The sequence below is a fragment of the Anomaloglossus baeobatrachus genome, chromosome 6 (genome assembly GCF_048569485.1).
Source record: "Anomaloglossus baeobatrachus isolate aAnoBae1 chromosome 6, aAnoBae1.hap1, whole genome shotgun sequence".
NCBI lineage: Eukaryota > Metazoa > Chordata > Amphibia > Anura > Aromobatidae > Anomaloglossus > Anomaloglossus baeobatrachus.
The window spans coordinates 249,347,377-249,491,555 of record NC_134358.1 but is presented as its reverse complement, the minus strand read 5'-3'; the positions used below and the strand labels follow the sequence as shown (position 1 = coordinate 249,491,555).

Here is a 144,179-nt window from a genome sequence, read left to right as displayed (position 1 = left end):
TTCTGTGAAACCTGATGGCATTTGGACAGCATAGTACTGCTGCCAGGTCCCTTTTAAGTAATGTGATCAAAGTGGCATGTTGTTTCATGAGCCATTCAGCTCCCTGTCTACACATTCACTGGGAACTCATGGGTTGCCATAGCATTCATAGGCCTGTTGAAAGTCCGATTGCCAGCATCCTGTACTTCAGTGAAGTGTAGGCATGAGTAAGAACCACTGCTGTTAACCTGCGATTTCTGAGGGTGGTGACTCGGATAAACTTATCCTCCGCAGCAGAAGTGACTCTTGGTCTTCCTTTCCTGGGGCGGTCCTCATGTGAGTCAGTTTCTTTGTAGCGTTTAATGGTTTTTGCCACTGCTCTTGGGGACACTTTCAAAGTTTCCCCAATTTTTCGGACTGACTGACCTTCATTTCTTAAAGTAATGATGGACCCTCGTCTTTCTTTACTTAGCTGCTTTTTTCTTGCCATAATACAAATTCTAACAGTCTATTCAGTCGGACTATCAGCTGTGTATCTACCAGACTTCTGCACAACACAACTGATGGTCCCAACCCCATTTATAAGGCAAGAAATCCCACTTATTAAACCTGACAGGGCACACCTATGAAGTGAAAACCATTTTCAGTGACTACCTCTTGAAGCTCATCTAGTGAATGCCAAGAGTGTGCAAAGCAGTAATCGAAGCAAAAGGTGGCTACTTTGAAGAACCTAGAATATAAGACATATTTTCAGTTGTTTCACACTTTTTTGTTAAGCATTTCATTCCACACGTGTTAATTCATAGTTTTGATGCCTTCAATGTGAATCTACAATTTTCAGAGTCATGAAAAAGAAAACTCATTGAGGTGTGTCCAAACTTTTGGTCTGTACATATATATATATATATATATATATATATATATATATATATATATATATATATATACACAGTATATACAGTATATAGGTTGGTTAGCACAGGGAAGAAACAGAAAAAAGAAATTCAGTTTTGGAGAAATTCAGTTTAAGATAGAGGGAGGACATACTTTGAGAGACCTGTGTGGATCTGATAAGGCCTCTATCACATGTACGTTAAATCACGTACGTGTGATGCAGTCCGTATTTGTAGTCCGTGTTCCGTGTCCATTTTTCGCCTCCGTGTGGTTTCCATGCGCAGTCCGTGTGTCGTACGTATATACGTGTGTGCGTTTGTTTGTGCGTGCTATACATCCGTGAGGGTTCCGTTTGTATTCCGTATGGTGTCCGTTTTTCTGATCCGTTTTTCTAGAATTAATTAAAGTGATCAATCAAGCAAATGAAACAGGTGTTTGGTTTTTTTTAGGCACAACTAATAAATTTCCACCTTTAATGTTTAGTTTGTTAGCTGTGGTTAGGTTTTACATGTGGTTGGAGTGTTTTGTATGAAAATGCCATTATCCACTGAGGCATTAGTTGTTTTTTTTTTGTGTTGGATATTGTCGCGTCACTTTGGCGTTCGACGGCACATGGTTGATTATGATATGCCAAGGAGACACAGAATGTGGGTTCATCCACTAGTCTTGATGCGGCCTATGCATGGGCATTTCCATACTTTGTTTAGTGAATTATGTCATTATCCCCTGAAGTTTTTTGCATATTGCCAGTTAACGGTGGAGAGCTTTGACAATATATTAAATATTTTAAGACCACATTTACAACATCAAGATACTTGGATGCGGCTTGCTATTGCCCCTGAGGAGAGATTTCTAGTCACCTTATGGTATGTTTTATCTACATTCCTGGGTATTTTTTTTTTAAATTTACGATTTTGATACTTTCATAGCTAATATGCCATATTTTATGGACCAAGCATTGTGTATAGTTTGCTCATTGGTGCCTACTTTAATTGTGTTGTAAATATAGCAATCCATCAATAAATATTTGTCTTTAACAAATATTTTGTCTCTAAATTAAACATGTTTATAATGTAAGCTTATGCTGAAACAGACCAATTAGGGCTCTTAAAATTTTAACAAAGATTTAACATCTTAAAAAAAAAATTAACTTATGTTCAATTTTTTTTTTTTAGATTCCTGGCTACAGGCCAATCATTCAGTGCCTTACATTTTGATTTCTTGATGGGAAGATCAACCATTGCTGGATTTGTCCGTCACACTTGCGACATGATTTGGTTACAATTAAAAGACCAGGGGGCGTGGCCTAATGATGGACGACACAGGACGTATCTTTTAATTGCCGCTGTATCTCCAACCTCAAAAACGACGTAGAAGAAGATAAAACTCATCCATTTTTGGTAAAAAAAGAAGTATAAAAGCTTCAGGAAGACATGAGGAGCCTTTAGAGACTAAATTTGACAGATTTCACATCAAAATAGTTGTAACCCAGGTCTCCTTAAGCTGTAAGTGGCGCATGGAGGTGCCTCTGTGACAGGACAATTATTCTACTACTAAACACCAGAGAAGATAATTTCTCACAAAATAATTTAATATTCTTTATCTGCTTTAATCAATAATCTAAATTATCCCACAATTAATGGATAATCTCCTCACACTGCTGAATAACATCCCTCTGAGGAGACAGCAAACTGCCTTTATGTAGTGAGAGAGCCATCTAGTTATCATGGGGACACCTCAGAAAACATAAGTTACAGCGATTCAGGAAATTTACTTTGACTAAATTTGCCCTCAAAGGAGTAAGAAACATCCCCACCTACAATTTAAGATCTTTTTGGGGCAATTCTGACTTGGTACAAGAGAATTATTTAAAGCTGAAATTGACAGTGTTGAATTCCTGTCAGTGCTGCCTATGAACCCTGTTTAACTCTGATCTATGACAGGATAACTGCCCTGAAAGAAAGCATTCTTGACTAGTGATGAGCGAGTATGCTTGTTACTACTCGGTACTCGCACGAGTATCACTGTACTCGGGCTACTCGGCGGGGACCGAGTAATTTTGCAATACTCGTGCTGTACTCGTGGTCTTCATCCCTGCATGTTGGCGTTCTTTTGAGAGCCAGCCCTCATGCAGGGATTGGCTGGCAGACCACTGCAATGCCACAGCCCTGTTAGTTGTGGAATTGCAGTGATTGGCCGGCCTGCACAGCGTGACCGAGCCTTTATACCGGCGGGCGCGCTGTGCTCTGCACACAGCCATCTCATATTCCTTGCTATCCCCGCCCACAGGCGCCTATGATTGGTTGCAGTGAGACACGCCCCCACGCTGAGTGACAGGTGTCTCACTGCACCCAATCACAGCAGCCGGTGGGCGTGTCTATACTGTGCAGTAAAATAAATAAATAAATAATTAAAAAAAACGGCGTGCGGTCCCCCCAATTTTAATACCAGCCAGATAAAGCCATACGGCTGAAGGCTGGTATTCTCAGGATGGGGAGCTCCACGTTATGGGGAGCCCCCCACCCTAACAATATCAGTCAGCAGCCACCCAGAATTGCCGCATACATTATATGCGACAGATCTGGGACTGTACCCGGCTCTTCCCGATTTACCCTAGTGCGTTGGCAAATCGGGGTAATAAGGAGTTAATGGCAGCCCATAGCTGCCACTAAATCCTAGATTAATCATGTCAGGCGTCTCCCCGAGATTCCTTCCATGATTAATCTGTAAATTACAGTTAAAAAACACACACACCCGAAAAATCCCTTATTAGAAATAAAAAACACTAACAAAGTCCCTCATCACCAATTTATTAACCCCGACAAACCCTCCTTGTCCGGCGTAATCCACGGTCCTCCAGCGTCGCATCCAGCTCTGCTACATTGAGGTGACAGGAGCTGCAGAATACACCGCCGCTCCGGTCACCTCCACGCAGGTAATGAGGTGAGTATAGCGATCAGCTGAGCTGTCACTGAGGTTACCTGGATGCAGCGGTGGATGCAGCGGTGGCCGCGGGTAACCTCAGTGACAGCAGCTGATCGCGCTACTCACCGCCGCTCCGGTCACCTCCACGCAGCTAATGAGGTGAGTATAGCGATCAGCTGAGCTGTCACTGAGGTTACCTGGATGCAGCGGTGGATGCAGCGGTGGCCGCGGGTAACCTCAGTGACAGCTCAGCTGATCGCGCTACTCACCGCCGCTCCGGTCACCTCCACGCAGCTAATGAGGTGAGTATAGCGATCAGCTGAGCTGTCACTGAGGTTACCCGCGGCCACCGCTGCATCCACCGCTGCATCCAGGTAACCTCAGTGACAGCTCAGCTGATCGCTATACTCACCTCATTAGCTGCGTGGAGGTGACCTGAGCGGCGGTGTATTCTGCAGCTCCTGTCACCTCAATGTAGCAGAGCTGGACGCGACGCTGGAGGACCGTGGATTACGCCGGACAAGGAGGGTTTGTCGGGGTTAATAAATTGGTGATGAGGGACTTTGTTAGTGTTTTTTATTTCTAATAAAGGATTTTTCGGGTGTGTGTGTTTTTTAACTGTAATTTACAGATTAATCATGGAAGGAATCTCGGGGAGACGCCTGACATGATTAATCTAGGATTTAGTGGCAGCTATGGGCTGCCATTAACTCCTTATTACCCCGATTTGCCAACGCACTAGGGTAAATCGGGAAGAGCCGGGTACAGTCCCAGAACAGTCGCATCTAATGTATGCGGCAATTCTGGGCGGCTGCTGACTGATATTGTTAGGGTGGGGGGCTCCCCATAACGTGGAGCTCCCCATCCTGAGAATACCAGCCTTCAGCCGTATGGCTTTATCTGGCTGGTATTAAAATTGGGGGGACCGCACGCCGTTTTTTTTAATTATTTAATTATTTATTTCACTGCACAGTATACACACACACACCGGCTGCTGTGTTTGGGTGCAGTGAGACACCTGTCACTCAGCGTGGGGGGCATGTCTCACTGCAACCAATCATAGGCGCCGAAAAGCAGGAAAACAGGGATTACGAGATTGTTTAATGAGCGGCCGGCTTTTTCTAAAGAGGAAAAGCCGCCGGAGTTTAGTGAACAGCCGTGCAGCACCGCAGCAGTGATCGGGGAACGGTAAGTAAGAGAGAGGGGGGAGAATGACCGACAGACTGTGAGAGGGGGACAGACAAGACAGAGAGAGACCGACAGAGCGAGACCGACCGACGGGAGATAGAATGAAAAAAAAAAATGACTGACATCGCTAGTAAAAAGCACAAAACGTGCGTTTTGGACATCGGAGTGCCACACAATGTTTTACGTAAAATCTTTCATGTATTGATCTCAAAAAGTAACATACATTAGCTCTATCTCACTATTGGTTATGTGCCCTTAACATTTCCGCCATGAAAATTCATTTTGGTGTCATTTTGGAAGGTTTTCTGGTGAGTCCGTAAAAATGGCGTAAAACGCGGACAAAATTGTTCACAGCTGTGACTTTTGAGTGATAAATGCTTCAAGGGGTCTTCCCCATGCTGTTGCCATGTCATTTGAGCACTTTTCTGAGACTTTTGTGACATTTTTAGGGTTTCTACGTGCTGCCGGGGGTCATTTCACAAAAATACTCGGGTCTCCCATAGGATAACATTGGGCTCGGTGCTCGGGCCGAGTACACGAGTATCTTGGGATGCTCGGCCCGAGCCTCGAGCACCCGAGCTTTTTAGTACTCGCTCATCACTATTCTTGACAGCTTTTTGGAGAAATTGTTCTGATTAAAACGAACTACACTTGATAAGAAGAGACCCTAATAAATATATTAAGACCATAATTGATAATATCTGTGCAAAATGACAGGATAAATCGGCGGCTGAAATCAGTGGTGCAAACAACTGTAGCCAGCCTGACAGACTTATATGCAGTTTACATATCAGAGATCTTCTATAGCCTCAGCTGTGACACTTCTGACCGTAATACTAAAACCTGGTCTGACTTGTTTTGACACTTGGCAGAAAGAGAGCCCTTTACTGAATGATTCTAGGCATACCCTATGAAAAATTAAGCTGGTACAACATAATTATTATTATTATTATTGTTATTATTATTGCCTGTGTAAACTGCATAGGTGAATACCAGTGCAACTTTAATATAAACCCTTGCATGTCAGTCACTTCTGAACATCTGACAGCCTAAACTAAGTGTGGTCCAACTAATCTCAATACTCAAGGGAGAGAGGACTCTCCCCTGCATAATTCCAGACATCGTTCAAGAAAAATAAAGCTGGCACAAAAAAGTTATTGAGACTAAAACATTGCGGGATTGCCGACAGTGGTAATGGATAGTAAAGCTCTCTAGACATCAAAGAGATATAATAGATTAGGCAAACTAGTTATACTCCAAGTTTAAAAACTATAATTAATCCCTTAAGTGACCTACTATATAATATTAATATTCCTGAAACATAATGTCTCAAAAAGATAACAGAAAAGGAAAAGAGGAAAATACTTCGACTACATCAACAAACACCAAAGAGGCAACAACTAACACAACAAATATTTCACCTGGGAATCCAAGATCTGGAGCAATTCCCAAAGTAATTAAAGACAAACGCCAACAAGGGAAGAAAAGAGGCTCAAGACAAAAAGAAAAGGATGCGTCAAAAAACAGAGATGCTGACTGGGATGCTTGGGCCATGGATTCAGACTCAGATTCTGGAAATGAACTTTCTTCTTCATTCAACTGTCCAGATAAACAAAGAGCACGCTTGGATGTCGAAAATAACTCACCTGATACCTCACTGATGGACTTAGGAGCTGTAAAAGAAAATGTTATTTAATCACAAGATATACTCTCACTCCAAAAATTCATTTCGGACTCACTTTCTAATTTCAGAATGTCAATTCAGTCGGACTTAGATCAACGGTTCAACGAAATGAGATCAACTTTCAATTCTATGTCCACAAGAATTAAAAAAACAGAAACTGAAGTCGATTCATTGAAAAAAGATACCAAAGTGGTCGCTATAGAGCAATTGAAAATGAAAGAAGAAATCAGAATTTTGAAACAAAAACTAACTGACCAAGAAGACAGGAATCGCAGGAATAATTTTAAGGTTAGAGGCATTCCTGAAAATGTCAAAAATAACGAACTTTTGCAATATAGCCAGAAACTACTGAAAACAACCTTGCCTAACATGTCAGAATTGGATTTGACTGTAGATAGGGCTCATAGGCTACCGAGACCAAAATTTATATCACAAGACACTCCGAGGGATACCATTCTCAGGATACATTTCTATAAAACGAAAGAAAAACTATTTGAATACCTAAGACTTCACAAGAGTCTTCCTTCACCCTACAAGAATTTAAAGATTTTTTCAGATTTATCTAAAGAAACCATTCTATAGAGGAAAAGTCTCAATAGTATCACTCAACTACTTAGACAGAACAACATATCATATAGATGGGGATTTCCTACAAAGATCCTAATCCATCATCAAGGAAAGACTTTGTCTATCATCTCTGCAAAAGAAGGCGAGAAGATGCTAAAGGATCTTGGACTCGTTACAACTGGATTTATTATTTCTTCTCTAGGCTCATCAATTTAGTTGGACAAAATTTATGGTCCACCACCTGGATTTGAAGAACACTTCATTATCACTGGATTTGGATATCCACTCATAAAAGAGGTTGGAGTAAGACATTGGCTGTTGAACTTTACCCCCATCAGGAGTGATTCTTGAAATGGGTTTCATTTCATTTCCATATCAAGATCCTCCAGGAAGACTTTGGGACTTATGTTATACAGTTATGTTTTTCTTGTTTGTATTACTTGTGTTTAACCTTTTTCTTTCCATACAGGAACAAAATAATAGTCAAGTTATATGTTTATATGAATCTAATCTTTGGTTACCCCACACAACATTCGGAATAACCACCTTTTTCAATACTATTGCTAATGACACTTAATCTCTTGACATATAATGTCAGGGGACTAAACAGTCCAAGGAAGAGATTTGCGGTATGGAAATTCCTGAATGAATCAAAGGCGGATGTTGTAGGTCTCCAAGAGACAAAATTTAAAAAGTCCAAACCGCCTTCATTCAACCATAGACGTTTTCCCCACAAATATACTTCCTCAAATGAAAAAAAAAGGCTGGAGTGGCTATTCTAATTAGAGATCCTGTAACCTTTGAACTTATTACTAAGGTATCTGATAATGCAGGTAGGTATTGCATAATAGTGTGCAAAATCAACAACACAATATATACATTTGTTAATGTATACGCACCAAATAGAGGCCAGATACACTTCCTTAATAAGTTGATGACTATTGTCAGAGAAGTTCAGAAGGGGGATTTGATTCTTTTTGGTGATTTTAATATGGTACCAAATGGCATGCTAGATTCAACATCTAAAACAAGATATCTTTTACCTACATTAGATAATTGGCTTGAAGACGAAGAATTGTTTGATATGTTCAGGTGCTTAAATACGAGTTCAAGAGAGTATACGTATTATTCTGACTCCCATAAGACTTTTTCAAGAATAGACTTGGTTCTAACTACATTATTTACAATAAATAAATTTAAATCTGTAAGCATAGTTCAAAGAACCTGGTCTGACCATTCCCCTGTAAATTTTCAGATAGGTTCTGGAAAATTAGATAATAGTGATAGAATATGGAGGTGCAATTCGTATTTGCTTAGAAACCCAAAACATACTGCAGTAATTGAAGAAGCCCTTAAAAATTATTTCAAGAAAAATGACACAAACGACATCTCAATTAGCTCTCTTTGGAACGCACATAAAGCGGTCATAAGAGGGATAATGATACAAATTAACAGTAAAGATAAAAAGCAAAAATTGAAGAAATTCAAAGAAATTTCAGATAAAATTAGGGAAGCTGAACACATACAAATAATAAACCCATTAGATGCAAATCACTCCCACATTCTGAATCTGAGAATAGAACTAAATTCTTTACTAACCTAAGAGTACAACAAAGTGACGTTAATAAACAAAACAAATTTTTACCATTCTAATAATAGACCCACAAAATTAATGATGAAAAGAATTAGGCAACAAAGAGTTAAAAGTAGAATACCAGCAATTAAAAATAAAGACAGTATCCTCCTTTGTAAACATCCTAAAGATATTGTAAATTCCTTTGCCAGATACTACCACGATTTATATAACTTGAAAGATAACGATAACCTAATACAACCCACTGAAAAATCAATAAAGGATTTTCTAGATAAAATTGACCTTCCCAAAATTCAAATAATGATTTAAAATCTTTAAATAAGCTATACACAAAAGAAGAAGTTTTATTAGTCATCAAACAGCTTAAATTAGAGAAATCACCAGGTCCCGACGGGCTAAATAATGAATATTATAAAACATTTGGAGATATATTATCCCCTTTATCTGACCAGATTAATTAACTACTTATCTACAGAAGGACATATCCCAAAAGAGATGCATACAGCTAATATTACTATTATCCCAAAAACTAAAAGGTGATCCTCTAGACATGTCAAATTATAGGCCGATATCCTTGATTGACACAGATATGAAGTTAATCTCTAAGCTTATTGCAAACCGGCTTCAGAAAATTCTCCCTAATTTGATCCACTTGGATCAGGTGGGGTTTATTAAAGACAGGCGATTACGCATTTACGCATCTGATGCGATGCGTAAAATTTTGAACCTTGTGGATCTGGTTGAGAAAAATCAGGAGCCTTCTCTGCTCCTTTCATTGGATGCAGAGAAGGCTTTCGATAGGATCCATTGGGGTTACATGATAGCAACCTTGAAAAAATTTGGATTTAATGGTCAGATATTAAAATTAATATTAGAAATGTATTCCCAACCCACTGCAAAAATCTACGTCAATAACTTCCTCTCTAGTAATTTTTCTATAAGCAATGGAACCAGACAGGGCTGCCCACTCTCTCCTTTATTATTTGCCTTAATGATGGAACCCCTAGCTGAAAAAATTAGAGTAAGAGAAAATATAAAAGGTATTTCCACAAATCACAAACAGTATAAAATCACACTATATGCTGACGATGTAATTCTTAGTATAACCGACCCACTAGAGTCACTTAGAAATACAATTACTATTCTGGATGATTTCTCAGCCGTATCATATTATAAAATCAATTATTCTAAGTCCCAAATTTTGGGTTATAACATAGACCCTGATTTAAAAGATTGTATTCAGAAGGAATTTGCCTTCAAGTGGGAAACTGAAAAATTGAAATACTTAGGGATATACATTACAAACCCAACCAAAAAAATTGTATCTATGAACACTACCACATTATTAAACAACATCTAAAAATGAATTGAAAAATTTAAAGATGACTGAAGTTTCATGGATGGGAAAGGTCATATCATATAAATCTATTATTTTGCCGAAAATTCTATACCTATTCCGATGTTTAACAACAACAATTCCTAAGCACTGGATCCAGAAACTACAATCTCAGTTATCACTATTCATCTGGAAAAATAAGAAACCTAGAATTTCCCAAAACATTTTATGTAAACATAAGAGGAATGGAGGCCTAGGTTTACCGAATATTTACGCTTATTATTTAACTAGTCTCATTAAACAGACCCAAAATAGTCTAATTATCGAATTTAAAAATAGTTGGGTACATATAGAAAAACATTATAATCGAAACATTCCCAAATCAGATATCATTTTGGCCCAACTTTTAAACACACAAAAAACAATAACTAAATTTCAAACAAGTAAAGCAGAACTATGGGCATGGAAATCCCTATTAAAAACATTGATGAAAGATAATGTACCTTTGGAGGATATTAAATGTTGCCCAATTGAAACAATACAAATTCTGACTCCCAAAATGAACATAATAAAATGGAAACAATACAACATAAACAATTTTCTCGACCTAATAGAAAATAACAAAATCTTGCCCTTCAAAAACATACAAACTAAATTCAACATCCCAAATAAAGAGAAATAAATTTGGTACCGTATAGAAAATTTTCTTACAAACAAAAAACCTAGATTTCAGCTTCCTAAACCCCTAATAAATTTATTGAATAATCCATTAAACCAAATTATTTGGAAAACCAGTAATATATATTCCTTGCTAAATGAAGATTATGAATTTGAGAAAAAGCTAAACCTAAATAATTGGGAGAAAGATTTGCACAAGGAATTCCCTATAAGTACATGTAAACAAGCTCTAGAAACAACTTATGCAACTGCAACCTGTGCTTCTCTTCAGGAGACATATTATAAAGTGTATTCCAGATGGTACTATACCCCTCTAAAGTTGTGCAAGTTTTCTGCTGAAAACTCACCACTATGTTGGAGAGGTTGCGGGAAAAATGGATCCTTTATCCACATTTTCTGGGGATGTCCTTTACTTAAGCCCTTATGGAAGAAAATCAGAGACCTCTTAAAGCAATTGACTACAAAAGATATAAATCTTACTCCAGAATTGGTTATTCTTTCCATAGGGTTAGAAGAATATGAGAAAAAGTATAGATACATTGTCTGTCACATTTTCTTAGTTATTAAGAATTTATTAGCAGCCAACTGGAGAGAAGAAAGAATCCCATCTATTTCAGAAGTTACGGACAGGGTTTCAGCTCATAATTTATATGAGTATAATATTGCATTAAAAGAAAAAAACTATCAAAGATATAAAATAAGATGGTCTCTTTGGTCCCAGAAATACATGCCAAACCTTGTGTTGAATTAGTTCCTTGACATTATCTAAATAATATAAATGTAATATGTTATTTCCGAATGTGTTTATATACTGTGCTAAATGAATATGAGTTTATAATCTTGCTTGACTTTGAAACTTAACAAATTGCCTCAACGTCTTCCTCCTTCCCTTTCTCCTCCCCCTTTATATTCCCTAACTCCTTTCATTCCCCCTTCCCCTCCAATACCCCTTCCCATCCACTTTTAGCCTACCCATTCTTCCCTTCCTCTTCCCTTTCTTTGTTATTTCAACAATATTTTTAAGAATGCATTTTAAATACTTCAATTACCCCCTCCCCTGTTATTGTAAACCCCTTAAAATTTAATAAAGTATACAATTAAAAGACCAGGTGATGCCACAGCCCACTACTAATGACTGGTTGGCAATTTCCAAGGGCTTCCTTGACACAGTCAATTTTCCTAATAGCATTGGGGCATTGGACGGAAAACACATTCGTGTGAAAAACCACCCAACTCTGGATCTCGTTATTTTAATTACCATAAATATTTTTCCGTTGTTATTTTGGCTTTAGTAGACTCAGATTACCGATTCATTTTTGCAGATATAGGTGCTTATGGTAATGCATCAGATGCCCGTATTTTTCGTTCTTCACGATTAGCTCAACGTCTTTATTCTATGAATTTGCATGTTCCACGCCCAGTTCCCCTTCCGGGTACCTCACACCCATCAGCGCCATATGTCATGGTTGCTGATGCTGGCTTTGCATTGTCCAAACATGTTTTACGTCCATATCCCAGACATTCGATTGACAATCGTAAAAAATATTTCAATAGTCGTCTATCAAAAGCACGTCGATATGTGGAGTGTGTTTTTGGGATATTAGCATCCAAATGGCGCATATATCAGACTACAATACAGTTGTGTGGCGCCCTGGACAAGCCAGGACGTCACAGGTACTACAACAACACACCCCACACCCCGGCTAGGCACACCGAAGTCAAACACAAATCCTTGTTGCCTCCCTCCAGGGGCTGATGTCCACACCAGGGGGTGGGCCAGGTGGTTGGCCCCTCCCACCGAGGAGTTCACAGTCCTGGAGGCGGGAAAAGGAAGGCAGTTGAGTTGAGTTTGAGGAGTGGTGAAGTGAAGTGGTAGTAGCGGAGACTGACCGTGTCCGGGTGCGTGGCCCTGGCACATACAGCAAGGTTGGCAGACGGTGGTGACCGTCTGCAGGAGAGGCTGATTGAAGTGAACCGTAAGGACCGGGGACGGGCGGTGGCCCGCCGGTACCGGATCGGGGAGCGAAGAGAAGCCAGCACCATTCAGCAGGGCCTACGGACCTCGACCAGGCTTGGAGTCGCCGTAAAACCGGTCAAATCCTTTAGCGAAGGGAACCTCCGGGGTTTCTCTGCAGTCAAGACCCGATTGAAGGCAACCTCTCAAACCGTGAAGGGAAATACAGTCACCGCCAAGGCTACAGTTCCCAGGGCCAGAGCCTGCGGGCAAAATGGGCTCCCTCAGCATCCATCCAAGCTGGGGAGCGGGTTACCGGTGGGAAGCCATTGGAACCGTGAACATAACACAGGTGCAGGGAAAGGCAGTCACCGCCAACCTACCGGGAGAACTACCGCAGCCGTCTGTGGGACCCGTCCATCCAGCCGTTTGTTTTACCGGAGACTTTGCATTCATCATTGGCTGAGTGAGTACCACTGTGTTGTGCGGCACCGCGCTGCCCCCGCGACCCTGCACCTCACCAGGCCTCGTAACCCGCCTGCCATCCCTCCGACACCGGGCCCCGGGACAACCAACCCCCCTACCCACGGAGGGGAAAAACAACATCCAAGCTGCTCCCTGTCACCGCTCCCGGGATCCCCGTCCAGAGCAGCGGTGGTGTCACAACCTCACCACAACCGTGGGTGACGTCACGGACAATACGCCTAAACCAAACATCCCCCCCTTTCACTCACGGGCGAGGAGCGCCGCTCGAGTCCCCGGGATCCGGCCCACCGCTTGAGCCACCGACCGAGCGAACAGCCGGACCCGAGCAGTGGGTGAGCGCAGCGTCCCCTCCCAGCCCGCGACAACTTGGCTTCACGAAAAGGATCTTACCGCTCTGCCGTCTGGTAGAGGTGCGCCTTGTGACTGCCGGAGGTGTCCGGCCGACAATTTTGAGAAGCCGCCATTTTGGGCGTGAAAAGTCCCCGCTCGAGCGTCTTCCCGAGTAGTGGAGGCGCGAAAGCCGAAACCCCGCCCCTGTAGAGGAGGAGCCGGAAAAAGACTAAGGGGGACGGATGGCGTCTGGGCGCATGTAGCCCGCGGCTATAAAAGCAGTGACGCCAGGACCCTGCGACCATCTTGTGGTTCCTGGAAGAGGCCGCCGCAGCGATGTACCAACCGTCCCGCAGCACCGTAGCCCCCGCGCCCGGGACTGCGGCGTGGGTGGAGGTTCCGGACCGCTCAACTACAACAACGGCTGCAAATCTGTGTGCAGCTCCTCTTGGAGGAGTTGGAGGCCGACATGGCAGAGGTGGTGGCGGCCATACAGAGACGCGAGGTGGAGGGAGTTTTGGAAGAGAGGGTAAGTGACCCACGCCCCTGTAACCCTAGTGGGTCGGTCATCGCGGCCGAGGGGCCCGGTCTACACCCGCTCGCCCTGCTACCTCCCCCGCTACCCGTGTCGGCTGCTGCTGCCCCATCACTAGGCCCGCTACCACCACAACCGGTAGCGGTACCCCGCCAATCCGCCCAGGCGGACCGACCTGCAGCCGGGGCCCGTGACCGTCCGGAGCCGCTCCCTTGGAAGATGACGAAATCCGAGGCCGTCAGCGGAGAGATACTGGAGGCACCTGTAGTGATCGTGCCTGAGCCCAACTCGGTTCCGACAGGCCGCTCCGTGCAGGAGGTTAAGCGGGAGACGGTCCCTGTGCCCATCCCCCACACCTCGGCTGAGGCCGCGCCGGGTTGCCGCTGTAAGGCAGCACCCCAGGCCATGACACCGCGGGACCTTCCCCCCAGAATGCCAGTACTGGGCAGCATGAAGGAGGTCTCGCGGGGCCCGACCCGTGCGCTGGGGCCCGCAGTAGCCCCTTACTGGGACAGGCAACAGACCCCGCTGGGCCAGGAGATCGCGGAGAGGGAAAGGAGGAAGGCGGAGCTGGTAGCCCGCACGATTAGAGAGAAGGAAAGCCTCCGCCAAGCCACCTTCCGTGTACAGGGCCCGCTCTATGAAGGACAAGTGAGGAGGTTTGACGTCCGTCGGGGGTACGGTTTTATATATGAGCCGGGCCTGGAGGCCGAAGTCTTTGTGGCTCGACGGGACGTCAATGCCCACGTGCCAGAGGACCACCCAGGCCGCAACCTGATGCTGGGGGATTTGGTCCAGTACACTAGGCATTGCGAGAAGAGGGGTTGGTTTGCTCTGGACACTAAGCTGAGGGGCAGTCAAGAGGCCCGAGTACCAGTCCGGCCCCCTCCCCCGGCCAACACCATGGATCTGGAGTGAGTCAGCGGTCCACCGTTGCCAGCAGTTTTCCCCGTTGGGACCACCAGTACAGTTGAAAGTTTTGAATGATAAGAATAAATCAACAGAAGATGTCACCTGATTGGAACTTTGATTGAACCGGCCGTTGACGGCAACTGGTCCCCGTAGGGACTTCCTGCAACCGTTGTGTAAGGGACGTCTTACGGAAAAGCCCGAGAACTTGCAGGGCAACCACAAACTGGTGGAATGTGAATAAAAATGGTTGGCTTGAAACCGTTACCGCCTCCGGAGAGGCTGATTTGGGAGGATGGGCCTGGAGGGAAGGGATGGCCCAGGCCCGCCACTACCAAAACCGGTGGCGATCCTCCGGGGGTTCAGGGGTCCCCATGGACGCGGGTCCCCTGAAAGAGACCGTACCCGCTCGGGCAACTTGGTGATGACTGGGGCAAGGGGTGCTGCCCACTTCTTAGGGGCAGCATCAGGGCCAGGTTGTTTGGGTGGGAGGAGCGGAAGCCGTTACCATTTGCAACGTTTAAGAACCGTACCTCCCGTTAAAGGAAGTTTATACAGAAATGCTTGTTTTAATGTTTTATATGTTTTACCCCTTTTTCTACAGTTAACAAAAATAAAACCGGTGATTGACAGGCAGCCCGCGGACGGTCTGCATTTTACTAAGGGGTAATGTGGCGCCCTGGACAAGCCAGGACGTCACAGGTACTACAACAACACACCCCACACCCCGGCTAGGCACACCGAAGTCAAACACAAATCCTTGTTGCCTCCCTCCAGGGGCTGATGTCCACACCAGGGGGTGGGCAAGGCGGTGGGCCCCGCCCACCGAGGAGTTCACAGTCCTGGAGGCGGGAAAAGGAAGGCAGTTGAGTTGAGTTTGAGGAGTGGTGAAGTGAAGTGGTAGTAGAGGAGACTGACCGTGTCCGGGTGCGTGGCCCGGGCACATACAGCAAGGTTGGCAGACGGTGGTGACCGTCTGCAGGAGAGGCTGATTAAAGCGAACTGTAAGGACCGGGGACGGGCGGTGGCCTGCCGGTACCAGATCGGGGAGCGAAGAGAAGCCAGCACCATTCGGCAGGGCCTACGGACCCCGACCAGGCTTGGAGTCGCCGTAAAACCGGTCAAATCCGTTAGCGAAGGGAACCTCCGGGGTTTCCCAGCAGTCAAGACTCGATTGAAGGCAATCTCTCAAACCGTGAAGGGAAATACAGTCACCGCCAAGGCTACAGTTCCCAGGGCCAGAGCCTGCGGGCAAAAGGGGCTCCCTCAGCATCCATCCAAGCTGGGGAGCGGGTTACCGGTGGGAAGCCATTGGAACCGTGAACATAACACAGGTGCAGGGAAAGGCAGTCACCGCCAACCTACCGGGAGAACTACCGCAGCCGTCTGTGGGACCCGTCCATCCAGCCGTTTGTTTTACCGGAAACTTTGCATTCATCATTGGCTGAGTGAGTACCACCGTGCCGTGCGGCACCGCGCTGCCCCCGCGACCCTGCACCTCACCAGGCCCCGTAACCCGCCTGCCATCCCTCTGACACCGGGCCCCAGGACAATCAACCCCCCTACCCACGGAGGGGAGAAACAACATCCAAGCTGCTCCCTGTCACCACTCCCGGGATCGCCGTCCAGAGCAGCGGTGGTGTCACAACCTCACCACAACCGTGGGTGGTGTCACGGACAATACCCCTAAACGAAACAACCCCCCCCCCCCCTTTCACTCACGAGTGAGGAGCGCCGCTCGAGTCCCAGGGATCAGGCCCACCGCTCGAGCCACCGACCGAGCAATCAGCAGCAGCAGCCGGACCCGAGCAGTGGGTGAGTGCAGCGTCCCCTCCCCGCCCGCGACAGTTGCATCCGGCTAACGTGCAATCAGTAATTAAGGCTATCATATTGTTACACAATTACTGTCGTCTTCATGAAGCAACACCATATGTAGATGATGTTTCGTCGGCTCTTCAAGTTAGAAATTTATTTACAGATTATTTTAATTATGATGATATTCTCAATGAGTAGAATATAGAATTGCCAGTGGGGTTTTTTTATCGTTTTTTTTTTGTCAAATATTTTGTATGATGATTTTTAAAATATGTGTTAGTTTGTTTTTTACTCAAATAATGGAAAAACAATCCAACTCCAAAAGTACATATTGTATATTTTTATCAATTTATCAGCTATGTGTTTAAAAAAATATATTTTTAAGACTTAGCTATTGGTTGTATGCCATAAATTTATTTGAGTCATATAAACCTAAAATAAAATATAAAATAAAATAAAATAAATATACTTCAAATTTTGAGACGTTCCAAACATGAGATTATTTTTTTCTAATAAATAAATTATGAAATGTGTACGTGTATAAATAATTTTGATATGTCAAACTCATCAGTTATGTGAACATATGTTTGATATTGATAATTGATAGTGTGTTATAATGCAATGAAACAACTAGATTTTTAATTTTGTACATTTCAGCTATTATGTTACATTTTGAAAATAAAACACAAACATGTTTTGGAAAACACAATTTTTTATTTATGTACCGTATGTCATAAACTAAGATATATCAGATATTCACTATGTTGTTGACCCATTAATATCACACATTATCCCAAAAAAAAACAACACAACAATCCCTTTATTTTAAATTTTTAAAACAAATTGGACTAGGCTATAACCCATGTTTGTGTGTAAGTTTCCAATAGAACAACAGTTATCTTTTTAAAATATCAGAATCTTATATTCAAAATGGTGATAACCAACACGTATATATGTTCTTGTTATAAATTCAAACCATTTGCTAATCAGTTGACCATAGTTCTAGTCAAAACTTAGCAAATTAACAAACATAACCCATAAACCATGGATGTTGTTAATGAACAATATTACATTAACTTTTTCATGTAATATATATAATGTTGTTAAACTAATTTTGTCAGAAATGAAAGAAACTATCTCCTAAACTACAATGTGGAAATAGTGTAGCCACATTTTTATTTATTTATTTTTGTTATTAAAAAAAATAAATAAATACATTTTTTGCTACATTGTAACTCTACCAAATCATCCAGACTATTGACCGGATTTTGGTTGATGATATTTGTAGTTTCACCCTCTGAAATAGGTTGTGTATTAAATGTTGCTGATGTATTTGGACCAAGGCTTGTGTTAGTAACTGTTGATTGCACAGATGTTGGTTGGTACATATTGCCAGTACTGCTAAATACTTGTGGTTCAACATTCGTCATGGTGTAATGTGTGTGTATATGGGGAAGTGCTTGTGGGTAGTTTACAGATGTTTGCAAATGTTGGCCTGGTAACATGGGTTGGATAGGATATTTGGGCATAATGAATGTCTGTGGGTATGCAGATCCTGAAAATATGTGTTGCTGGGTTCCTACATTGCCGACATGTCTTAAATGTTGAGTAGATTGTGTTTGGTGGACATTTGAATAAGGAAATGGTTGCGGATGTGTGCCACTGATTTGTGTGCTGTATGTGACAGCTTGAGTAGGTGCATAACTTTGTTGGATTGTTTGTGGAATAATGGATGTAGATGCTACTGATGGTAGGCTTACTTGTCTGCCTGGAGTTTTTGTTGTGTGGATGGTAGTGTTGGTGGGAGGCTAATACAAGATTGTCATTTGTCAACACATTTAGAGTTTCTGGTGGTATGTTTCATCACTGCTCAATTGTTTCATAAACTTTAACAGGCTCATGTTCGCCTTGACTAGCAGATAGAAGTGTGAGCATTGCTGCCCGCACTCTTTCCTGACGTTCAGGAACTTTTGCTAGACTTGTAGATGAGTGGCAAAAACGCTCACCATCAGATTCAGGGATCAAAGAATTCATGATATGTACAATTCTTGTATCAATAATTTCGGGTAAGGACCGAATTTCCTCTGGTCGTCTGTAACATCTTCCACGTATAGGTTGTGGTGCTAAACGTGGAAGGACATTACTTTGTGTTGCTGGTACTACCGGGCTTGTGGGTGGTTGTGTTGTTGCTTGTGTGTAAGTTTGGCTAATTCCAATACCCCCATCACTGGACTTTATCCCAGCATTTTCTCCCTGTTGATGTTGGTGGGTTTCTGATTCCTCTCTTGCTGCCTCTACTTCAGATGCTGAAGTGGCTGTTGCTGATGGTCCAGCAGTGGCATTGTTGTCGGAGTCTTGAAGGCTATCCTCTGTTCAGTTTGTGTTAAAAATATTATTTATTTATTTTAAAAAATAAAAAAAATACAATTAGTAAGACTGTTAGAAACTTACTATGTGACTTAAAATTGGTGTAAGGAAATTCAGTTCATCATAGTATACATATTTTCTTTTACGCCCAACACTCGATGTTGATAGAAGTGGGTTGAATTCATGACGGAATTGATCCCTGGCAGATCGCCACCTTCTTTTCACCAAGTCAACTGTATAATGGGTACGATTTTTAAAAAAAAATAAATAATAATATAGGAGTATTCATTATGTTTTAAATGTTAAATTTTTTTTATAAAAAAAGGTACCGTATTTTTCGCTTTATAAGACGCTCCCCCAAATTTGGTGAAGGAAAAGAGAATTTTTTTTTTTTAATGTTAAATGGGGTCCAACTTATAATGCCAGTGTCCCTCTAACAAATCATATAGGGTATATGTCCCCCATAGCCCCCCCATCTTAAAATTAGCCCCCTTAATCTGGATATGGCCCCCTTATATTGAATATAACCCCCTTGTGATGGCACACGTTCCCCTGTGCTGCCTATGGCCCTCTATGGATTGCATACATTCCCCTGTGCTGCCTATGGTCCCCTATGGATTGCACACGTTCCCCTGTGTTAGATAGCGCCCCCATGCTGCTGCCCGTGGCCCCTATAGATTGCACAAGTCCCCCTGTGTTAGATATAGCCCCCATGGTGCTGCCCATGGCCCCTATATAGATCGCACAATTCCCCCTGTGTTAGATATCGCCCCCATAGTGCTGCCCATGGCCCCTATAGATCGCACAAGTCCCCCTGTATTAGATATCGCCCCCATAGTGCTACCCATGGCCTCTATATAGATCGCACAAGTCCCCCTGTGTTAGATATCGCCCCCATAGTGCTGCCCATAGCCCCTATAGATTGCACAAGTCCCCCTTTGTTAGATATCACCCCCATAGTGCTGCCCATAGTCCCTATAGATCGCACAAGTCCCCCTGTGTTAGATATCACCGCCATAGTGCTGCCCATAGCCCCTATAGATCGCACAAGTCCCCCTGTGTTAGATATCACCCCCCTGCTGCTGCCCATAGTAAAATAAAACCCTCTTTCCTTACCTCCTCCAGCGCTGAGCTCCCTACTGTCTCCCTCCGTGCTTCTGTTCCTTACTTCCTGGTTCTCAGTGCGGTCATGTGATCAGCACAGCACACTGAGATCTCTGCCTGCCTGATCACAGTGGAAGCAGGGACACGGAGAGAAACGCTGCAGGGGGTAAGTAAAGCTTTTTTATTTTAGGATGAGCAGCAGCCTGGGGGCCAAATCTAACACAGGGGGGGCGTGTGCCATCACAGGGAGGCGCAGAGACATATAATATACACTGCTGCCCCAGCCCCTCACTGCGGTGCGATTTCAGCACCATTGGAGATGGACAGCGGCTGTGTATATTATATGAGCGGGAGCAGGAGATCAAACGCTGCCGCCGCAGCGTTCACCTGCTCCCAGCACAGTGCCCCCACCTCCCCTGGACCCTGCAGTGTACATATATATATATATATATATACACCCCCCCTATATTCGGCTTATAAGACGCACCCCCTACTTTCCCCCAAAATTTGGGGGAACAAAAGTGCGTCTTATAAAGCGAAAAATACGGTATGCATGTTTTTCCCTTTCTTTAAATAATAAATTTAGGATAACAACAACAGTTTACTTTTAATTTTAGGGAATTGCATACAACCAACGATGTTATTTTAGTATTTAGTCATCATTTAGGAAAAAAACAGCTACTTCTTTTAAGCATAAAATTATAAATTTATGGCTTTTTGTTCGGATAAATATATCTATAATAAATTTATTGGATTATGTATAAACACATTTATTATTTTTAAATTTAATTTTGGTTTCTATTCAAACTTTAAATTATTTTTAAAGCTTTTAAAAATTAACAAAATTCCATTATGCAAAAATTTAAAAATTTTATAAAAAGTGTTTTTTTAATTTTTTTAACCTAAAAAATATTTTCAGCATAGAAATGTATTAAAAATATTAAAAATTATTCAAATCAAATACAAAAATATTATAAATTGGTATTTATTAGTATTATCAGCAAATTATTTAAAAACATACGTTTTATTTTTAAATTTGTAAAATTTAAAATAAAAATTATGCCTACATTTTAATAAATATTCTAACATTAATTCTATATCACACTAATTGTGAGTTAGTAAAAAATAATCAGAGTTTCACGATTAAATTATTATTGTACAAATTTTATGTTTGACAGATATACTTTACCCTAATTCAAGGTTATTTGTATACTTTCCCCTTCAACATGGTTTTGAAGATTAAAAGATATGGTAATAGGTGATTTTTCATTACAAATTTGTCCATAAGATAACTAAAATACTAAACTTTATAAAATATAGATTATGGGTTAAAATTAAGACATTAATACACACCGTAAAATCATATATTTCTCAAACTTCAAACAAAACCATAAATCACTTAAGGTTCAAAAAAAAAAAGTATAAAAGAAAAACAAGGCACATAAATGGGTTTACTTAGCATATTTTGTACGCTTTGCAGGCGAGCATCTTCCCCAGCCATTATTAGGGTACACATCCTCTGCAACCAATAGCCAGGTTCTGTCCACAGTCATGATACTCCTCGACCCGGGTGTCCCACAGTGGGGGGTGATTCTCCACTGATGAAATTAACTTTTCAGTGTCCACCCGTGGAGCCATTGTTAAAAAAAAAGATATCCAAAAGTGGTTGCAATATGCTCAGGATGCCTTCAGCAGACCTCAAAACGCCTTGCTGGCAATTTGTGCAAAGAAGAATGAAGCTATTTTCAAAAACATATGAGAACATTTGCACCTGAAAGTAATTTGTAAAGTTACAAACAAAAAATCAGCAACACTGAAACGGACCATACGGAAAGCACACGGATGACATCCGTGTCATGTATGTGTCAACACGGACCCATAGACTATAATGGGTCCGTGTGTATGCGATACCGGAGCAAAACGGACATGTCAGCGTAAGTTACACATGGACACACGTATGTACGGAACATACACACGGTCCGTACACAAAAACGTGTGTTTTAATACATAAAAATGCCTGCTTTAACGTATGCACGTGTCTCCAGTACATAAGAAAATGGTCAAACACGTACCGGAGGCACGAACGTGTGACAGAGGCCTAAGAAATTCATTTTAATTGCACCTTTAGAAATATATTTACTTAGAAAATTAGTGATGTGTTCAATAGTTATATCACCTGCTGTACATCACACCATGGATGTGGTGTGGTCTCTCTCCAAGCTGCCCTATTTAGAGCACCACTCCAAAGGGTTGGGGGTTTTTTTGTTTTTGTTTTTATTTCAACACTGGAGTGGTACTTCAACCCCTTCACCCCCAGGTGATTTTCTGTTTTTGTTTTGTTTTTTCCTCCCTTTCTTGCAAGAGCCATAACTTTTTTTTATTTTTCAGTCAATACAGCAATTGTAATGGGGATGTTTTTGCGGGACAAGTTGTACTTTTGAATGACACTACTACTCAATCTGCCAGAAATTGAACTGGAAAACAGGGAAAAAAACCAAGTGTGGTGAAATTGCAAAAAAAAGTGCAATTGCACTTTTGTTTAAAAGTATCTTTTTATTGACCATGTTCACTATATGGCAAAACTGATCTGGGAATATGATTTCCTAAGTCACTTTGAGTTTGTAGATACCAAACATGTTTAGTTTTACTTTTATCTAAGTGGTGAAAAAAAATCTGAAATTTGTCAAGAAAAAGGAATGGTGCTTTTGTCGCCATTTTCCGAGACCCGTAGTGTTCTCATTTTCAGAATCTGGGGCTCATTGATGGCTGATTGTTTGCATCTTCAGCTGACGTTTTTAAATTATATCATGTTGGTGTAGATGCGATGGTTTGATTGCCTCTTATTGCACTTTATTGCAATGCTGCGGCGACCAAAAAAACTGATTCTGGTGATTTGACTTTTTTTTCATTACACAATTTTAAAAATTATAGTTAGAGTTACATAGGTTGAAAACACCAAGGTTACTTACCGGTAGCCGTTTTTTCCAGAATCCATGACACTACGTGAGAGAGGGATCCGCCCAGCGAGGACAGAAAACCATTCTGAAATAAAAGGGCGGTACCTCTCCCCTTCTTCAGTTGGTTTACCAAGAATGAGAGGAACTACAACAAGCGTTAGGGGCACTTTGCACACTACGACATCGCAGGTGCGATGTCGGTGGGGTCAAATTGAAAGTGACGCACATCCAGCGTCGCAGGCGATATCGTAGTGTGTAAAGCCTTTTTGGTACGATTAACGAGCGCAAAATCGTCATAATCGTATGATCGGTGTAGCGTTGGTCATTTCCATAATTTGGAAATGACCGATGTTGTTCCTCGTTCCAGCGGCATCACACATCGCTGTTTCTGAAGCCGCAGGAGTGAGGAACATCTCCTTCCTGCGTCCTGCGGCTCACGTCAGCTATACGGAAGGAAGGAGGTGGGCGGGATGTTTACGTCCCGCTCATCTCCGCCGCTCCGCTTCTATTGGCCACCTGCCGTGTGACGTCGCTATGACGCCGCATGACCCGCCCCCTTAATAAGGAGGTGGGTTGCCAGCCAGAGCAACGTCGCAGGGCAGGTGAGTGCATATGAAGCTGGAGTAGCGATAATGTTCGCTACGCCAACTATCACCATGATATCGCAGCTGCGACGGGGGCGGGGACTATCGCGCTCGGCATCGCAAGCATCGGCTTGCGATGTCGTAGTGTGCAAAGTGCCCCTTAGACTCAGTCATCAACTAAAACACACACATGCACACCCAGAACAATGCACACCCAGAACAGTGCACACCAAGGGTGAGAAAGTGAGGTATTATTTGGGTGCTGTCATGGGTTCTGGAAAAATCAGCTACTGGTAAGTAACCTTGGTGTTTTCCCTTCACCCATGACAGCACCACGTGAGAAATTGTCAGAGAATAACTTATTAGGGAGGGACCACAGCGTCAAGCACCCTTCTACCAAACACGAGATCAGCTGTGGAGGATAGGTCCAACCAATAGTGTCGGAATAAGGTAACCTGTGAGGACCAGGTAGCGGCCCTGCAGATCTGGTCAATAGATACCTGCGCTCTCTCAGCCCAGGGGGTCGACACCGCTCAGGTGAAATGTGCCCGTATGTCATCAGGGATGGCAGCACCACTAGATGAGTAGGCTAAAGTAATGGCCTCCCTAATCCATCTATAGATAGCACTCTTCGATACCCCAAGACCTTTCCTACTACTCTGAAAGGCTATAAATAATGATTGTGTTTTCCTCCCACTATGTGTCACTGATATGTATTGTAGTAGGGCTCTCTTAACATCTAACGTATGGAATCTGCGTTCCCCTGGATTTGTGGGATGGCTACAAAAGGAGGGCAGAACTATTTCCTGTGTCCTATGGAATCTAGAGGTGATCTTTGGGAGATAGAGTTGTATTAAAGCCTGATCCAGCTTGTCATCGAATATCTGAGTATAGGGATGAACTACCAATAAGGCTTATAAGTCACTGACCTACCAGCTGACGTCAAGGCAACTAATGAAATTGTCTTTAATGTTAACTTCAGGGAGATTTCGGCAATGGGCTCAAAGTGCTGACTTGTGAGGGCGTCCAAAACTAAATTTAGACGGTGGCACTTTAGGTATGACTATTATTCTAGTCCTTTAAGAACTAACATATGGAACACCATTCTTAGTCTTAACTGGGTGCAAAAACCCTGAACAAATTCACTATATAGAGAGAAGGGCTCCACAACAGCGACAGTGCAAGGGGAATAAATGTAAAGCAGAGAGGACTGCAAGTTTTAACTTCAAGAGAGGAGACACATTATCTAGGGACCCCAATGTAAGAGAATACCATGACGAGGTGTTGGGGCTCTGTTGCATTGATCAATTCAATAGCTAAATTTCTCTTTAGTCTTAAGTTCATGGCAGTTATGCAAATTCCATTTTCATATTTTCATTCTTACATATAGCTATTGTATTTATCATGCCAGTATTCATACAGCAATTTCTGCTTTACATTTATTCCCCTTGAACTGTCGCTGGTGTGCAGCCCTTCTCTCTATATATTGTTCTAGTCCCATCACAAGCTTAAAAAAAACTTTTAACCCATTGGTTGGCTGCCAGGTTACAGTTGTATAGGGCCCCTAAGGCAGAAACATGAACCTTTAGAGTGTTTACCGCTAGCCCTAGGTCAAAACTCTTGCAGGAATTCTAAAAATGTATGGAAAAGGAGCCTCTGTACCCAATGGTATATTTGCAAATGTAAGGAACTTGTGCCACACTCTCCCATAGATTTTTGTGGTAACCGGCTTCCGACTCTTCAGCAATGCAGAGACCAGATTAGAGGAGAACCCCTTGCACATCAATAATGACCTCTCAAGTTCCATGCTGTTAAATGGAATCCATTCTCCTGTGCCTGGAATACTGGTCCCTGCACTAAAAGGTCTGAAATCTCCGGAAGAACCCACAGATCCCTGACCGACATTGTCCTCAGGAGAGAGAACCATGGCCTCTTGGGCTAGAAGGGGCGATGAGAAGGATTCCCGCTTGATTCTCCCTGATTTTCTGTATAACTGTTGGTAGCATGACAATCGGGGAAAAGGCATAGGCCAGCTTGAAATTCCATGGAACCTGAAGTGCATCTACAGTGTAGAACTGCTCTGCCAGGTTTAGAGAACAAAACTGCTCTACCTGCCTGTTTAGTCGAGTGGCAAACAGGTCTATCTTTGGCATTCCACACAGACTCACTATCTGCTGAAAGATCCGTGGATTCAAGGACTATTCCTCTTGTTGCAATTGGTGGCGACTGAGGTAATCTGTCGTAGTATTGAGAAGTCCTCTTAGGTGTAGAGCAGAGAGGGAGAGGAGATTCTGCTCCGCCCAGTGAAAAAGACTGTAGGATGCTTGCATGAGAAATGGGGACCTTGTGCCCCCTTGGTGGTTTATGTATGGGGGGACTGTGAATTGATTGTCCGACATTACTCGAACATGTTGCCCCTGGAGGAGGGGAAAAAAGGATTTCAGTGCTCGTTCCACTGCCCATAGCTCCCTGAGGTTAGAGGGCTACTGCTTCCTGTGCCGACCACGAGCCCCTGGATATCTGTTAGTGGAGGTGAGCTCCCCAGCCGGACAGGCTGGCATCGGTAGTAACCACTTTCTGATCCTGCGGTAGCCATAGAACTCCCACGGACAAGTTGTCGATGAATGTCCACCAAAGCAGGGAATTCTTGACTGTCAAGGATAGAGTGATTTCCCCTTCCAAATGTTCTCCTAATGATTTTTGGGCAGACAGGATTTGCCATTGGAGACCCCTCAAGTAGATCTGGGCCCATGGAACCGTCAGGAAACAGGATGTCATAGTGCCCAACAGCTACATAACTTTTCTTAGAGACATTTTGGGATGGCGTATTGCCTTCAGGGCCAACTCCGATACCTTCAGCATTTTCTATGCTGGCAAAACGCATAACTGACGCTCCGAGTCTAGTGTGAGACCGAGAAATGTTTGAATCATAACTGGTTCTAACTTCGATTTTTCGAGATTCATAATTCATCCTAGTTTTTTCAGGACCATTTGGAGGTACTGCAAGTGTTCTGCACATTGTTGTTTGGAGTTGCCAATCACCAGGAATTCGTCTAGATAGGGAACGAGCAGCACTCTCTGGATTCGCAAGTGAGCCGTCATCTCCGCTACTATTTTTGAGAAAATCCTTGGGGCGATAGCCCGAAAGGAAGCGCTGTGAATTGAAAATGATGACGTTTGTTTAAGATGAAAAGTGCCACTAGGAGAAACTATTGGTATTTTTGAAGGATGGCAACATGGTAATAGGCGTCTTTGAGGTCTATTACTGCCATATTACAGTTGCGGGACAACAGCTTTATGGCTGACTGAACGGATTCCATCCTGAATGGATAATTCTGAATAAATCGGTTGAGATGTTTGAGGTTGATTATCGATTGGAAAGAACCATCCGGTTTTTTTATGAGAAAAAGAGGGGAGTAAAATCCTTTTCCTCTTTCTGACAGTGGAACCTCGCAAAGGATTTGCTTGTCCAGTAGTCCCTTAATTTCTGATTCCAGAGCCTGCTGTTCTTCCAGTGACCTCCGAAGAGGTGTTATGATGAAATGCTGCGGGGGTTGAAGGAGAATTTGCAACTTGAGACCATCCTTCATTATAAGTGTAATATAAGTTAGTAAGTGTTTGAGGAAATACTTTCCCATGCCCCCACAAAATGAGAAAGGTGTCCCCCTACTTGTAGCCTGGCGTCATTGAGATGACTTCTTTGAGGAGTCGGCGGAACCACCGAACATGAATCCTGACTCTTGTCTGTGCTTTTGTCCCCATTTTCGATTATCCGGAGGTTTGCCCTTACTGAATCTTCGTCTCCAAAAGGAAGAACGAGAAGAGCCTGAGTGGAACCTAGAGAAGGGCTTTCTTTTTATCCGACGCTTTCTCTAGCTGTTTGCCGAAAAGGAGCTGACCGTCACATGGTACTGAACACAATTTATGTTTGGTTTGCAGGTCCCCCGGACAACCCTTCAACCATAATGACCTTCTGGTCAAATTAGACAATCCTGCAGAACGGGCTCCCAGCCTGATAGCGTTAGCTGATGAGTCGGCAAGGAATACCGCCGCTCCTTGCAGTAGTGGTAATTTAGAAAGAATTTGCTCCTGAGGAGTTTTATCTTTCAGTTGATCTCTGTCATGTCCCCACCGGAGTCCACTCCTGCGACTTCTGCTCCAATCGCCAGACGAAGCCTTGTTCCCGACGTGGATAGTGCTGGGGATGGGAGAGGAGTGTGTGCCAGTGGCTCTGGTGGGCGAAGGCTCTGCTCATCTACTAAGCTGGGTTTCCCTGAGACCTGCAGTACCACTGGCTGACTGTAGGTGGAGTGTGTCTTCTAGCTGACATTACCATCATTCAGCCGTAGCCAATGGGAAGATACTACACCCTTCTTATTCTCCCTCCTGTCTGCTGACCACTGCCAGAGATAGTTCTGTATTCCTGGCTCCTGTCCCGTCCTGTTTTGTTTAGTGATTTTGGAGTTTTGACTTCTGCTTGTTTCCAGACTACCCTCCTACCTGAAATTTATGTACCTCGCTGTCATCTCTGGTTTTGACCTCTGCCTGATTTTCTGACTACGCTCCTCCCTCCCCAGTTTGTCCCTCTTTGTGCCTCCTTGTATGGACCCTGCCTGACAACCACTCTTTCCTGGATTGCAGCCTTCCATAGGCAGCGATCGCCTGGACCTTGTGTAACTCCAAAATCCCTGTATAGGGGTTAAAGGGTTTCAGGATTTTTGAGATCCTGACGACTTGGTGGGTAGCCCTAGTCTGTCCATGACAGTCATCTTTAGTCTGTGGTCAAGAGCAGCGTTACAATCTCCAAGTTGTTGTAGCCAGATCATTAAAGCATGGGCTGTGCAGGTACTGGCTATAGCAGGGTTCAACCTTCCTGCTGACGTCTCCCACAAGTGTTTAAGACAGCCATCTGCTTTTTTGTCTAGGGGGGGTATTTTAATGTTCCCGAATCCTCCAGGGGAAGGCCCCCTCTCTTAGAAGATTTCGCCACTGCAGCATCGATTCTCGGGGCTTTATCCCATAATGCCGTCTTCTCATCATCAAAAGGATACTTTCTTTTTGAGGCGGAGGGGAGAGCGCCTGCCTTGTCAGGACGCTTGCACTCTTTTTGGATAAGTGATTCAATCTTAGCGATCACCGTGAAGGTACGCTCCTTTTTATCCTCTAATCCTCCAAACATAACATCTTCAAGGGATCTGGGGTTTTTCTCATCTATTGGGCCCATAGTCGCTCCTTAACCAGATTCCCGACATCATCAACCGGGAAGCACGGCCTGCCTCCCATTTCACTATCTGAGGATGAGGAGTCCGAGTGTGAAGTAGCACTGGACAAGGTGAAAAAATGGAGTCAGAGTCTATTGTCTTCGACCTCTTCTTCTTCAAGGAAGCCTTCAAGGAATCTTGTACCTCAGATCTGATGACGGACCTAAGGTCCGCCGTGAACCCTGGAGATTCCTCTATATTTGTGCTACGGATGCATGCCGCACACAATTTTTTCTGCCACTGAGCAGTAAGTGACTCTCTGCATAGGGGACACTATTTTTTTTTTTTGACGTGGATTTCTTAGGAACCACCTAGTGAGGCAGAAAAAACAGGAAAACGACAAGGGACGTATGATTAAGGTGACATTCACAAAGATCATTCACCCACCATAGTAGATCAAGGGTACCGGCTCTGGTGCCTGTGTCGGAACATCCACAGGTCTCACGGAAGCTGCGGAGCTGCGGGAGGATCTCCTCTTCTGGCTGCCATGGCTGGGGCAGCTTGCTTCACTTGAACGACTACCGTCCTTACGTGCATGCTGCTGGCGCCAGAAAGTGCTGCTGCCTTTCTGCATCCATCACGGAATGATTACACCCCTGTAGCACCCCTGAGGTATCAGGTGTCACAAAATGTGACCTGTGGAAACCCGAACACCGGAATATCCGTGCCAGTCAACACACCAGCACCCTCAGGCCACATACATAACCCCAATTACAGACTGGGAGACTGCCTAGCAACAGGTAAAAGGGATGGGCACTTATTGGCTAATTGCCACCCAATCTGTAGGGAGAGACCCAGCAAGGGGAGGGGCCAGTGGTCAGTTGGCGGGAGAAAGTGGAGAAGAGAGTTGGAAGTGAAGGAGTGAGGAGTTAGGAGTGAGAGTGTGAGGAGTGAAGTAAAAGAGAAAGGAGAAGTGTAAAGACCTAAAGTAAGAACAGAATGCTGTAAAGGAGAAAAAGGACTGTGGAGTAAGGAACCGGTAGTTCAGGAACCATGGGTTACCAGTGGAAGTATAATACTCCAGGAACCGCGGGGTGCCTGTGGAAGTACGGAACCAAGGCTCTCAGGACTCAGCACAAGGCGGGGTGCAGACCCTAGGACAGCAGGACACTTTATGGTCAACTGTTAAATCTGCCAGGTGAGGGGGATCTTCAGGGTCCTTCACCACCCAAAGAATCTGAAGCATCAGCAGCAAAGAGGGGACCTGGGATCAGGGACAGAAGTCCACCCACTAAATAGTCCAGGCTGCCTGCAATAGGACCAAGACTGAAAAGGAGGGGTACCCCAGAAGCTCTAAGCCACGGGAGCCCAATACAACAAGTGTGCACGGAGGACAGCTACCTAAGGTCACAGCTGGCACGGAGAACAAGGGGAGCGGGAACACCTGAAACCGGCACCAGCGGGTCCTGCTACCAAGCCAAAGTAAAAAGGCAAGTTGAAACTGCAATACCGGTGGACTGTTTCCTTCTCGCCTCCGTACACATACACTGACTGTTCCCTACTATAGCCCCCTCATCATCCACTCTTGGGGACTAGCCCTGCTTGCGGAGGGCCCAAAACACCTAAGCTGCATTACTTCACCATCCCAAGCAGGACCCTGCAGCGGTGGCTTCAATAACCTGGCCGCACACCGCAAGTGGCGTAGTCGAAAACTCTTATTTTATTTTTTTCCCATTTTTCACCCCTTTTATTAGAGCGACCCCCAGGGTCACGGAACCGGGCATCGGCCATGACCACGACTGTTCCCACCTGCATACCACATGCCCTGGACCGAGTACCCCACAGCCCTGGGGCGTCACAGTAGCTTACGACATAAGCACCTGTCTGTCAGCCAATCTAACTCAAATAGGGCTCCTCCCCCTTCATCCACATTCCCAGCGGTGTCAGAATAGTGGGCGTCCAGGCTATTTCCTCCCTGTTACACCGCCGCTCATGCATGGGTGCCGCCATCTGGCGCGCTCTTGTGACTTCACGCGAGAATTTTCCTTTTACTCCGCATGCTCGTCGAGCGTCTCAGAGCGCGCCCAGCACCCAGAAGGCCTACAGCAAGCAGGGGAGCACAAGGGGGAGGACGGAGCGACGGCCAAGACCCATGGGATGGTCCATGCTCCACACCCCCGCACAGACACCAGGTCCACTAAGGTGTGAAGATGTAATTTACCCTCTCACTGTATATGCTGTGATACTATGTCATGATATGCTGTGATACTATGTCATGATATGTATATTTCCCTGTCATTTATTTTGTATATAATGTCATGTAACTTTTCCCTGGTTGTATTAGTTGTAATTCATGTATTTCCTTGGGGGAGCTACTGGTCTCAATGTGTCTCTCTCATACAATTGCAGTCTTGGCATCTAATGTGATTATGTAAATAGCCTGTCGTCTTCTATCCAGAGTTGTGTATCTAGTCTGTAATTGCATTGGCCAGTGAAGGAATAGTCATTGTTCTGCACAGCAGGGGATCCCTTCATCTACTGTGGCTGGCAGACATATGGGAGCCCTGTGATGGACCAAACCATTGATGATAGGATGTGTGACCCCTACCCCCTGAACATGGTGGGCTGGTCAAGGAGCACAGACAATGCATTTCCCTTTTTGTAACTTCAGAGTGAGCTGAAACTTGGAAGAAGAAGGAGCTCCCAGCCTGGGTGGCTGTGGACACGGACGGAGCTAGGCCTGTGTGGCGGCCCGTGGGATTGTCTGGAACTCTTTGGACTACTGTAAGGACGATTGCTTTGTTATCCGGTCCGAGGATTGTCGGGAAGGGCCCCCGAATCTGTTTTACGTGGACTTATCGTGTGCTGTTCCAGTGTTCTTGTGAATAAACCTGTTGGATCGTCCCTCGGCCTCGTCCATCCTTTGCTCTGTTGTACATCCCCGTCACATAAGGGTTGTTGGATGGCGCTCTCAACTCCGAAAAACGGTGCCACAGGACTCACAAAGTTGTTCCGGACACCGGACGGGGCTGGGTAAGTACAAGCCTCTTTTGGCCAAAATTTTCCTTGCTTCATATAGCAGAATTTCAGGAACAAGGTCTGCCATCAAGGACAGGAAACCTACTGAAGGGGAGAGGTACCGCCCTTTTATTTCAGAATGGTTTCCTGTCCTCGCTGGGCGGATCCCTCTCTCACATCAAGATTAAATCTCATTTGCCAAGTGTCTGCCCATTCTGACATCTTATTCAGATCGTTTTGTAACATTGTACTATCAAGGTCATTTTTAATATCCTACATAGTTTGGTGTCATCAGCAAAGACTGACGCTTTACTATCAATCCCATTCACAAGGTCATTAATAAAGAGATTAAAAAAAAATCAGATCCCTGCGGTACTCCACTGCTGACTATAGCCCATTTAGAGAATGTACCATTTAAGACTACTCTTTGTTTCCTTTTAGCCAATTCTTTACCCAGTTACGATACGATACACTTTATTGATCCCGTGGGAAATTATGGTATCACAGCAGCACAACTTAAATAACATGAATTATTTAATTGACAAGACAGTAGAGTTGACAGAAGAACATTATACATTAGATTAGGTCATACACAGTGGGTAAATTGAAAAGTAGAAGAAATAAAGAAGTAAACATTCACCTTGATGATTTAACATGTTATTGGTATTGTTGTACATTCCCATAACAGTTGGCACAAATGATTTCCTATCTTTTTCCTTCTTACACATCAGAAGAATTAGCCGGTTACTGAAGGTGCTCTTCTGTCTCATGAATAGCTCATATAAAGGATGTGCATTATTATTCATAATCGCCATACAATTTTTCAGAGTTCTTCTCTCCACTACCTCCTCAAAAGAGTCAAGATTGCAGCCAACAGCGGAGCTGCAATCTTGGGAGGGAGGGCGAGCGATGCTCACCCTGAGGGCAGAGTGTGGTAAGAGGAAGGATGGACTCCGGACGCTGCTTATAAGGCCTGGGGGAGGGAGGCAGCGGAGCAGAGAGAGGGAGAGGTGAACGTGGGAGGCCGTAGCAGGGGCTCAGCAGTCAGAGGCAGCGGCATCAGCCACAGTGCCCTGCAGACTGTCAAGACCCACCCACCGGTTCCCCCTCCCCACCGCGCAATGAATGAGACCACACATGGATTATCTTTTCTGTTGTACTTTATTGAAGGTATCCACGTAACACCATTCAATATTGATATCAAAAGGGGGTTTGCTTGTTATTTTGGCCACAGCTCTATCCACAGGCACAAATCCGCCTTAAACCTGAGGGAGGAGACCCGATGCCTACGGCCGTCAAGTGCAGGTTGGCTCTCACCAAATCCCTCTTCCACCGGCCATGGAGTGGTGAAGGCCTAAGCCTGAGTTGCGACCCCCACACAGGGCTCTTGGGGCCTGTTCGACCCCGTTCTGAATGTCCAACAGGAATATATCTAGGCCTATATCATTGAGGCTAAAACCATCCTCTAAAACCAATCGGCTGATGTCTGACTCCAACAGCTCGTGCCCCACCACGATACCTCTTCTTGACGCTACTAATTTTGCGATCCGCATGTTAACGTGTCGTCTTTACCGTTCCACGGCTACTATATTCCTTGCCCCTGTCCAACTCAATCTCAGCACTATACTGAACCATACTATAACTACGTTGTTAAAGAAACCAATGAACCTATCCAGGTCCACTTGCAAGACCGACAGCAGTTTCTGGATCCTCACATTTACCAGGTCGTTTCCACCAGCGTGGATGACCAGCACTGCTGGACCCATGGCTATTCTGGATATGCTCACTGCCTCGGGCAGGACCTGGGCCCAGGCTAGGCCCCGAACTCTTCTCCAGTGAAACTTAAGTTGACGAAATCCTAGCACGCTTCCACCCGGTCTCGACTCGGCCCGCCATGCTGCCCAGAATATGTAGGAGTCACCTAAGATCCAGATGCTAGGTCTCGACGGATCTAAAAGAAAAACTGTTAGCTACTGTATGCAGTTGTTTTCCATCATAGTGTCAGCGACCATCATAATATTAATGTTTTCTTAGTTTTGAAGGTACTTAGATAACTGAAAATGATTTTGTTTTTTTTTGTGTGTGTAATATAAACGTGCTAAACAGTGCACACTTGGTGGCGGGGAACTATAGGACTGCAGGGATAGGTATGACTAGGTTTCTAAGGGATAGGGAAAAGAAGTACGACTGCGGTTGGCAGGAGGGGAAACTTGGTGGTTGGCAGGGATCAGGGGGTCAAATTAGGTCTGGCCTGATGTAGCGGAAGAAACAGTCTGATCGCCATCGCCCTATCTGCTGTATCTCTTCATTCATGAAGCCGAACCTTGCTGCCTCGGTTGCCGTGCCAATGTGGAAGGAGTGCATGACAATCACCTGGCTGTAGGCCCAGGATGGAAATTGACATTTTGAGCAGTGCCGAAAACTGCGCTGCCGTGAGCAGGGATCCATCCACATGCTCTAAGAAGAATTTGTCGGGAACACGAGACTAAAGGGTGATTTACACACTGCGACATCACTAACGATATATCCTCGGGGTCACGTCGTTAGTGACGCACATCCGGCTCTGGTAGCGACATTGCAGCATGTGACACCAAGGAGCAACGATCAACGATCGCAAAAGCGTAAAAAATCGTTGATCGTTGATACGTCGCTCCTTGCCATAATATCGTTGCTGCTGCAGGTACGATGTTGTTCGTCGTTCCTGCGGCATCACACATCGCTATGTGTGACACCGCAGGAACGACAAACATCTCCATACCTGCGTCTACCGGCAATGAGGAAGGAAGGAAGTGCACGGGATATTCCAGCCGCTCATCTCCGCCCCTCCTCTGCTATTGGGCGGCGGCTTAGTGACGTCGCTATGATGCCGAACGCACCTCCCCCTTGAAGGAGGGATTGTTCGTCGGTCACAGCGACGTCGCTGTAAAGGTATGTGCGTGTGACGCTGCCGTAGCGATAATGTTCGCTACAGCAGCGATCACCAAATGTCGCACGAGCGACGGGGGCAGGCGCTATCACGCACGACATCGCTAGCGATGTCGCAGCGTGTAAAGCACCCTTAAGTATTGCTGTTTTTTTATCTTTGATTACAAATAAAGGATTTTTTGGATGTGTGTGTTTATTTACAGGTTAACTTACAGGTTAATCATGGAAGGTATCTCGGGGAGACACCTGCCATGATTAACCTAGGACTTAGTGGCAGCTATGGGCTGCTGCCATTAACTCCTTATTACCTCGATTGCCACTGCCCCAGGGCAATTCGGGATGAGCCGGGTAGAGTCCCGGGACTGTCACATCTAATGGATGCGGCAATTCCAGGCGGTTGCTGGCTGATATTGTTAAGCTGGGGGGCTCCCCATAACGTGGAGCTCCCCATCCTGAGAATACCAGCCTTCAGCCATGTGGTTTTACCCTGACTGATATCCAAATTGGGGGGGACCGCACGTCGTTTTTTTACATTTATATATTTGTTTTTACTGCTCGATATAGAAACGCCCACCGGAGGCTGTGATTGGTTGCAGTGAGACAGCTGTCACTCAGCTTGGGGGAGTGTCTGACAGCAACCAATCATAGGCGCCGGTGGGCGGAGGAAGCAGTGAATTCTATATGGATTAATGAGTGGCCGGCTTTTTAAAAGAGAAGCCGCCACAGTGTGAACGCTGTGCAGCGTCGCAACGGTGATCGTGGATCGGTGAGTATGAGAGAGGAGGTGGGGGGAGAGACCGACATGGACAGAGAGAGAGATAGAGACATAGAGAGAGAGATAGAGACATAGAGAGAGAGATAGAGACATAGAGAGAGACTGACCGACAGAGAGACCGAAAGACCTGCGTGTATTATGTCAAAAACACATGCAGATCGCTAGTAAAAAGCAAGTGAAAAGCATTCTTTCTAGAAAAATATGCGTGTAGACATTTCACATTGACTTCAATGTTATTAAAACGCTGCCAAAATGGCAAAAACAATTGACATGTTGCTTCTTCAAGCACAGAGTTTTTGCCAAAATTTTAAGCAACTAAAACGCTGTGTTTGTAAAAGCATTGTGCGCACAAGAAAGCCCTATTTTCCATAGACTTTGCCTGGAAATCAAAACGCATGCAATTTTGCATTGAAACGCTGCAGCTCAAAACGCTGCAGAAATGCATGAAAAAATGCAACGTGCGCACATAGCCTTACCGTACAAACGCCAAGTTGATGGAGCTAGGGATGCCTGGACCAGAGGCATCAGCTGTTCTCGGGGACCGTCCAGAGGAACTGTGGACACTTCTGGCCATTCCTGTCCGATTCTGGGTGCAATGCTCGAAACTTCTGAAAATCAAAACATAATAAGGCATCAGCAATACTGTTATCGATCCCCGGCACGTGGCTGGCCCTGAACCAGATATTATGTTCGAGGCACTTGAGAACTAAGTATCACAGCAAGCTGATCACCTGCGGTGAGAAAGATGCAAGGTGGTTAATGGCGTGGACGACACATGCTGTCAGTCTAGAAGCAGATGTTTGTTCGCCAGCTGTTCGGCCCAAAGAGCTGTAGCTACTATTATGGGGAACAGCTCAAGTAGAGTGATGTTTTTTGTCCAGCCTGTTAGGTGCCAGCGACTAGCGCACCAATTGGAACCTAGGAAAACTCCAAAACCGGTGGACCCGGCAGCATCCGAAAATAGAGATATCTGAGCTGGAAACTTCCTGTTCCTGGAAACACGTGCGTCCATTGTAAGTAGCTAGAAAAGACCTCCATGCACCCAGGTCCTCATGTAGAGCCCTGGTGATGCGAATCCTGTGATGGGGGCAGCTATGCCCCTAGTGGCCAAATATAGCCTCCAGGAAAGGACCCTTCCCATGGGCATGACTCTGCATGCGAAGGCGAGCAAGCCTAAGAGAGATCGCATTTGCACCAGGGTTACCTTGCAAACAGCGTAGAACCCGTCAATGAGTGATGTGGGGGTTTTTTACCTTTCCAGAGGTAACCAAAACGTCATGTTGAGTCGATTTTGATCCCAAAAATGACAGGCAGGTCACAGGACCAACTGTTTTATCGGCTGACAGCAGAACCCCAAACTTGTCCACTATGACCTGGAACAACTCTAACGCAGTTGAGCATGCTCCAGAGATGGCAGGACCAATGAGCAGGAAATCATCCAGATAATGGGTGACAGATTTAATTTTTGCTACATCCTTAACCACCCATTCGAGGAAAGAGCTGAAGAGCTCGAAGTGTGAGCAGGATATGGAGCAACCCATAGGAAGGCACATGTCAAAAGAATTTCTCGTTAAGCTAGCACCATAGTAAGTGATGGCAATCGGGGTGCACTGGTAGCAGGCGAAAGGCGGACGCTATGTCTGATTTCGCCATGAGTGCTCCCTGCCCCGCTTTCCGGACAAGGGAGACCGCTTTGTCAAAAGACACGTAGGAAACCGCTGAGTCCTCTGCGGGGGTGCCGTCATTCACTGACCTCCCCGCCGGGAAGGACAAGTGGTGTATGAGGCGAAATTCGCCTGTTTCTTTCTTTGGCACTACCACTAGGGGTGGGACCTGAAGGATTGAAAATGGTATATCTACAAATGGGCCTTCTACGCGGCCTAGCGCCACTTCCTTCTGTAATTTGCTCTCCAGGGCCTGTGGGAGGTCCCGGGCAGATTTGAGGTTGGGGGCGAAAGTTGGTTCTGAGGAGAAAACAAAGGGGATAAAGAAACCGTGGTTGAAACTGTCCCTGATGGTGTAGGCCGCAGCCTTATTGAGGTAACGTTTTAGCCATGGCTCCATCTCGTGCACGTTCACTGGGGTCTTTGGGACCTGGTGGTGCAGTTTTGGTGTGGTGCCTGGCTGATTGTCGCATTTGGAGGAGGAGTGTTGCCCCCGCACAATGAGCACTTGTGTTTGTATTTGCAGAGTCCCTGAAACCTGCAGTGACGTTTGCAGCTCCCAGTACAGCGTGGTGGGAGGAAAAGAAAGGTGACCCAGGAAAGGGTTGTTGGGTCTTTTGCGCCATCATAAGTCTGACCCACGAATCGGTGGCCTTCATGCCCCAACCCAATTGGGGTTCGAGTGCCAAGCGTCTACCGAATTCTTTGTCGTACTTCCACCACGCAGAACCCCCATGGGTTTTATAGGAGTTGTAAATGGTGTTGCAGTACGTGAAGAGTTCTGAGCAGCGTTCGGGTGCTTTTGACCCATCACGCACCCCAGAACACAGAAAGCCTGCAACCAATTATTTATGGTCTTGGCTATGGTACGTTTTCTTGCGAACGGGCGGTCATTTCCAAGCCTTTCTTTGTCAATAGTGTTCTGGTCCACTGATACTAAGGACCAGATGTCTACATATTCGTTTGCCCAAATTTTTTGTACAGCCTCTGGGGTTGTGTGTTCCTATCGGTGATACGTCGCAGTAGAGCATGTCCCTGTGTAAGTCATCCTGCGGGATGACTTCTTGCTGCGCTTGAAGGAACGAGAGTGGCGATTCTGCTGTGAGCACCTGGAATGGCATTCGTGGCTCCCTCGGCTCTTGCTGCGGGAGGTGGAAGTTGATCTTCCGGCCTCATGACCCCTAAGGGGCTCGACTGACCCCACGCGCGAAGGCAAGGGCTGCCTTGTTTTGATTTGTGCTGGGGGTGGTTGGCAGGATGGGCAGTGGGTGGTCTTGCGGGGATCGGCAGGGGGTTAAAGCTAGTGGCAGGGGAGTACCTTGTGTATCTTGCTGTTCACCCTGAGGACAGAGTATGGTAAGAGGAAGGATGGACTCTGGACACTGCTTATAAGGCCTAGGGGAGGTCCCAGGAACAAGGAAGGGAGGCAGCGGGGGGGGCATTGCACAGCGGAGAGGGGAACGTGGGAGGCCGTAGCAGGGGCTCAGCAGTCGGGGGCAGCGGCATGCAGTTTCCCCTAGTCCTTGCTTCTGGGGCTTCAGTATCAGGCTCCTTTCAGATTGCGTTTAGCCTTACGTTCACAGGTCCCGTTGGAGCATCCGTCCGAACTGCCCCTCCCCCACTCTGCAAAGCGAGTTTCGGCTATATTGGTCACTACTTTTTGGGGGGTTTGTTTTTGCATGTCAGAAATGTTTGTTTCTAAAATTTGTGCAGTTATATTGGTTTACCTAGTGAAAATAAACAAGTGTGATGGGAATATATTTGTTTTTTTATTAAGTTTCCTAATAATTCTGCACAGTAGTAGTTACCGGCACAAACAGATATCCTCCTAAGAAAGCCAAATCTAAAAAAAAAAATCACTCCAACTTCCAAAAATATTAAGCTTTGATATTTAGGAGTCCTTTGGGTTGATTCAGAACATAGTTGTTGATCAATAATAAAAAAAAAATACAACTTGCCAAATAATTCTGCACACGGTGTAGTGTGCTCCATTACAGTCAATGGCCCTGCCGGCGCATGCGTCCGAAACATGCTTTGCAGAGTGGGGGAGGGGCGGTTCGGACTGATGCTCCGACGGGACCTGTGAACGCAAGGCAAAACACAATCTGAAAGGAGCCTAAAACTGTTATGTGGTACAGTATCAAATGGCTTTGCAAAGTCCAAATAAATCACATCAGCTGCATTACCGATAGCCAGATTTGCACTTACCTCCTTATAGAACCTGTTATCAGGGAGTATATGTACCGCGCCCAGCAGCGGTCGATTTGCTCAGATCCGGATGTCACTGCTCGTGGCTCGAGGGTCTCCGGAACCGGGGGCTAAAAGGTCACACCCAAAAATGAAGAAGGGGCTATTTATATGGGAATTAGATAGTTTGTGACGCCACCCGTGGTGTACGGTAATGGGGAGTACCGCCGCTGCCGTTGGGAGTACCCGGGGTGATGAAGTGGGGCAGCTAGATGTCGTCACCCTCCACGGGTAGAGGAAGGCCCCGGACTCTGGATGGAGTGATGGGGTGCAGGGTGGGGGGGCGCAGGCTCGCTGAAGGGGTTAATCAGATACTCACTCAGCAAGAAAGCAGACGCTGAGAACGCGTAAACCAAGTCTCTGGGTGCCGCTGCCCTCTAGGGGAAGCTCATCCGGGTCTCGTCCCCTGCAGCACTGCCTAGTGGTCTGTGACCTGCCTAAGGGCACAGTAATTTTGACTGTCCAAGTGGCCCGTAAGCTTGGAGCCTATCGGTCCCCACTGTGGCTAAGTAGAAGAGCTTGCTCCCAGGAGCTCATGTTTGGGATTTCAGTGGGCCGCTTGCTTAGAAAGCCTTATCCCCTTCATTGCGCTAGTACCCCTAATCTCTGAGCTTCGTGGAAACAGTCCATAGAGACCCTGTCCTCTGCAGGTTAATTCCATTTGGTCCCAGACCAGTGATTAGGGTACGCTCACACGAGCGTGAAAATCGGACGAGTGCAATGCGAGAAATTCTCGCATTGCACTCTGACCAATGTCAGGCAATGAGGTTGAGCTGTTGGTCAGCTTTTCTCGCATCCAGATTCTGGATGCGAGAAAAGCGGCAGCATGCTACGATTGTCTGCGAGAGCCGTATCCCTCGCACCAATTCAAGTGAATGGATGCGAGAGATACATCGGACTGCACTCGGATGTTATCCCAGTGCAGTGCGATATACGCACAGGCTGACAGTGGAGGAGATGGGAGAATTAACCCCTCCCTCTCCTCCGCTGCGCCCGCACTCAGCTTCACAGCTGTGACCCGATCGCAAGATCGGGTTACAGTCGCATGACACTCGGCTCACGCACGCAGCAGAGCCTGAGCCGGGGGACATTAGCATATCGCATCCGATGCTCTCGCATCGGATGCCATACGCTCGTGTGAGTCCAGCCTTAGGCTCAGGCTGCTGACCGTCCTCCAAGACAGGTCCCAGGCACCTAGCCTCAACCCCTGCGACCAGGGGTCCGACTCCTCTAGATCCGAACCACCGTCTGCGACCTAGTCTGCTTCTCCCCTGGGAGCTCCAACTCCCAGCTTCCTCACACTTCGCTCCCCTGGAGCCAACTGACTTGTCACTTCCGACCTCCCTGCCTGACCCCTAGTTGGGCAGCCTTAGCAGCCCACTGGTGTGCCTGACAGGGTGTGGTATGGGGTGTGACTAGGATTTGTAGATGCTGGTGGAGGCAGTGCTGCAGGATGGGAACCCAGAACCATGGGGGGTTGAATCCTGCACTGGAAAGAAAGTGCGTGCAGTACCCTGTGACAACCTGAGTAGTCCAGGGCGTCACATTTACAGCACCGTGCTGTTGCTTCGTGTGACAGGGGGAGTGTACCATGCTGTGACATGGAGAGTATACAGCACCATGCCCCCTATAACTGGGGGGAGTGTAGTGTACAACGCCATGCTTTGACCGAGGAGTGTAGTGTACAGCGCCGTGCTGTTATCGTGGGAGTGTACAGCTCCGTGTTGTGACCAAGAAGTGTACTGCGCCATCCTGTTACCGGGGAGTGTACAGTGCCGTGCTGTTACCGGGGAGTGTACAGTGCCGTGCTGTTACCGGGGAGTGTACAGCGCCGTGCTATTAACGGGGAGTGTACAGCGCCGTGCTGTTAACGGGGAGTGTACAGCGCTAAGCTGTTAACGGGGAGTGTACAGCGCCGTGCTGTTAACGGGGAGTGTACTGCGCTTTGCTGTTAACGGGGAGTGTACTGCGCTTTGCTGTTAACGGGGAGTGTACTGCGCTTTGCTGTTACCGGGGAGTGTACTGCGCTGTGCTGTTAACGGGGAGTGTACTGCGCTTTGCTGTTACCGGGGAGTGTACTGCGCTTTGCTGTTAACGGGGAGTGTACTGCGCTTTGCTGTTAACGGGGAGTGTACAGCGCCGTGCTGTTACCGGGGAGTGTACTGCGCCGTGCTGTTACCGGGGAGTGTACTGCGCTTTGCTGTTACCGGGGAGTGTACTGCGCTTTGCTGTTACCGGGGAGTGTACTGCGCTTTGCTGTTACCGGGGAGTGTACAGCGCTGTGCTGTTAACGGGGAGTGTACTGCGCTTTGCTGTTACCGGGGAGTGTACTGCGCTTTGCTGTTAACGGGGAGTGTACTGCGCTTTGCTGTTACCGGGGAGTGTACTGCGCTGTGCTGTTAACGGGGAGTGTACTGCGCTTTGCTGTTACCGGGGAGTGTACTGCGCTTTGCTGTTAACGGGGAGTGTACTGCGCTTTGCTGTTAACGGGGAGTGTACAGCGCCGTGCTGTTACCGGGGAGTGTACTGCGCCGTGCTGTTACCGGGGAGTGTACTGCGCTTTGCTGTTACCGGGGAGTGTACTGCGCTTTGCTGTTACCGGGGAGTGTACTGCGCTTTGCTGTTACCGGGGAGTGTACTGCGCTTTGCTGTTAACGGGGAGTGTACTGCGCTTTGCTGTTAACGGGGAGTGTACTGCGCTTTGCTGTTACCGGGGAGTGTACTGCGCTTTGCTGTTAACGGGGAGTGTACAGCGCTGTGCTGTTAACGGGGAGTGTACTGCGCTTTGCTGTTACCGGGGAGTGTACTGCGCTTTGCTATTACCGGGGAGTGTACTGCGCTTTGCTGTTAACGGGGAGTGTACAGCGCTGTGCTGTTAACGGGGAGTGTACTGCGCTTTGCTGTTAACGGGGAGTGTACTGCGCTGTGCTGTTAACGGGGAGTGTACTGCGCTTTGCTGTTAACGGGGAGTGTACAGCGCTGTGCTGTTACCGGGGAGTGTACTGCGCCGTGCTGTTACCGGGGAGTGTACTGCGCTTTGCTGTTACCGGGGAGTGTACTGCGCTTTGCTATTACCGGGGAGTGTACTGCGCTTTGCTGTTAACGGGGAGTGTACAGCGCTGTGCTGTTAACGGGGAGTGTACTGCGCTTTGCTGTTAACGGGGAGTGTACTGCGCTGTGCTGTTAACGGGGAGTGTACTGCGCTTTGCTGTTAACGGGGAGTGTACTGCGCTGTGCTGTTAACGGGGAGTGTACTGCGCTTTGCTGTTAACGGGGAGTGTACAGCGCTGTGCTGTTAACGGGGAGTGTACTGCGCTTTGCTGTTACCGGGGAGTGTACAGCGCTTTGCTGTTAACGGGGAGTGTACTGCGCTTTGCTGTTAACGGGGAGTGTACTGCGCTTTGCTGTTAACGGGGAGTGTACTGCGCTTTGCTGTTAACGGGGAGTGTACTGCGCTTTGCTGTTAACGGGGAGTGTACAGCGCTGTGCTGTTAACGGGGAGTGTACTGCGCTGTGCTGTTAACGGGGAGTGTACTGCGCTTTGCTGTTACCGGGGAGTGTACAGCGCTTTGCTGTTACCGGGGAGTGTACAGCGCTTTGCTGTTAACGGGGAGTGTACAGCGCCGTGCTGTTACCGGGGAGTGTACTGCGCTTTGCTGTTAACGGGGAGTGTACTGCGCTTTGCTGTTAACGGGGAGTGTACTGCGCTTTGCTGTTAACGGGGAGTGTACAGCGCTGTGCTGTTAACGGGGAGTGTACTGCGCTGTGCTGTTAACGGGGAGTGTACTGCGCTGTGCTGTTGGTCCCTGCAAAAGGGGGATTGTACAGCACCGTGCTATGACATGGAGATTATACAGCCCCGTGCCCCCTATGACTCGGGGAGTATAGTGTACAGCGCCGGGCTCGGTGTGACCGGGGGAGTGTACAGTGCCGTGCTCTAGGTGACCGGGGGGTGTAGTGTACAGCGCCGTGCTTCCTGTGACCGGGGGAGTGTACAGCGCCGGGCTCTCTGTGACCGGGGAGTGTACATGTACAGCGCCGTGCTCTAGGTGACCGGGGAGTGTCGTGTACAGCGCCGTGCTCCCTGTGACTGGTGTGAGTGTACAGCGCCGTGCTCTAGGTGACCGGGGGAGTGTACAGCGCCGTGCTCCCTGTGACTGGTGTGAGTGTACAGTGCCGTGCTCTAGGTGACCGGGGAGTGTCGTGTACAGCGCCGTGCTCCCTGTGACTGGTGTGAGTGTACAGCGCCGTGCTCCCTGTGACTGGTGTGAGTGTACAGTGCCGTGCTCTAGGTGACCGGGGAGTGTCGTGTACAGCGCCGTGCTCCCTGTGACTGGTGTGAGTGTACAGCGCCGTGCTCCCTGTGACTGGTGTGAGTGTACAGTGCCGTGCTCTAGGTGACCGGGGAGTGTCGTGTACAGCGCCGTGCTCCCTGTGACTGGTGTGAGTGTACAGCGCCGTGCTCCCTGTGACTGGTGTGAGTGTACAGTGCCGTGCTCTAGGTGACCGGGGAGTGTCGTGTACAGCGCCGTGCTCCCTGTGACTGGTGTGAGTGTACAGTGCCGTGCTCTAGGTGACCGGGGAGTGTCGTGTACAGTGCCGTGCTCCCTGTGACTGATGTGAGTGTATAGCGCCGCTGTGACCGGGGAGGCGCCTGCCGTCAGTGAGGGCGGGGAGGGGAGGGCGCTTCCTGCCTGTTGCTGAGAGGAAGTTTCGCGCCCTCAGCCATGCCCTCCTCAGTACATGCCGCCGCGCACGGACACTATAACCAGGGGCGGAGCGGGATGGGGACTTCTCAGCATTTAGCACCGTTAGAGCTGACGGAAGGGCCATGGCGGGCTGCTCTCTCCTCCGGGCTCCATAATACACATGTCCATCATGGAGCTGCAGAGCCTGCGCCCGCCTGGTGAGCTGCCCGCTGAGGACATTGCTTCCTATGAGCCGAGTCCTTACCCAGGAAACAACGGGGAAGCCGAGCACCTGCCGGGGACGCCACAGGACTGGCCGGGGACTATGACGGACCGTGCCTGGGAGGAGGAGGATGGTGCCCTCACGGTGCAGCTCCAGGCGTCCGGGGAGTCCGCAGCCTCCATACCTGTGCAGGGGGAGCTCCTGAGGAAACTGAGCGCCCTGCACCTGGCGGAGGGGCACCGGCACGGGGAGGAGTGCAGGACGCGCAGCCCCATGGACGCCAGGTACCCGGAGCCCCTGGCCACGGAGGAGTCTCCCCGCAGGAGGGCCCGCTCCCTGCCCTGGACCCCCATCCCGGAGGTGGAGGACGAGGACGACTCCCTGATGTGCTGCTGTAAGCTGAAGAAGAAGGTGCAGTTCGCGGACTCTCTGGGGCTGTGTCTGGCCAGCGTGAAGCACTTTCTCCCCTCGGACGAGCCGCTGGTGCCCCAGTCTGTGCTGGCCCGGCTTCAGAGCTACCCCCCCACCGTGCCCCAGCTCCAGCCGGAGGAGGACATGGTAGTGTGTGAGAGCCCCGCCCCTGCGGAGCTGCTGGCCAGGCTGGCGGAGCACAGGGTGTGCCTGGAGCAGGTGTCTGCCTCAGCCTGGGGCGTGAAGGGGCACATCCTGGTGGCCGATCCAGGAGACGGTGCCCAGGTCAGGATCCGATACACCTTCAATGAGTGGCTGTCTTTCCTGGACTGCCCTGCATCTGATGCCCAGCAGAGCACTGCCCCTGGCACCCAGCGCTTCCACTTTAACCTTTGTTACCCCCCTTCTACCTCTCTGATACACTTTGCCATATGCTTCACTACCAGTGATGGGCAAGAGATCTGGGACAACAACAATGGGGCCAACTACACTGTGAGCTGTCACAACTGGCTACCTGAGGTCCAGCCCTGTAGCCCGGGGCAGGAGGAGTCCCGGGGCCCCCATCAGTGGTAGCCCCCAGCCAGGACACCTGAGCACGCACACACACTTAATTCTGAAAGGGTTAATGGGTCACTCTAAGCGGCACAATGGCACGCAGTGGGTCAGTGGACGGGCACCTTCCACACATTGGGGCTGGGTGGTGCCTTGTACGTCTCACCCTGGGCAGAGATCTGCGCTTCCTGACAATGTGTGTAACCTTTTACTACAGTTGTGCAAGCGACTACACAGCCTGGTTATATAGTGTAAGCCGGGCACCCTCCCTCCTGACGGCACGTTATAGAGGTCAGGACGACGGTTTCTGTAGGTTTACATAGGATATGACTGTAGGACAGGGTTAATGCCCACCACTTTCAGATGCGCTGATGAAATTGCACATATTAGCTACCCATAATGGTGGCATTGATGGAAGATGATGATGATGAATGGACTGGGTGATTGCACTTCTCAACATTTCTCCTTGGCTTATAAATGGGATGATGTGAAATATATCAAGTTTTTCTTTCCCTCCTATCAAGAATCCTCATTACAGTAATGCAGACGGATAATGAATATTAACCCCGTGTATGACTGCGGGCATGTGGGACTGATTACCAATATGGCCACCATCACTGCTCATACAGGGGCAGCACCCAGATTCCGGGTCTCTTGAAAGACAATCCAGCCTAGATTGATATCTGTATGTTCAGATACATTTGTCACGAAAGACGAGGAAAAGCTGAATGAGACCAGGAACTGTGTTGGCCGCCATATATGCTATTACTCTGCTTTTCCAGTGGAGTCAAGGCCTAAAGTACAATAAGTGGCACACTGCAACCTGTGGAACTACAAGTCTCAGATATTGTAGGCTGCCGTATGCTGGGACTTGTAGTGACACAGGTGGCAGCACTGTGTCCTAAGGACAGGGGTGTAGAATGATTGGTGGGAATGGCTGTTAGCACTTTTCTGGGCCACTGTGATATGAGAGGCTTGCACAGTTTTATACGAGTGCACTTTACAGCACTGCACTTTACAGCATTTCTTTATGCACTTTCCTATTTTTTACATGATTAAAGTCCTGCTTATCCTGCACTATTGTAAATGTTGTCTATTTAACTAGCACACGAGGCCAAGGTTTGTCAATTCACCCTTTTGTTTTCTCCAAATATGACGCTTTGCTCCAGTTTTACAGTATGTGTTTGTATAAAAGGCAAAGATTGGCAAACGGTAACTATTTACAGTCTCCAGTGCTGCACTCCATAAAGCTGCCAAGTGTTCATTACTAAATCATGACTTGTAGTGCCTCGTCTCCTGGTTCCACAATGCCACAATATAAGCTGCAACTTTTAACTTTATTTATGGCATTTGCTGTGTCAACGTCGACCAGGCTCAATAAACCTATTCTGAAGCTATTAATGGATTATATAAGAAATTATGTAACCTCTACTATAAAGAATATTACAAGGCCCTTCAGGGACCTATAGCCTATATAAATGCTCTCTGCGTCTGGTCAACATTTGCCAATTAATCCAAATTTTTTATTAAAATGGTCTGCAGCAGTGGAGGTGTATTATGTTTTGCAACAACTGAGTGTATTCTGACGCAGAAATGGTTAAACCGTATAAAATACACTGCAGTTGAGACTGTACTTTTATAATTTATCAATATGTATGAGATATTGGCACCAATCTATAAATAGGATTCTAACATTAAAGGGGATATTACTCAGAGAAGCCCTTCTCAACCACTATGTTCCACCAAGTAACGTAATATCTGCCTTCTCCTACAATGTGGACACTGTTCCAGCGATATTGGCATTTGCTATCCACGGGGTTGTGTGACATAATGTTACGTGAGCCCCAGGAGAGCCAATCCCCACACCTCACTGAGTAAAGATATTATTTTACTTGGTAGAACAGTGATTGAGAATGATTTGTCCGTGTAGTGGCCAACCCTCATTGCACATCTCTGGTCTATCCAAGTTTCTGCATTTGACAAATACATTTTTAGTGTCTTTAAGCCCTTTTCACTTATGACAATTTTTTTTTTCCTCAACTGCAAAACAGTAAAAATGTAGTTTGCACAGTGTACTGTACAGAAAAGACCTTTTATATGCTGTATATATTTCACTGGTTATTAGAACCTTTAAGAAATCCCAAATTTATTTTTTTTCCCCCCCCCATTAGATAAATTAATGAAATGTAGATGGTAAAAAAATACACACACACACTTGAGCACACTTTTTTAAAAATACAAGCAAAACCATACAAGCAAAACCTGACACTCTAATGCTATGTGCCCACGGGGCTCTGTACCTACGGATATATCTGCAGGTACATCCGCAGGTTTCCCGCAGCTGCTCCCCCTGAAACCACAGCTACAGCGAAATAACATTCATGGATCTTACATGCGGAAGTCCCGGTCCTATCGCCATAGTGGAGGGCCGGGATTTCCTCAGGTATTTCCGCATAAATAATTGACATGCAATTACGTGCGGCTGCAGGATATCCGCAGCATGTTCTGCAGCCGCACGTTACGCACCATGGACACAGACACTCCCCATGTCCCAAAGGATAACATGGGGAGTGTCTGTACTTGCTAAAACCTGCAGATTTATCTAGCAAAAACAGATAAATCTGCAGGTTTTCCGCAGCAAAATCCGCTGGTACACAGTCCCGTGGGCACATAGCCTAAGGGTGCTTTCACACATCCGGTTTTTGCTGTCAGGCACAATCCGGCGTATGCCGGATAAAATAGATCCGGCGCCGGATGCGTTTTTGTCATTGAATTGTATTGGCGCCGGATTGTGCCTGATGCCCTTGCGTTTCATCCGGTGTGCGCTTGTCACCAGCAAAACACCACACCAGATCCAGCGGCATGTTGTAAAATGAGAGCCTATGGGCACCGGGGATCCGTCGTAATGTGGCAAAAAAATGCATTCCACCGACTGATCCGTTTTTTTTAATTGTGCATGCTCGGTTGTGTAAATTCCTTTCTGGTTAGAACATATCTCGGTCTTTGTCGGTCTCCCCCTCTCATACTCGCCGATCACCGGCACGGCGCTGCACAGCTGTGACAAAGCTGCGACTTCTCCTGCTTTGAAAATGCCGGCCTCTTATTATTCCATTTCGTATTGCCTGCTTTCCCCGCCCACCGGCGCCTATGATTGGTTGCAGTCTGACGAGGCACCACGCTGAGTGACAGCTGTCTCACTGCAACCAATCACAGCCACCGGTGGGCGGGTCTAAATCTTGCAGTAGAATAATTTAAAAAAGGCGTGTGGTCCCCCCCACCCATTTTGATACCAGCCAAGATAAATCCACACGGCTGAGGGTTTGTATTCTCAGGATGGGTTGCCCCACATTATGGGGAGTCCCCTCCCCCCCCCCAACCTAAAAATATCAGACAGCAGCCGCCCAGAATGCCGCATCCATTAGATGCAGCAGTCCTGGGACTCTACCCAACTCATCCCGAATTGCCTTCGTGCAGTGGCAATCGGGGTAATAAGGAGTTAATGGCAGGAGCCCATAGCTGCCACTAAGTCCTAGGTTAATCATGGCAGGCGTCTGAGACACCACTCCCCCCCCCCCCTTCCCCCCCCCCCCCCCATATGATTAATCTGCAAGTTAAAGAAAATAAACACATACACCCAAAAAATCCTTTATTTGGAACAAAAGACAAAAAAACAGACACCCTCTTTCACCACTTTATTAATCCCCAAATACCCCTCCAGGTCCGGCGTAATCCACACGAGGTCCCACGACGCTTTCAGCTCTGCTACATGAAGCTGACAAGAAGCGGCCACAGACCTCAACCGCTCTCTGTCAGCTCCACGCAGCAATGACGTGAGTCGCATTGTCAGCGGTGACGTTACTCAGATTACCCGCAGCCACCGCTGGATCCTCCAACTGTGACAGCAAGTCGCCCGAGTGACTGAAGTGATCAGCGGTGCCCTCAGGTGATTTGTGGTCTCGGATGGAGGACTCCAGCTGGCCGCGGGTAACCTGAGTGACTGCACAGCTGTTCGCGCGGCTCATTTGAGTCACTCAGGGAATTTGCGGTCATCGGTGAGTCCTTCACCGGTGATCGCAAATCAAGACGCCACATACAGACAGAGCCGCACGATCACAATGAAGTCGGGTGAAGTTCATCAGAGTTCATTGTGATTGCATGGCTGTCTCGCAGCCAGCCATGCTCTATGGGGATATAGCAGAGCCGAGTGGGAACGTACTGTCAAAAATGCATCCAAAATGCATGCATTTTTTTTTTTTTTTTTGTCAAACTGCAGTGTTTACAAATGTCCAGTCTGCCAGAGGGTGCGTTTTTTTTTTTTTATTTTTTCTGTGCTTGACAGAATGCAGCGTGCTCACATACCCCAAGTTGTTTTTTGTGCATAGAATTTTGGTTGGCCTGTATAAAAATGATCACAGATCCACTTGTACATGGCTGATCATCAGTTGTTTAACAGTTAAATTTGCGTTTTGTGTGGATGATCCCTTAGCAGCTAGGCTAGATTTACCGTCTCCAGGTTAATAAGTAGGCAGGATGTCTTCTGGAGAGTAATATTTCCTTTCTTTTAGAGCCAGGATGTAGTATAGTTTCTCTGGAGCAATGACTGACCTAGTTACTTACTGCTAGAAGAGGAGAGTTGAGTCCTGGAGCATTGGAGGGTTTAAATTTCCTGGGGCTTTTTTCTCACAATTATGGTCCTTGTTATTTTTATTGACACTTTTTTAAAGGGGAGTTGTTCATGTTAGACTAGGCCGCAGAGAAATATAGATTGTTCGCTTACATATCATAAATTACAGACTGTAAGTACGGACAGGTAAACAAAATCAGTTATCAAATCCTCTTGCCTATTAATAATTTAATTTAGTTCATCTTTGAAATTTCTGAAACCACTTTGACATATTGCGTCATGGAGCCTGACATTGTCCTGTGATATCTGGTAATAGGAGAACGATTCATTCAAGGAGTTGTCCTCTACTAGGACAACCCCTTCTCATTCCTCATGTTTGGCCTTATTGAATAAAAGAGCCTGTACTTGCCATGTTGATTCTCACCTTCCCAGGGCTTACATGAGGCTGTGATGTCACACGAGCCTCACACCCAATCAGTCTGCTTTTCTCATTTCTCCCACCTTCATGTGGTTGAGTAATCAGGAAGTGAGAGCCATGGCGGGCTGCTCATTTCCTAATAATTACATATACGTTCGAAGGTGGGGAAAGAGAGAGAGAGAACCAATGGTTACTGGGCTTGCATGATGTCACAACTTCACATAAGGCAGGTGTCCCACTTGCGATTGCCTCGCGTGTATCTCACGGTGCATCACCCGTCACGGACTCACTCTCCTCACAGGAGCGGGTCGGCTGCATAGAGATGCATGCAACTGACCTTCTCCTGTGAGCAGAGTGTGAGTCCGTGCCGAGTGATGCACTGCGAAACTCGCGCAAGGCAATCGCAAGTGGGACACCGGTCTAAGCCCTGGGAACGCAGCGCCGACACAGCTTGAAAGGTGCGGGAGGTGAGTATAAGCTCTTATTTCAACCCCTTCATCTCCAAGCCTGGTTTTCATCAGTCTGACCAGAGTCCCTTTAACATATACAGTGTGTCCACCCATATCCTGTCCACCGCCATTAACTTGAGAACGGCGGCAGCTATAGGCATAGAAGTGGTGTCTAGGTATAGTAAAGTAGCCATGCGCTATGCAATGAAACCATCTATAGCGCCACCTGGTGGAAAACAACTGAGTTATTTTTATCTCAAACGGAACGAGATAGAGGAAAAAAGTGAATTACGAAGTTGTAGGGCATCATCAATTCAACACGAATCGACATCTTGCATACAGAAATGCTATGGTATGAAACCCATGACCCTCCAAAACATTGAATGCTGGTCACGCATATGGCGCTCATTTAACTTTGATGCTCAAAGTGGCCACCGTCAGCTGCAATGCACATCTGGACAGCATACTGTATCTTGCTGCACGTTGTGCAATATGGTAGGTGACACGTTTGCACAAGCATCTGTGATACGGCGTCGTAGGTCCTGTAATGTTGGTGGAGGGGTCGCTCGCATACACCTGCTGTTTGATGTGACCTCACGGAAAGAAGTCCAATGGGGTCAGGTCAGGTGAGCGTGGAGGCCACTACATGCAGCCACAAAACCCAATGACTTGTAGGAAGGTCTCCATGAGGTATCGCTTCACATCCACAGCCTTGTGAGTTTTACACGTTCTAATCATAGCATTTCTGTATGCAAGGTGTCGATTCTTATTAAATTGATGATGCCCTACAGCTTTGTAATTCATTTTTTTTCTCTATCTCGTTCCATTTTCTAAATAAAAGTGCTAACTCCGTTTTCCACCAGGTGGCGCTAGAGGTGGTTTAATTGCATAGCGCATGGCTACTTTACTATACCTAGACACTACTTCTATGCCTATAGCTGCCGCCGTTCTCAAGTTAATGGCGGTGGACACACTGTATAATAGTGATTCAGAGTTTTTTGTTGACCTATTGTACTTGATGTTAGTAGTAAACTTAGGACTATATTTTTGTTGTGTATTTGTGAAAATATCAGAAATTTTTTGAACATTTCGCAGTTTTCAAATTTTGCATTTTATGACTTTTTTAAACTAGTTGTTACAGAAAATAGTTAATAAATAACATTTCCCACATGTCTACTTTACATCAGCGCAATTTTTGAAACTTTTTTTTTTTTTGTTAGGGTTAAAAGATATTAGCAATTTCTAATTTTTCTAACAAAATTTACAAGACTTTTTTTAGGCAAGAGAATCCAGCTCAACAGAATGATCTGGTTACCCTGCAGTTTGGAGCACTGAGTTAGCCTTAAACATCCTGGTAAAGACATGTGCCCACAGGACAATGTACCCACGGATATTTCCGCAGGTTTCCCGCAGCTTCACTCTGGAATCTGCAGGTTCCGAGCATTTTTGTTGCGGTAAACCTGCCGGATAAGTGCGGAATTCACGCCCTGTATCTCCATAGTGGAGTAGCGGAAATTCCGCAAATATTTCCGCATGAATAATTGACATGCAGTTATGTGGGGCTGCGGGAACTGCGCAGCATATTCCGCAGCTGCACATACCGCGCCATTGATACAGCACTCCTCAAATCCCATAGGATAACATGGGGAGTGTATGTACTTGCTAAAACCTGCGTATTTATCTAGAAAATCCAGATAAATCCGCAGGTTTTCCATGGTAAAATCCGCGGGTGCATTGTTACAGAGCCTAAAGTGCAAAGAGGAGGATAATCCAGCTTCACAGGTTTGCAGTCTTTATTAGAGTACATTAAAATTAGGGAGGTACAGAGCCAGTGTCTGCAGTAAATAGCATTCTACGCCATTCAGATGTTACATCATGGTAATAAAAACAAACACCGAATATTCATGCCGTCTCCCATCCTGATAACACCAGTCCCCACCTGTCTGATTTACCATGGCTGGATAGAAAAAATGGAAAGGACCTTTTTTTTTTTTTTTTTTTTTTTAAATATATAATTATATATATATATATATATATATATATATATATATATATATATATATATATATATATATATATATATATATATATATATGTGTTAGGTCCAGAAATATTTGGACAGTGACACAATTTTCGCGAGTTGGGCTCTGCATGCCACCACATTGGATTTGAAATGAAACCTCTACAACAGAATTCAAGTGCAGATTGTAACGTTTAATTTGAAGGTTTGAACAAAAATATCTGATAGAAATTGTAGGAATTGTACACATTTCTTTACAAACACTCCACATTTTAGGAGGTCAAAAGTAATTGGACAAATAAACCAAACCCAAACAAAATATTTTTATTTTCAATATTTTGTTGCGAATCCTTTGGAAGCAAACACTGCCTTAAGTCTGGAACCCATGGACATCACCAAACGCTGGGTTTCCTCCTTCCTATTGCTTTGCCAGGCCTTTACAGCCGCAGCCTTCAGGTCTTGCTTGTTTGTGGGTCTTTCCGTCTTAAGTCTGGATTTGAGCAAGTGAAATGCATGCTCAATTGGGTTAAGATCTGGTGATTGACTTGGCCATTGCAGAATGTTCCACTTTTTTGCACTCATGAACTCCTGGGTAGCTTTGGCTGTATGCTTGGGGTCACTGTCCATCTGTACTATGAAGCGCCGTCCGATCAACTTTGCGGCATTTGGCTGAATCTGGGCTGAAAGTATATCCCGGTACACTTCAGAATTCATCCGGCTTCTCTTGTGTTTATTGATGACATAACAGCAGACAAGTGACCCAGTGCCATTGAAAGCCATGCATGCCCATGCCATCACGTTGCCTCCACCATGTTTTACAGAGGATGTGGTGTGCCTTGGATCATGTGCCGTTCCCTTTCTTCTCCAAACTTTTTTCTTCCCATCATTCTGGTACAGGTTGATCTTTGTCTCATCTGTCCATAGAATACTTTTCCAGAACTGAGCTGGCTTCATGAGGTGTTTTTCAGCAAATTTAACTCTGGCCTGTCTATTTTTGGAATTGATGAATGGTTTGCATCTAGATGTGAACCCTTTGTATTTACTTTCATGGAGTCTTCTCTTTACTGTTGACTTAGAGACAGATACACCTACTTCCCTGAGAGTGTTCTGGACTTCAGTTGATGTTGTGAACGGGTTCTTCTTCACCAAAGAAAGTATGCGGCGATCATCCACCACTGTTGTCATCCGTGGACGCCCAGGCCTTTTTGAGTTCCCAAGCTCACCAGTCAATTCCTTTTTTCTCAGAATGTACCCGACTGTTGATTTTGCTACTCCAAGCATGTCTGCTATCTCTCTGATGGATTTTTTCTTTTTTTTTCAGCCTCAGGATGTTCTGCTTCACCTCAATTGAGAGTTCCTTAGACCGCATGTTGTCTGGTCACAGCAACAGCTTCCAAATGCAAAACCACACACCTGTAATCAACCCCAGACCTTTTAACTACTTCATTGATTACAGGTTAACGAGGGAGACGCCTTCAGAGTTAATTGCAGCCCTTAGAGTCCCTTGTCCAATTACTTTTGGTCCCTTGAAAAAGAGGAGGCTATGCATTACAGAGCTATGATTCCTAAACCCTTTCTCCGATTTGGATGTGAAAACTCTCATATTGCAGCTGGGAGTGTGCACTTTCAGCCCATATTATATATATAATTGTATTTCTGAACATGTTTTTGAAAACAGCTAAAATAACAAAACTTGTCACTGTCCAAATATTTCTGGACCTAACTGTATATATATATATATATATATATATATATATATATGTATATGTATATGTATATGTATATGTGTGTGTGTGTGTGTGTGTGTGTGTGTGTATATATATATATATATATATATAAATTTCTTTTTACACTACTATACAGCAAAATGATGCAACCAATCACAAGTTCACAGGCGCAGACACAGTCGGGGGCGTGTATAGCAGTCTACAATCTATCATACACTGACACAGGGTGGGTGGGGGAAGCAGTGAATATTCATGGACCTTAAAAGGGTGGTTTACCCATATTTTTTATTGTCTAGTTCGATATTATATTGAGAAAAAATGTTTCTCTCAAATACCTTGTGTTGACAATAGTGCCATTGAGGGGCGCTATTGCAGACCACTGTTCCCGCTCCAGTGACGTCACCGTCAAGTGCCGCACACGTCACATCCGTGCAGCCGGCTGCATTCTTCGCTGCAAGCAAGAGATGCGACGCGCTGTGCTGTGAGGGAGGAGGGATCAGATGGGCTGTGACAGCGGTGAAACACCGCACACAGCTCAGTGAGTGAGGAAGAATGCCCCCGGCTGCACGGATGTGACGTGTGCAGCACTTGACGGAGACGTCACTGGAGCGGGAACAGCGGTCTGCAATAGCGCCTCTCACAGGCACTATTGCCAACACAAGATAATATATTGAGAAACAATGTTTCTCTCAAACTAGAACTAGAGAATAAAAAATATGGGTGAACCATCCCTTTAACTAGTGGGTCTGGAAAAGAGTCTGACTGCAGCGTGATCCATAGGGAAACACGGTATGTATAACTATCCTGCTCTTAAAACCATTTAACTTCCACCACAGTCCTAGTGCTTACTTTTGCCATTTTACAGCCTGAAAGTCTTGTCCCCATTGACTTGTATTGGGTTCGTTGTTTGGCATCAAGTTCGCTTGCTTATGCCGATTTATTTTTATTCTTTCCTCCCGTGCTGCTTTGGCAACCCGAATATCCACGGGTCTCCTCATCACTACTTGTGACCTGACTTCTGGCCAGTCAGAATTTATGGTTACAAAATAGCACCACGGGACTGGAGCTGCACTAAAGGGGGAGAAGCCGGAGGGTAAGTATAAGACGGGAGATAGATTTAAAGCACCAGTTCAGAGGTGATTAAAAATGTTGAAAGGGGTGATTTAAAAAAATAAGGAAGCCTATTCCTCATTGTTTTGTGAAGATTATGTAGAATTTCCTTTTTTTGCAGCATGATCATATTATTACTAGAACTATTTTAAGATAAAGGTAAATAATTTAAGGGATTGATCACTGGACAAACCTTTTCTAAATTTCTTATCACCTTCCTACATTACAACATAGAATAACGTCTTGGGAAGGGGTCTGTATATGCTGAGCTCTCTGCACATGTGGTTGATGTCGGCAACATTATGTTCTCAGCATCTGTTTCTGCCAGCTAGGATTAGCCAAGCTTCAACCGCAACTATTAACCATTTAGATACTGCTATCAATCTTACAGCTGCATTTAACTGAGACACATGACAGGTCTCACAGCATTATCCCTTCTACAATGCAATTGCGTGAGACCAGTGGTTTGCCTTGACAGCCTGGGGCTTGTTAAACACCCCAGTCTCTACTTTCTTTTATACTTCTATGAAGCTCATCCACAGGCTGAGCTCTATAGGAGTCCATGATCTTCATCATATACTGCAATACCTTGTTATTAAAGTGAATCCGTCACCATATTTTTGCCACCTAGTTTGAGAGCAGTATAATGTTGAGATGGAGATACTGATTCCAGCAGTGGTTTACTTACTGGGCTGCTTAATGTAGTTTTGATAATTTCCTGTTCATAAATCACTGATTTATCATTAAAGGACTACTGGGCGTGCTGCCAGGTAGTCCAGCATATTCTAATGATCTGTGTAACCCCCACGACTGAATGGCTGCTTTCTATGTACATTGCGTATGTGCAGAAAGTTGCCATTCATTAGTGTGGGTGGGTTATACAACGCTACATTCAAATAATGTGCTGGATTTGCAGAAAAGAAAACTGATTTCATCATAATGATAGAAAACAGCCCAATAAGTGACATATCGCTGGAATCAGGGTCTCAGACTCTACATTATGCTATGGGTTAATGAAAACCTAGTGACCGATTCCTTTTAACCCCTTAACGAATGCAGGCTGTAAAATTACGTCCTAGTGGTTAGTGTTAACCCCCCCCCCCCCCGGCTGCCGCGGGCAGTAGGGGGGATACGCGCACATGTCAGCTGATTTGTGCCCACTAGGTATGAGCAGATCCGCAATCCGCCCATACCTGTTAACCCCTTAATACTGCTGTGAAACTTTATAATTATAATAGCGGTAGGGGTGTTCCGTTTACTCACCGCCCAACACCGGAAGTCACATGACGTGATCACGTTTATCCGATGGTTGTCATGGTGGCACAGGGTCATGTGATGACTTATGTAGCTCACATGAGTCAATTCCTGTCTCACAGCCCAAGAGCTATGTGAGAAAGGAGATGAACATATCTGGTGTTCACTGCTGTGTAGCTGTGATCAGCAGATATGGAAGAGCGATCAGGCAGCTGATCATTATAATACCCTATGGGTACTAGTAAAATAACAAAAGTTTAAAAAAAAAATAAAAAAACCTAAGTTCAAATCACCCCCCTTTCTCTTCATTGAAAATTAAAGGGTTAAAATATATATATATTATACACACACACATCTGGTATCGCCACATTCAGAAATGCTCGATCTATCAAAATATAAAATCAACTAATCTGATTGGAATTTTTTTGCCGCTATGCCATTTACCAAACGCCAAATTACGTTTTTTGGTCGCCAAAAATTTGCGATCAAAACGTAGTATCTACGCAAAAATGGTACCGCTAAAAACGTCAGCTCGAGACGCAAAAAATAAGCCATCACTGAGCCACAGATCCCGAGAAATGAGAACGCTATGGGTTGTGGAAAACGCCACTTTTTTTTTTTTTTTTTTTTTTTTACAAATTTCTGATTTATTTTTTTTTAACCCCCTTAGATAAAAGTAAACCTATTCATGTTTGGTATCTACAAACTCGCACCGACCTGAGGCATCACACCCACACATCAAATTTACCATATAATAAATACAGTGAATAAAATATCTCAAAAACAATTGTGCAATCGCACTTTTTTTGCTATTTTTGTGCACTTGGAATATTTTTTGCCATTTTCCAGTACACTATATGGTAAAATTCATGATTTTGTTTAAAAGTACAACTCATCCCGCAAAAAACAAGTTCTCACATGCCTATATTGACAGAAAAAAAAAACATTATGGCTCTCGGAAGAAGGGTGGCGAAAAAAACAGTGCAAAATTGGCCGCGTGTGAAGGGGTTAAAGTATATAGTGTAAGTGACTGCATGATCACCGGCTCATGTGTCCAAAGAGGACTAAAAATTTTCATTTTTTAAAAAAAATTTAAAATTCAAAGATATCTTCTTTTCTACATTACCAATTTTATTTTCCTTCAATTTTTTTTATCACTGCATCTGTAAAAGTCTGATCTATCAAAATATATAATTAATTAACCATTATGTTAATCATTATAGAGAGAAAGTCAAAATGTTTGAATTTGTTTTGTTGTGGTTTTTTTTTATTTTTTGGGAGGATCACCTCACCTCCCGTTAAAAAAAAAAAAAAAATATACTGTGTGTATATATATATATATATATATATATATATATTAGTGATCAAAATGTTATAAGCACCCCAAATTATTATGAATAAAAATATCTGCTCATCATGCAAAGCACAAGCCCTCACTCAACCCCAGAGAAATAAAAATAATTGAATAGCGTCCTCCACCAGGCAAAAATGCTGCAGGTGCCGGCTGTAAATCACTGCTGGCACTGTGGAGTATATGTCTCTAGCAGTTTTATAACAGATCATGGCTGATTAATCGCATGCTGCTGGCAATTACCATAGTTTCATGTAGATCAGGGGTGTCAAACTCATCTTTACTAAGGGCAATATCAGCATTATGGTTACGTTCAAAGTGCCTCGTGCAATTGTAAGGGTTCATTCAGATCTCCATGCAACACGGTACAAACGGACTGCAATTCACAATCTGGCCAGGGGCTGTGCGACAGCTGTCCCTGGGTAGTAGGACAAAGGGCATTGTTCCTGCTTAATGGCGCTCTCCCGGACCCCAGAGTCCGAGATAGACTGACTACCCCTTTTGCTAAGTATTGGCTACATCTGCTCTAAATCAAAGATGGAACATGCTCACTGTGCTTATGACACCTCTTTTCAGTGCTTGCTGACATGTCCCCTCAATTTCAAAGATAGCACCCGCTTTTTATGTTGACCATGGCCCCTCTACTAAGCGCTGACTCTCCGCTCAGATTCCAAGATGGCACGGGATAAATTTTGCTATCTCCATCCCTCTGTTAAGCACTGGCTGTGTCGATGTAAAATGCAGGCAGTACGTAGTATAGGAGGCGATGCCAGCACAGGGTGCACGTGACATCTTGGATTTTAAGTTTCAGTGCATACCTCCACACTGCTGTTTAAAAGAAACTCGTAGATAGTGAACACCAGAAAGACCATCTATCTGTATGGGGAAAGTTCAGAGCTGATCCTTCAGTTTCTTGACCTTGTGGGTAGTGGCATAACTAGAGTTGGGTGGGGCATGGTACAAAAATTGGACCTGAGCGTTATTCCCTCCCCCGTATGTACCTTTTGTAGAGGTCTAAATCCTATACGGACATGAGTTCCCCCTTCATTATGTAGTTATGTCTCCCATGCTGGTATATACAGTGCCTTGCGAAAGTTTTCAACCCCTTTGAATTTTTCAACCTTTTCCCACATTTCAGGCTTCAAACAAAGATTTATGTTATGGTGAAGAATCAACAACAAGTGGGACACAATTGTGAAGTTAAATGAAATGTATTGCTTATTTTAAACTTTTGTAAAAAATAACTGAAAAGGGGTGTGCAATATTATTCGGCTCCTTTAAGTTAATACTTTAGCGCCACCTTTTGCTGCGATTACAGCTGAAAGTCGCTTGGGGTATGTCTCCATCAGTTTTGCACATCGAGAGACTGAAATTCTTGCCCATTCTTCCTTTGCAAATAGCTCGAGCTGAGTGAGGATGGATGGAGAGCGTTTGTGAACAGCAGTTTTCAGCTCTTTCCACAGATTCTGGATTGAATTCAGGTCTTGACTTTGACTTGGACATTCTAACACCTGGATATGTTTATTTGTGAACCGTTTCATTGTAGATTTTGCTTTATGTTTTGGATCATTGTCTTGTTGAAAGACAAATCTCTGTCCCAGTCTCATGTCTTTTGCAGACTCCAACAGGTTTTCTTCAAGAATGGTCCTGTATTTGGCTCCATCCATCTTCCCATCAATTTTAACTATCTTCCCTCTCCATGCTGAAGAAAAGCAGGCCCAAACCACGATGCTGCCACCACCATGTTTGACAGTGGGGATGGTGTGTTCAGGGTGATGAGCTGTGTTGCTTTTACACCAAGCATATCATTTGGCATTGTGCCCAAAAAGTTTGATTTTGGTTTCATCTGACCAGAGCACCTTCTTCCACATGTTTGGTGTGTCTCCCAGGTGGCTTGTGGCAAACTTTAAATGACACTTTTTATGGATATCTTTGAGAAATGGCTTTCTTCTTGCCACTCTTCCATAAAGGCCAGATTTGTGCAGAGTACGACTGATTGTTATCCTATGGACAGAAGCTCCCACCTCAGCTGTAGATATCTGTAGTTCATCCAGAGTGATCATGGGCCTCTTGGCTGCATCTCTGATCAGTCTTCTCCTTGTTTGAGATGAAATTTTTCAGGGACGGCTGGGTCTTGGTAGATTTGTAGTGGTATGATACTCCTTCCATTTCAATATGATCGCTTGCACAGTGCTTCTTGGGATGTTTAAAGTTGTGGAAATCTTTTTGTAACCAAATCCAGCTTTAAACTTCTCCACAACAGTATCATGACCTGCCTGTTTTGTTCCTTGGACTTCATGATGCTCTCTGTACTTTAAACAGAACACAGACTATCACAGAGCAAGGGCATTAATATGGAGACTTGATTACACACAGGTGGATTATATCATCATCAGTTATCAGTCATTTAGGACAACATTGGATCATGCAGAGATCCTCAATGAACTTCTGGAGTGAGTTTGCTGCACTAAAAGTAAAGGACGAATAATATTGCACGTCCCAATTTTCAGTTTATCCTTTTTTACAAAAGTTTAAAATCAGCAATACATTTCATTCAACTTTACAATTGTGTCCCACTTGTTGTTGATTCTTCACCATTACATTAAAAATTTTATCTTTTTGTTTAAAGCCTGTAATGTGGGAAAAGGTTGAAAAATTCAAGGGGGTCAAATACTTTCGCAAGGCACTGTATGTCCTTATCTTGGAACCATCCTGGTATATGTGTTCCCTATGCTGGGCCCATTCTTGTATATATAACCCCATCCTAGTATATGTCTCACATGTTCCCCCCCCCCCCATCCAGGTATATACAGGTGCATCTCAATAAATTAGAATATAATCAAAAAGTTAATTTATTTCAGTAATTCAATACAAAAAGGGAAACACATTATATAGAGTCATTGCAAACAGAGGGATCTATTTCAAGTATTTATTTCTGTTAATGTTAATGATTATGGCTTACAGTCACTGAAAACACAATCATTTTCTCAAAAAATTAGAATATAAACTATATAAATTTCGTATTAATGTAATTACACTGAACTGAATAATAAAGCTGCCTTATGACCTCTTTCATCATTGCATTCAAATGTATTGGCATCTGCCAATTCTGGGACCAGGTTCCTCTGGCATTGGGCCCCCCTGACTCCAGGGCCCATAGTGACTGTGTGGTCTTCTGCCATTGGCGGTACACCACTGAATATATACAGTAATTGCTTAAGTGTTGGCACCCATGAAATTGTTCCAGAAAATGAAGTTTTTCTCTTAGAAAATTATTGCAATTACACATATTTTGTTAGACACCTGTTTATTTCCTTTGTGTGTATTGGAACAACACAAAAAAAAGGCAAATTGGACATAATTTCAGAAAACCCCAAAAATGGGATGGACACAATTATTGGCACCTTTCAAAATTTCTGGATAAGCAACTTTGTTTCAAGTATGTGGTGCTTGTTCAAACTCACATGTGGCAAGTAACATTATTAATTATTTAATGGCCTCAAATGATGGTGACTTGATGATGTAGGAATGTCAATCTTGTGCAAGCCTAGATAGGTCCACCAGGGTCTCCTCCGCCGTTTCTTTGATAATTTCAAGCCATCGGGTTGCTAGTCTTCATTTTCACCTTGTTCTTTCTATTTTCCAAACATAATATCCTACTCCAGTGATTGCCTTCTTCGTATGAAGTATCCAAAGTAGACAAATTGTAGTTTGCAGATCCTTGCTTCGAGTGACGTCTGGCTTGATTTGTTCCAAAACTGATTTGTTTTTTCTTGCCATTCATGGTATTGATAACATCCTTCTCCAGCACCCCACTTAGATGGGGATGATTCTTTTGCTTGTTCCTTTATCGTCCAGGTTTCCCATTTGTTACTAAAGAAAAGGTCAGACTAAGTATGAGCCATTTCTTCGTCACCAGTGAAATGTTCCTTAATTTGAAGACCTTGTCCAGTGACTTTGTTGTTCATTTGCCCATAGCTATTCTATTGACTTCTGATGTCATCGCTGCATCTTGAGTGATCATTGATTCAAGTAGTCTTTTACAACTTCCAGTTCGTTGCTATCCATCTCAAATGTGTCCCTGTTGTATTTGGCAGTAGTCATTTTGTCTTCTTTGTATTGAGTAGAAGCCCCATGTTAGATCTTTCAATCTTGACACTCCATAATAAGTTGTTCATTCCATTTACACTTGCTGCTATCAATGTTGTATCGTCTGCATATTTAAGATTGATGATATGTCCAGCAATTTTGATTCCTTTTTCTTTTTTGGAAAACCCAGCCTTCCTGAAATTAGTTTCTGGATGTAAATTGAAGAGTAATGATGACAGGATGCGGCCCTGTCTGACACCTTGTTCTACTTTGAACCATGCCGTGTCACCATGTTCCGTTTCGAACTGTTGCTTTTTGGTTGATGTAAAGGTTCCTAATGTCACTGATCAGATGGTTGAGCACACCCATATCCTTCATGGTATTCCAAAGTTTCTGATCATCAACACAATCAAAGGCCTTACTGTAATTGATGAACCAAAAATAGCACTCTTTGTTATATTCTTTGACCTTTGTCATTATCCATCTAATGTTAGCAATTACATCTCTTGTTTCTCTTCCTTTTCTAAATCCTGTTTGTCCCTCTGGCAGCTCTTTGTCAAAATATGGCTGTAGCAATCTTTGTAAGATTTTCAGTAGTATTTTACTGGCATAAGGAATTAGTGCAAAAGCCCAATAGTTTCTAGTCGGTAACATCTCACTTCTTCCGAGTAGGAATAAACACTGATCTTTTGTCCAGTTCTTGGGCCGTTTACCAGTCTCCCATATCTGTTGACACAGGAGTGTAATGATATCAATTGCAGCTTCAGGCTATGTTCATACAGGACATTTTTACAGAATTTTTTTCCTGACCAAAACCTAACTTTGGGTAGGTTTTTGTGGCATTTTTACAGCGTTTTTTTTGTGAAGAACTGCAAGGGTTCAAGAGTACCGAGTGCTGGGCCGGGTCAGTATTGACCTGATCCGGCACTTGGGTAGTAAAAAAAAAAAAAAAAAAGTAAAGCAAGCGTGCTATACTTACCAGTCTCCGGTAGATGCTAGAGTATATGGGCTCCTTCCAGGTATGATGTCATTTAACAGGCCTCTATCACATGGTGGGCAGGGGGGCGAAGCATGATTGTAGTGGAAGGGAGAAAACATGGCCAATCTCACAAACCCAGCTGGTCACTTCCACTAACCCTGCTGGTCACGCCCACTAACCTGGTAGGAGCCCATACATTCTAGGATCATCCGTACCTGCTCCCGCTGCTTCTCCTACGTCCGATGCTGCTCATTAGCCTCATGCATATTCACTGCTCCCCCTCCCAGTCGGTGGGTCTATCGTACAGTAAAAATAAATAAATCAAAAAAAATGACATAGGGTCCCTCCATATAATGATACCCAGCACAGATAACGCCCATGGCTACAGGCTGCAGCCCCCCGCTGTGTGCTTTATCTTGGCTGGGTATCAAAATAAGAGGGACTCAATGCTATTTTTTTTTAATTATTTAAATAAATAATTTTTAAAAAAAAAACAGCGTGCGGTCCCCCCAATATTGTTTCCCAACCAAGATAAAGCCCACAGCTGGGGGCTGGTATTCTCAGGCTAGAGAGATCCAGCCTAAATATATCAGCCTGCAGCCGCCCAGGATTGTCGCATCCATTAGTTGCGACAATCCCAACACTTTACCCGACTCTTCCCAAATTGCCCTGGTGTGGTGGCAATCGGGGTAAAAAGGGGTTAATCACAGCTCATAGCTGCAACTAAGCCCTAGATTTGTAATGGCAGGCATGTATTAGACACCTCCATCACAAATCTGTAAAAAGAAATAAACACAAACAGAAAAAAATCCTTTTTGAAATAAAATACAAAAAACCCCCTCTTTCACCACTTTTTTAACCCCAGAATCACCCCTGCAGGTCCGACGTAATCCACACGAGGTCCCAGGGCAATTCAGCTGTGCTACATCTAAAGATCACAGTGAGCAGTCATAGAACAGGACGGCCCGCTGTGAGCTCCAGAGAATTAATGAGCCGCATAATCAACGGTCACTTCACCCAGGTGAATCCCGGACACAACTGGAGATACCTGTGACTGCTGATTGAGCGGCTCACTCATACTCTGTATAGACCCGCAGACCAGGTCTGTGACTGGTTGAAGTCAAATGCTGGGGGCGCATCTGACTGCAACCAATCACAGATGAAAGCAGTCAATATGGAATGAGCAGGGAAGCGGAGGGAGCTGAGGGAGCATCCAGCCGCGCGGGGGATTCGGTAAATATACCACGCCTTCTCCAATCCCAAAATCCACACCACCATTTAAGTCGGCTAGATACCGTGGATCAAATCCAGGCCTAACCAGGTTTTTTATTAACCCGGTTAGACCCGCTGATCCAGGGTATCTGAGAGTCCAGCTGTCACTAGGGTGAAAACCTTGCAAAACTGCTAAAAAGTATTGACATGTTCATTCTTTTCAGAATGCAGCAAAACTGGAGGTATTTCAAAAAACCGTCAGGAAAAAATCCTGACATGTTTGTGTGTATGTGCATAAGGATTTAGAAATCTCATAGACTTTGCTGGGACTGTAAAAAGCAGTGTTTTATTAGCATGGATTTGCATAAAATCAAGGCAAATCTGCAGCTAAAAATGCTGCAAAAAACGCCCAGTGTGAACATAGGCTCGGAAGGCTTTATTACCTCTGGTGGAATATTGTCACATCCAGGAGCTTTGTTTTTTGACAGAAGCTTTATCATAGTGGAGCACCCCATGAGGCCTTGGGGAATACTTGTCACCGGGATGGTGGAGTGTCAGGGGATGTCATGGGTGGCCCTGCTCGGTTTCGTGACTCCGAGGTGTCCACAAAAATGGATGGATGGATGGTGGGATGATGAGGGTATTGGAAGTAGTAGTTGTCTTGTGACGCCACCTGTGCTACGTGGCCAGGGAATGGCCGCCGCTGTGGGTGCTGTCCTCTGGGGCAGATGGTGTTGCAGCCGGGATGGTTCAGCTCTCCACAGGTAGAGCTAGGCCCCGGGGAGGATGATGGGGGTGGTAGTGATTGTTGGCGCCAGAGCGTGGGGCGATGGTGCCGGCAATGAAGGGCGGACTCAGTAATCATGGTTCAAGGTTTTTAGTCACTGTCCGGTTGCTGCCCTAGAAGTGTCAGTCTGTGCTGTGATGGACCCTAGCCGATCCCGGATAATTCAGAGGTCACCGCCGGTGTTGTGGATTGTGGGCCCTTCCTTGTTGCGCTTTCTATGCAGATCCCTGTGACCTGAAGTGCTTGGGGACCCCTGTTCGGTGTTAAAGTTCTTGTCCCGTCTGCAGGCAGCGCTAGTCCGTTTGGGGCCTGACTGTGATCATGACTCCGGGCTCTATGTTGCTACTGTGCTTTGGGATCTGGTAGTGGCCAGAGGGACTTTAAATCCACCTGTCCATCGGATTCTGGTGGCGCAACTTGAAGTATACGCCACCCTAGTGCTGGTTACCCTGAACTGCGCTGGTCCTGAGGGAGCAACAAATCTCTCCCCTTGGCGACCGTATTTACACCTTTGTCCCACAGGTTCCACCAGTAAGTTGCCTTGCTTCCTTCCCCAACCTCAGTCAGGACACAACTCCCTTGTGTAAGTGACCTCCTCTCTCTCCCCCAGTGGCCGCTTCTCCCATCCCTGAGTTCCTGTCACTAGTGGATGGATACCCCCAGTGTTTCGTGGCAAGCCTTAAGACCCAACCCTAGCCCGGTCCCCAGTGGGAAGGGCAACCTGCTGTGTATTTGTGGAATGTTTGGATGTGGAACCGGCACCGTCCTCCTCACTACCCGGAATGAGTACTGCACCTTAAGTGAGGTGCAGTACGCTATGGCGACTGAAGCCTCAAGGGCGCCACAATAGCAACAACTTCTTCTTTCAAGATGTTTTGTTTGATATAATTTCCAATCTCTGTTTCTTCCTGTATCACTGAGGCATGCTTGTAAAGGTGCTCAGTGTGTATTCTTTCCATCTTTTCTTGATCTGTTCTGGCTCAGTTAGTTTGTTCCCGTTGGCATCTTTCAACAAACCCACTATTGGTTGAAACTTTTATTGTACCTTTTTGATCTTTTGGTATGCCTTGCCCTTCAGATGTTAATTTTCTATCTCTATACAAATCTTTGGTAATAAAGTTCTTTGTCTACTTGAATGACTCTTTACTGGTGTCTGCATGCTGCTTGTTACCTTTTGCGTTTCCCATTCGTCTTTCTTCACTGATATTCAGAGTCTCTTTGGTTAACAAGGGGTGCTGGGGTCTTTTCTGCCTCTTATTTATTGTCTTGAGTTTCTTTTGCTATCATTTTCTTTTATGTGTCCATAATTTCTCAGGTTTTCTTTCATCCGGTGTCCAAGTAACATGTGGACAATGTGAAAATCACGTCTGAACTTGTTCCAATTGTATAGGGAAAGATAATCAAGGTATATAACATAGATTTCCCATAAAAATATATTTTTTTATTACATCATATTAAAATCACACCACAACACCAGTGGTATAATTGTAACACGCATTAAATTAAAAAAAATACAAAATTTATCCTACAGATGTGACCATGTAGAGTGATGGGCTCAAACAAAGAAAGGGACGAGAGGCCTAATTGACCTAGGTTAGCCCTATCCTTTGTCACCCCTGCAATTATTTTCTGGGAGAAATACTTCATTTTCTGGAAGAATTTCATGGGTGCCATGACTGTATCATACAATGGGTATTATCGAAGGCATTTAAGAAAGCAGTAATATATTTATATGGTAAAACCTAGTATCTTAGGGACAACATATAAATAACATTAGCAAGAAAACATTGCAATATAAAAACATTTAATGGATTATAACGGATCAGTTACTACAAAATCAGAATGTAGACAATCAATTAGTTGAATGTTCTATCAACTCTTATTTTCAAATAATGAGCCACAATTATTTTTTTTTGGTAGCTACAGATCCACTTTGGTTCTGCTTTCTTCACACAAATGTAAAATAAAATGATTCCATATAGATCTCCATTTCTGTGGAATTTGTTGTTCAGTATATTTTCTTTGGTAGGATGGTATTTCTGCAAAATTTTCAATTGGCTCACAATAAATATCAAGCCATTGCTGCTGACTAATAACACTGAGTGATGTGGATCTCAAAGATCTCAAACCAGAGGACATGATTCTACGAAATGCATCAAGATTTTAGTTTTAAAGAACTGCGACACTCTGTTCCATCCAGAAGAACCCAATGGTCTACTTCCTTGACCATCCTGATGTCTCAAATTGGAAGATGTGCTATTTACATATCATTGGATTACACTATTTTAAAAAGAAGCAGCACTGAGTAGTCTGTAACCTATCACAGGTAGGCTAAGGAAACTGTATTGTGTGTGCTTTTTCTGTTACACTCCTGTCCCTGGTTTGTCTCTACTCCACGTCAGGCTTTGCTTTGAAAATGGTCTACCATATTTCAATTTGATGAACTACCTTGGCCTACTTAAGGGCCTCTTGGACTCCCCTTGGCCCTGGTCAATACCAGTTACCCTGTTTGGGCTTGGTTCCACTTGCACATAGCTTCTGATGTGAGAGCGATATACTAATGACCCTCTGCTGCGAGTGCGAGCCGAGGGTCATGCAACTGTGATCAAATCTTGCAATTGGATCACAGCTGCAGAGAAGAGGGAGGAAGCACTTTCTCCCTCTCCTCTGCGGCCTGTCTCTGCGTATATTGTGATATGGTTGGATGACATGCGAGTTCAGTGCGATGTTTCACACGCTCCTATAGACTTGTATGGGTGCGTGTGATGCGAGACTCGTTGCCAAACGCAGCATACTGTGATTCGTTTCTCATGCCAATGTGGCATGAGAAAAGAATCGCAGATGGACACTGCCCCATAATTTTGCACAAGTGTCCATGTAAAGCACAAGTAGAACAGAGGCCTTTGAGTGAGTTCAGAGGGACTGAGCTGTAGTTGGCTTGTGCTGCATCGTGGCTTCTGTGAATTCCGGAGTCCTGTCTGCAACATGCCTCTGGTCTTGGACCTCCTGTCTCGTGTCCACCTTTGGTGTGTGCTTTCTGAGGTCAGACTTCCTTGCTACTCCTGAGGGTCACCAGCCTGCGGTTAGTAACTCTGCTACTCTTCTGCCAGCGGTCTTCAGTCATCCTGTTACCTGTCCACACTTGTCAGCAACTCTGCTACCTGTCAGCGGTGTCCTGGAATCCAGTTGTTAGACAGTACTCATCAGTGACTCTGCTACCTGTCTGTCTGCAGCCTCCAGCAACCCTGTTAGGCCGGCTTCAGACATCTGTGTTTCAAGTACGAGTGACATCCGTTTTTAACACGGATGCCACACGTACGTACCCATGTCACTCTATGGTGTTACTCACACGATTATCCAAGGAAATCTGATGACAGCCTGGAGACACCCATGCTACCATGGATAGCGGCTGTGACTTCACGGATTCATCAGAGTTCATTGTGAACTCTGATTAAACAGTGACATTACTGTGCTGACCACACACACACTGATAAAGGCACCTCTGCTGTGACCTGTGCTGATCTTATGAGGTACAGATCACAGCAGGGAAGCACACACACTGATAAGGGAACCTCTGCGGTGACCTGTGCTAACCTTATGATGTCCAGGTCACCGCAGGGAAAAATACTTAGCAGTCTATGTGTGCCTGCAGGGGCCGCTCTCACAAACTATGGGGAACTTCCATTCTCGATTGAGTGTGCCAGCGGTATTGAATCGACCCCTCTAATTGGATTACGGCGGACCAGGATTAGGGCCTTGACAGGAAAATAAATTGGAAAAAGAGGGTGTCTTGTATTTATTGAATAATTTTCTCTTTCTATGTCTCTTCAGGTTTGCTTTTGGGGAATATCATGGGACCTCACCATGTAGTACAAAGCCTTTTGTATTTATTTATTTTTTTTTTAAAAAAAACATTTGTGAACATTGGCTGGAGTCGGGTTTTTTTTTATTCAAGTAAACTTCTTTATTCTCTTTTCAACTAATGGATTAGTAATGGGGGTGTCTGCTAGACGCCACCCATTACTAATACCAGGACTTGATGCCAGATGTAGCTGGCATGAACCCCACAAATATTAACCCGTTTGCCACCGCACCAGGGCAACGAGAAGAGCTGGGTCAAGCAGCAGAATTGACACATCTAATGGATGCATCATTTCTGGGATGGTTGTGGGCTGCTATTGTTAGGCTGGAAAGGGCCAAATAACCATGGCCCTTCCCACCCAAATTCTATCAGCCCCCAGTTGTCTGCTGTACCTTGGCTGGCTTTAGGAAAAATGGAGGGAACCCCACATCATTTTTTAAACAAAAAAAAACTAAAAATTTTAAAAATAAGCGTGGGATTCCCTCTATTTTTAATAACTAGGCAAGGTACAACAGACAACTGAGGATGAAGCCCGCAGCTGCTGCTGTCCCTGTGCTGGATTCATCATTTTTTAAATTTTTATTTAATTAAAAAAAATCAAAATGCTGTAAAACAGCTGGCTGAGCTAGCTACCTCCATATCTATTGAGCAATTCTATCTGTTCATTCTTTCAAATCTCTGTCCCAGTCTCATGTCTTTTGCAGACTCCAACAGGTTTTCTTCAAGAATGGTCCTGTATTTGGCTCCATCCATCTTCCCATCAATTTTAACTATCTTCCCTCTCCATGCTGAAGAAAAGCAGGCCCAAACCACGATGCTGCCACCACCATGTTTGACAGTGGGGATGGTGTGTTCAGGGTGATGAGCTGTGTTGCTTTTACACCAAGCATATCATTTGGCATTGTGCCCAAAAAGTTTGATTTTGGTTTCATCTGACCAGAGCACCTTCTTCCACATGTTTGGTGTGTCTCCCAGGTGGCTTGTGGCAAACTTTAAATGACACTTTTTATGGATATCTTTGAGAAATGGCTTTCTTCTTGCCACTCTTCCATAAAGGCCAGATTTGTGCAGAGTACGACTGATTGTTGTCCTATGGACAGAAGCTCCCACCTCAGCTGTAGATATCTGTAGTTCATCCAGAGTGATCATGGGCCTCTTGGCTGCATCTCTGATCAGTCTTCTCCTTGTTTGAGATGAAATTTTTCAGGGACGGCTGGGTCTTGGTAGATTTGTAGTGGTATGATACTCCTTCCATTTCAATATGATTGCTTGCACAGTGCTTCTTGGGATGTTTAAAGTTGTGGAAATCTTTTTGTAACCAAATCCAGCTTTAAACTTCTCCACAACAGTATCATGACCTGCCTGTTTTGTTCCTTGGACTTCATGATGCTCTCTGTACTTTAAACAGAACACAGACTATCACAGAGCAAGGGCATTAATATGGAGACTTGATTACACACAGGTGGATTATATCATCATCAGTTATCAGTCATTTAGGACAACATTGGATCATGCAGAGATCCTCAATGAACTTCTGGAGTGAGTTTGCTGCACTAAAAGTAAAGGACGAATAATATTGCACGTCCCAATTTTCAGTTTATCCTTTTTTACAAAAGTTTAAAATCAGCAATACATTTCATTCAACTTTACAATTGTGTCCCACTTGTTGTTGATTCTTCACCATTACATTAAAAATTTTATCTTTTTGTTTAAAGCCTGTAATGTGGGAAAAGGTTGAAAAATTCAAGGGGGTCAAATACTTTCGCAAGGCACTGTATGTCCTTATCTTGGAACCATCCTGGTATATGTGTTCCCTATGCTGGGCCCATTCTTGTATATATAACCCCATCCTAGTATATGTCTCGCATGTTCCCCCCCCCATCCAGGTATATACAGGTGCATCTCAATAAATTAGAATATAATCAAAAAGTTAATTTATTTCAGTAATTCAATACAAAAAGGGAAGCACATTATATAGAGTCATTGCAAACAGAGGGATCTATTTCAAGTATTTATTTCTGTTAATGTTAATGATTATGGCTTACAGTCACTGAAAACACAATCATTTTCTCAAAAAATTAGAATATAAACTATATAAATTTCGTATTAATGTAATTACACTGAACTGAATAATAAAGCTGCCTTATGACCTCTTTCATCATTGCATTCAAATGTATTGGCATCTGCCAATTCTGGGACCAGGTTCCTCTGGCATTGGGCCCCCCTGACTCCAGGGCCCATAGTGACTGTGTGGTCTTCTGCCATTGGCGGTACACCACTGAATATATACAGTAATTGCTTAAGTGTTGGCACCCATGAAATTGTTCCAGAAAATGAAGTTTTTCTCTTAGAAAATTATTGCAATTACACATATTTTGTTAGACACCTGTTTATTTCCTTTGTGTGTATTGGAACAACACAAAAAAAAGGCAAATTGGACATAATTTCAGAAAACCCCAAAAATGGGATGGACACAATTATTGGCACCTTTCAAAATTTCTGGATAAGCAACTTTGTTTCAAGTATGTGGTGCTTGTTCAAACTCACATGTGGCAAGTAACATTATTAATTATTTAATGGCCTCAAATGATGGTGACTTGATGATGTAGGAATGTCAATCTTGTGCAAGCCTAGATAGGTCCACCAGGGTCTCCTCCGCCGTTTCTTTGATAATTTCAAGCCATCGGGTTGCTAGTCTTCATTTTCACCTTGTTCTTTCTATTTTCCAAACATAATATCCTACTCCAGTGATTGCCTTCTTCGTATGAAGTATCCAAAGTAGACAAATTGTAGTTTGCAGATCCTTGCTTCGAGTGACGTCTGGCTTGATTTGTTCCAAAACTGATTTGTTTTTTCTTGCCATTCATGGTATTGATAACATCCTTCTCCAGCACCCCACTTAGATGGGGATGATTCTTTTGCTTGTTCCTTTATCGTCCAGGTTTCCCATTTGTTACTAAAGAAAAGGTCAGACTAAGTATGAGCCATTTCTTCGTCACCAGTGAAATGTTCCTTAATTTGAAGACCTTGTCCAGTGACTTTGTTGTTCATTTGCCCATAGCTATTCTATTGACTTCTGATGTCATCGCTGCATCTTGAGTGATCATTGATTCAAGTAGTCTTTTACAACTTCCAGTTCGTTGCTATCCATCTCAAATGTGTCCCTGTTGTATTTGGCAGTAGTCATTTTGTCTTCTTTGTATTGAGTAGAAGCCCCATGTTAGATCTTTCAATCTTGACACTCCATAATAAGTTGTTCATTCCATTTACACTTGCTGCTATCAATGTTGTATCGTCTGCATATTTAAGATTGATGATATGTCCAGCAATTTTGATTCCTTTTTCTTTTTTGGAAAACCCAGCCTTCCTGAAATTAGTTTCTGGATGTAAATTGAAGAGTAATGATGACAGGATGCGGCCCTGTCTGACACCTTGTTCTACTTTGAACCATGCCGTGTCACCATGTTCCGTTTCGAACTGTTGCTTTTTGGTTGATGTAAAGGTTCCTAATGTCACTGATCAGATGGTTGAGCACACCCATATCCTTCATGGTATTCCAAAGTTTCTGATCATCAACACAATCAAAGGCCTTACTGTAATTGATGAACCAAAAATAGCACTCTTTGTTATATTCTTTGACCTTTGTCATTATCCATCTAATGTTAGCAATTACATCTCTTGTTTCTCTTCCTTTTCTAAATCCTGTTTGTCCCTCTGGCAGCTCTTTGTCAAAATATGGCTGTAGCAATCTTTGTAAGATTTTCAGTAGTATTTTACTGGCATAAGGAATTAGTGCAAAAGCCCAATAGTTTCTAGTCGGTAACATCTCACTTCTTCCGAGTAGGAATAAACACTGATCTTTTGTCCAGTTCTTGGGCCGTTTACCAGTCTCCCATATCTGTTGACACAGGAGTGTAATGATATCAATTGCAGCTTCAGGCTATGTTCATACAGGACATTTTTACAGAATTTTTTTCCTGACCAAAACCTAACTTTGGGTAGGTTTTTGTGGCATTTTTACAGCGTTTTTTTTGTGAAGAACTGCAAGGGTTCAAGAGTACCGAGTGCTGGGCCGGGTCAGTATTGACCTGATCCGGCACTTGGGTAGTAAAAAAAAAAAAAAAAAAGTAAAGCAAGCGTGCTATACTTACCAGTCTCCGGTAGATGCTAGAGTATATGGGCTCCTTCCAGGTATGATGTCATTTAACAGGCCTCTATCACATGGTGGGCAGGGGGGCGAAGCATGATTGTAGTGGAAGGGAGAAAACATGGCCAATCTCACAAACCCAGCTGGTCACTTCCACTAACCCTGCTGGTCACGCCCACTAACCTGGTAGGAGCCCATACATTCTAGGATCATCCGTACCTGCTCCCGCTGCCTCTCCTACGTCCGATGCTGCTCATTAGCCTCATGCATATTCACTGCTCCCCCTCCCAGTCGGTGGGTCTATCGTACAGTAAAAATAAATAAATCAAAAAAAATGACATAGGGTCCCTCCATATAATGATACCCAGCACAGATAACGCCCATGGCTACAGGCTGCAGCCCCCCGCTGTGTGCTTTATCTTGGCTGGGTATCAAAATAAGAGGGACTCAATGCTATTTTTTTTTAATTATTTAAATAAATAATTTTTAAAAAAAAACAGCGTGCGGTCCCCCCAATATTGTTTCCCAACCAAGATAAAGCCCACAGCTGGGGGCTGGTATTCTCAGGCTAGAGAGATCCAGCCTAAATATATCAGCCTGCAGCCGCCCAGGATTGTCGCATCCATTAGTTGCGACAATCCCAACACTTTACCCGACTCTTCCCAAATTGCCCTGGTGTGGTGGCAATCGGGGTAAAAAGGGGTTAATCACAGCTCATAGCTGCAACTAAGCCCTAGATTTGTAATGGCAGGCATGTATTAGACACCTCCATCACAAATCTGTAAAAAGAAATAAACACAAACAGAAAAAAATCCTTTTTGAAATAAAATACAAAAAACCCCCTCTTTCACCACTTTTTTAACCCCAGAATCACCCCTGCAGGTCCGACGTAATCCACACGAGGTCCCAGGGCAATTCAGCTGTGCTACATCTAAAGATCACAGTGAGCAGTCATAGAACAGGACGGCCCGCTGTGAGCTCCAGAGAATTAATGAGCCGCATAATCAACGGTCACTTCACCCAGGTGAATCCCGGACACAACTGGAGATACCTGTGACTGCTGATTGAGCGGCTCACTCATACTCTGTATAGACCCGCAGACCAGGTCTGTGACTGGTTGAAGTCAAATGCTGGGGGCGCATCTGACTGCAACCAATCACAGATGAAAGCAGTCAATATGGAATGAGCAGGGAAGCGGAGGGAGCTGAGGGAGCATCCAGCCGCGCGGGGGATTCGGTAAATATACCACGCCTTCTCCAATCCCAAAATCCACACCACCATTTAAGTCGGCTAGATACCGTGGATCAAATCCAGGCCTAACCAGGTTTTTTATTAACCCGGTTAGACCCGCTGATCCAGGGTATCTGAGAGTCCAGCTGTCACTAGGGTGAAAACCTTGCAAAACTGCTAAAAAGTATTGACATGTTCATTCTTTTCAGAATGCAGCAAAACTGGAGGTATTTCAAAAAACCGTCAGGAAAAAATCCTGACATGTTTGTGTGTATGTGCATAAGGATTTAGAAATCTCATAGACTTTGCTGGGACTGTAAAAAGCAGTGTTTTATTAGCATGGATTTGCATAAAATCAAGGCAAATCTGCAGCTAAAAATGCTGCAAAAAACGCCCAGTGTGAACATAGGCTCGGAAGGCTTTATTACCTCTGGTGGAATATTGTCACATCCAGGAGCTTTGTTTTTTGACAGAAGCTTTATCATAGTGGAGCACCCCATGAGGCCTTGGGGAATACTTGTCACCGGGATGGTGGAGTGTCAGGGGATGTCATGGGTGGCCCTGCTCGGTTTCGTGACTCCGAGGTGTCCACAAAAATGGATGGATGGATGGTGGGATGATGAGGGTATTGGAAGTAGTAGTTGTCTTGTGACGCCACCTGTGCTACGTGGCCAGGGAATGGCCGCCGCTGTGGGTGCTGTCCTCTGGGGCAGATGGTGTTGCAGCCGGGATGGTTCAGCTCTCCACAGGTAGAGCTAGGCCCCGGGGAGGATGATGGGGGTGGTAGTGATTGTTGGCGCCAGAGCGTGGGGCGATGGTGCCGGCAATGAAGGGCGGACTCAGTAATCATGGTTCAAGGTTTTTAGTCACTGTCCGGTTGCTGCCCTAGAAGTGTCAGTCTGTGCTGTGATGGACCCTAGCCGATCCCGGATAATTCAGAGGTCACCGCCGGTGTTGTGGATTGTGGGCCCTTCCTTGTTGCGCTTTCTATGCAGATCCCTGTGACCTGAAGTGCTTGGGGACCCCTGTTCGGTGTTAAAGTTCTTGTCCCGTCTGCAGGCAGCGCTAGTCCGTTTGGGGCCTGACTGTGATCATGACTCCGGGCTCTATGTTGCTACTGTGCTTTGGGATCTGGTAGTGGCCAGAGGGACTTTAAATCCACCTGTCCATCGGATTCTGGTGGCGCAACTTGAAGTATACGCCACCCTAGTGCTGGTTACCCTGAACTGCGCTGGTCCTGAGGGAGCAACAAATCTCTCCCCTTGGCGACCGTATTTACACCTTTGTCCCACAGGTTCCACCAGTAAGTTGCCTTGCTTCCTTCCCCAACCTCAGTCAGGACACAACTCCCTTGTGTAAGTGACCTCCTCTCTCTCCCCCAGTGGCCGCTTCTCCCATCCCTGAGTTCCTGTCACTAGTGGATGGATACCCCCAGTGTTTCGTGGCAAGCCTTAAGACCCAACCCTAGCCCGGTCCCCAGTGGGAAGGGCAACCTGCTGTGTATTTGTGGAATGTTTGGATGTGGAACCGGCACCGTCCTCCTCACTACCCGGAATGAGTACTGCACCTTAAGTGAGGTGCAGTACGCTATGGCGACTGAAGCCTCAAGGGCGCCACAATAGCAACAACTTCTTCTTTCAAGATGTTTTGTTTGATATAATTTCCAATCTCTGTTTCTTCCTGTATCACTGAGGCATGCTTGTAAAGGTGCTCAGTGTGTATTCTTTCCATCTTTTCTTGATCTGTTCTGGCTCAGTTAGTTTGTTCCCGTTGGCATCTTTCAACAAACCCACTATTGGTTGAAACTTTTATTGTACCTTTTTGATCTTTTGGTATGCCTTGCCCTTCAGATGTTAATTTTCTATCTCTATACAAATCTTTGGTAATAAAGTTCTTTGTCTACTTGAATGACTCTTTACTGGTGTCTGCATGCTGCTTGTTACCTTTTGCGTTTCCCATTCGTCTTTCTTCACTAATATTCAGAGTCTCTTTGGTTAACCAGGGGTGCTGGGGTCTTTTCTGCCTCTTATTTATTGTCTTGAGTTTCTTTTGCTATCATTTTCTTTTATGTGTCCATAATTTCTCAGGTTTTCTTTCATCCGGTGTCCAAGTAACATGTGGACAATGTGAAAATCACGTCTGAACTTGTTCCAATTGTATAGGGAAAGATAATCAAGGTATATAACATAGATTTCCCATAAAAATATATTTTTTTATTACATCATATTAAAATCACACCACAACACCAGTGGTATAATTGTAACACGCATTAAATTAAAAAAAATACAAAATATATCCTACAGATGTGACCATGTAGAGTGATGGGCTCAAACAAAGAAAGGGACGAGAGGCCTAATTGACCTAGGTTAGCCCTATCCTTTGTCACCCCTGCAATTATTTTCTGGGAGAAATACTTCATTTTCTGGAAGAATTTCATGGGTGCCATGACTGTATCATACAATGGGTATTATCGAAGGCATTTAAGAAAGCAGTAATATATTTATATGGTAAAACCTAGTATCTTAGGGACAACATATAAATAACATTAGCAAGAAAACATTGCAATATAAAAACATTTAATGGATTATAACGGATCAGTTACTACAAAATCAGAATGTAGACAATCAATTAGTTGAATGTTCTATCAACTCTTATTTTCAAATAATGAGCCACAATTATTTTTTTTTGGTAGCTACAGATCCACTTTGGTTCTGCTTTCTTCACACAAATGTAAAATAAAATGATTCCATATAGATCTCCATTTCTGTGGAATTTGTTGTTCAGTATATTTTCTTTGGTAGGATGGTATTTCTGCAAAATTTTCAATTGGCTCACAATAAATATCAAGCCATTGCTGCTGACTAATAACACTGAGGGATGTGGATCTCAAAGATCTCAAACCAGAGGACATGATTCTACGAAATGCATCAAGATTTTAGTTTTAAAGAACTGCGACACTCTGTTCCATCCAGAAGAACCCAATGGTCTACTTCCTTGACCATCCTGATGTCTCAAATTGGAAGATGTGCTATTTACATATCATTGGATTACACTATTTTAAAAAGAAGCAGCACTGAGTAGTCTGTAACCTATCACAGGTAGGCTAAGGAAACTGTATTGTGTGTGCTTTTTCTGTTACACTCCTGTCCCTGGTTTGTCTCTACTCCACGTCAGGCTTTGCTTTGAAAATGGTCTACCATATTTCAATTTGATGAACTACCTTGGCCTACTTAAGGGCCTCTTGGACTCCCCTTGGCCCTGGTCAATACCAGTTACCCTGTTTGGGCTTGGTTCCACTTGCACATAGCTTCTGATGTGAGAGCGATATACTAATGACCCTCTGCTGCGAGTGCGAGCCGAGGGTCATGCAACTGTGATCAAATCTTGCAATTGGATCACAGCTGCAGAGAAGAGGGAGGAAGCACTTTCTCCCTCTCCTCTGCGGCCTGTCTCTGCGTATATTGTGATATGGTTGGATGACATGCGAGTTCAGTGCGATGTTTCACACGCTCCTATAGACTTGTATGGGTGCGTGTGATGCGAGACTCGTTGCCAAACGCAACATACTGTGATTCGTTTCTCATGCCAATGTGGCATGAGAAAAGAATCGCAGATGGACACTGCCCCATAATTTTGCACAAGTGTCCATGTAAAGCACAAGTAGAACAGAGGCCTTTGAGTGAGTTCAGAGGGACTGAGCTGTAGTTGGCTTGTGCTGCATCGTGGCTTCTGTGAATTCCGGAGTCCTGTCTGCAACATGCCTCTGGTCTTGGACCTCCTGTCTCGTGTCCACCTTTGGTGTGTGCTTTCTGAGGTCAGACTTCCTTGCTACTCCTGAGGGTCACCAGCCTGCGGTTAGTAACTCTGCTACTCTTCTGCCAGCGGTCTTCAGTCATCCTGTTACCTGTCCACACTTGTCAGCAACTCTGCTACCTGTCAGCGGTGTCCTGGAATCCAGTTGTTAGACAGTACTCATCAGTGACTCTGCTACCTGTCTGTCTGCAGCCTCCAGCAACCCTGTTAGGCCGGCTTCAGACATCTGTGTTTCAAGTACGAGTGACATCCGTTTTTAACACGGATGCCACACGTACGTACCCATGTCACTCTATGGTGTTACTCACACGATTATCCAAGGAAATCTGATGACAGCCTGGAGACACCCATGCTACCATGGATAGCGGCTGTGACTTCACGGATTCATCAGAGTTCATTGTGAACTCTGATTAAACAGTGACATTACTGTGCTGACCACACACACACTGATAAAGGCACCTCTGCTGTGACCTGTGCTGATCTTATGAGGTACAGATCACAGCAGGGAAGCACACACACTGATAAGGGAACCTCTGCGGTGACCTGTGCTAACCTTATGATGTCCAGGTCACCGCAGGGAAAAATACTTAGCAGTCTATGTGTGCCTGCAGGGGCCGCTCTCACAAACTATGGGGAACTTCCATTCTCGATTGAGTGTGCCAGCGGTATTGAATCGACCCCTCTAATTGGATTACGGCGGACCAGGATTAGGGCCTTGACAGGAAAATAAATTGGAAAAAGAGGGTGTCTTGTATTTATTGAATAATTTTCTCTTTCTATGTCTCTTCAGGTTTGCTTTTGGGGAATATCATGGGACCTCACCATGTAGTACAAAGCCTTTTGTATTTATTTATTTTTTTTAAAAAAAAACATTTGTGAACATTGGCTGGAGTCGGGTTTTTTTTTATTCAAGTAAACTTCTTTATTCTCTTTTCAACTAATGGATTAGTAATGGGGGTGTCTGCTAGACGCCACCCATTACTAATACCAGGACTTGATGCCAGATGTAGCTGGCATGAACCCCACAAATATTAACCCGTTTGCCACCGCACCAGGGCAACGAGAAGAGCTGGGTCAAGCAGCAGAATTGACACATCTAATGGATGCATCATTTCTGGGATGGTTGTGGGCTGCTATTGTTAGGCTGGAAAGGGCCAAATAACCATGGCCCTTCCCACCCTAATTCTATCAGCCCCCAGTTGTCTGCTGTACCTTGGCTGGCTTTAGGAAAAATGGAGGGAACCCCACATCATTTTTTAAACAAAAAAAAACTAAAAATTTTAAAAATAAGCGTGGGATTCCCTCTATTTTTAATAACTAGGCAAGGTACAACAGACAACTGAGGATGAAGCCCGCAGCTGCTGCTGTCCCTGTGCTGGATTCATCATTTTTTAAATTTTTATTTAATTAAAAAAAATCAAAATGCTGTAAAACAGCTGGCTGAGCTAGCTACCTCCATATCTATTGAGCAATTCTATCTGTTCATTCTTTCTGTCTATTTTATGTTCTTTCTTATTTTCTTTATATCTCTCTATTTTATTTGATATATCTATCCCTCTATCTATATCTTTCTATCCTTTTATCTTTCTATCCCTCTATCTAATCTGCTCTATCTATAATTTTTCAGGCTTTGCCCCTCTTTTACAAAAAAAACATTATTTTCAGTATCATGCATTTTTTACCGGTGCCAGTATGACACGTGGATGTTACATGGATGACCATACCGGTACGTGTGACTTGCACGTGTTTAAACACGGACGTCTGACAGGGGTCTTCCACTATTCCTGCTTTGTGTCTGAGGTCTTGTGCTACTTTGCTATCTGTCACGGGTTTACCAACGCTGCTACTTGCCCTAGCTGTTCAGGTCATTAGTCCATTTCTGTTCAGTATCTGATACCTGTCAGTTTTCTGTCTGATTTCCTGGTCTTAATTAAACCATTATTTTTGTATTTTACCTGTGTTCTGCATGCTCCATCTGGCTGCTGCATCGGTGTCCATCCGGAGTAGCATGAACCACCATCTTGTGAGCCCGCCTCACGTAGCATTTACACAGTGATCTGTTTATTGTCTAAGTAATGTTTGGATCCAAGTTATTGATCCTCGCTTGATTGCATACTTTTCGTTTGTGTCAAATTCTTCAAATTGACAAATGTGCTTCCTGAATTTTGCTCAAAATAAAAAATGCTCTATATTGTTATACTTACAAAAAAAGTTATAGATTCTGATAAATGTGTGGCAGCGGCGCACACCAGTTAACTCCTTAATGATATGACATACTTGGTACGTCATATGCCAGCCAGGGCTGTGGAGTCGGTAAACCAAACCTTCGACTACGACTCCGACTCCTCAATTTCTCTTGCACCGACTCTGACTCCGACTCCTACATATATTGCTTATAGTTAGGTGAAAAATTTATTGTAATACATGAACATGTGTATGTGAACATCAGAAATTTAATAATATTTATGATACAATAATCAAGATATTTGGATAGAACATAAAATATATTTATTGGAATACAACTTTAGAACACAAAAAACTAATAAATTGTAAATATGTAATACACTATGTAATATACAGTAGATTACATATATATCTTCTGTGTGTGTATCATGCAGAAACATTATTTGATGAGATGGAGAAACATAAGCCACAACAAAGAGAAGAAACACTGATGATTTTTAAGTCTGAGCTAAATGACATTCAACCAATGGTGGATTCAGTCTATGATCAAGCTGAGGAGATTATATATATATATATATATATATATATATATATATATATATTACAAATTGTATTACATATTTACAATTTATTAGTTTTTGTGTTCTAAAGTTGTATTCCAATAAATAGAACATACAATAATCAAGATATTTAGATATATTTTATCATAAAAATAATTAAATGTCTGATGTTCACATTGTACTACAATATATTGTTCACTTAAATATAAGCATTATACTAAATGTTATTATTTAGTAAAATATTCAGCACATTCTGCATTGCACTACTGTCCAGGGCCGTATTTGCCATTAGGCACTGGAGGGCACGTGCCTGGGGCGGCGCCAAGACCAAAACTAAAAAAAAAAAATTAAAAAAAAAATTTTTGTTTTTATTTTTTTTTAAAAAAATCCGGCGTCTTTTTGGAGGAGGGAGGGGGCGCCTCTGTCATTTATATTCTCGTCTATAAGACACGCGAATATAAATGAAGCTGTGAGCGGCGCGCGCCGGCATTTCCGGGCTCAGAGGAGCTGCAATCAGCTCCCCGCCCCGACGTGCTGCCGTGCGCTCACTGTGCAGAAGTCACAGCAGCGTGAGGCAGGGCCGCGCAGAGGAGGACGGGAAGTGATGGAGCCACCGCAGAGGATGTGAGTTCCCGCCGCCGCCGAAAATGGGAGATGCCGCCGCAGAGGAGGATGTAAGGTCACGCCACCGCCGCCCAGATCAGGAGATGCAGCCTGGACTAGGTAAGCGCTTTATAGCCGAAGACCACACCGAACAAGCAACGGGGGGTGGGGAGGGGGTGTGTGGGATGGAGCACGATGGGGGGCGGCTGGATGAAGCATGGGGGGTGGAGCACGATGGGGAGGGGATGGATGGAGCATGGGGGATGGAGTACGATGGGGAGGGGATGGATGGAGCACGATGGGGGGCGGCTGCATGAAGCATGGGGGATGAAGCACGATGGGGAGGGGATGGATGGAGCATGGGGGGTGGAGCACGATGGGGAGGGGATGGATGGAGCATGGGGGGTGGAGCACGATGGAGAGGGGATGGATGGAGCATGGGGGGTGGAGCACGATGGAGAGGGGATGGATGGAGCATGGGGGATGGAGTACGATGGGGAGGGGATGGATGGAGCACGATGGGGGGCGGCTGCATGAAGCATGGGGGATGAAGCACGATGGGGAGGGGATGGATGGAGCATGGGGGGTGGAGAACGATGGGGAGGGGATGGATGGAGCATGGGGGGTGGAGCACGATGGAGAGGGGATGGCTGGAGCATGGGGGGTGGAGCACGATGGAGAGGGGATGGATGGAGCATGGGGGGTGGAGCACGATCGGGAGGGGGGATGGAGCACGATGGGGAGGGGATGGAGCACGATGGGGGCGGCTGGATGAAGCATGGGGGGTGGAGCACGATGGGGGGCGGCTGGATGAAGCATGGGGGGTGGAGCATGGGGGATGGAGCACGATGGGGAGGGGATGGAGCACGATGGGGATGGATGGATGGATGGAGCCTGGGGGATAGAGCACGATGGGGAGGGGATGGATGGAGCACGATGGGGATGGATGGATGGAGCACGATGGGGGATGTAGCACGGTGGGGGTGCACATTATGGAGAATGGGGGGGAGGGAAAATGAGGGTGGTAATAGGTATAGCGAATGGGGGTTGCAGCATGGAGAATGGGAGGCCTGGTATGGAGAATAGGGTAACATGGGGGGACTCTATGGACATGGGGTAGCCTGAGGAGGAACGTTATTGAAAAGGAATAACGTGGGAAGGGCACGGTATGGAGAAGGGGCAGCATGGTGGGGCTTGGTATGGAGAAGAAGCAGCATGGAGAGCGCTCTGTTAGGGGCCTGGGAGGGCCTGCTATGCAGATTGTGAAGTATAAGGCTCATTATAGAGTGGGGACAGCATGAGGGGGGCAGTGAAGTGGGGGCTGCATGGAGAGGTGGGGACAGTGGAGGTCATAGTTCATAAGTGAGGAAGGTCTGGAGGGTGTAATTCATAGTGGGGAGGACAGTGGGGGGTTTCATTTGAGGGGACAGTATAGTGGGAATATGTTATAGTATACGGCCTCCACATTATTCTCTCCTATAAGAGAGACTGTGTGGGATCATTGTTTGTGCTGTGAGCACAGTGATGGGCAATTATTTATTCTTGGGCATAGCCTTGGGCTTACTTATGGTGGTTACTCGTTAGTGAGGAGCATTACATTGACATGGTTTGTCTTAAAGAGAATATATCACCAGGTTTTTGCCACCTAATCTTAGAGCAGCATAATGTAGGGGCAGAGATCCTGATTCCAGTGATGTGTCACTTACTGGGCTGCGTAGTGTAGTTTTGATAAAATCACTGTTTAATCAGCAGTAGCTTATTACAGGACTACTTGGCGTGCTGCTGGTAGTCCAGCATATTCATGAGCTCTGTATAACTGCTAGATCTGCAGCAGAGGAGACAGTAGACAGCTCAGTAAGTGACACATTGCTGGAATCAGGGTCTCTGTCTCTACATTATGCTGCTCTCAGATGGGGAAGAAAAACCTGTTGACAGATTCCCTGTACGGGCACCGTTACGGTATGTGCAGCAGAAGACCAGACGAGAGGGAAGTCTTGGGAGACGCAGGACAATGTGTTGCTAAGAATGATGACATTAGGTCATTCCATGTCAAGTGGACCAGTCGTATCCACTCGACCGCCGATTTTGCTGAAAATTTATAAGGATGTACATGTATGTTTGAAAAGAGGTTCTGTAAATTTTTAGGGCCAGATCTCAAATACATTGGGCACTGTTGACCTTTCACTGGAGGTTCCACCAAGCCTGCGGCTTCAGCTAAGAGGATTTTGCAAACTTTGGCACATAGCCATTAGAGTTCTATACTGGCTATGATGCTGAAATTTGGCATACTAGCTCAACTTTTACTGCTAAACGCGATAAAATTATTACCGGCTATGACAAAACAATATTTCGGCTGCAATTTTGTGTCAAAGTAGCTTGTAAAACGCCTCGCATAAAATGTATGCCTAACTCTGCCCATATATAACTCAAGACCAAAAACCAATAGTAACTGGTGCTTTGCCCTGTACACCACACATCTACATGACTTTGCATTGCTGCAATATCACAGTCAAACCATATGTATTTGTGGAAATATTCACACCCACATATGATGAAAAACTATAAACAACCAAATTTTACCTATTTTTAGGTCAAATTTCTCAAAAAGGGTACCCCTAAAATACAGTTAGGTCCAGAAATATTTGGACAGTGACACAAGTTTTGTTATTTTAGCTGTTTACAAAAACATGTTCAGAAATACAATTATATATATATAATATGGGCTGAAAGTGCATACTCCCAGCTGCAATATGAGAGTTTTCACATCCAAATCGGAGAAAGGGTTTAGGAATCATAGCTCTGTAATGCATAGCCTCCTCTTTTTCAAGGGACCAAAAGTAATTGGACAAGGGACTCTAAGGGCTGCAATTAACTCTGAAGGCATCTCCCTCGTTAACCTGTAATCAATGAAGTAGTTAAAAGGTCTGGGGTTGATTACAGGTGTGTGGTTTTGCATTTGGAAGCTGTCGCTGTGACCAGACAACATGCGGTCTAAGGAACTCTCAATTGAGGTGAAGCAGAACATCCTGAGGCTGAAAAAAAAGAAAAAATCCATCAGAGAGATAGCAGACATGCTTGGAGTAGCAAAATCAACAGTCGTGTACATTCTGAGAAAAAAGAAATTGACTGGTGAGCTTGGGAACTCAAAAAGGCCTAGGCGTCCACGGATGACAACAGTGGTGGATGATCGCCGCATACTTTCTTTGGTGAAGAAGAACCCGTTCACAACATCAACTGAAGTCCAGAACACTCTCAGTGAAGTAGGTGTATCAGTCTCTAAGTCAACAGTAAAGAGAAGACTCCATGAAAGTAAATACAAAGGGTTCACATCTAGATGCAAACCATTCATCAATTCCAAAAATAGACAGGCCAGAGTTAAATTTGCTGAAAAACACCTCATGAAGCCAGCTCAGTTCTGGAAAAGTATTCTATATACAGATGAGACAAAGATCAACCTGTACCAGAATGATGGGAAGAAAAAAGTTTGGAGAAGAAAGGGAACGGCACATGATCCAAGGCACACCACATCCTCTGTAAAACATGGTGGAGGCAACGTGATGGCATGGGCATGCATGGCTTTCAATGGCACTGGGTCACTTGTGTTTATTGATGACATAACAGCAGACAAGAGTAGCCGGATGAATTCTGAAGTGTACCGGGATATACTTTCAGCCCAGATTCAGCCAAATGCCGCAAAGTTGATCGGACGGTGCTTCATAGTACAGATGGACAATGACCCCAAGCATACAGCCAAAGCTACCCAGGAGTTCATGAGTGCAAAAAAGTGGAACATTCTGCAATGGCCAAGTCAATCACCAGATCTTAATCCAATTGAGCATGCATTTCACTTGCTCAAATCCAGACTTAAGACGGAAAGACCCACAAACAAGCAAGACCTGAAGGCTGCGGCTGTAAAGGCCTGGCAAAGCATTAAGAAGGAGGAAACCCAGCGTTTGGTGATGTCCATGGGTTCCAGACTTAAGGCAGTGATTGCCTCCAAAGGATTCGCAACAAAATATTGAAAATAAAAATATTTTGTTTGGGTTTGGTTTATTTGTCCAATTACTTTTGACTAGAGTTGAGCGTGGTTCTAGGTTCGAGGTTCTCCAGTTCTAGGCTCGAGTGATTTTTGGGCCTATTCTAGATCGAACTAGAACTCGAGCTTTTTGCAAAAGCTCGATAGTTCTAGAAACGTTCGATAATAGTTCTAGCAGCAAAAAAACAGCTAATTCCTAGCTGGCTTTCCGCTGTAATAGTGTAAGTCACTCTGTGACTCACACTATTATGAAATTTCAGTGTATAGTGTGCGTGAACAGCGCCTTCAGATCACTGCTGTTTGTATAATGGCGATCGCCATTTTTTTTTTTTCCTTGTGTTCCTTCCCTAAGCGCGCGCGTCTTGTGGGGCGGGCCAGCATGTCAGCCAATCCTAGACACACACACAGCTAAGTGGACTTTTAGCCAGAGAAGCAACGGCATGTGTGATAGGATGTCCATGTCACATGTCCCTGCATTATAAAACCGGACATTTTCCTCCAGCACGCCATTATCTGCCTTCTGCGTCCTTGGTGTCAGACATCACTGGCGCAGCTCCGTCCTTTGTCCTATCGCCGATACTGCTGTATGCGCTCCATACACAGCGCTGGACAGCTTAGGGATAGCACTTTCTATAAGTCCTTTTAAGGGCTGGTACCGGCAGGGTCAGAGCCATAGGTGACAGGTCCTGAAAACAGAGACAGCGTCTGTGTAGCTAAGGTCAGGGATTTCGTCGCTGCATTTCCCCATTAGGAGGGAATAGAAAGGCAGGCTTCCATTCCTCTACCCAGAGCCCCACAACCCTGGCACTGTACCCTCCTGTCCTCTGCACACTCCAACTCATTATAACTAAGCCATTATACTAGCAAACACTCAGTGTACCTAGTGGCATCCTAAACGTGGCTATTGGACTTTTGTCTAGTCACACTAGTGCAAAGACATTTGCAGCACCTCTACCTGCATTGCACACTCCAACTCATTATAACTAAGCCATTATACTAGCAAACACTCAGTGTACCTAGTGGCATCCTAAACGTGGCTATTGGACTTTTGTCTAGTCACACTAGTGCAAAGACATTTGCAGCACCTCTACCTGCATTGCACACTCCAACTCATTATAACTAAGCCATTATACTAGCAAACACTCAGTGTACCTAGTGGCATCCTAAACGTGGCTATTGGACTTTTGTCTAGTCCCACTAGTGCAAAGACATTTGCAGCACCTCTACCTGCATTGCACACTCCAACTCATTATAACTAAGCCATTATACTAGCAAACACTCAGTGTACCTAGTGGCATCCTAAACGTGGCTATTGGACTTTTGTCTAGTCCCACTAGTGCAAAGACATTTGCAGCACCTCTACCTGCATTGCACACTCCAACTCATTATAACTAAGCCATTATACTAGCAAACACTCAGTGTACCTAGTGGCATCCTAAACGTGGCTATTGGACTTTTGTCTAGTCACACTAGTGCAAAGACATTTGCAGCACCTCTACCTGCATTGCACACTCCAACTCATTATAACTAAGCCATTATACTAGCAAACACTCAGTGTACCTAGTGGCATCCTAAACGTGGCTATTGGACTTTTGTCTAGTCCCACTAGTGCAAAGACATTTGCAGCACCTCTACCTGCATTGCACACTCCAACTCATTATAACTAAGCCATTATACTAGCAAACACTCAGTGTACCTAGTGGCATCCTAAACGTGGCTATTGGACTTTTGTCTAGTCCCACTAGTGCAAAGACATTTGCAGCACCTCTACCTGCATTACACACTCCAACTCATTATAACTAAGCCATTATACTAGCAATTAATGCTGCCAGTTTAAGGGCCGTAGTTGCATTGTCAGGGATATATATTCTTTATTATTCTGCTGTTAATAAAGCTAGACCACCGCTGCAATCTACACCACCTCTCAATTTTTACTACCACATTTTCAGTGCACAATCTTGTCGCAATCAACATGAGCAAAATGACAGATGCTGGTGGAAAGGGGAAGAGGCGTGGTGGAAAAGGAAAAAAAGGTTTTGTCCGTGGGGAAGGTGGCAAAGCTCCATTATCATCTGCTGAAGATAGACCATCTACCAGCAAAAGTAAGATGTCTACTACTTACCGTGGACAATCCGATGTGCTCCCTTTTTTACGGACACGAACAACAGGAACAAAGGTAGATGATGGCCAAAAAAGGAAAATGCTTGAATGGATCTCAAGTGGTTCAACAAGTACCCTCTCAGCCACTTCAAGTACCGCATCCAAAAAACAGCAGTCCTCTGAGTTGTCATCCCAATCAAACTTGCTTTCTCCCAGCTCTGAAGTCTCCATCAGCCCTGCACAGTATGGTGGAACTGAGATGGCTGAGTCTGCAGAGCTGTTCAGTCACACTATAGCCTGGGAATCAGAGGTCTGCTCCCAAGCTACAGTGAGTACAGAACATGAAATGGTCTGCAGTGATGCCCAGAACCTTTGTGACTCTGATTCAGGCCATGAGGACCAAGTTTCTGAGCATAATGTTGACCCTTTGTCACAAACTGTAACACCTGTGGTTATAGACAATGAGAAACATACTGATGAAGATGAGATGCAGATACGCGATTGGGATGACAACTTAAATATTCGGTCAGGGCAAGAAGAGGCTCGGTCTGAGGGGGAGGGGAGTGCAAACACAACAATTGATGATGAAGTTCTAGATCCCACCTACTGTCAACCCACAGTCAGGCACTCGAGGAGGTCAACAGAGGTGGTGGAGGAGGATGCAACTGATGACGAAGTTACCTTGCGCCTTCCTGGACAGAGTCGGAGTACTGGTAGCACGTCTACAACTGCATCCTCAGCCACCACTCTGCCTCTGAGCACTAGTCGGGGTGGATCAACAGGTCGCATGCCCTCTAAGCCTTGCCTAGCCTGGTCCTTTTTTAACATAGCAAAAGATCGCGCAAATTATGTGATCTGTAAAATTTGTCATGGTTCTATTAGTAGAGGTCAAAACCTCAGCAGTTTGACAACTTCTTCCATGAATCGTCACATGAATAAATATCATATGTCCCGGTGGGAAGCTCACCTTGCTGCAATGCGGCCTAGCGGAGCGAACCATCCACCGCCTGCCCCTTCCAGTGCATCCGCGCGCTCTTCATGTTCTAGGACTGTGGGGACAGCTGTCACACCTGTTTTTCCACGCACAACTTCCACCACTGTAACCGCAACAGGCACTTTGCTTGGTAGGTCGTCAGTTGGTTTGGAAGGGGAAACAAGTGAGTGTGTACAGCTCTCTCAGACATTGATAGCACCAATGTTGGATGAAGGCAACATCATGTCTCCGCCTGCACTTTCCTCACAAACCTGCATTTTTCCAGGGACACCCTACTCAACACCGTCTACACACAGCAGCCAGATCTCTGTCCCTCAGATGTTGTCAAATAAAAGGCCACTTCCTGCGACCCATGACAAAGCTAAGAGGTTGACTCTATCCCTCTGTAAGCTCTTGGCTACCGAAATGCTGCCTTTCGGCCTGGTGGACACACAGGATTTTAGAGACCTTATGTCTGTCGCTGTGCCCCAGTACCAGATGCCTAGTCGCCACTACTTCTCTAAGAAAGGTGTGCCCGCGCTACACCAGCATGTCGCACACAACATCACCGCTTCCTTGAGAAACTCTGTGTGTGAACGGGTGCATTTCACCACCGATACTTGGACCAGTAAGCATGGACAGGGACGTTACATGTCGCTGACTGGGCACTGGGTAACTATGGTGATAGATGTTGAAGGGTCTGCTGCACAAGTCTTGCCGTCCCCACGACTTGTGTGTCAATCCTCTGTCTGTCCAAGTTCCGCCACTGCTTCTGCCTCCTCCACCTCATCTGGGTCCTCCACCTCCGCCCCAAGCCTGCCTGGTCAGGCCACCAGCGTTCTCACTGCGCAGAAGGAATCACGCACGCCTCATTACTATGCTGGCAGCAGAGCGCAACGGCATCAGGCGGTCTTTAGCTTGACATGTCTTGGGAATAAGAGTCACACAGCTGAGGAGTTGTGGTCAGCTCTGCGGTCCGAGTTTAATAAATGGTTGTCTCCGCTCAACGTGCAGCCTGGTAAGGCCGTGTGCGACAATGCTGCAAACCTGGGTGCGGCCCTTCGCCTGGGCAAGGTGACACACGTGCCTTGTATGGCTCACGTGTTGAACCTTGTTGTCCAGCAATTTTTAACACACTATCCCGGCCTAGATGGCCTTCTGAACAGGGCACAAAAACTGTCTGCTCACTTCCGCCGTTCAAGCGCCGCAGCTGAGCGACTTGCATCGCTCCAGAAGTCTTTCGGCCTGCCGGCTCATCGCCTGAAATGCGATGTGGCGACACGCTGGAATTCAACTCTCCACATGTTACAGCGACTGTGGCAGCACCGCTGAGCCCTGGTGCAATACGTCATGACGTATAGCCTGGGCCAACGAGATGCAGAGGTGGGGCAGATCACCCTGATGGAGTGGTCTCAGATCAAGGACCTATGCACCCTTCTGCACAGTTTTGACATGGCGACGAATATGTTTAGCGCTGACAATGCCATTATCAGCATGACAATTCCAGTCATTTACATGCTGGAGCACACGCTAAACACTATTCGGAGTCAGGGGGTGGGACAACAGGAAGGGGAGGAACTACAGGAGGATTCATATGTGCAAGGGACAACAACATTACCAAGGTCCAGACGTTCATCATCACCAACGCGGCAGGCATGGGACCATGGGAGACAGGGATCAACAAGGGCACATGGTAGCAGGCTAAATGTTGAGGAAGGTGCAGGACAACATGAAGAAATGGAGGACGAACTGTCCATGGACATGGAAGACTCAGCGGATGAGGGAGACCTTGGTCAAATTTCTGTTGAAAGAGGTTGGGGGGAGATGTCAGAGGAAGAAAGAATGGTTAGCACCTCTATGCCACAAACACAGCGTGGACTTGGTCCGCATGGCTGCGCAAGACACATGAGTGCCTTCTTGTTGCACTACCTCCAACATGACCCTCGTATTGTCAAAATTAGAAGTGATGATGACTACTGGATTGCCACACTATTAGATCAGTAGGACTGTATCTGGTGCTGGTAACAGCAATTTTATGGAATCTTTTCATAATTTTTTTAGACCCTCCTTTGCAAGGCCACCAGAGACAACAAGTCTGACACATAGTCAACGGCTGGAGAGGATGATACAGGAGTATCTCCAAATGAACATCGATGCCATGACTTTGCAAATGGAGCCTTGCTCCTTTTGGGCTTCAAATCTAGAAAAATGGCCAGAGCTCTCCAATTACGCCTTGGATATTTTGTCGTGTCCAGCTGCCAGCGTTGTCTCTGAACGTGTCTTCAGTGCTGCTGGGTGTGTGCTGACAGATAAGCGCACGCGTCTGTCCAGTGACAATGTGGACAGACTGACGTTCATCAAAATGAACAAGTCATGGATCCAGAAGGAATTTACTACCCCTGTGTCATCCTGGGGAGAGTAAATGCTTGCGGATTTGGAATGTGCTTGATGCAAATCAAAACATCCTGTTTGCAACTAGGGCACAAGTGCTGCCACTGAAGGGGTGGGTGTGTGTGGGGCCCAATTTTTGGAAAAAAGGGAGACTCCGCTTGGAGTAACCCTTGCTTACATTGTTTTTAAAAGAAGCCAAGATGAACAGAGCTGGGATCAGGAAAGACTTTGCTACCTACCCCGGTGTCATCCTGGGGACGGTTAAGAATAGCGTATTTTTGAATGTGCTTGATGCAAATCTAGCTGTGAAGTGTACAACTGGGGCACAACTGCTGCCAGTGAAGGGGTGGGTGTGTGTGGGGCCCAATTTTTGGAAAAAAAGGGAGACTCCGCTTGGAGTAACCCTTGCTTACATTGTTTTTAAAAGAAGCCAAGAAGAACAGAGCTGGGATCAGGAAAGACTTTGCTACCTACCCCGGTGTCATCCTGGGGACGGTTAAGAATAGCGTATTTTTGAATGTGCTTGATGCAAATCTAGCTGTGAAGTGTACAACTGGGGCACAACTGCTGCCACTGAAGGGGTGGGTGTGTGTGGGGCCCAATTTTTGGAAAAAAGGGAGACTCCGCTTGGAGTAACCCTTGCTTACATTGTTTTTAAAAGAAGCCAAGATGAACAGAGCTGGGATCAGGAAAGACTTTGCTACCTACCCCGGTGTCATCCTGGGGACGGTTAATTATGGCGTATTTTTGAATGTGCTTGATGCAAATCAAAACATCCTGTTTGCAACTAGGGCACAAGTGCTGCCACTGATAAGGTGTCTGTGTGGGGCCCAATTTTTGGAAAAAAAGGGAGACTCCGCTTGGAGTCACCTTGCGGTGTTTTACATGATTTTAGAAGGGCGTGCCATGCCTATATCTGTGTGTCCTCCTCTTTTTCCTTGTTCAGCTCTTTTGTTTTCGCATGAGTATATGTCCTTGTCACTTTCCCATGTGTTTGTGTTGTGTTGTGAGTTGTTTGTCACCTTTTGGACACCTTTGAGGGTGTTTTCTAGGTGTTTTTATGTGTTTGTGATTGCCTGCCATTGTTTCCTATGCAGTTCGAGTTTGGTTCGTCGAACGTTCGATGAACCGAACTCGAACGGGAGCTCCGTTCGGCGAACCGACCTCGAGCCGAACCGGGACCGGTTCGCTCATCTCTACTTTTGACCTCCTAAAATGTGGAGTGTTTGTAAAGAAATGTGTACAATTCCTACAATTTCTATCAGATATTTTTGTTCAAACCTTCAAATTAAACGTTACAATCTGCACTTGAATTCTGTTGTAGAGATTTCATTTCAAATCCAATGTGGTGGCATGCAGAGCCCAACTCGCGAAAATTGTGTCACTGTCCAAATATTTCTGGACCTAACTGTATATCAATTCTGATATCATTAGAAAGAGCACATTTTTCTCTACAAGGATCATTGGTTTTTTTTTTTGAGTCTCTCAGTTTAAGAAAAGAAAAATGCCACTGAACATGGTGTTATTTATTAATACGCAATGAATGGTAACTGCACTATTCAAACCCTTGCGTTGGTCCATGGTGGTTATACCACAACCAATTCCCTAAGAATTGGTATTATAATCCTATTAAGAATTGTAATAATGCTGTCTTTCGAGAATTGGCAGCCCCATCGCCTAGGAGCCATGGCCGATAGCCGTGCAAGGCCAGCCGCGGGCGGTCTCTTTATCGCAGGTTCCGAAGCCTGAGGGTGGGTGTCTTTGCCTAGGATCCCAAGCCTAATATTGGGTATCTTTTGTTGGTTCCCAAGCCATAATGTTCAGTCACAAATATAATTTTTTTTTTGTTGCTTCTTGGTCGTTTTTCCAACATCTTTTAGCTACTGTATTTTTCTTAATTTAATAAACTAGTAAGCGGCATCCAAGCAGCAGGCGCCCATATAATGGACCGGCCACTTTCAGCCGCTTCATGTGTGAGGACGCGCTTAAAAAAACTAAAGACTGAACATATGGAGAGCAAGTCGTTTTTACATTGCAGTGTATGAGTTCATTCTTTTTGGATTTCATAGTTTGTTTTTTTGGGCAGGTTACAGGGTGGATCTGTCTGAAAACAAAATGCTGTGGGCACATACCCTTAAACTGACTGATCAGAAGAGGGCGCCACCACTGACAGTGCCTAGGGCAGCATGAACTCCAAATACGGCCCTGCTACTGTCCCCAATTTATTATATATTTTAGGAGTCTGAGTCAGTGCATTTTATACCGACTCCGACTCCACCAAAATGAGCTCTGACTCCGACTCCACGACTCCGACTCCACAGCCCTGATGCCAGCTGCCAGACTTTGATCCGAGCTTGCAAGCCAAGCCATCATTTTTTGCAAAAATAATGGCTGTTATTTTCAGATATTATTTTCTTGTAAGAGCCACGGGTGGAGCTCATAGGAGAACATGACTTTTGCTGTATATAGCACATGCTATCGGATGATCACAGGTTCAAGTCCCTTAAGAACTAATAAATATGGTGAAAAGTTAAAAAAAAAAAGTTTCAAAACCATCCACTTTTTCCCAACATTAAAATTTAATAAAGACATATTTTATACTGTTGCATTCATACAAGACTAATCTATCAATATATAAAACAAAATGATCTGATCGGCAAACAGCATAATGAGAAAATGAACCAATACGGCAGAATTAAGGTTTCTTGAGCTTCACAACAAAAAAAAAAGCTATTAAAACATCGTGTCTTCCCCAAAATATAGTCAATAAAAACAACGGCTCGGGCGCAAAAACAAATCCTCACATGTCCTCTCCATGTGAAAACATTATAGCTCTTGGAAAATGCCGTCTATGAGGAAAGAGAATTAAAAAACGTTATGGCTCTGGGAAGAATGGAAGAAAAAAACCCCTCAAAAACGGAAATTGGCCCCGATGTGAACAGGTTAATAAGTCGTAATATTTTTGCATAACTTGGAAGTTGAACAGAAATATTCCAGCTTTTGGCAGTCTTGGCTAGCTATCCAAAGATGGGCCTAGCATGGGTGGAGCATGGGGCAGGATGATGCATGGCTACAGCTGCCCATTAAATGCATAAAAAGTTCCCCGACTTAACTTAATCTTGATGATTACTCCAGTACCGGACTGGAGTAACATTTCTGCTGGTGGTTCACACCTATTACGAGATGTGCCTAATTCCTCGATACAATGCTTGTGTTCTGACATTGTGCTTTATTCTGTACAATACGGTGCTTCCTGTGTTATTGATAATGTTAATACAAGTTAAATTTATAAAAAAAGAGATGTGCCTAATTCATTAAATAGTGTGCACTTATTAATGAATTAGGGGCATCATACTTCAGCAATCCCCCTTCATTAAGACTGACACGTGCAATGCAAGTCTTAATAAATTGGTCCCACGATCCATGCCCAGCTGTTCACATATGTTTGCTTAGCAATGCTGTCGTGTTTCAGAATAAAAGATGCATGGTCATAATGGTGCAGCCAGACTCTAATTCATGCCGGCTTGGGCAGCATGAATCAGACAACAGGTTCCCTTTACATAGAGGTATCAGGTCGCCATTAAAAATACAGGTAAAGGCCCCGTTACACGCAACGACATATCTAACGATATATAGCCGGGGTCACGGATTCCGTGACGCACATCCGGCATCGTTAGCGACGTCGTTGTGTGTGACAGCAAGGAACGAGCGTTAATGATGGAAAATACCTTATCGTCCATTGTTGACATGTCGTTCCTTTTTAAAAAATCGGTTATTGTCGTGCACGTAGGTTGTTCGTCGTTCCCGAGCCAGCACACATCGCTACGTGTGACACCTCGGGAACGACGAACTGCAGCTTACCTGTGGCCGCCGGCAATGAGGAAGGAAGGAGGTGGGCGGGATGTTACGTCCCGCTCATTGCCGTCCCTCCGCTTCTATTGGGCGGCCGCTTAGTGACGTCGCTGTGACGCTGCACGAACCGCCCCCTTAGAAAGGAGGCAGTTCGCCGGCAACAGCGACTTCGCAAGGCAGATAAGTACGTGTGACAGATCCAAACGATTTTGTGCACCACGGGCAGCGATTTGCACAAACGACGGGGGCGGGTGCTTTCACCAGCGATATCGCTGCGTATAACACCCCCTTAACCCTCCTCAATTCAACATATATGACTAATTATATGTTATAGTAACACTACTAGCAAAATATCTAAGAGGTCACTAATGTATAATGACAACATATATTATACAACATGTCTAGTAAGACTTTGTGTAGGCTAATCAGTTGGATCAAAAAATTCTCTATAAGGCAAGCCCTATACTGTTACACTTTTTGTCTTTTGCTAACTTCATGAGTATATTAGACCTTTCCAGAGCCTCATTGGTTGAAATGAATGAACAACTTTATAAAAATTTAAGAAAAAAAAACAGGAAAATAAAAATTGGCTAAAAAAATAGGATCAAACATTTTTTTCAAAAAATGCAAAAGATATCAATTTCCATGTTGAACACACAGAAAATGATGCTAAAATATTTGGGTAGACTCAATAAGACACTAGCCATGATGAAAGGGATAGTATCTTGTGCCATAGCTGTTTAGTAAATGCTGAACAACTAAAGCTCTGCCGTGTTCTACCAGAAAGAATATACACTGTGTGCAGACTTAAGGTGGTGTCACACACAGCGACGACGACAACGACGTCGCTGCTAAGTCACCATTTTCTGTGACGTAGCAGCGACGTCCTGTCGCTGTCGCTGTGTGTGACATCCAGCAACGAGCTGGCCCCTGCTGTGAGGTCGCCGCTAGTTGCTGAATGTCCTGCTTCATTTTTTACTCATCGCTCTCCCGCTGTGAAGCACACATCGCTGTGTGTGACAGCGAGAGAGCGACGAACTGAAGCGAGCAGGGAGCAGGGAGACGGCTTCTGGCAGCCTGCGGTAAGCTGTAACCAAGGTAAATATCAGATAACCAAGGGAAACCCTTTCCTTGGTTACCCGATATTTACATTAGTTACTAGCACCGCCGCTCTCACGCTGCCAGTGTCGGCTCCCTGCACACGTAGCCGGACTACACATCAGGTAAATAAGCAAAGGCTTGCTTATTAACCCTATGTGTACTCTGGCTAGGAGTGCAGGGAGCCAGCGCTAAGCGGTGTGCGCTGGTAACCAAGGTAAATATCGGGTAATGGTTACCGGATATTTACCTTAGTTACCAAGCACAGCATCGCTGCCACGCGTCGCTGCTGGCTGGGGGCTGGTCACTGGTCGCTGGTGAGATCTGCCTGTTTGACAGCTCACCAGTGACCATGTAACGACGCAGCAGCGATCCTGATAAGGTCAGGTCGCCCGTCGTGATCGCTGCTGCGTCGCTATGTGTGAAAGGGGCTTTATTAGGCAAATAAGTATTTTGATCACATGATACTTTTTATACATGTTGTCCTACTCCAAGCTGAATAGGCTTGAGAGCCAACTACCAATTAAGTAAATCAGGTGATGTGCATTTCTGTAATGAGGAGGAGTGTGGTGTAATGACATCAACACCAGATATAAGGGGTGCATACTTATTAAGCAACCTCCTTTCCTTTGGCAAAATGGGTCAGAAGAGAGATTTGACGGGCTCACAGGGATGCAGCAGTCTGGAAATTGCCAAACTTCTGAAGCGTGATCAAGCGTTTCATGGCAAATAGCCAACAGAGTCGCAAGAAGCGTGTTGGGCAAAAAAGGCGCAAAATAACTGCCCATGAATTGAGGAAAATCAAGCTTAAAGCTGCCAAGATGCCATTTGCCACCAGTTTGGCCATATTTCAGAGCTGCAACGTTACTGGAGTATCAAAAAGCACAAGGTGTGCCATATTTAGGGACAGGGCCAAGTTAAAGAAGGCTGAAAAACGACCACCTTGGAACAAGAAACATAAGATAAAATGTCAAGACTGGGCCAAGAAATATCTTAAGACTGATTTTTCAAAGGTTTTATGGACTGATGAAATGAGAGTGTCTCTTGATGGGCCAGATGGATGGGCCAGAGGCTAATCAGTAAAGGGCATAGAGCTCCACTCCGACTCAGACGCCAGCAAGGTGGAGGTGGGGTACTGGTATGGGCTGGTATCATCAAAGATGAACTTGTGGGACCTTTTTGGGTTGAGGATGGAGTGAAGCTCAACTCCCAGATCTACTGCCAGTTTCTGGAAGACAACTTCTTCAAGCAGTGGTACAGGAAGAAGTCGGTATCGTTCAAGAAAAACATGATTTTCATGCAGGAAAATGCTCCATCACATGCATCCAACTACTCCACAGCGTGGCTGGCCAGTAAAGGTCTAAAAGATGAAAAAATAATGACATGGCCTTCTTGTTCACCTGATCTGAACCCCATAGGGGACCTGTGGTCCCTCTTAAAATGTAAGATCTACAGGGAGGGAAAACAGTACACCTCTCGGAACAGTGTCTGGGAGGTTGTGGCGGCTGCTGCACGCAATGTTGATCATAAACAGATCAAGCAACTGATAGAATCTATGAATGGTAGCCTGTTGGGTGTCATCATAAAGAATGGTGGCTATATTAGTCACTAATTTTTTGTGGTTTTGTTTGTGCATATCAGAAATGTTTATTTCTAAATTTTGTGCAGTTATATTGGTTTACCTGGTGAAAATAAACAAGTGAGATGGGAATATATTTGGTTTTTATTAAGTTGCCTAATAATTCTGCACAGTAATAGTTACCTGCACAAACATATATCCTCCTAAGATAGCCAAATCTAAGAAAACCCCACTCCAACTTCCAAATATATTAAGCTTTGATATTTATGAGTCTTTTGGCTTGATTGAGAACATAGTTGTTGATCAATAATAAAAAAAATCTGCTAAAATACAACTTACGTCATAATTCTGCACCCAGTGTAGTCAACGCAATCAAGCCTCATGTCTCTAGATTTTGTAAATCATTTTGTAAAGATGACAGTTTCCTAAAATGGAATGGCATTTAAAATTAGAAGAATCTCTGAAATATTTTCTTCTGCACTTAAGACTAATCACTCACTGTGACCGCTCCAAGCAGAATAAATTCAATGTTGTATATTTCATCCACCACCCAGAAAAAAATCCATACAGGATCCTAAAACCTGTACACATTTTTTTTTTTACTATGGTAAAATACATAATGATCAGTAAATATTGAGTAGACTATCAATGGAAGTTTGTTTATATCTGATTATATATATATATACAGACCAAAAGTTTGGACACACCTTCTCGTTCAATGAGTTTTCTTTATTTTCATTACTCTGAAAATTGTAGATTCACATTGAAAGCATCAAAACTATGATTTAAAACATGTGGAATGAAATACTTAAAATGTGAAACAACTGAAAATATGTCTTATTTTCTAGGTTCTTAAAAGTAGCCACCTTTTGCTTTCATTACTACTTTGCACACTCTTGGTATTCCCTTGATGAGCTTCAAGAGGTAGTCACCGGAAATGGTTTTCCAACAGTCTTGAAGGAGTTCCAGGAGATGCTCACCCCAAACCATCTCGACTGTGTTCAGGTCTGGTGACTGTGGAGACCAGGTCATCTGGCGTAGCACCCCATCACTCTCCTTCTTAGTCAAAAAGCTCTTACACAGCCTGGAGGTGTGTTTGGGGTCATTGTCCTGTTGAAAAATAAATGATGGTCCAACTAAACGCAAACCGGATGGAATAGCACGCCGCTGCAAGATGCTGTGGTAGGCATGCTGGTTTAGTATGCCTTCAATTTTGAATAAATCCCCAACAGTGTCACCAGCAAAGCACCCCCACACCATCACACCTCCTCCTCCATGCTTCACGATGGGAACCAGGTATGTAGAGTCCATCTGTTCACCTTTTCTACAAAGACACGGTGGTTGGATCCAAAGATCTCAAATTTGGACTCATCAGACCAAAGCACAGATTTCCATTGGTCTAATGTCCATTCCTTGTGTTCTTTAGCCCAAACAAGTCTCTTCTGCTTGTTTCCTGTCCTTAGCAGTGGTTTCCTAGCAGCTATTTTACCATGAAGGCCTGCTGCACAAAGTCTCCTCTTAATAGTTGTTCTAGAGATGAGAAGGTGTGTCCAAACTTTTGGTCAGCACTGTATCTCTCTCTCTCTCTCTCTCTCTCTCTCTCTCTCTCTCTCTCTCTCTATATATATATATATATATATATATATATATATACACATATTATACAGTAGAACCAGGTAGCTTATATTAAAGAGGAATATTTGTGGAGTCTGCTGAGTGTACTTAAGGGTATGCATCTTTTCTTCTGGCCTTTTTGGAGCGGAAAATACTTGGACAAGCCTCTTCGAAAACACTTAAAAGAATGAGCCTGTTCATTTCTATGTACAATTGACTTTCTTTTCATATGTTCAGTCTTTTGTGCTTCTTCTAAAATAAACCAAGCAATTAAAGGGAATCTGTCAACAGGTTTTTATTACCGCATCTGAGAACAGTATGCCATAGGCAAAGAAATCCTGAATCCAGTGATGTATCACTTAGATTACTGGGTGCAGCCATTCTAACAGAATTTGAATTTTTAGATTTAACAATGCAGCAGAGCGGAGAGAGATGCCCCGGCCTACATCAGGCTCTCTATTGAAAATTAAACCAAGATAAAAGAAAAAAAATATAAAAGAAAAAAAAAAGCTATCAGGCGTCTATGATCAGGACACAAACATTAGATTTATTCAGGAAAACAGGCAATAGGGGGGCAGAGAAGTATAAAAAACACATGAAGTGCACTCCCTTTTTACCTCCTTAGAAGTCTGTATCCCTACACTTTTTGAGAGATTATGCAGAGCTGGGGTCTCTACTAAAGGCCTCATCTCAGATATATACTGTATTTTAATTACCCCCTGCCCAGAAGATAAGCCAGATGATACATATATGATATATGAAATATTTCAGAGATTCTTCTAATTTTAAATGCCATATCTTTATATATAAAGTAACTGGCCTTCGGGTTCCCCTGGATCCTAAATTCTATATATTAAATATACCACTTGTTCAACTGGGGAAAAGAGTGAAGCGGTTATTGTTACATATAACCACAGCAGCTAGATGTCTGATTGCCCGTAACTGGAGATCGGCCCATCCACCCTCACTTACAGATCTCCATTCTCTGATCCAAGATGTGAGAAGGATGGAGTATTTATCTGCCCTGTCAAATAACACGGTAGATCATGTTGAGGGCGTTTGGTCACTTTGGGACACCTATTGGGCCAATAAAGAATAATAGTAAGGTATGGTTTTGATGGAAGCCTGATATATCCACCCTCACCACTTCATCCCCCCCCCTCCTTATATCTCCTTGTCTAGTATTGTTTTGCTTGTCTTGTCACATTCCCTGTTTTTATTGTATTAGTGGATAGTATGAGATGTACACTGATTCTCGGTTTACAGTTATTGCTCATATGCTTGTGAGACATGTCTATGCATTCATGTACTTTTTCCATGTCTGTTTAAAAAATTTAATAAAACATTCAGTTATAAAAAAAAACAAAAACACATGAAGGAGGCGCAAATTCCATGGTATTTATCTAATCATCTAACTGTTCATTTCTTTGGTCCTGAGAAAGGGGACTTGATCCCAGAAATGCGTTGACCCATAAAATGATAAACTCAATATTTTTTATCAACAGATTTTTTGTATTGGTGGCAGCGCAGTATTCCACCCTTTCTTCTATTCAGTACTCAAGAATTTCCACGTGGGACTGCGGCAGCCACCATTTATCTTTTATGCATACATAGGGGTTGTGCCTTCCACAACCCTGCCAGGTGAGTGTCTCTTCATATGTACCTCAATTTTTAACCAGTTAAGATCCTATTGCGCTCTCTATTATTATAGTTTACCTCATAGGACAAATGATTGTGCTATTGAATTCTTATCAGGTGCAAAATTGCCTAAGTCTTATTTATGTAATCTCTCTCTTCCTTAGGCCTGTTTCACACGTCATTGATTCTGGTACGTATGTGCTAGTTTTTATACGTACCAGAATCACGGACATACGCAGACCCATTAAAATCAATGGGTCTGCGAACACATCAGTGATTTTTCACATGCGTGTCCGTGATTGCCGCATGGAGATATGTCCATTTTTTTTTCTGGCATACCTGATGTCCCACGGACCACACTATGGTGTAATCCGTGAAACACTTTCCAGAAAAACATGGACATTGAAAATAAAAAGCATTTTAAACTCACCTTCTCCAGGGACGCTTGCCTCTGGCCTCTGCTGGCTGCTCCTTCAAAGGCAGCTAATTACTGGCATGCATATTCATGTATGCAGCCACAGTCGGAAGTAGCTGCAGCGGAGGTCAGCGGCGACAGAAAATACAGCTGAGTATACGTCCATGTGCAATCACACATAACGGAGCACGGATCACAGATTGCACATGGACTAACTGACATGTACCGTGAATCACGGCACACAGAGGGACATATGCGTTTTTAACACGTCAGTGAAGAATGTCTGTGGTTTTCACTGACGTGTGAAACAGGCCTTAGAGAGAATAATAAAATCATGGTCCGCCATCCTTATCCATTACCCCTTATATCAGACCTGTTTAATCAGTTAGCAATTGCTAAATGGTGACAGTGTGATGAATGCTTTTAATAAGCCAGAGGGTCATTTTGAAAATCTGGTGATGCTGTTTAGCTTGACCAATGCTCCAGTGGTTTTTCAGAATGTCATAAATGACATATATTGCTCTCTTCTAAGTAGATTTGTGATGATCTATCTTGATGATGTTTTAATTTACTCACATTCTCAGGAACACCGAGGACATGTCCAGCAGATCTTCCAGATTCTTCGTGACAAGCATTTATTTGCTAAGCTGGAGAAAGGTGTTTTTGAAGTGCAGCAGGTCCAATTTGTAGGTCATCTGGATGCTGCGTCACAGTTTCAAATGAATGCCATTAACCCCTTAACAACCGCTGGCATTAAAGTTATGTCCTAGCGGCCGTAGTGTTAATCCCCACCGGCTGCTGATTTCTACAGCTAACTTGTGCCTCGCAGGCACGAGTGGAATCGCTATCCACCCGTCCCTGTTAACCCCTTAAATGGCACTGTCAAAATGTGATAGCGCCATTTTAATGGCAATCGTGGTAAAGTTTTACTCATCGCCTGCCACCGGAAGTCATGTGACGTGATCACGGGGATGTGATGGTTGTCATGGTAGCACAGGATCATGTGATGACTCCTGTAGCTCACATGACTCAGGTCCTGTAACAAGCAGCCGAGTACTGCAGGTTACAAGAGATGAGCATTTCTACCGATTTGAGCGGTGCTGCTCTGATCGTGAGAAAAGAATGAACGATCAGGTAACTGATCTTTATAGCCCTTTAAGGGGACTAGTAAAATTTAAAAAAAAGTAGAAAAAAGTTTTGAAATATCACCCACCTTTCACCCCATTGAAAATTAAAGGGTTAAAAAAACTAAAAAATATACACACATTTGGTATCGCTGCGTTCAGAAATGCCCGATCTATCAAAATATAAAATCAGTTAATCTGATTGGTACATGGCGTAGCAGCAAAAATATTCCACACACCAAAATTATGGATCGTGGAAAATGGTGCAAAATGTGTGCCACTATTTTTGGACAAACTTCTGATTTTTTTTAACCCCACATTTGATTTTTTTTTTGGCATTTTCCAGTACACTTTATGGAAAAACTTATGATTATAATAACTTCCTCCCTGCTGATTGCTGCAGGAGTGAGCAAATAAGAATGTGTGTGAGGGAATGTCAGAATATAGTGCTATTGCGTCTATATCCTACTCAAATAGGGAAGTTCAAACTGTCTATACCTGCAGAGGAAACTTGCTAATTAAGTCTAGTGATTACCACAGTAGTGTCATACCTCCCAACATTTGAAGAACAGAAAGAGGGACAAATATACACTTAGCATGCAGCTGTAGAGGGGCTGAGGGTGCTTAGCTGTAGTCGCGGGCAAGGAGGTTTTATGCTTCTGCTCAGCACTTCTCCTTCAGTGGCTGGCACCCTTGTCCCCTCCACTGAGCAAGGGGGAAGAGATTGGTGGCGGTTTTCCTGGTGGGATGTGTGGTCTTTGAGTGTGCATGCCACACCTGTGCATAGGCCCTCGTGTAGACCAGGATTCTTCCACCAAGTATTCACAGGCATAAATTTTCACATGAACAGATTCTAGTTCCTTTTTCAACAGTCTTTTATTAACAGTTACAGTATTTCTGTCGCATCCTTACTGTCGGCACAACACTTGAATATTGTAGGTATGATATATTAGATTTCAAAGCACACTTTTACTGCAGACTGCTCAATAGTTCCTGGTCCTACTGCTGTAGTTTGAATGTCCGACTGTCTGACACCACAGTTTCACTCAATAAAGTCATAGAGTCCCGCATGGAAAAGGAGATTGTCCGGCAACAGTGCTTCCAAGGTAAAAAAAAACCCATTAGGCTATGTGCGCACGTTGCGTTTTTTACCGCGTTTCTGCAGCGTTTTTAGCGGCAGCGTTTTTGCGCTAAAACGCATGCGTTTTTGTTTTCCAGCAAAGTCTATGGGAAAAGCTGAAATCCTGTCTGCACTTTGCTTTTCTTTTAGCAGCGTTTAATTTGCATATTTTGGGTCAAAAACCATGCTGAAAAAGAAGCAGCATGTCAGTTGTTTTTGCCATTTCTGCAGCGTTTCCTTAACATTGGAATCAATGAGAAATGGCAAAATGCAACCAAAAGCATTGCGTTTTTCATGCTTTTTACATGCTTTTCCACTGCGTTTTTGGCTCCAAAAACGCATGCTTTTCTGGCAAAAAAGTAAAGGGTTCTAATGTTCCTTTACACACACACAATAACCGAAAATTTAAATGCTAAAAAATAATAAACTTTACCTATTTTTCTGTTAAAATGTGCATAACCACTATTTTCTCATTAAAAATGATAATTTCCCATATAGTTTTAATGAAAGTTAATTTTATATTTTTTTTCTTTTTTTCATTCTTTTTGACTATTTCAACTTTATTTCTCAGTGTCTTGATCTACAAAACGCATCTGCAGAAACGCAGGTGAAAACGCAGGTAAAAAGCGCTGAAAACGCACTAAAAACGCGGTACAAACGCATGCGTTTTTAGCGCTAAAAAATGGTCAAAAGCCATTTGGTCAAAAACCAAGGGAAGGGAAATGTGCAGAATAAACTGCAGGTACTCGGACGCAACGTGCGGACATAGCCTTAGTTTCTATGTGCAATCCAGGCTCCTCCGTGGTCCGCGATTACACATAGCAATCAACTCATCTGTGCCTACTCCCGCACTTCTTGGTGCTGAACGCTCCCGCGGTGCAGCATCCAGCCAGCCCTGACCCCTGCAGCAGCTGCTTCCGGGTCGGCTGTGTTATGCATTCATGAATATGCACGACAGTAATGAGCCGGCTCAGAAGCAGCAGGCAGCACAGGCTGCACAGAGCGCCACTGGAGCCGGGTGAGTAAAAGTGTTTTTTATTTTATAAGTGTGGCGAAACCGGAAGCGGGGTGGGAGTGGCTGTCTTGGCTGTAGCGATCGATATACAATAGCTGCAGGTAATGCTTATTATGTGATCCTGTATTGATGTATGGTCGGCACAGTATATTTGTAGGTGCTGTTTAACCCCTTAACGACCGCGGGCCGTAAAATTACGTCCTAAATGACATAATCTTACTGCCCGCGGTCCTCCGGCGGCAGCATGCCGCGATCGGCACACATCTCAGCTGATTTTCACAGCTGAGATGTGTGCCTGCTAGGCACGAGCAGAATCGTTATCTGCTCGTGCCGATTAACCCCTTATAATGGCGCTGTCAATACATGACAGCGCCATTATAAGCGCAATCGCGGTAAAGTTTTACTTACCGCCGAAACCGGAAGTCACGTGACGCGATCACGTGACTCCCGATAGTTGCCATGGTAGTACAGGGTCATGTGATGACTCCTGTACTACACATGAATTGGTTTCACTTTCGCTGTGCCCGGAGCACAGCAAAAGAGAAAGACAGCGTATCTGCTGTTTACAGCCTTCCAGCTGTGATCAGCAGATACTGCAGAGCGATCGGAATGCTGATCGCAATAGCCCCCTAGGGGGACTAGTAAAATAAAAAAAAAAAGTAAAAAAATAAGTTTTAAAAAATTAAAAAAAAACAAAAAAACCTAAAAGTTCAAATCACCCCCCATTCGCCCAATTAAAAATTAAAGGGTTAAAAAAATAAAAAATATACACACATTTGGTATCGCCGCGTTCAGAAACGCCCGATCTATCAAAATATAAAATCATTTAATCTGATCAGTAAACGGCGTAGCGGCAAAAAAATTCCAAACGCCAAAACGACGTTTTTTTGTCGCCACAACTTTTGCGCAAAATGCAATAAGAGGCGATCAAAACGTAGCATCTGCGCAAAAATGGTACCGTTAAAAACGTCAGCTCGAGACGGAAAAAATAAGCCGTCATTGAGCCTAAGATCCCGAAAAATGAGAACGCTACGGGTCACGGAATATGGCGTAAAACGTGCGCCACTTTTTTCGGACAAACTTCCGATTTTTTTTTAACCCCTTATATAAAAGTAAACCTATACATGTTTGGTGTCTACGAACTCGCACTGACCTGAGGCATCACACCAACACATCAGTTTTACCATATAGTGAACACAGTGAATAAAATATCTCAAAAACCATAGTGCTATCGCACTTTTTTTGCAATTTTTCAGCATTTGGAATTTTTTTGCCATTTTCTAGTACATAATATGGTAAAACTGATGGTTTCATTTAAAAGTACAGCTCGTTCCGCAAAAAATGAGCCCTCACATGACCATATTGACTGAAAAATAAAAAAGTTACGTCTCTCAGAAAAAGAATGGCGAAAAAAAAAAACGGAAAGCGAAAAATCGGCCGGTCGTGAAAGGGTTAATGTACTGCGATACTGCTGCGGTTATATGTGCTGCTAAATTTATACTCTATGGGTGCAAATTTATGAGATAGCAGATACCATCCATTCATCTCAGTGGCAGCTATACTCCAGCGGCATATGACTGTTATGGTGTGACATGCCTATGTGTTATGCGTACCATTTATCTGTATGGCTTATAAGAATGTCATACTAGCCTACTTAGTATGTGTGGGTTGATCACATATATTCCCAGATAGCTACTCTTAGTGGTGCGACTCATTTCCCCTGAATCCTTATAGTTGTGGCCTATGCATAAAGTATTTTAAATCTATGTTTGTGTTTTTGTATAACACTTAATAAATTTTCTATGGTTGTTTAAAAATGTATTTGTGGACCTGAATTGTTGTATGTAGGGTACTAATCAGCCGAAGGGATACCTGGTTCCTGCTGGTCCATCATAGCATCGCCCGGGTTACCTCACCCCTGCCATCTGAAAGTGAGTAAAAACCCTGACATTGCTGCTTGTGTGTGAGTTCTTCTGCGACCTGTGGTACTACACACTTAGGGGTACTTTATACATTGCGACATTGCTAGCATCGGCTAGCGATGCTGAGTGCGATAGTACCCGCCACCGTTGCACATGCGAAATGTGGTGATTGCTGCCGTAGCGAACATTATCGCTACGGCAACTTCACACGCACATACCTGCTGGGCGACGTCGCTGTGACTGCCGAACAATCCCTCCTTCAAGGGGGAGGTGCGTTCGGCGTCACAGCGACGTCACCGCAACGTCACTAATCAGCCGGCCAATAGAAGCGGAGGGGCGGAGATGAGCGGGACGTAACATCCCGCTCACCTTCTCCCTTCCTTCCGCATTGCCTTCGGGACGCAGGTAAGGAGATGTTTGTCGCTCCTGCAGGTTTACACACAGCGATGTGTAGAGCTGCAGGAACGACAAACAACATCGTACCTGCGGTCGACCCGACATTATGGAAATGAACAACGCTACACAGATCACCGATTTTCAACGCTTTTGCGATCGTTTATCGTCGCAACTATGATTTACACGTTGCGATGTCGCTACCGGCGCTGGGTGTGCGTCACTAACGACGTGACCCTGACGATATTTCGGTAGCGATGTCGCAACGTGTAAAGCCTCCCTTACACTGGGCCCTGGGGCCAACCTCACTCTCCGGAGGCCACATCAACTGACTGCATCTAACATCCGCCCCAGGCATCCTCTAAACTACAGTGGCGGTCACTCCCCGACCGCAAATACACGAGAGTGGCATCACGATTCCCATAGAAGTTAACCTGACCTACCCATGGCCAGAAGATTCCCTGCACTGTGCGGCACATAAGCACGCTTTTTTCTGGCACGTGTTTCACGGATGACACATGGATCACACCACTGCGTGGTCCGTGGGAAATATGTGATGCCAAAAAAAACCTAACATGTCTCCGTGCAGCAATCACGGACACGCGTGTACACCGCATGCAGACACGGTCAGTAAAAAATCACTGATGTGTGCGCAGACCCATTGATTATAATGGGTCTGCGTATGTCAGTGATTCTGGTACGTAGAAAAATAAAAGCACAAACGTACCAGAATCACTGACATCTGAAACGGGTCTTAGGAATATGCAAGATGCGTTTCGATCGGGTGAGCGGCCTTAATCATTGTTAGGGATGATCGAATGTATTCGCCACTATTCGGTATCTGGCGGATAATGGAGTATTCGAGGTATTCACTATCCGACGGCTAATATGGTATTCGCTCCGATACTTTCATTTTCGCCTTCCTGGCGCCTTTTTCTAGGCTACATAAGGCTGCTGCCATTTTGTGAACACGCATTAATTCCTGAGCTGCCGGTGTAGTGAGACTGTACTGTGTGCGGGAAAGTGTTTATACAGCAAACTTATATTAGTCCGTGTAAGGGCTGAACACTGTCTGTAGACTGTGAGCCCTCGCGGGCAGGGTCCTCTCTCCTCCTATACCAGTCTATCTTGTACTGTTAATGATTGTTGTACATATACCCTCTCTCACTTGTAAAGCGCCATGGAATAAGTGGCGCTATAATAATAAATAATAATAATAATAATAATAATAACAACAACACAGTGTCCACTAGCTGTACCAGCTGTGTAAATCGTAGAACCAGGTGTAGGGATAGTTTAAAGGTGGCTTTACACGCTACGATATCGTTAATGTTTTATCGTCGGGGTCACGTTGTTAGTGACACACATCCGGCGTCATTAATGATATCGCAGCGTGTGACACTTACCAGCGACCTTAAGCGACCTCAAAAATGGTGAAAATCGTTCACCATGGAGAGGTCGTCCCAAACTCAAAAATCGGTAAAGGTTGTTTATCCATGTTGTTCATCGCTCATGCGGCAGCACACATCGCTATGTGTGACACCGCAGGAGCGAGGAACGTCTCCTTACCTGCCACCGGCCGCAATGCGGAAGGAAGAAGGTGGGCGGGATGTTACGTCCCGCTCATCTCCGCCCCTCCGCTTTGATTGACCGGCCGCTTAGTGACGTCGCGGTGACGTTGAAAGTCCCTCCCCCTTGAGGGAGGGATTGTTCGGCAGTCACAGCGACGCCGCCGACCAGGTAAGTGCGTGTGACGCTGCTGTAGCGATAATGTTCGCAGCGGCAGCGATCACACGATAACACATGGGCGACGGGGGCGGGTACTTACACGCTCGATATCGCTAGAAATTGCTAGCAATATCGTAGCGTGTAAAGCCACCTTTAGTGCATTGCTTAGTTAGGAGAGAGCCGTTCCTGTTTTAAACTGCCAAAAAAAAAAAAATCCTCTTATTAGTCGTGCATACAGTCTGTTACTGCAGTGTGTGATATAGGGAGCGCTTATTCACAGCAGGAAGAGATTTAAAGCTGTCCTGACATCTGCTACTAATAATCAACAATCTCAGCACTGCTACATCCCTTGTGTCTGTAAAGGCCGCTTTACAGGCTACGACATTGCTCAAGTGATCTCGTTGGGGGTCACGGAATTTGTGACGCACATCCGGCCGCTTTAGTGATGTCGTCGCAAAAACGTGCAAAATTGCTAATCGGTGACATGCCCCCCTATTCCCAATTATCGTTGCTGCTGCATGTACAATGTAGTTTGTCATTCCTGCGGCAGCACACATCGCTATGTGTGACACCGCAGGAACGAGGAACCTCACCTTACCTGTGGCCGCCGGCAATGCGGAAGAAAGGAGGTGGGCGGGATGTTACGTCCCGCTCATCTCCACCCCTCCGCTTCTATTGGGTGCCCGCTTAGTGACATCGCTATGACGCCGAACGAACCGCCCCCTTAGAAAGGAGGCGGTTCGCCGGTCACAGCGACGTTGCTAGGCAGGTAAGTAGTGTGACGGGTCTGAGCGATGTTGTGCGCCACGGGCAGCGATTTGCCAGTGTCGCACAACCGATGGGGGCGGGTACGCACGCTAGCGATATCGGTAACGATATCGCAGCGTGTAAAGCGGCCTTTATACTAGGAATAGGTATTACAACCGGGGGCGGATTAAGGGTAACCAGGGCCCCGGGCTGTTCAGGACCTGTAGGCTCCCCCCATCCCTAAACACGGGCATGTGACGGGTCATGTGTCAAACACCTGAAATAGATAATTTCTAAAAAATAGTTGCCGAAACGATAACTTAAAAAACATCCACTAATCTAATAAATATACGCTTCAGTTTAAAAAACAAAACCACTAAGGCAGAGTATTATAGCATTAGAGTATTGAACAGTCCAACTTTAATCTGTAAACAGACTATTGCCCAAAAAAAAGAATGAAAAAACTGAGCAAAAACTCCGTGTGTGAACATAGTTTAACAAATACTGAAGTAAAATACTCAAATTCTCAGGGTGTGCACGAGGCCTTACACATACTGAGGTAAAAACACACCAATACTGAACATGGCCTTAGCCTATGTTCACACAGGGTTTTTTTTCTGCAGCAAAATCTGAGCAAAAGCTGCAGCTTATTATTAGCATTTATTTACATTAAACCAATGAAAAAAAACAATGAAAAAAACCTGCAAAACTGCCCTATGTGAACATAGCTTAACAAATATTAAGGTAACAAAACCTCTAATACTGAACGTGTGCACAATTCCTTGGCCCATGTGCACATATTGAGTATTTGGTGAGTTTTTTTACCTCATTATTTGTAATGAATTGTCTGCACGTTCATGTGACTCACCAAATGTCCTTCCACTGCGGGAGTCCTCAGGCCTGCACAAAATGAGGTGCGCGCAGGACCTGCAGACTTCGCCTCTCATATTCAAATGTATGCTAGTCTTTCAGGCGCGCATACATTTGAACAGTGCGGCGCCAGGACTGAGGTGGAGGAGCTCCTCAGCACCACACCAACCTCCGTCATCACCAAGGCCGCACTGAAGAAGAAGACACACAGGCACCAGGTGAGCGCTCCTGTGGAGCCGAATATGACAGGGAGAATCATTTTAGATGCAGGGGCCGTGATGGGTGAGAAGCGGTGTCACTTTACAAGTGACATTATCGGGCAGTGGGGAACAGGATAGGGCAATGTGGGACAGGATAGGGCAATGTGGGACAAGATATGGCAATGTGGGATGTGATAGGGCAATGTGGGACAGGATAGTCCAATGTGGAACATGATAAGGCAATTGTGGGACATAATAGAGCAATGTGGGACAGGATAGGGCAATGGCGGACAGGATAGGGCAATGTGGGACAAGATAGGGCAATGTGGGACATGGTAGGGCAATGTGGGACATGGTAGGGCAATGTGGGACATGGTAGGGCAATGTGGGACATGGTAGGGTAATGGGGAACAGGATAGGGCAATGGGGGACAGGATAGGGCAATGGGGGACAGGATAGGGCAATGGGGAACATGTTAGGGCTCTTAACAGAGCATGTAACACGTTCATCTGGAGAATGAGCAAACTGCGATTGGGGAACAGATTTTTACCAGACCTAAACACAGAGGAGATACGGGGTTGCCAAACTTTCACCTGTACTATATCTCAACTATTCTTTCTAGGGTGGTTGATTGGTTCCACAGACTGGACCAGAAAGGTTGGATAGCTGTTGAGTTCTGTTTGTCTGACTTAAGTCTAACATCCCTGCCATGGATACCAAGAGATATGCGTCTGGCCAGAGACTATCTCCTTTTTGACGCGGGATCTCCTGCGGGAGTGGGATAAAGCCATAGTCAAATATAAGCTCTTGGCCCAATGACACCCTTATTTGATAACCCTGCCTTTCCTCCAGCAGTAGGGGTCAATAAATTTCTTATCTGGTCCCGCAATTCCAAGTCGAGACTTCAGCAGACCCTCATTGGCCTCCCGGCTTTACCCTCGTTAGAAGAGTTGAGAGCGCTATGTCAGGATGACCCTGTTCCATTGTTCTACTTAAAATATAGATCTTTTCTCTCATCCTTTCTCCCTAGTGCCAGACTCATACCCCTTACTTTGCCTATGAAAAGCTATTGATACAAAACTCAATTCTGAAAGCACAATCTCCCAGATTTATAATATCCTAATATCCCTACCTGACCTTAAAGACTTGTGGTTTGTCAGGGAGTGGGAAAAAGAATTGTGTGCATCTTTCTCAGAACAAGAGTGGAGGAAAGCCTTCCTATGTGTATACAAGCTTCTGACGGTTTGTAAATTGCAGGAAAATGATTACAAAATTCTTTCCAGATGGTATACGTGCCCAGCTGACTTACAGAGGTTCTACCCTATCACATCAGACAATTGCTGGAGATGTGAGACAGCCAAAGGTACTATGTTGCACATATGGTGAGAATGCCCCCCGATTCACCGACTATGGAGTAAAGGTTTTGAGATCTTTAGTCATATCTGAGGGGAACAACCTCGCATTTCCCCCCAAGTTGGCCTTCTCTCTATGTTGCCAGGGTCCTTTAAGAATATCAAGACTGGCCTGTTTAAACACAGTCTTTCAGCCACCAGATCCATTTTTCCAAGGCGCTGGCGATCCAAGGAAGTCCCAACCATAACGGATTGGTTTCTGAAAATGGATTATATATGTAGAATGGAAAGGTTATCAGCCCACAGTGAGTCTGAATTTAATAGTTTTTTTTGCACTTGGCAGGAGTGGATCATGTTGAGAGAATCCTCTTACTTCTCGATGGTTCTCACGTGACACCACCTTGGTCAGGCTTGAGAGCCTGGGGAGCGGTTATCGGAGGTGTCCAACGGCGAGGGAGTTTGGGTCCGACTCTGCCTTTGCCTGCAATTTCATCACCTCTCAACTGCCCAATATCTTGTGGCATCCCCCCTCCAACATCCCGTCTCCCCCCTTATTGTCCCTCTGTTTCTGCCCTTTCATTGCCTACCCTACCCGATATACATAAACTTAAAAACCAGTTTCTTCACGCAATGACAAATACTTTGATCATTACATGAGCCCATAAGCAATATTTATGCTCTTATGTTCGACCACACTCCTTTTTTAGCAGGAGATTTAAAGGGAACCTGTCACCAGTTTTTCAGCCTGTAAGCAGCGGCCACCACCAGTGGGCTTTTACATACAGCATTCTTTCATGCTGTATATAAGAGCCCAGGCCGCTGTGTAGAACATAAAAAACACTTTATAATACTTACCTAATGGTCGCGCTGCAGTGGATTCTAGTCAGATGGGCGTCTCCGTTGTCCAGTACTGGCGCCTCTTTTTTCGGCCATCTTTGTCGTCCTTCTTCTGTAGCCGGGGTGCACGACGCGTCCTACGTCATCCACACTCACTGGCATTGAGGTCCTGCGCAGGCGTACTTTCATCTGCCCTGAACAGGGCAGATCAAAGTATTGTAGTGCACCTGCGCAGGACCGGCGAGTGTGTATGACGTAGCATGCGTCATGCACACAGGCTTCTGAAGGAGGATGAAGATGGCCAAAAGAGGAGGCGCCGGCACCGGAGACGCCCATCTGACTAGACTCCACTGCAGCACGACTGTTAGGTGAATATTATAAATTGTTTTTTATGTTCTACACAGCCTGGGCTCTTATATACAGCATGTTAGAATGCTGTATATAAGAGCCAACTGGTGGTGGCCACATCTTATAGGCCAAAAAACTGGTGACAGGTTCCCTTTAAGTGTACTTGACCTCGAAACTGTCTACTCTTGGTGGTTCACTTGGCATGTGTTCGATGTCGAAACTGTACTCACTTTGTATGTACTGTATTTCAATATGCTGTTATACTTCAATAAAAGATTTTTGAGAAAAAAAATGTGAAAAGTACTTTTTCAGGCACTGTATGGCTATGATTTCACTGGCTGATGTAGATATCATTGTTTATTTTGTCAAGATTATATCACATCACTGTTTTTTTTTTTAAACTATATTTTTATTCAAATTTTTTCAATAACATAACACTGGCATAAACGAATTCAGCATTGAAAATTCAATTCAAAAACATTACATTGTCCTGTTTGAGCATCACAAATTCCATACCAATTTTTAGAATCAATAACCGTAACATGGCAAGGTAAAGCAAAGGAAGGCAGCGACCCCTTAACCCAACATACTTCTCATTCCCTCCTATTTAACCCTTCTGAACATTGTAATGACATAGAATAAAGAAGTCCCACTCAAAATCGGTTATTTCCTCCTTGCCCAACTTGGTTCCTTTTAGTCACCTTTCGACCTTTCCTCCCCCACCTCCAAGCCATCCAATGTATCCTTCAATTTTTCGGTATGATACCAGACTGTGTCCTTGAAAGGTGACATAATCCTGACTATCTCCTCTCGAGTACAATAGGCCAAAATGAATTTCTTCCATTTGTTAAAGTGCTGTCGTATTCTATCCACCCTCCTTTCTGCATCCAATCCTTCTATTTCAAGAAGATGCATGAGCTGACCCAACATCTCTTCAATTGTGGGGACCCTAGACTCCAACCATTTATTAAGTATCGCTCTCTTGGCTGCCAGAAGTATCACATGTATAAGTCTGGGTGGGTTAGTCATCTTCCCTTTAATATCGTTCCCCTCCTCCCAATGGTGAAAAAGAGCGAACCCAGGTGAGAGCCGAACGTCAAGACCCCACACCTTTTGTATACAACTTGTGATCTGTGACCATAATGGACTCAAATGGGGGCAGGACCACAACCCGTGAAGGAGATCAGTTCCACTACTCTTACATTTAGGGCAAAACGTAAGCCTGTCTGGCTTTGTTGCTGATGGAGGGAGATTGAAACCATAAATTGCCTTATGCATAATTCTAAATTGGGTTTCTCGCCAATGCTCATTTAAAATTGATTTACGAAGAGCATTCCGCCCTCTCCTAATTTTTACCCCCATAGACGGGTCCTCAAATTGTTTCTCCCAAGATTTAAAAAAACCTTCCAGGTGCTGTCCTATTAGTAGATCACGCATGGCTCCATAAAGAAAAGAGATAGTTGATGAAGTTATTGAGTTCTTTACCAAACAATCAAAAGAGTTAAATACTACCTCCTGCGTCACATCATGCAACTGAGTCATAATACTATAGCTTACTTGGTCATATTGAATTAGCTGGTTAGGCCCCAAGCCATACTGCGTTATAATTTCGTCTCTACTCAACCATCTAGGTTCTGAAGTGTGCAAGAGATGAGCAACAGTCTTTATTCCCCTCACCTTCCACTCTTCAAACAGCTTATGGCTTGTCCCTTGCACAAACTCTGGATTCCCCCATATAGGCAAGTATTTGGATATTTTATGGGGAAGTTTATAATTTTTCCTCAGCGCTTTCCACGTTGCAATCGTGTCTTTAAATTAGGAAGAGTGCTTGATTTTCACTGGGAGATTAGTCTGCCTAGTATGAAGTAACGCCACCAGATCCCAAGGTTGTGCAGTCTCTCTCAAGCTCCGACGCTAAATAATGCCTAGAGCCTTTAATCCAATCCAATATATATCTAGTCAAACAGGCTATATTGTAACCCCGAATGTTCGGCAAATTCAGACCTCCATGAACCCTAGATGCAATCAACTTCTTAAGCCCTATGCGAGGGCGTTTCCCCCCACAAATGAAGTGTGAAAAAGCGCTATTTAGCTGGACAATATCTTTATGCTTGTGAAGCAGGGGAAGTGTTTGAAGATGATACATTAATTTTGATATCGACATCATCTTAATTAGGTGGACTCTACCAATTAGGTTCAATGGAAGGTCGTGCAATCTTTAAAGATCTTGCTCTTTTTGGGTCAGAAGGGGTGGATAGTCTAGACTCACATCACTGTTTTTATTATACAGTGGGGGAAATATGTATTTGATCCCTTGCTGATTTTGTAAGTTTGCTCACTGACAAAGACATGAACAGTCTATATTTTTAAGGGTAGGCTAATTTCAACAGTGAGAGATAGAATATCAAAAATAAAATCCACAAAATCACATTGTATAAATTATATACATTTATTTGCCTTTTGCAGAGAGAAATAAGTATTTGATCCCTCTGGCAAACAAGACTCAATACTCGTTGGCAAGTACAGCATTCAGAAGTTTTATGTAGTTGATGATGAGGTTTGCGCACATGTCAGAAGGAATTCTGGTCCACTCCTCTTTGCAGATCATCTCTTAATCATTAAGATTTTGATGCTGTCGCTTGGCAATTTGAAGCTTCAGCTCCCTCCATAAGTTTTTTTTATGGGATTAAGGTCTGGAGACTGGCTAGGGCACTCCATGACCTTAATGTGCATCTTTTTGAGACACTCCTTTGTTGCCTTGAATGTTTTTCTTTGGGTCATTTTCATGCTGGAAGTCCGAGACTCGACCCAATTTTAATGTTCTGGCTGAAGGAAGGAGGTTGTCACTCAGGATTTCATTGGTACATGGCTCCATCTATTGTCCCATTGAGGCGGTGAAGTAGTCCTGTGCCCTTAGCAGCGAAACACCACCAAAACATAATGTTTGCACCTCCATGCTTGACAGTGGGTATGGTGTTCTTTGGATCATAGGCAGCATTCCTCTTCCTCCAAACATGGTGAGTTAAGAGCTCAATTTTTGTCTCATCTGACCACAGCACCTTCTCTCAATCATGCTCAGAATTATCCAGGTGTTCATTGGCAAAATTCAGATGGGTCTGCACATGTGCCTTCATGAGCAGTGAGACTTTGCAGGCACTGCAGGATTTTAAGCCATTACGGTGTAATGTGTTACCAATAGTTTTCTTGGTGACAGTGGTCCCAGATTCCTTGAGATCATTAACAACTGACAACTCAGATGTGAGGACTATAGAACATTAACTTGGACATCCAGGCATCACTTTAACCCATGTATGAAAAATAGAAAAAATGATCCCCTTGCTAAAACAGCATTCCTTGACAGATCCTATGATGGATCACATTGTCACCATACACTATAGTGATGCAGAGTAACTGGTTGTCTCTGGACTGGCCTGTAGAATATGTGAAGTAATATTAACAGCAGCTTCTTGATATATGATGTCAAATTCACTATACTGTGGAAAATTGCAGCCATGATATGGCTTCATAATAGATCAAATCAGCTCTCTAATACTCTTAAAGGGAACCAACCACCAGGATTTGCGCATATAAAGTAAGAGCACTGCGAGACTGGCACTAGGGTGGTGAATAAAATAATACCTTTACTTTCCGTATTGGATGTTTCATTGCAGTAAAATGTTTTATCAAAGTTGCAGAAATGAGTGCAGCAGTTGATTGGCATGTGCAGTGGGGCTTGACTATGTCGGATGGGTCACTGCACCCAAGTGGAGGGACCGAAGCAGAAGACCCTACCCCTTGACCTGCCCCGATGCACAGAAACATTATTAAAGGAAAACTTCAAACGCTGCTTAAAAAGAAACACAGCTCAGATTCGGTCACCAAAGATACCAATTTAATCAGTATAGCAGTGGCATTTTGGCCATCATTATAATAAGGGTTGTGGTATAAAGCTGCATGAGCTGTCATCAGCCAGTATCTAAGTAGAGTTAACGATTGCTATGGGTTGCATGAAGGATATGGAGACATGAATAAGAGGGACTAAATTCTGAGGAGAAATTAGAAGGGGAAAAAGGGGAATACCCCTTTAAAGAAATGGGTGGCCTCAGTGTCTTTATTTAAAAATATAATATTGAGGACTATAGTATGAGATTTCTGAAATAAAGCATTGATCCAGAGAACTGACCAGATGGTGGATCACTGGTTAGAAGTCTTGCTTTGCAGCGCAGGAATCCAGGTTTCAAATCCCACTAAGGACAACATCTGCAAGGAGTTTGTATATTCTCATATGTCTACATGGGTTTCCTCCCACACTAAAGATTGTGGGAGGAAAGGGAATGTAGATTGTGAGCCACAATAGGTTCAGTGATGATAATATCTAATGCACTGTGGAATATTAAGGTGCTATATAAGCAAAGCTTAATAATAACTGCGGAATTTTGGAATCAGGATGGAATTTTTCTCCTAATATCAAGGAATCAGCATCTGGATCATGAGGGTTTTACCTTCCTCTGGATAATCAAGTTAGGTTATAAACGGAACTCAATGCACCGGTCTTTTTTTAACTAATTAATGGTTCTAATGTAATATGATATAATAATGCATTAGTAAACTCAGACGGCAACAAAATAGTTGGTAATTGTAAGTTTATTTTCCATATAGAAAGAGACAATCATTTGGAGCTATATTTCATTTGTTCAATCATGCAGGTAAAACAGATTTCATCTGATTGGTCTGATTTATTTTCTTATAATAGGATAGAGTTAAAATACATCCTTACTTTATTCCTGCTTTGAACCTTTTAATAAATAAAAAAATATATACCAGTTCTATGGTTATTGGACTAGTTAAGAATGGATGCCGAAAATGAATAGCATTAATCCAGAAATGCAATGCAAGAGGACCGATGCGTCAGTCATCCAGTAGGTGATAGAGGTATTATTGGTTCCCTGAAGACTCGATAATCAATTTGTTAGTGGTGTACAATTGGCCAATTGCAACCTGCAAATCAAAAGAGAAACAGTGTTATCAGTGCACATGTCAGAAACAGAAAAATTTAATAGAAAATTGCCATTGCCTACATAACATGCTGCTGGAATAAAAGGAATATCAACATCACAATGACTACTTTTCACCCCTTATATAGGCAGACTGACAGATTACAAGTTTGCAGACACTTATGATGCCAATTACAGGCATGTCCTTATGGCCAAATTATTTTCAATCTTTTCTAGAGGTACAATCATTTTTGTCCAGGCCATTTTGATTAGTTTGTTTTTTAATTTTTCTCTGTTGAAAATAAATTGAAACAACTTGAATCTTGCAAGTAATTTTCGGTGACCTTTGTGAGTTTTTCTTACTTTAACAGAAGAATACCAACAATATTGTCCACATGTATATTATCCAACTAAAAAGAATGAAGCTCCCGAAACTCAGTATTAAGAACTAGTATCTTGTAAGTGATGTATATCAATGCACATGAACAGGGACAAAAAGAAAGCAACCATAGTGAATGGCCAATTGCCATTTTGTGTCAGTCCAACATGTTCTCAATGCCCTGACGTAAAAAAAACGATCATAGGACTGATGCAAAATGGCTGTAGGCCACTCATTGTCTATACATTTTCCAGGCCTTTTTAATCACACTAATAGGGATCAATAATAGAGAAACTGCTACTTTATTCTTACTACTTTGGCCATCACAAATAGAAACCATGTTTTATTCTGCATTGTATCACCATATCACACCATCTTATGCAAATAGCCTTTTCAGACATGAAGATGACTAGTGCCACCTATTGGGGGTGGCAAGCCTAAAGGGGGCTTTAAACGCAACGATATCTCTAACGATAAGTCGTCATGGTCATGGAATTTGTGACGCACATCCGGCCTCGTTAGCGACGTCGTTGAGTGTGACACCTATGAGCGAGTGTTAACGATCAAAAATACTAACCTAATCATTGATTATTGACACATCGTTAATTTTCAAAAAATCATTGCTGGTGCATAACGCAGGTTGGTCGTCATTCCTGAGGCAGCATACATCGCTATATGTGACACCCCGGGAAAGACAAACAGCAGCGTTCCTGCGTCCTCCGGCAACGAGATGGGCGTGTCGTTAATGCGGCTGGTCTCCGCCCTCCGCTTCTATTGGCGGGCCGCTGTGTGACGTCGCTGTGACGGCGCACGAACCTCCCCCTTAAATAAGAGGTTGTTCGCCGCCCACAGTGACGTTGCTAGGAAGGTAAGTACGTGTTACGTGTCCTAGCGATATTGTGCGCCACGGGCAGCGATTTACCCGTGACGCAAAAACGACGGGGGCAGGTGCTTTCACGAGCGACATCGCTAGCGATGTCGCTGTGTGTAAAGCAGCCTTAAAAGTCTATGTGAACCATTTACTGATCCATGCCATATAACTTTGCATAAGAAGCCGAACCAGACACATTTTTCTGGGAGTTTACCCCTCACCAGTACAAAGCAGGAGTTCTAATTTGGCTAGGTGAGTCTTCTGACAAGGGGAACAGTTATTCCATCCTATACACTATGACTTATGTTCATACACCGTCTTATGACCATACATGCAACTATAAGAACAGAACTCATTAGCTCTTGGACTGAATTTGGATAGTACAATATATTACAAAGTATGAGCAGTAAGGATGCATTTTTTCTTTGTAAAATGCTCTTGATTTAAACAGATAATGCCATCTTTTTTAAATACACCCCACAAGTCATTACTAGTTAATCCCACATCTCCATTGTATGATGACAATGTGTCCACCATGTACTGCATAATAAATTCATATATATGTCACATATAATAAACATCAACACATTATTTTTGTAAAAAAAGCTATTGATTGACCTGGTTTCCGCACATGCACCTCTGCTTATACAGTGCATTGTGTGGTCTCATTTAGCATGAGAAAATGACCAAAAGCACCCATATTACTAATTTAATCATATTTAGATAGGTAAAGAAAATTTGGAAAATTCAATGAATTCACTGAGGTAACATTGATTGGCTTTTGCAGTTTTAAGGGCTTTCCTGGATAACAGGATACCCTATTCGTTAGCATTTTTAGGCCACAGTTCCAGTTAAAATCGGGATAAAAATTCCATGCAGAGCCCCATGTGCGGTGTTCAATAGTAACGGTTCCAAGCACAGGGGTGTATACAGCATTTCACAGTAATCAATGCAAGAACTATACTTGCAGATTACACAACCCATCTAATCTCTACTAGAGCAGTCTGCATGTGATATTTTTTTTTTAAATTCACTTTCTTCCACCAGACTAAATATACTTGTATGTAAGTTTACAAATGAAGCAGAGCACCATTCCTGGCTGCCTGCCATGTTCCAGAGGTCAATGTCTCAACATCTTCATAACAGTTCAGTTACCAAAAACAAACACAGCACAGAAAATTCACTATGCAATACCCAGCATGCAAACGAGGGATGACGAGTCTAGACCTACTCTTCTCCAGTGACTCGCTGTACAGAAGAATCAGAACTTTGTTCATGAACGATCAATATCGGAAGCAACGACCTAAAGTGCTTTCTGGATCACAGCAAACTTTCTATTTAGGAGTTAGTGGCCATTTAAATGATCATAAAACATATTTAGCATGTCCCAGTTTTGACAGCTCTACAATTCTTTTACCATTGCATGTAATGTACAGTTTATGCCATCACGCAATACTGTCCTTTGTAAATATCTGAATGCTGCAGTTGGCATCATGCGTATACTTACAAGGCAATCAGCAACCATGACACAGCCAGGCATAAGAAGCAGAATCATCCTGCAACTTCCTAGTAACGGCACCATTATGCTGTTATCACAGGTCGTAATGGGATAACCGAGGACCAGGACTCCTAAATTGGCCCTCAGACTAGGGGCCCAACTGTGCCTGCTCCCAGAAATATGTCTTAGGCCTAAGCCACACGGCGAGAAAATCGGTGCGAATGGAGTGCGATAAAACATCGCATTCCCCTCGGACCAATTCTAGCCTAATCGGACCGAGAAAACAATCGCAGCATGCTGCAATTGTAAGCTGAGACTCTTTCTCTCGCACCCATTCAAGTGAATGGGGCGAGAGAAAAATCGCACTGCACTCGCAGTACACCGGTGTACTGCCAGTGCAGTGCGAGAATGGCAATAGCCGACTACGGAGGAGAGAGGGAGAGAAATCCCTCCCTCCCCTCCTCTGTGCCAGCCTGCCCCCCGCAGCTGAGGTCTGCTCACATGATCGGAGCTCAGATGCAGGCACACTCGTATGACACTCGGCTCCTGTGCTGCCAGCATGAGCCGAGTGTCATGCGAGCATCGCAGTAGTGCCCCGTGTGGCCCAACCTAATGGTTACAATGTCTGGGCCGCCTTCCTTGCCCTGCTCCTGAACAGCCTTGATCTAATACCCCTTCTCCCGCCCCTAGGGGTAGACCGGCACAGGAGTAGTAGAACCCATAAATAAGGACAAACCGGGGAAACTAAAACTGGATCACTCAGCACGCTCACTCAGAGGTATTAGAAAACAAGTGAGAAGGAGAAAAATAAAAAGCAGGGAGGAAAAAACGAGATGACTAGAGAACGCCACAACTCCATGCACAAAACAATACCAGCAGGACTGGGACACAACAGCACATGGACAGATGTAGCTAAAGCTATAGTCGGCATGGGAAGATGGTCTCCATCTTAAATAGGCGAATAGGTGAATGACTGTGATAGGTCTCCCACAACATTTGATCTAAGATGTATCCAGCAGGCTAGTAGTAATTAACTCCTGAAAGCCCGATCACTAATGAGCACGCAGCTGGTTGATGCCCGAGGCGGTCTGTGGAACGCAGAAGCACAAAAGGAAGCATAGAGTGGAGTGTCAGACTCTGTAGTGTGAACAGCATCAGATGCTGCCATGACACTCTGCGAGTTTAGAGCCAAACAGTGTGTGACAGTCTGTATCATTACTGAAGCCTGTTGAATACAGAGGAATGCAAGCTGGCAGCAATGTACAGCAGCTCTCGTATGGAACTACTTATTTTTTCCTGATTTTAAAGATTTGGGCTGTTTGTTAAGGGATTTGTCTGAAATAAATATATTCGTAGAAGGTGAGTATAACACTGTTGAGGGGCAGGGAGTTAGATTTAAAGCACCACTCCAGCTCTGCAAACCCCCCAAAACACTGGAATGGTGCTTTAAGCAGCTGAACAATAACACAAGTTGTACATGTAAACTAGACCCAATTATTCACATTTAACATTCTTGGGTCTCTCGGCTGCTCTGACCTACTGCCATCGTCTTTTGACATTTTTTCATAAATGATCAGGCATGATTAGGCAAGATGTTATCAGATAGTATTTCAGGGTGTGCAATATGGTAGAATATACTTACTGTATGACACTCCTTCCATAAATACAACCTGTTCCAGCTCATACAGATATTTATCATTAGCCTCACCATTGCTTGCATTGATCTCCACACCGCTAGCTGGCAGTGAGTGATAGTATGGTATTTGCACTAAACTAAAACATGTAAAACATTACCAGATATCCAAACATACTGAGCACACATAGCCAACATCTCGGGATCCCGGACGCCGTCTCAAAAGGCTCATGCACAAGATTGTGTTAAGTCTCCTTGCAATCTTTAATGCACCAAATCGGTGACAACAAGATAGGGCCAAAAGAAAATGTTACTAATTAATGCATAGCCTGTAATACATTACTTATTTGCACTATTCACAAAAAGATAGGGATATCTGGCTTTTGTGTGAAATTTCGGGATGATCCTAAAATGTACTTTTTCGGGTGAACCTTTGAATGCACATGTCCCACTGTTCAATGTTTCACTACTTTTTGCACAACTTGCTGTTCTCTAACAAAGAGCTTAATGGAAAATTCACAGCAGGTGTTTGATTCATAAACCGCTTCACCCCCAGGTGATTTTCCGTTTTTTGCTCCCCTTCTTCAAAGAGCCGTAACTTTTTTATTTTTCTCGCCAATCTTGCCATATTGGGCTTGTTTTTGTGGGACGAGTTGTACTTTTTAATGTTACCATATAATGTACTGAAAAACAAATTCCAAGTGCAGTGAAATTGCAAAAAAAGTGCAATTGCATGATTGTTTTTGAGATACTTTTTTCACCATGTTCACTATATGGTAAAACTGATGTGTTGGTGTGATGCCTCAGGTCAGTACAAGTTCATAGATACCAAACATGTACAGTGCCTACAAGTAGTCTTCAACCCCCTGCAGATTTAGCAGGTTTGATAAGATGCAAATAAGTTAGAGCCTGCAAACTTCAAAAAGAGCAGGATTTATTAACAGATGCATAAATCTTACAAACCAACAAGTTATGTTGCTCAGTTAAATTTTAATAAATTTTCAACATAAAAGTGTGGGTCAATTATTATTCAACCCCTAGGTTTAATATTTTGTGGAATAACCCTTGTTTGCAATTACAGCTAATAATCGTCTTTTATAAGACCTGATCAGGCCGGCACAGGTCTCTGGAGTTATCTTGGCCCACTCCTCCATGCAGATCTTCTCCAAGTTATCTAGGTTATTTGGGTGTCTCATGTGGACTTTAATCTTGAGCTCCTTCCACAAGTTTTCAATTGGGTTAAGGTCAGGAGACTGACTAGGCCACTGCAACACCTCGATTTTTTCCCTCTTGAACCAGGCCTTGGTTTTCTTGGCTGTGTGCTTTGGGTCGTTGTCTTGTTGGAAGATGAAATGACGGCCCATCTTAAGATCCTTGATGGAGGAGCGGAGGTTCTTGGCCAAAATCTCAAGGTAGGCCGTGCTATCCATCTTCCCATGGATGCGGACCAGATGGCCAGGCCCCTTGGCTGAGAAACAGCCCCACAGCATGATGCTGCCACCACCATGCTTGACTTTAGGGATGGTATTCTTGGGGTCGTATGCAGTGCCATCCAGTCTCCAAACGTCACGTGTGTGGTTGGCACCAAAGATCTCGATCTTGGTCTCATCAGACCAGAGAACCTTGAACCAGTCTGTCTTGGAGTCCTCCAAGTGATCATGAGCAAACTGTAGATGAGCCTTGACATGACGCTTTGAAAGTAAAGGTATCTTACGGGCTCATCTGGAACGGAGACCATTGCGGTGGAGTACGTTACTTATGGTATTGACTGAAACCAATGTCCCCACTGCCATGGGATCTTCCCAGAGCTCCTTCCTTGTTGTCCTTGGGTTAGCCTTGACTCTTCGGACAAGCCTGGCCTCGGCACGGGTGGAAACTTTCAAAGGCTGTCCAGGCCGTGGAAGGCTAACAGTAGTTCCATAAGCCTTCCACTTCCGGATGATGCTCCCAACAGTGGAGACAGGTAGGCCCAACTCCTTGGAAAGTGTTTTGTACCCCTTGCCAGCCTTGTGACCCTCCACGATCTTTTCTCTGATGGCCTTGGAATGCTCCTTTGTCTTTCCCATGTTGACCAAGTATGAGTGCTGTTCACAAGTTTGGGGAGGGTCTTCATTAGTCAGAAAAGGCTGGAAAAAGAGATAATTAATCCAAACATGTGAAGCTCATTGTTCTTTGTTCCTGAAATACTTCTTAATACTTTAGGGGAACCAAACAGAATTCTTGTGGTTTGAGGGGTTGAATAATAAATGACCCTCTGAATAAACTTATCACAATTTAAAAAAAAATAAATAAAAAAAGAAATAACATTCTTTTTTGCTGCAGTGCATTTCACACATCCAGGCTGATCTACAGTCCAAATGTCCCAATGCCAAGTTAATTCCGAATGTGTAAACCTGCTAAATCTACAGGGGGTTGAATACTACTTGTAGGCACTATATATGTTTACTTTTATCTAAGGAGGAAAAATTCAGAGGTTTGTTCAAAAAAAGAATTGCGCTTTTGGCGCCATTTTCCGCACCCTGTAGTGTTCTTATTTTTCTGGATCTGGGGCTCAGTGACGACTTGGTTTTTAGGTCATGAACTGGTATTTTTGAGTATTCCATTTTTGTGCAGATGCTACATTTTGATCACCTGTTACTGCATTTTTAAAAAAAATTGCGGCTACCAAAAAACATAATTTTGGCATTTGGAATTTTTTTTTTTGCCACACCATGTACCAATTAGATACATTGATTTTATATTTTGATAGATTGGTATCACCATGTTCAGAAATGCCCAAACATGTGGATATTTTTGTTAAAAAGTTTTCTTTTCAATGGGGTGAATGGGGGGTGATTTGAACTTTTAGGGGTTTTTTTCTATTTTTTTATAGTTTTAAAAACTTTTTTTTTTACATTTTTTATTTATTTTACTAGTCCACCTAGGAGATTTTATCAATCAGCAGTCTGATCGCTTGTTCATTTCTGTTAATCAGAGCTGCGCAGGTCTGATTAGCAAAAATGCAGCTTTCCTGTGTGAGCCGGCTCTCTGACGGAAATAAGATATAATAGCAACAGGAGTCATAACATGATCCATCGCTACCATGGCAACCATCGGCTCCCCGTGATCGCGTCATGGGTCACTAATGGCGGTGGGGAACAACCATTTAAATCACGCTGTCACATTTCAACAGCGCAATCTAATTGGCAAGCAGGCGCGGGTGGATCACTGATCCACCCGCACCTAATAGCCCCTCATGTCTGCTGTTCAAATCAGAAGAGATGTGCAGGGATCACTGCAGACTCACTACACCAGCTGGCGTTGTTTATCCTAACATGACCAATGACGTACCAAGTACATCATTGGTCGTGGAGGGATTAAGCACCCAATACATTTCCGGTTTCAATTAGAATTGGTATATAAACAGTCCTCCTTATCAGCCACTATTGTGACCAGCCAAGCCTTTGGTGGTGGTGGTGGTGTTAAGGTGGCTTTACACGCTACGAGATCGCTAAAGCGATCTCGTTGGGGTCACGGAATTTTGACGCACATCCGGCCGCTTTAGCGATGTCGTTGCGTGTGACACCTATTAGCGATTTTGAATCGTTGCAAAAACGTTCAAAATCGCTAATCGGTGACATGCCCCCCCCTCTTCCCAAATATCGTTTCTGCTGCGGTAACTATGTTGTTCCTCGTTTCTGCGGCAGCACACATCGCTCCGTGTGACACCGCAGGAACGAGGAACCTCTCAGAAAGGAGGTGGGCGGGATGTTCGTCCAGCTCATCTCCGCCCCTCCGCTTTGATTGGGCGGCCGCTTAGTGACGTCGCTGTGACACTGAACGAACCGCCCCATTGGAAAGGAGGCGGTTCACCGGTCACAGCGACGTCGCAGGGCAGATAAGTGCGTGTGACGTTGCCGTAGCGATAATGTTCGCTACGGCAGCGATCACCACATATCGGCAATACGATGGGGGTGGGTTGCTATCACGCTCGACATCGCTAGCATTGGCTAGCGATGTCGCAGCGTGTAAAGTGGCCTTTAGTCTGTCTAATCAACACAGAAGTGCCTACACTTTGTGAATGGTACAGTGACAAGCCTATACTACTTGAATAACATAATTAAAACACTCATTGTGCCTCTGCCTCATTTCATTTTCATGGACAACAATGCTCCGACTCATCGTTGAAGACTTTGGTATCTGAAATGGAGTGGCCTGCACTTTCTCCAGACTTGAATCACATAGAATACCTGTGGGATCAGCTGAGCCGCTATGTAGAGGTTTATAACTCTGTATCCTACAATCTCAATGATCTGAGGGCCGCCCTTAACCCCTTCACGACCTTTGACGGATACATCCATCATGGTGCCCTGGTACTTAAAGACCCATGATGGATGTATCCGTCATGGCGAAATCGCGGCACCGGAGCCCCGGTGACTGCGATCGGTTCACACAAACTGCAGATTCGGGAAGGAGGGGACCTGTAAAGGTAGGTTATTCCCATAAACAAATTTTTATTAAAGATATAAAAACACACCATCAGTGTAAAAGTAGACCAACAGGTCACAGTGATTTAAATGCAACAAATACATGAAAGATTTTTAGTCTCTGTGGAACTAGAGGGCTAAGGACTTAACTTGAAGGCAAAAATACATTCAGGCAGCGCCACAAATAGAATTTTTTGAATGCTTGCTGTCCATGAGTGTCCGCATAGATATAAGTCAGTCCTCTCCAAGCGTCCACTTGTTTCTTTGTAATATCAAGGAATGGCAATTATTTCATTCAGTGAGCCATTTGATTCAAGATTTACAACAGTCTCCACCTCGACGCGTTTCCCCACATAATAAATACGTGGTTCATCAGGAGGCTACAAAACAGATAAGCTCTTATCAGCAACAGATTGAAAGAGGTTCACCTAGATTGCACATTCATACATCATATCACAGATAGGCATGTAAGATGACAAAGTAACACAAAACAATAATATAAAGGTACTTGCCCAGGGAGAAAAGGTACTAGATGTGCAGATCCATGGCGCCCATCACAAAAGATCCACGGCTAGTCAGACAATGCTGGAGAAAATTCACTGCCATAGTCCAGAGAGGCGTCATGGAACTGCACATCACTCAGGGATTTAAATAGCCCACAGTCTCCTGATCAGCTGTGGACGATCCAGGCAATCATACTGATGCCGATATCGCCACATGTGCGCATGTCTAATGTGATGCGCACACCTGAGGAAAACCCAGGAGACTGGTGTAGTGGAGGCGCCCCCGTCCGCATCGCAACTGCGCCTGCCCAGAATCTTATTGGCAGCGTGCATGTGCGGACGGAGGCCCTCACGTGCCAAAAGTAGATAGATATAAACAAGGGGAGAGCGCATGCCTGAGGATCATGGACATCGTGACGCCCACAGTAGCGCCGCCGTCCACGTCACCACCGCGCCTTGCCAATCAAAGGCAGCGTGCACACGTGGACAGAGGCCTCAATATGCCAAATTTAAGTATAGGTAAATAAGGGCAGCGCATGCGCAAAGAATAAACGGGGTCTGAATATAGATACTAGAATAGTGCAGATCACCGTATATACGCGCAAGTGCAGTTAGAGAGACATAGTGCCTCCTCCATAAATACAGGATTAGAATATTAACCCCCATATATAAAGATATACCTATGATTTGCATACGCAAAAACCAACGGAGTCTGCATAAAGATAATAAAATAATGCAGATCACCGTATAGGTGCGCAAACACAATTAGAAAGGTGCTTAATTTCTCCTCCATAAATATAATATTGATCTAGTAACCCTCATTGGTATAGATATACCTAATTATATTAAATATCGGTAATAACAATTAGGGGGTCCCATTTTTTTTGGGGGAATATAGATTAAAGGCTAATAGAAGGGACACCACAACAGACATGATCCTCATTTATAGCAGTGTATGCCACATAAACGTCCATGGTCATAAATAGACGCCATGTTAAATCGAACCCCTAGTAGGCACATAATTAACAAGGGCATTGAAGGAAACTCAATAGACAGGCTGATAAGATGTTACATCAAATACTGTCAAAAAAATTTTTTCCACAGAGGTACAAATATTCCTAGTCAGACATACCCCCCACAATGTAAGGGTACATCTGTAGCCAGGCTCCCATAACAAGGACTAAAATACATAGATGTTAACCATCAATATGGTCCATTCCTGAAAGGAAAAATTTTCCCTTTACGTGATTTTGGCAATTGCAAAACCTCCGGAGTTGTCTATAGGGCTACCTGTACTTGTCCTCTTGACTATATAGGTAAGACCCTAAGAGAACTCCGGAGGCGGGTAGGTGAACATCTTGCGGACATTAGGAATGGACGAGACACTTCAATTTCCCGTCATATTAATATGATACATGGGGGGGATGTGGCCCAAATTCGATTTTCCATTTTGGAGGTGGTGAAACCTAACCCTAGGGGAGGGGATTTTGATAGGACATTATTGCAGAAGGAATCCGCCTGGATATTCAAAATGGGATCTTTAACCCCAGGGGGGCTGAATGAACAGCTCTCCTTTGGCTGCTTCCTTCCCACTTAGCTTTGAAACGGTGTCAAAATTTGTTTAGTTTAAATCTGCTTTTGCTTTACTTTGCAAACTTCCTTCCTTTCAGGAATGGACCATATTGATGGTTAACATCTATGTATTTTAGTCCTTGTTATGGGAGCCTGGCTACAGATGTACCCTTACATTGTGGGGGGTATGTCTGACTAGGAATATTTGTACCTCTGTGGAAAAAATTTTTTTGACAGTATTTGATGTAACATCTTATCAGCCTGTCTATTGAGTTTCCTTCAATGCCCTTGTTAATTATGTGCCTACTAGGGGTTCGATTTAACATGGCGTCTATTTATGACCATGGACGTTTATGTGGCATACACTGCTATAAATGAGGATCATGTCTGTTGTGGTGTCCCTTCTATTAGCCTTTAATCTATATTCCCCCAAAAAAAATGGGACCCCCTAATTGTTATTACCGATATTTAATATAATTAGGTATATCTATACCAATGAGGGTTACTAGATCAATATTATATTTATGGAGGAGAAATTAAGCACCTTTCTAATTGTGTTTGCGCACCTATACGGTGATCTGCATTATTTTATTATCTTTATGCAGACTCCGTTGGTTTTTGCGTATGCAAATCATAGGTATATCTTTATATATGGGGGTTAATATTCTAATCCTGTATTTATGGAGGAGGCACTATGTCTCTCTAACTGCACTTGCGCGTATATACGGTGATCTGCACTATTCTAGTATCTATATTCAGACCCCGTTTATTCTTTGCGCATGCGCTGCCCTTATTTACCTATACTTAAATTTGGCATATTGAGGCCTCCGTCCACGTGTGCACGCTGCCTTTGATTGGCAAGGCGCGGTGGTGACGTGGACGGCGGCGCTACTGTGGGCGTCACGATGTCCATGATCCTCAGGCATGCGCTCTCCCCTTGTTTATATCTATCTACTTTTGGCACGTGAGGGCCTCCGTCCGCACATGCACGCTGCCAATAAGATTCTGGGCAGGCGCAGTTGCGATGCGGACGGGGGCGCCTCCACTACACCAGTCTCCTGGGTTTTCCTCAGGTGTGCGCATCACATTAGACATGCGCACATGTGGCGATATCGGCATCAGTATGATTGCCTGGATCGTCCACAGCTGATCAGGAGACTGTGGGCTATTTAAATCCCTGAGTGATGTGCAGTTCCATGACGCCTCTCTGGACTATGGCAGTGAATTTTCTCCAGCATTGTCTGACTAGCCGTGGATCTTTTGTGATGGGCGCCATGGATCTGCACATCTAGTACCTTTTCTCCCTGGGCAAGTACCTTTATATTATTGTTTTGTGTTACTTTGTCATCTTACATGCCTATCTGTGATATGATGTATGAATGTGCAATCTAGGTGAACCTCTTTCAATCTGTTGCTGATAAGAGCTTATCTGTTTTGTAGCCTCCTGATGAACCACGTATTTATTATGTGGGGAAACGCGTCGAGGTGGAGACTGTTGTAAATCTTGAATCAAATGGCTCACTGAATGAAATAATTGCCATTCCTTGATATTACAAAGAAACAAGTGGACGCTTGGAGAGGACTGACTTATATCTATGCGGACACTCATGGACAGCAAGCATTCAAAAAATTCTATTTGTGGCGCTGCCTGAATGTATTTTTGCCTTCAAGTTAAGTCCTTAGCCCTCTAGTTCCACAGAGACTAAAAATCTTTCATGTATTTGTTGCATTTAAATCACTGTGACCTGTTGGTCTACTTTTACACTGATGGTGTGTTTTTATATCTTTAATAAAAATTTGTTTATGGGAATAACCTACCTTTACTGTATATAAATATTCCCGGGCTTTGTCCCTAAATTTGAAGGAGGGGACCTGTGCCTGACCTCAGGAGGGGTGGTGCCTCCTCCCGGGACCTACGGAGGCTGTGATTGGCTGAGCGGCGTTCGTTAGCCAATCACAGCCACTGTAATTTTTTCAGCCATTGAAAATGGCTGAAACATTGAAATCCAGCCATGATCAGTGCAGCTGTAGCACTGGTCATTGGCTGGAGCTGGGTGACCTCAGCTGGATCACCCTCCCCCAGCTCCAGCAGCTCTGATTGGAGAGACCGGCCTTGTGACCGATCTCTCCAATCACCTTGGACCTGGGGCCGGTGACCGCCCCCCTCAGCTTCACTTGTCGGTCCTGGAGCACGCCAGTACAGTGTATACAGTACAATGGCAGGGCGACAAGCTCCGGTCCCATGCTGTTATGTGACCGGAGCATGGGACCCGGAAGTTGCCATTGTACTATATCAAACCGGCGAAAAGCCTCCTGATCCGCCGCCGTCGCCCTCCTCCATCTGCCACCGCTCTCCCCGATCTGCCCGCCCCCTCCCTCTCACCTCCGTGATCTGCTGCCCACCTCTCAACCCCGTGATTGGCTGCCCGCCCCCTCCCCCCTCACCTCAGTGATCGGCTGCCCACACCCTCCCTCTTACCTCCGTGATCGGCTGCCCGCCCCCTCACCTCCGTGATCGGCTGCCCGCCCCCTCCCCCTCACCTCCGTGATCAGCTGCCTCCCCCTCAACTCCGTGATCGGCTGCACGCCCCCTCCCCCTCACCGCCGTGATCTCCTGCCCGCCCCCTCCCTCTCACCCCCGTGATCAGCTGCCCGCACCCCCTCCTCTCACCCCCTTGATCGGCTGCCCGCACCCCCACCTCTCACTTCCCTGATCTGCTGCCCACCCCCTCCACCTCACCTCGGTGATCTGCTGCCCGCCCCCTCTCCCTCACCTCCGTGATCGGTTGCCTGCCCCCTCACCTCCGTGATCTGCTACCCGCCCCCTCCCTCTCACCCTCGTGATCGGCTGCCCGCACCCCCTCCTCTCACCCCCGTGATCGGATGCCCGCACCCCCACCTCTCACTTCCATGATCTGCTGCCTGCCCCCTCCACCTCACCTCTGTGATCGACTGCCCGCCCCTCCCCCTCACCTCCGTGATCGGCTGCCTGCCCCCTCCCCCTCACCTCCGTGATCTGCTGTTATGTGACCGGAGCATGGGACCCGGAAGTTGCCGCGCTGCCATTGTACTAAATGAAACCGGCGAAAAGCCTCCCGATCCGCCGCCGTCGCCCTCCTCCATCTGCCACCACTCTCCCGATCTGCCCGCCCCCTCCCTCTCACCTCCGTGATCTGCTACCCACCCCCTCACCTCTCACCCCCGTGATCGGCTGCCCGCACCCCCACCTCTCACTTCCATGATCTGCTGCCTGCCCCCTCCACATCACCTCTGTGATCGGCTGCCCGCCCCCTCCCTCTCACCTCCGTGATCGGCTGCCTGCCCCCTCCCCCTCACCTCCGTGATCTGCTGCCCGCCCCCTCCCTCTCACCCCCGTGATCGGCTGCTCGCATCCCCTCCTCTCACTTCCATGATCTGCTGCCCGCCCCTCCACCTCACCTCCTTGATCGGCTGCCTGCTCCCCCTACCTCTCACCCCCGTGATCTGTGCTACCTCACCTCTCACCCGTGATCTGCTGTCCGCTCTCCCCCCACCTCTCACCCCCGTGATCTGCGCTCCCTCACCTCTCACCCCCGTTATCTGCTGTCCGCTCCCCCCCCCACCTCACACCCCCGTGATCTAGATAAATTCCATGAAGAGTCTAGTTTCCAAAATGGGGTCACAAGTGGGGGAGCTCCACTGTTTCGGCACCTCAGGGGCTCTCCAAAAGCAACATGGTGTGACTAACGATTCCAGCTAATTTTCTGTTCAAAAAGTAAAATGATGCTCTTTCCCTTCCAAATCCTGCCGTGTGCCCAAACAGTGTTTTTTCGCCACATATGAGGTATCTGCGTGCTCAGAAGAACTTGCCCAACAAATTTTAGGGGTTCATTTAATCCTGATACCCTTGTGAAATGCAATATTTGAGGCTAAATTAACATTTTTGTTGCAAAAAGTAAAATGTTCATTTTTTCCTTCCACATTGCTTTAGTTACTGTGAAGCACCTGAAGGGTTAATAACCTTCTTTGATGTGGTTTTGAGTAGCCTTAGGGGTGCCTTTTTTGGAATGGTGTCACTTTTGTGACATGCACACCTCTCAAAATCGCTTCAAATATGATGTGGTCCCTAAAAAAAGTGGCTTTGTAAATTTTGTTGTAAAAATGAGAAATTGCTCAAACTTTGAACCCCTATAACTTCTTAAAAAATTTTTCCCCCCAAAATTGTGCTGATGTAAAGTAGACATGTGGGAAATGTTATTGTATAACATATATATATATATAATGTAATTATTTTGTGTCATATGTCTTGTTGGTTTTAGAGCATAAGAATTCAAAGTATGAAAATTATAAAAGTTTCACGAAATTTCCGTTTTTTTCACAAAGAAACGCAAAAAATATCGGCCTAAATTTACCACTAACATGAAGCCCAATATGTCACGAAAAAACAATCTCAGAATCACCGGGATCCGTTGAAGCGTTCCAGAGTTATAACCTCAAAGTGACACTGGTCAAAATTACAAAAAGTGGCCTGGTCTTTAGGGTCAAATAGGCTGGGGGCTGAAGGGGTTAAAGAACAGTGGGATATGTCATGAATTAGCAGACAATAACTCAATTTGTGAACAGCAAGTTATTGAGACATTGACATTTTTTTGAGGTATACCAACCACTGTTGTTGGCTTTTCTTTCAATAAATTATTTGAGATGGAGAAATCACCATTATATGCTTCTATTTAAATGCTCCACTTTCATGATAAAATATCACTGTAGCGTGAATGTTTTACATAAATTTCACCAGAAAACCAAATATCCCTAACCTTTTGTGAGTAGTGTATATATTTTACTTCTTTATATTGCGCAATCATATTCCACAGTGCATTACAGACATTATTATCACTGTCCCCATTGGGGCTCAGAATCTACATTCCCTATCAGTATGTCTTTGGAGAGTAGTAGGATAAGGGAGTACCCATAGGTAACCCACACATGTAAGGGGAGAACATACAAACTCATTGCTGATATAGAACTTGGTGGGTTTTGATCTTAAGCAGGGCGGTTCCGTTGAGGTTCGGTTCGCCGGCAGCAAACGAGTCTAGCTCCACAGGCTCGAGCTTGACCCGAACCCCCGATCCAGTCACTGATTGGCAGTTTGAGTCTCTGCCCACATACAGCCAGTTATAAGCAGATCACTTCCAGGGGAGGGAGGGCAGTCTATTTTAAACTTTTTTCTTTTGTTGCACACTACATCCTATCACGCTGTTGTTACCCCTAGTGTACGCCATTCAAATACTGCAAGTAGCTCACACAGGGCTGAGAACCAAGCGTAGCTGAGCATAGTGTTGCTTGCACAAGTTTTCTTCGCACATACAGCATCCAATCCATGAACCCGAACCTTGATTTTTAAATTTTGTGTTCGGTTAAAAAACTGAACCTCAGGTTTGCTCATCGACATCACCAGATAGTGTATTGGGTAATAATGCACTGAGCAGATTGGTAAATGCACACAGAAGGCTAGCAAAATACTGAATAAATATAGCTAGTTAATTTGTGGCGATGTGGGTTAATATTGGTTGTTGTAGATAGGGGGCAGTGCAGGCCAGCATATTAATCTGGAAGTAATATGTACATCTCAATAATATAGAATATCATCAAAAAGTTAATTTATTTCACTAATTCAATACAAAAGGGAAACAGATATATTATATAGATTCATTACATACAGAGTGATCTATTTCAAGTGTTTATTCCTGTTAATGTTGATGATTATGGCTTACAGCCAATGAAAACCCAAAAGTCATTATCTCAGAAAATTAAAATATTATATAAGACCAACTGAAAAAATTATTTTAAACTCAGAAATGTTGGCCTACTGAAAAGTATGTACAGTAAAGGAACTCAATGCTTGGTCGGGGATCCTTTTGCATGAATTACTGCATCAATGCGGTATGGCATGGAGGTGATCAGCCTGTGGCACTGCTGAGGTGTTCTGGAATCCCAGGTGGCTTTGATAGCAGCCTTCAGTTCATCTGCATTGTTGGGTCTGGTGTCTCTCATCTTCATCTTGACAATACCCCATAGATTCTCTATGGGGTTTGGGTCAGATGAGGTATAATGAATGTGGTATAAGACCACATGCATTAAGAAAATCATATAAAGTGAATGGAATGGCACACAAATGCTAAAACAAGAAAAAATTATGACCACTGAATATAAGAGTAATAGTACTAACTGTGATAGATAAAGGAGATACCCATGACGAGCCTTTCGCTCCGGGTTGGCGTCAACTCCATTGTTTGTTTAGATAAAGCCTTGAAACCTTGTATGGAGCCTTAAAGAGAAATTGTCAAGTGTAGAAGTTATCTTCTATCCATGGGATAAGTGATAACTTACTGATCACTGGGGGTCTGATTGCTGGGACAGGCACCGATCCAGAGGAACGAGCTCTGGAGACCCAATATGAATGGCACAGTGGTCAACCAGGCGCATTGCTAGACAATTAATTCTTGGTAGAACTGCCAGAGATAGCAAAGTACTGCGCTCAGCTGGCCTTGGAGACTGATAAGAATGCATACAGCAGCAATGTACATGATCCACCACTGCTACACTTGTATGGAGCTCATTAGACCCCTGTTCTCGGGATAGGCAAGGGACCCAGTGGTCAGTCACTCAGTGATCGGGAGGTTATCCCCCATCTGATGTATAGGGCATAACGTCTAAACTTAAGAATACCACTTTAATACTGCACTCAATGTACTCCATGGAGTTGTATCCTTGGAGGTGTATTGTGGAAGAGCTTAAGATTGTGTTGAAAAAGGGTATTATAAAATCCATCAGTGCTATTAGGTCCTATTCCCAAGTGTGAAAATGCAGCATTCTTTTTCTGCCATGTTTTTTCAGCAGGTGTCTGCATCAAAATGTGCAGTTGCAATGTTTTCTAATTCATTGTATTTTTTGTTGCTTTTTTTGTACACTTTAGAATAGTTTTGACACCACATTATATTAGTGAATATTTTCGTGCAGAAACACTGGGAATTTGCACCTAAAACACAATAGCATTTTTTACATGCATTTATACAGCCCATTCGCCCCTTCAGACACAGATTTTCTGCATAAACACAACAAAAATACATCAGTGGAGAAATGCAGCGTTAAGACTACGTATGAACATGGCCTGAAGGTATTGTAAAAAGTCTACAGTTCTAACGCCTTAGAAAGAAACCCCCTTAAAAAGAAGTGAGGGTGATCAGGGCCAGCTTTACACAAAGTGGGGTCCTGGGCAAAAGTTTAATTTGCGGGCCAAATGCATATTGCACCATCACATATATTTAGGCTGCATTTACATTGGCTGAGTTCAAGGAATTAAACAATCGTGATCGATATTGAAGTCAATCGGGGCTTGTTTACCAGCCTCTACGCAGGATAACGAAGTATGATGGGCACAGATTGATCACTAGTAGATCAGTCTGTCCCCCATACAGTATCATGTTATCAGCAGCACAACTCCCGTTTACAAAGGGGAATGTGCTGCTGAGAACAATGATTTTTGTTCCAGCATAAACAATCCAATAACCCGATGAATGGGCAGCATTTTGCTCGTTCATTGAGCGATTGCTGACCTTTACACCTATGAACTCTTCACTGCACAGACAAAATTTATGAATGTGGATATCACACACTTGCAAGGAGGTGCTTGGAAACTACTACCTTTGAAGACAACGACCATGTTGTCTAAATGTAATGTTGTTAGGTAACATGTAGTGTTAAGTGTTCCTGTATTGCGATAAGGTGGAAGGGCTAAGTAGATGTAGATGTACCAGAGTCCATAATGTTATGTAGATAAGATAACACTTATGTAGGATGCTTGTCTGGGTCGCTCAGTCTTAAGGCCACATCTCACTAAGCGACATCGCTAGCGACATCGCTGCTGAGTCACGGTTTTTGTGACGCAACAGCGATCTTGCTAGCGATGTCACGGTGTGTGACATCCAGCAACGATCTGGCCCCTGCTGTGAGGTCACCGGTCGTTGCTGAATGTCCTGGACCATTTTTTGGTCGTTGCTGTCCCGCTGTGAAGCACACATCGCTGTGTTTGACAGCGAGAGAGCAACGATCTGAATGTGCAGGGAGCAGGGAGCCGGCTTCTGCGGACGCTAGTAACCAAGGTACACATCGGGTAACCAAGCAAAGGCTTTGCTTGGGTACCCGATATTTACCTTGGTTACCAGCGTCCACAGCTTCTAGAAGCCGGCTCCCTGCCTCCTGCACATGTAGCCAAGGTACACATCGGGTAACTATAAACAAAGCGCTTTGCTTAGTAACCCAATGTGTACCATGGTTACGAAGCACAGCGTTGTTACACTGGTGGCTGATCTCCGATTGCTGTGGAGATCTGCCTGACTGACAGCTCACCAGCGACCATGTAGCGACACTCCAGCGATCCCTGCCAGGTCAGATCGCTTGTGGGATCGCTGGAGCGTTGCTAAGTGTGACGGTACCTTTACATAGTGCAGGAATATTAGGTGATAATCACAGGTCTAGCTTCGGTAGGAGGGGTTAGGAGTTGGAAGAGAGTTGAGATTTGAAGGACAGAGAAAAAGGAAAACAGTGAAGGCTGAGGAGTGCAAGTGAGGACATCAGGTCCTGGACAGTACTTGGGTCGTACAAGTCAGATATATAGACCCTGGCCCAAGGGCCATCAGGGCTTAAATAAAATAGACTCCAGCAAATGTGAGCCTCTGTAGACACTGGACCTCTGTTGGCTTACGGGCCTTCCTGTTTTATATTGAACTGAACTCTCTGTTTCAGGGTTACTCCAGGACTGGATGGCAAAGAAGAAAAATTGTTCTTAATGTTGTTCTATATTGTGTTTAGTGTCTTACAGGTCCATATGGTCGAGGACGGCCATATACAAAGAGGAGAGGAGTGTAAGAAGGTGTTCGGTGCTTGGAAATCCCTACCCCTGAAGACACCGGCCATGTTGTCTAAATGTAATGTTGTTATGTAACATAGTGTGAACTGTTTCTGTATAGTGATACGGTGTAAGTGCTAAGTAGATGTAGCTGAGTTCATTATTTAAATAAGATAACACTGTTTTGTAGGATGCTTGTCTGGGTAGCTCAGTCTTACATAGTGCAGGGGCACCCAGGGTTAAGCAGAGGTCTAGCTTTGGTTGGAGGGGCTATGAGCTGGAGGAGAGTTGAGATTTGAAGAACAAAGAAAAAGGAATACAGTGAAGGATGAGGAGTGCAAGTGAGGACATCACATCCTGGACTGTACTTGGGTCACACTAGTTCTCTACAGGCAGATTGCCCTAAGTGTCTGAGGCATGAGGCTTGAATAGGGTGGTCCGAGGCAGGCACCTGAACCACTCCGGATGAGAGAGTACAGATGCGGGCCTGCGGAACTACGAGAGACAGGACCCTGAAGGTGCGGGGAACCTAAAGCTGAGGACACTGGGAACTGGGAAAAAGGCAGTTGACTCAGTGGCAGGCTGGCAAAAAGGAAAGAACAGCTTTGAAGTACATTACAGTCAGAAGCAGAGCCATAGAAGTGAATGTGCCGAATATAACGTGATCAATGAATACGTTTTATCAAGTAAAAGTTCAGTTTTATAAAGCAACATGTCGTTGCCTGATTCTCTGTGACGGAATCTCTTAGATGGAGGGAACTGGAATATTGCAGTCAGTAAGTGCAACACACCATGAACGTGTTAACAGGGCACGGACTCTCTGTAACAGGCCAGAGTGCGGTCTATAGCTGCCAGCTTGCGCATGACTACAGCGCTTTCTAGAACCTAGTTATACACACAGTATGTGGCACAAACACTGTATGTTACACACATGTATACACACTGCATATTACATACATATGTATATATGTAGGAGGGGGGCGAACAGAGCCCTCTCCTACGAAGGTAGTGTCATTGGAATGTAATTGTAATGTATATATGGCATGTGGCAGAGAAAAGTATTTGTTTATATATACTGTAATCTGTAATGTGAAGTACTAGCCCCTAATGCGGTGTCAGGTGGGAGTTGCAGTACAGGGTCAGCTGTGTGGTAGATATAGGGTTTAGTTGTAACTAGGGAAAAAGCAGAGCAAGAGGTGGATGATAGGAGTAGTTAGATAGCTAATAAGGTTCAGCAGGAATACAGGAAGTATAGCAAGATGGTTGCCCGGGAAACGGAGACAGGAGGGAGGAGAGAATACTGGGGTTTTCAGAACGTGAGTAGGAAGGAAGTCAGTTGCGGCAGGAGCTGAAGCTTACAGGCAGGACCTAGAGCTAGGGTCCGCCTAAATAGGGAGGAATCCTCCCATGTACCGAGATCTCACCCAGCGGACAGACAGTGGGGCATCCTGAGACTGGTGGGACATCGGGGACAAAGACCGCTGGCGCGAACCTAAAACTGCTCGGGAGCAGTCATGCGTCCAGGATCATGAGTGAGGTACGGCAGCCGCACGGAAAGGATCCCAGGAGAGAAAGAGTGCCAGGAAGAAGGCATAGGACTCAGCTGCTGCAGGATAGACCCCAGGGCGAGTGCTAGGAAAAGAGAAGTTTTCCTCCCGAGGTAGGACAGACACAGTCCTAAGGGCCTGAAGCGTGGAAAGAAGCAAGAGTGATATGCAATAAAGACGTTCCTGTGGTTTTATCAACGTCTGAGAGTACTTTAGGTCTCCATCCCTGTCTATGACAATGACCCAGCAAGGACAGATCAAAGTAATAGAGACTGTGATGGCTAAAGACTTCGGCCCCAGTAGGAGCCCTACACGGACATTGACATTTACTGAAGCCAGGGGAAGCGCTGCCAGCCATCACCTGGCTCCCCTCTTTAAGTGGCACTGCGAGGAGGGTGAGCCTGCGTGTCCTGGCCCTATTGGCTTAAAGATGTTGAAATGGCAAGCTGCGGATCGTGTGCGGCTGAAACTAGAGAAAATGGAAGCTACCGCATGGCGATGAAGACCGGCCTGTCGTGGGCATATTTGTTGCGCAGAAGCACGAAGTGGTGTCTGTCCTCAGGGAGGGCCAAAGGCTAAAGAACCTCCTTGGAAGGCGTGGTCGAAAGTGAGGCCCCGCCCTAAGTTGTTCAGAAGTTTGCGGAAGCAGTGAAGAAATGGGTGGAGCTGCCTGGGAGAAAGATTTACGCACCAGAAAGAACACCGTGGCCATAATGGAAGCGATGCTTGTGGAGAATGGACTTCCGCCCAATCCCCTTCAGGGTAAGAGAGGCCCACTGGGTCGGTGTGCATGCCCGCGCATGCAGACGTCGGGCGTGGGAGGAAAAAATACGGGAATCTGAAATGTTAACCCGCCATCCAGGAGGCTTGCAGCTGTGGTCCCTCAGTTCTGCTCTGTGTTAAGGGCCTGCAGCAACGTAAGATCCAGCTCCATCAGCAGCCATTGACCTGGCCCTGAATCCTGTTGCCCTGGTGACATTGTGCAGAGGGGAGAGTAGAAGTAACAGAGCCCAGAAGCTGGACTTATGGAGGTGCCTGTTGCGCCATAAGAGAAACAACGGTTTGTTCCGGGACTGTCCTCCTTCAATGAAGGAGGGAGGCAGAGGAGTAGGGACCCCAAACTGTTGGTGTAAGGGGGCACACTGGGAACCAATGCTTGCCCAGGAGCGGTCTGTGTAGTGAACTTTTTCGGTCATCAGACCCACAGAAGAGATGTTTTTTTATTTTTTCCGTTCAGGTAATGCTGGCTAGGATAAAGTGGGACTGGAAAGTACCGTTAATTTCAAGAGTTATGTATGAGACGAAATATGGTTTAACAAGTGTTGGGTATTTTGGGTACAATGTGCCATTGAGCAGAACCCCGGTACCTGAAGTAGCCCGGAAGTTTACCTGGTAAGAAGGATAGAATGAAAAAATATTTTGACTAATGCTGGCTTTGAGTAAGAAAAAACAGGATGCTATGTGTCCTAAGGAGCAAATTGGCCGGGACGGCCAATCTTAAAGAAAGGAGGTAAGTAGGAGGGGGCGACTTGCGCCTTCTCCTACAAAGGTAATGTCAGTGGCATGTAATTATAATGTATATATGGCATGTGGCAAGAAAAGTATTTGTTTATAAATACTGTAAATAATCTGTAATGTGGAGTACTGGCCCCTCATGCTGTGTCAGGTTGGAGTTGCAGTACAGGGTCAACTGTGTGGTAGATATAGGGTTAAGTTATAACTAGGAAACAAGCAGAGCAAGAAGTGGTTGATAGGAGTAGTTATATAGCCAATAAGGTTCAGCAGGAATAAAGGAAATGTAGCAAGATGGCTGCCTGGGAAACGTAGACAGGAGGAAGGAGGGAATACGGGGGTCTCAGAATGTGAGTAGGAAGGAAGTCAGTTGCGGCAGGAGCTGAAGCTTACAGGCAGGACCCAGAGCTAGGGTCTGCCTATATAGGAAGGAATCCTCCCGTGTACTGAGATCTCACCCAGCGGACGGGCAGTGGGGCATCCAGAGACGTTGAGACATCGGGGTACAGAGACCGCCTGCTCGACCATGAACTGGTTGGGAGCAGTCACGCGTCTGGGGCACTAGTGAGGTACGGCAGCCACACGGAAAGGATACGGGGGAGAAGGAGTGCCAGGAAACAGGCATAGGACTCAGCTGCTGGAGGATAGTGCCCAGGGCAAGTGCAAGGAAAAGAGTAGTTTTCCCCTGAGGTAGGACAGACACAGCACGAGTGGGCCTAAAGGCCTGAAGCGTGGAAAGAAGCAAGAGTGATCTTCAATAAAGAAGTTCCTGTGGTTTTATCAGAGTCTCTGTGCACTTTATGTCTCCATTCCTGTCTATGACAAGGACCCAAGCAAGGACAGATGAAGGTAATAGAGATTGTGACAGCTATTGACTTAGGCCCCAGTGGGAGCCCACCACGGACATTGACTGAAGCCAGGGGAAGCGGTACCAGCCATCACCTGGCTCCCCTCTTCATATACACATAGCACACACGTACACACAGAGTATATACATTGCTGAGCAAAAGGGTAACAATGTTTTGAACTTTGTACTTTCAGGCTCCATATCTCACCATCCACTACAGCTTTGAACGTGCGACTACCTTCAGTTTATAGACAATCATCTTGGCTATCTCATACATAAACTTAACTTACAACTATTTAGCATGTGATTGGTTATTAAGATTCTTGTAATCTCACTGCATAGTTACTGTTTTGCTCTGGTGGTGGAATAATCTTTTTTTATCTGTATACTACAAATTCCAACCTGTTGTCACATTTACTAATAGATCAGCGTGTTATTAGGTTGATTTCCAATTGAAAGGTCACTGGTTCAAATCAAGAAGTAAACATGAAAAAGATTTCCCAAAAAAAAAGAAACCACGTCATCGAGCTCATCGATAGCGGTCTCTCAGCCAAGAAAATTGCCAAACTGCATCATGTGAGTACCATGACAGTTGGAAGACTATGAAATGAAGTCCATCCATTGATTTAAAAGCCAAGAGGTGGCCATCCAGGCAAAATATAGGAGTCAACAAGTGAACTCATCACAAGATGAGTCACTAGATGAGACTCTGATGGGTGCAAATAAGTCTGGAAGAAACAAGGCAAAAGGTGCTAATGGATCAAGAAATGGAAGGAACTGTCAAGTTCAGTGGAGGAAGCCGTTTCACAGCCAAAGGCATTGGACACATGACCAGGATTGATGGTGGTCTCAATGCTGAGCTACTACAAGACGGTTTACTCCATACACTTGAATACAATGGGTTCCAGTAGGACAATGACCTGAAGCATACATCGAGATTGGCGAAAAAAATGTTTCAATGACAATGAAGTTGAGGTGCTGGATTGGTCCCTAAAGTCCCCAGACCTCAACCAAATCAAATACTTGTGGGTAGAGTTGAAGAAAAAGCTGTATTTAGTCAGCCACCAATTGTGCAAGTTCTCCCACTTATAACATGAAAGAGGTCTATAATTGACATCATAGGTAGACCACAACTATGAGAGACTAAATGAGAAAAAAAATCCAAAAAAAATCACCTTCTCTGATTTGGCAAGATTTTTTTTGCAAATTATGGTGGAAAATAAGTATTTAGTCATCTAAAAACATGCAAGATTTCTGGCTCTCACAGACCTGTAACTTCTTCTTTAAGAGACTCATCTGTCCTCCACTCATTACCTGTAGTAATGGCACCTGTTTGAACTTTTTATCAGTAAAAAAGACACCTGTCCACAACCTTAAACAGTCACACTCCAAACTCCACTATGGTGAAGACCAAAGAGCTGTCGAAGAACACCAGAAACAAAATTGTAGCCCTGCACCAGGCTGGGAAGAGTGAAGTTGCAATAGGCTAGCAGCTTGGTGTGATGAAATCAACTGTGGGAGCAATAATAAGAAATAGAAAACATACAAGACCACTGATAATATCCCTCATTCTGGGGCTCCATGCAAGATCTCACCTCGTGGGGTCAAAATAATCACAAAAACGGTGAGCAACCGAGTGATTGACCTGCAAAAAGCTGGGACCACCGTAACAGGCTACCATCACTAACACACTACGCCGCCAGGAACTCAGATCCTGCAGTGCCCCTGCTTAAGCCAGTTCATGTCCGGGCTCATTTGAAGTTTGCTAGAGAGTATTTGGATTATCCAGAAGAGCATTGGGAGAATGTCATATGGTCTAATGAAACCAAAGTAGAACTGTTTGGTAGAAACAAAACTCGTTGTGTTTGGAGGAGACAAAATGCTGAGTTGCATCTAAAGAATACCATACCGACTGTGAAGCATAGGGGTAGCAACATCATGATTTGGGGCTGTTTCTCTGCAAAGGGACCAGGATGACTAATCCGTAAGATTTTGAGTGCAAACCTACTTCCATCATCAAGGGCATTGAAGATAAACATGACTGGGTCATTCAGCATGATAATGATCCCAAGCACACCGCTAGGGCAATAAAGGAGAGGCTTCGTAAGAAGC

The 144,179-nt window shown here is 44.7% G+C and overlaps 2 protein-coding genes and 1 long non-coding RNA gene across 4 annotated transcripts in view; 1 reads left to right on the top strand and 2 right to left on the bottom strand.

Annotated features, from left to right (window-relative positions):
• Positions 1-33,824: 33,824 nt before the first annotated feature.
• LOC142244266 (uncharacterized) lies at positions 33,825-98,418 on the bottom strand. 2 transcript variants are annotated; one of them, XR_012724492.1, is made up of 3 exons: positions 98,378-98,418; positions 36,282-36,413; positions 33,825-34,056 (listed from the first exon to the last, which is right to left on the bottom strand). It is a non-coding gene; the product is annotated as an uncharacterized LOC142244266 (long non-coding RNA). The 2 variants fall into 2 exon arrangements; XR_012724491.1 differs by lacking the exon at positions 98,378-98,418 and adding an exon at positions 39,678-39,749.
• On the top strand, positions 44,417-47,614 carry PPP1R3G (protein phosphatase 1 regulatory subunit 3G). The gene has a single exon (XM_075316470.1). It carries the CDS (start codon positions 44,586-44,588, stop codon positions 45,609-45,611), a length of 1,026 nt encoding a protein of 341 aa, XP_075172585.1. The 5' UTR covers positions 44,417-44,585; the 3' UTR covers positions 45,612-47,614.
• Positions 98,419-117,987: 19,569 nt separating the features above from the next.
• The window catches only part of LYRM4 (LYR motif containing 4), a 216,065-nt gene continuing 189,873 nt past the window's right edge, over positions 117,988-144,179 (bottom strand). Inside the window, exon 4 of the mRNA XM_075316469.1 lies at positions 117,988-118,359. Coding sequence (XP_075172584.1) covers positions 118,297-118,359 — 63 coding nt within the window. The 3' untranslated portion in view covers positions 117,988-118,296. The remainder of the gene's footprint in view (positions 118,360-144,179) is intronic.

Excerpts from the sequence above, each read along its gene's own strand:
- PPP1R3G (XM_075316470.1), top strand. The coding sequence starts at position 44,586 with ATGTCCATCATGGAGCTGCAGAGCCTGCGCCCGCCTGGTGAGCTGCCC.